This window comes from Musca autumnalis, unplaced genomic scaffold (genome assembly GCF_047663935.1).
Source record: "Musca autumnalis isolate F117 unplaced genomic scaffold, ASM4766393v1 scaffold_2, whole genome shotgun sequence".
Classification (NCBI taxonomy): domain Eukaryota; kingdom Metazoa; phylum Arthropoda; class Insecta; order Diptera; family Muscidae; genus Musca; species Musca autumnalis.
Window position 1 is genome coordinate 33706566 of NW_027411755.1, and position 144179 is coordinate 33850744.

The following is a 144179-nucleotide window of genomic DNA, read 5'->3' on the forward strand; positions in this document are numbered from 1 at the left end:
TCGAGGATTTTTAAAGAATATTTTTCCAAAAATCGTGGATTTTTTAAAGAATATTTTTTTTTCAAAAATCGTGGATTTTTTAAAGAATATTTTTCCAAAAATCGTGGGTTTTTTAAAGAATATTTTTCCAAAAATCGTGGATTTTTTAAAGAATATTTTTCCAAAAATCGTGGGTTTTTAAAGAATATTTTTCCAAAAATCGTGGATTTTTTAAAGAATATTTTTCCAAAAATCTTGGATTTTTTAAAGAATATTTTTCCAAAAATCTTGGATTTTTTAAGAATATTTTTTCAAAAATCATGGATTTTTTAAGAATATCTTTCCAAAAATCGAGGATTTTTTAAAGAATAGTTTTCCAAAATTCGTGGTTTTTTTTTAAAGAATATTTTTCCAAAAATCGAGGATTTTTTAAAGAATATTTTTCCAAAATTCGTGGATTTTTTAAAGAATATTTTTCCAAAAATCGAGGAATTTTTAAAGAATATGTTTCCAAAATTCGTAGATTTTTTAAAGAATATTTTTCCAAAAATCGTGGATTTTTTAAGGAATATTATTTTCCAAAAATCGTGGATTTTTTAAAAATTATTTTTTCCAAAATCGTCTATTTATACCCTACACCACTATGTGGGGAGGGTATTATAAGTTGGTTTTGGCCAAAAAGTTTGTAACGCATCGAAATAATGGTCGTAGACCCATACATATATATATCAAAATGAATGTCTCGACGAACTGAGTCGATCTGGCTATGTGTGTCCGTCCGTCCGTCCGTCCGTCTGTCCATCTAAACCTTGTAATCACGCTACAGGTCGCAATTTTGATCGGATCGTCACGAAATTTTGCATGTTGATAGGGGTCCCGGAGGGGAAGAAGCCTACTGATTTAGGTGATGGTCGGATAATATTTAGGGGTCGGAAAGGGCAAAAAACTTAGGTGGATAAAATGACAACGTTTTTTTTCCAAAGCGAATATCTCAGCTTCTATACGGGGTATACCAAAAGCAAAACCTGACAATGAAAGAAGAAAATATCACCTTTCTAATGATGTAAAGCAGGTGCTCGTAGGTAATCAAACAACGAAGATATAACAATAGTAGCAAATAAAAACCCAATTTTCATTTTTGCGATTTTAACTATATTGACGAATATCACAGCTTTGGTTGAAAACTTTCCAAAAGCAAAGTCTGACTATGAAAGTAGAAGATCCCGTCTTCACAGTGATGCAAACTAGGTCGGCGTAGGTAACCAAATAACGGAGATATCGCAATAGTCGGTAATACATCCCATTTTTCTATTTTTTTGGAAATCACGCTACAGGTCGCAATTTTAATCGGATCGTCACGAAAACTTAAGGGTTAATGGGGGTCTCACAGATGAAGAAGCCTATTGATTTTGGTGTTGGTCGGATAATAATTAGGGGTCGGAATGGGCAAACACTTATTTGGAGAAAAGTCAACATTTTATTTTAAAACCAATATCTCTGTTTCTTTAAGAGGTATATCAAAAGCAAAACCTGGCAAGGAAAGTAGAAAATATCACCTTTACAACGATGTAAAATAGGTTGTCGTAGGTGGTCAAATAGCAGAGATATGGCAATAGTCGATAATGCATCCCATTTTCCGATTTTCTTGTAATCACGCTACAGGTCGCAATTTTGATCGGATCGTCACGAAATTTTGGGGGTTAATGGGGGTCCCAAAGAGAAAGAAGCCTATTGATTTTGATGATGGTCGGATAATATTCAGGGGTGGAATGGGCAAACACTTATTTGGAGAAAGGTCAACGTTTTATTTCAAAGCCAATATCTCTGTTTATTTAAGAGGTACATCTAAAGCAAAACCTGGCAAGGAAAGTAGAAAATATCACCTTTACAAGGATGTAAAGCAGGTTGTCGTAGGTGGTCAAATAGCAGAGATATGGCAATAGTCGATAATGCGTCCTATTTTCGAATTTTTTTGTAATCACGGTTTTTTTGTAATCGGTCGCAATTTTCATCGGATCGTCACAAATTTTTTGGGAGTTGATGCGGGTCCCACAGAGGAAGAAGCCTATTTAGTTTGGTGATGGTCGGATAATATTCAGGAGTCGGAATAAGCGAAAAGCTTATGTGGAGAAATGTCAACGTTTTTTTATGCGAATATCTCCGCTTCTGGTTGGAGTATTCCAAAAGGCAGAAGAAAAGATCTCGTTTATATTGATGCAAAGTATGTTGGCGTAAGTGAGCAAACCGAGATATTGCAAAATTCAGTAATATACCCAATATTTCCATTTTTTGTAATCACGCTACAAGTTGGAATTTTGATCGGATAGTGACAAAATTTTTGGGGGTAGATGGGGGCCCCACAGAGGAAGAAGCCTATTGATTTTGGTGATAGTCGGATAATATTTAGGGGTCGGAATGGGGAAAAACTCATTTGGAGACAAATTCAAATTTTTTTCTTTGTGAATATATCGGCTTCTAGTAGGGGTATACCAACGGCAAAGCCTGTCTATGGAAGAAGAAAATATTACCTTTACATTGGTGTAAAGCAGGTTGGCGAAGGTGGTCAAACAAGGGAGATACCACAATAGTCGGTAATGCATCCAATTCTTCCATTTTTTGCAATCAAGCTACAGGTCGTAATTTTGATCGGATGGTCACGTAATTTTGGTTGCTTATGGGGGTCCCAGAGAGAAAGAGGCATATTATTTTTGGTGGTAGTCGGATTATATTCCCTAAAAGAAATGTTTACCAGTGAAAAGCTTATGCACAGGGGTAGTGGTGTAGGGTATCACATGGTCGGCTCCGTCCCGACTATAGCCTTTGATCACTTGTTTTTACATAATATTTTTCTTGAAATCATGGATTTTTTAAAAATTATTTTTCCCAAAATCGTGTATTTTTTACATAATATTTTTCTAAAAATCGTGGATTTTTTAAAGAATAATTTTTTAAAAAATCGTGAAATTTTTAAAGATTTTTTTTGAAAGTCGTCGGTTTTTTAAGAATATTTTTCCAAATTTATTTTAAAAAATTATTTAATTATTTTTAAAAAATATTTATCCAAATATTGTGGATTTTTAAAAAAATATATTTCCCAAAATCGTGTATTTTTTTCAGAATATTTTTCCAAAATCGTGGACTTTTTAAGGAATATTTTTCCAAAAATCGTGGACTTTTAAAGAATATTTTTCCAAAATTCGTGGATTTTTTAAAGAATATTTTTCCAAAAATCGAGGATTTTTTAAAGAATATTTTTCCAAAATTCGTGGATTTTTTAAGGAATATTTTTTTCCAAAAATGGTGGATTTTTTAAAAATTATTTTTCCCTAAATCGTGTATTTTTTACATAATATTTTTCTGGAAATCGTGGATTTTGTAAAAATTATTTTTTCCAAAATCGTGTTTTTTACATAATATTTTTCTAAAAATCGTGGATTTTTTAAAGAATATTTTTCCAAAAATCGTGGAATTTTAAAGGATATTTTTCCAAAAATCGTAGATTTTTAAAGAATATTTTTTTCAAAAATCTTGGATTTTCGATTGTTTGAGTGGAGTATTCCCCCATTGGCTCAACTTCATTTATTACCCTCTATTACAGAGAGTAATGTTTTTCAAAACGAACTGACAGTGTTGCAAAATTTTACTGATCGCTACCAATATCATGATTTCATCCCGGCGAAGGGAATTATCAATTGGCTTCTCAGTTTTTGAAATGATGCCTTTTTAGCGAAAAACCGAACTCTTTAAGTGTCTAGTATTCTCATATGAATGAGAATCATACTCACTTTTCGGCTTTTCCAAAGAAACTCCAAAATCAAAATATTTTGCAACATGTCAGCACGTATCAACTAAGAATTCTTCGAATTCTGTGAGTTGAAAAGAACACCAACACAGTTGCCTGTGAGGTTGTTTATTGGAATTTTGTTTTTTGTTTTTAACAAAGCTCCAATCCGCCCGTGCCTTTTCCAAAAATCTTGGATTTTTTAAAGAATATTTTCCAAAAATCGTGGATTTTAAAGAATATTTTTTTCAAAATTCGTGGATTTTTTAAAGAATATTTTTCAAAAAATCGTGATTTTTTAAAGAATCTGTTTTAAAGAATATTTTTCCAAAAATCCAGGATTTTTTAAAGAATATTTTTTCCAAAAATCGTGAAATTTTTAAAGATTTTTTTGAAAGTCGTGGGTTTTTTAAGAATATTTTTCCAAATTTATTTTAAAAAATTATTTAATTATTTTTAAAAAATATTTATCCAAATATTGTGAATTTTTAAAAAAATATTTTTTCCTAAAATCGTGTATATTTTTCAGAACATTTTTCCAAAATTCGTGGATTTTTCAAAAATCATGGATTTTTAAAGAATACTTTTTCCAAAAATCATGGATTTTTTAAAGAATATATTTCTAAGAATCATAAATTTTTTTAAGTATAATTTTCAAACCTCGTAAATTTTTTAAAGAATATTTTTCCAAAAATCTTGGATTTTTTAGAGAATATTTTTCCAAAAATCGTGGATTTTTTAATGAATATTTGTCCAAAAATCGTGGATTTTTAAAAAGTATCTTTCCAAAGCGATGGATTTTTCTAGGAATATTTTTCCTAAAATAGTGGATTTTTTAAAGAATGGTTTTCCACAAATCGTGTTTTTTTTTTCTTTCTTTGAAATATTATTATACATTGAAATTTTCTGTAAAAAATACACGTTTTATTGGCTCCATACATGCTTTGAAATATTTATTAAAAAATTCACGTTTTATTGGCTCCATACATGCTTTGAAATATTTATTAAAAAATTCACGTTTTATTGGCTCCATACATGCTTTGAAATATTTATTAAAAAATCCACGTTTTCTTCCCCACCTAACGGCTTTGAAATATTCTGTAAAAAAATTCACGTTTTCTTGCCTCCAAAACGGCTTTGAAATATTCTGTAAAAAATTCATGTTTCATTGGGTCTATACAGTCTTTGAAATAGAATTTAAAAATCCACGTTTTCTTGTCAGGATAAGGGCTTCGAAATAATCTTTAAAAGATCCACGTTTCCTTGACACGATAAAGTAATTGAAATATACTTTAAAAACCCCACTTTTCCTTTACTTGATATAGACTTTTCAATTCGATTCAAAACATTTTTACATCCTTAACCTATTTTGGTTTTCGTTGTTCATTTCAGTTCAGCCACAAGTAATCGCCTGAGATGGATCAACGATACCGATCTGCCGAAGACCCTGCAAACCTTGGATTTGCGAGCGAATCCAATTTCTCAAATAATGCCTGGGGCATTAAAAGGCATGACAAAGTTGAGAAAATTGTAAGTAACATGAAATTGTAATAGGTCCCAGAATTACATTTCTTTTCCTCTACAGAATATTATCCGATGTTCGATTTCTAAAAACATTTCCAGACTTAGAAGGCAGCTATTCATTGGAAATATTAAAATTAGATCGTGCTGGTATAGTGGAGGTGCCAGGAAATTTATGCCATCAAACACCAAGACTGAGAAGTTTGTAAGTAAATTAACGAGGAAAATTTTAAGAGAATCGAGAATCCCAAAAAAATAAAAATAGGTTATAATTTACTTAATGAACATAAATTATTTTAGATAAAAAAATGACATATGGACCATTCAAATAACTACTGAAATGAATTTTCGTTTAAACGTTATTCTATCACTGATATCTTTTCTTTTTCAGAGAGCTAAAAACAAATTCCATACGAACCATTCCCTCATTAGCACATTGCAGAGAGTTGAGACTGTTGTAAGTATGATAATCCATGAAACGAATTTCCGATAAATGAGGAATGCTAAATATGTTTCTGTCCAAATTTCAGAGATTTATCAAGCAACCTTATAGACAATTTACAAGGACGTCCATTCCAAGGCTTAAAACAATTACATGATTTATTATTATCATATAATTACATAAAAACAATACCTCATGATGCCTTTCAGGGCATAGCCAAATTACAATTATTGTAAGTGAATTACTTCTGGAACCAATCACATATATGTATGAAACAAATTATGGATATAAGAAACTTTGAAAATAATAAAAAAAATGTGTTTTAAAAACGAAATTTCATAAAGTTTCTTATAACCGAATTTTTGTTACTTATAAACGAATTTAACAAAAAATTATGCTCTTCAACAAAAAAGTCTAAAAGCCATATTTTCATAAAGTTTCCTATAACCGAATATTTATCTTATACATGTAAAGTTTCTTATAACCAAAAATTTTTCTTTCGTGTGTATTTGTATGAAATAAACGAGCGTGAATGTGTTATTCTTTGTTTTAGAGATTTAGAAGGTAATCAAATCTCTTACATCCACAAAGATGCCTTTGTGGGTTTCTCTTCGTTGGAAGATCTAAATTTGGGTAATAATATATTTCCCGAGTTACCATCGAATGGTTTGCAACGTTTGCTGCATTTGAAAACCTTCAATAATCCAAAATTGAGAGATTTCCCCTCTCCCGAAACATTTCCTCGGATACAAACGCTGATATTGTCCTATGCCTATCATTGCTGTCCATTTATCCCGTTAGTGGCAATGTCGGCAAGTAAAAAACCACCACTGGTACAGGAGGCGGTACTTTTTCCGTCCGATGCAGAATTCGATATGAGTTTATGGAACAACAGTATGATGGATATATGGCCGCAATTACGTAAGTATTATACGATTTACAAAAAAATCCTTTTTAATCCACGATATTAAATTATAAAAAATATAAGAATATAATTGTGATTTTTAAATTAAATTTTTTAAATAATCGTGATTTTTAATTTTTAAAAAAGTATTTTTTTTCTATAATTGTGGGTTTTTTTAAAAATATCCTTTTCAATATTCGTGGATTTGTAAAAAATATTTTTTCAATAATAGTGGATTTTTTAAAATATTTTTTTCAATAATAATGGATTTTTAAAAATTATTTTTTCAATAATCGTGTATTTTTAAAAATTATTTTTTCAATAGTCGTGGATTTTTAAAAAATATTTTTTTCAATAATTATGGATTTTTAAAAAATATTTTTTTTTAAATAATCGTGGATTTTTAAAAAATATTTTTTTTTAATAATTATGGATTTCTAAAAAAATATTTTTTAAATAATCGTGAAATTTTTAAAAAATATTTTTTAAAAAATCGTAGTTTTTTTAAGAAATATTTTTTCATTCATCGTGATTTTCAAAAATATTTTTTCATTCATAGTAATTTTAAAAAATATTTTTCTTCAATAATCGTGATTTTTAATAAAAATTTGTTAAATAATCGTGATTTTTAATTTTTAAAAAACTATTTTTACTATAATCGTGAATTTTTAAAAAACTATTTTTACTATAATCGTGAATTTTAAAAAAAATGTTTTTTTAACAATCGTTAATTTTTAAAAATATTTTTTCAATAATCGTATATTTTTAAAAAATATTTTTTCAATATTCGTGGATTTTTAAAAAAATATTTTTTCAATAATCGTGGATTTTTAAAAAAAAATTTTATCAATTATCGTGGATTTTTTAAAAAATATTTTTTCAATAATCGTGGATTTTTAAAAAAATATTTTTTCAATAATCGTGGATTTTTAAAAAAATATTTTTTCAATAATCGTGGATTTTTAAAAAAATATTTTATCAATTATCGTGGATTTTTTAAAAAATATTTTTTCAATAATCGTGGATTTTTAAAAAAATATTTTTTCAATAATCGTGGATTTTTAAAAAATATTTTTTCAATAATCGTGGATTTTTAAAAAAAATTTTTTTCAATAATCGTGGATTTTTAAAAAAAATATTTTTTCAATAATCGTGGATTTTTAAAAAAATATTTTTTCAATAATCGTGGATTTTTAAAAAAATATTTTTTCAATAATCGTGGATTTTTAAAAAAATATTTTTTCAATAATCGTGGATTTTTAAAAAATATTTTTTCAATAATCGTGGATTTTTAAAAAAAAATATTTTTTCAATAATCGTGGATTTTTAAAAAAATATTTTTTCAATAATCGTGGATTTTTAAAAAAATATTTTTTCAATAATCGTGGATTTTTAAAAAAATATTTTTTCAATAATCGTGGATTTTTAAAAAAATATTTTTTCAATAATCGTGGATTTTTAAAAAAATATTTTTTCAATAATCGTGGATTTTTAAAAAAATATTTTTTCAATAATCGTGGATTTTTAAAAAAATATTTTTTCAATAATCGTGGATTTTTAAAAAAATATTTTTTCAATAATCGTTGATTTTTTAAAAAATATTTTTTCAATAATCGTGGATTTTTAAAAAAATATTTTTTCAATAATCGTGGATTTTTAAAAAAATATTTTTTCAATAATCGTGGATTTTTAAAAAAATATTTTTTCAATAATCGTGGATTTTTAAAAAAATATTTTCTCAATAATCGTGGATTTTTAAAAAAATATTTTTTCAATAATCGTGGATTTTCAAAAAAATATTTTTTCAATAATCGTGGATTTTTAAAAAAATATTTTTTCAATAATCGTGGATTTTTAAAAAAATATTTTTTCAATAATCGTGGATTTTTAAAAAAATATTTTTTCAATAATCGTGGATTTTTAAAAAAATATTTTTTCAATAATCGTGGATTTTTAAAAAAATATTTTTTCAATAATCGTGGATTTTTAAAAAAATATTTTTTCAATAATCGTGGATTTTTAAAAAAATATTTTTTCAATAATCGTGGATTTTTAAAAAAATATTTTTTCAATAATCGTGGATTTTTTAAAAAATATTTTTTCAATAATCGTGGATTTTTTAAAAAATATTTTTTCAATAATCGTGGATTTTTAAAAAAATATTTTTTCAATAATCGTGGATTTTTAAAAAAATATTTTTTCAATAATCGTGGATTTTTTAAAAAATATTTTTTCAATAATCGTGGATTTTTTAAAAAATATTTTTTCAATAATCGTGGATTTTTTAAAAAATATTTTTTCAATAATCGTGGATTTTTTAAAAAATATTTTTTCAATAATCGTGGATTTTTTAAAAAATATTTTTTCAATAATCGTGGATTTTTTAAAAAATATTTTTTCAATAATCGTGGATTTTTTAAAAAATATTTTTCCAATAATCGTGGATTTTTTAAAAAATATTTTTTCAATAATCGTGGATTTTTTAAAAAATATTTTTTCAATAATCGTGGATTTTTTAAAAAATATTTTTTCAATAATCGTGGATTTTTTAAAAAATATTTTTTCAATAATCGTGGGTTTTTTTAAAAATATCCTTTTCAATATTCGTGGATTTGTAAAAAATATTTTTTCAATAATAGTGGATTTTTTAAAATATTTTTTTCAATAATAATGGATTTTTAAAAATTATTTTTTCAATAATCGTGTATTTTTAAAAATTATTTTTTCAATAGTCGTGGATTTTTAAAAAATATTTTTTTCAATAATTATGGATTTTTAAAAAATATTTTTTTTTAAATAATCGTGGATTTTTAAAAAATATTTTTTTTAATAATTATGGATTTCTAAAAAAATATTTTTTAAATAATCGTGAAATTTTTAAAAAATATTTTTTTAATAATCGTAAATATTTTTAAAAATATTTTTTAAAAAATCGTAGTTTTTTTAAGAAATATTTTTTCATTCATCGTGATTTTCAAAAATATTTTTTCATTCATAGTAATTTTAAAAAATATTTTTCTTCAATAATCGTGATTTTTAATAAAAATTTGTTAAATAATCGTGATTTTTAATTTTTAAAAAACTATTTTTACTATAATCGTGAATTTTTAAAAAACTATTTTTACTATAATCGTGAATTTTAAAAAAAATGTTTTTTTAACAATCGTTAATTTTTAAAAATATTTTTTCAATAATCGTATATTTTTAAAAAATATTTTTTCAATATTCGTGGATTTTTAAAAAAATATTTTTTCAATAATCGTGGATTTTTAAAAAAATATTTTATCAATTATCGTGGATTTTTTAAAAAATATTTTTTCAATAATCGTGGATTTTTAAAAAAATATTTTTTCAATAATCGTGGATTTTTAAAAAAATATTTTTTCAATAATCGTGGATTTTTAAAAAAATATTTTATCAATTATCGTGGATTTTTTAAAAAATATTTTTTCAATAATCGTGGATTTTTAAAAAAATATTTTTTCAATAATCGTGGATTTTTAAAAAAATATTTTTTCAATAATCGTGGATTTTTAAAAAATATTTTTTCAATAATCGTGGATTTTTAAAAAAAATTTTTTTCAATAATCGTGGATTTTTTAAAAAAAATATTTTTTCAATAATCGTGGATTTTTAAAAAAATATTTTTTCAATAATCGTGGATTTTTAAAAAAATATTTTTTCAATAATCGTGGATTTTTAAAAAAATATTTTTTCAATAATCGTGGATTTTTAAAAAATATTTTTTCAATAATCGTGGATTTTTAAAAAAAAATATTTTTTCAATAATCGTGGATTTTTAAAAAAATATTTTTTCAATAATCGTGGATTTTTAAAAAAATATTTTTTCAATAATCGTGGATTTTTAAAAAAATATTTTTTCAATAATCGTGGATTTTTAAAAAAATATTTTTTCAATAATCGTGGATTTTTAAAAAAATATTTTTTCAATAATCGTGGATTTTTAAAAAAATATTTTTTCAATAATCGTGGATTTTTAAAAAAATATTTTTTCAATAATCGTGGATTTTTAAAAAAATATTTTTTCAATAATCGTTGATTTTTTAAAAAATATTTTTTCAATAATCGTGGATTTTTTAAAAAATATTTTTTCAATAATCGTGGATTTTTAAAAAAATATTTTTTCAATAATCGTGGATTTTTAAAAAAATATTTTTTCAATAATCGTGGATTTTTAAAAAAATATTTTCTCAATAATCGTGGATTTTTAAAAAAATATTTTTTCAATAATCGTGGATTTTTAAAAAAATATTTTTTCAATAATCGTTGATTTTTTAAAAAATATTTTTTCAATAATCGTGGATTTTTTAAAAAATATTTTTTCAATAATCGTGGATTTTTAAAAAAATATTTTTTCAATAATCGTGGATTTTTAAAAAAATATTTTTTCAATAATCGTGGATTTTTAAAAAAATATTTTCTCAATAATCGTGGATTTTTAAAAAAATATTTTTTCAATAATCGTGGATTTTTAAAAAAATATTTTTTCAATAATCGTGGATTTTTAAAAAAATATTTTTTCAATAATCGTGGATTTTTAAAAAAATATTTTTTCAATAATCGTGGATTTTTAAAAAAATATTTTTTTCAATAATCGTGGATTTTTAAAAAAATATTTTTTCAATAATCGTGGATTTTTAAAAAAATATTTTTTCAATAATCGTGGATTTTTAAAAAAATATTTTTTCAATAATCGTGGATTTTTAAAAAAATATTTTTTTCAATAATCGTGGATTTTTAAAAAAATATTTTTTTCAATAATCGTGGATTTGTAAAAAAATATTTTTTCAATAATCGTGGATTTAAAAAAATTTTTTTTTCAATAATCGTGGATTTTTAAAAAAATATTTTTTTCAATAATCGTGGATTTTTAAAAAAATATTTTTTCAATAATCGTGGATTTTTAAAAAAATATTTTTTCATATTAATATTTAAATTCATTGATTTTTTACTTTTTTTTAAATTTTTGCAGATTTAAAAAAAAAAATGTCAATGATAGTGGAATTCAAAAAAAAATATTTTTAAAATTTAAGCATTATTAAAAAAATTTTAAATATAAACGGTTAAAAAAAAATAATTCTTTAAATTGAGAAAAAAAATTAAAAATATGTTATTGAAAAAAAAATCAAAAAAAAAACAAAATAAAAAATATTTTTTCAATAATCGTGGATTTTTTTAAAAAAAAATATTTATTCAATAAACGTGGAATTTTTAAAAAAAATGTTGTTTCAATTATCGTGGATAAAAAATTGTATAATCGTGGATTTTAAAAAAAATACTTTTTTCAGTAATCGTGGATTTTTAAAAAAAATATTTTTTTCAGTAGTCGTGGATTTTAAAAAAAATATTTTTTTCAGTAAACGTGAATTTTTAAAAAATATTTCTCAATAAATTGGGTATTTTTAAAAAAATATTTTATCAATAAATTGGGTATTTTTAAAAAAATATTTTATCAATAATAGTAGATTTTTAAAAAAAATATTTTTTCAATAATCGTAGATTTTTAAAAAAAATATTTTTTCAATAATCGTAAATTTTTATAAAGATATTGTTCTAATAATCGTGGATTTTTAGAAAACACTTTTTTCAATAATCGTGGATTTTTAAAAACAATTTTTTTAATAACCGTGGATTTAAAAAAAATCAATAATCGTGCATTTAAAAAAATTTCAATAATCGTGAATTTAAAAAAAATTCAATAATCGTGGATTGTTAAAAACAATTTTTTCAATAATCGTGGATTTTTTAAAAAAAATTCAATAATAGTGCATTTAAAAAAATTTCAATAATCGTGGATTTAAAAAAAAAATTCAATAATCGTGGATTTAAAAAAAATTTCAATAATCGTGGATTTAAGAAAAAATGTCAATAATCGTGGATTTAAAAAAATTAAATCATTTTGAATTTTTAAAAAATATTGTTTAATAATCTTGAATTTTATTTTTATTTTTTTTTTCAAAATAATTATTTGAAATTTCAAAATGATTTATTTTGAATTTTACTCAATAACTTATTTAAAAAAAGCTGTAATAGTAGATTTTTAAAAAAAAAATATTTTTATCAATAATCGTGGATTTTCTTAAAAAAAATCAATAATCGTGGATTTTAAAAGCTATTTTTTCAAAACGTTACGAAATAAGTCCCCAATGAATAACTCACCAAACTGAAAATGAAATAAAACCCCAAAATTTTATACACATAACAACAACTATAATTTAAATTTTTGGGGATTTATTTCATTTTTCTGGGGATTTATTTCATACAAGAATTTGGGGACTTATTTCATTTTCAGTTTGGGGACTTATTTCATTGGGGACTTATTTCGTAACTCCTTTTTTCAATAATCGCTGATTTGCAAAAATCTATATAATTTTTTGATTATAATAATAATAATTGTTCCACAAACATCCCATGTGGGACAGTGGAGACTTCTCTCATATCAATGAATGCTCCCCGATTCATATTAGCTCAATGATATGGGACATACTGTTTATCGCCGAGTCCGAACGGCGTGTCTAAGACACCACTTGTAGAGAAGTTGTGCAAGGCTTAAATACTCAGAAAATGTCTCCAGCATTACTGAGGGGTATTTTGCCACCGTTGAAAAGTGTTTGAAGTTGACTGATTATCGTGGATTTAAAAAAAAAAATATTTTTTCAATAATTGTGGATATTTAAAAAAAATATATTTTTTTTGTTTGGCGATAGTTTGGCTGAAGGTCATTAAAAAGATTGTTGTTTTATTTTGGTTGATTAAATTTTATTTCCAATATTTCAATTGTCTTCGACAATCATCCTCAGGGATCTATTATTAAAAACACAATTTTATTATTACAAATTATAAAATACAAATGTAACACAAAATATTTTATTTACATTTATTTATGGAAGAAGAGCGACTGTTGTCTTTTTAATGTCAACGTCAACTAAGCTTTTTGTCGGTACTTATGAACTATGTTTCTATACATATGTGCACAGTGGTCTGTGTCAGTTTTATAATTAATTCTTTTGTCAGTGGGAGTGTTAATAATATGAAGCATCTGTAGAGTATATCGTCTTTTGTAATTATTTTCATGTGCAAGAATGTCAACGTTTTTAAAATCTGGTTTGTGTCCCGTTTTCATACAGTGGGCCCCTAAAGCTGTTTTTTGTTCAATAGGTTTGTCCATCTTTTGATCTGATTTGTGTCCAGAGAGTCGTGTTTTAAGTTTGGTTTTAGTCGTGCCAACATATACCTTTTGGCATATGTTGGCGTCGTCTCCATTACAAGTTTACTTTCAATAATAGTGGATTTTTAAAGAATATTTTCTTGAAAAACTTCAGAGCTTTAACCCACTTAAAGCCACTAGTCGTTTAAATGCCACCAAAAATAGTTGCAAAAATTTACACAAAACTTAGATATTTTCGAATATTTTTTTGGGGTTTTTTGCATTTTGTTATAGTATTGTCTGTTATCTGTCATTTCATGCTTATACAGCTTTATTTGGCCTATGCATTTCCACGCAATTGGCCTAAAAAGCAAACAATTCAAAAATCTACTTTTTTGTAATTTTCGACTTTTGATGAAAAATTTAAATATGCGATAAAAATTTAATCATAAATGTTACATTCATATAAAGTCAGGGATTTGTTAGAAATGTTGTAAGTGTATTTTCTCAATCAAAAACCAAGGGATTGGCATGTAAAAATACACCTATATTACCCTTCAAAGTTTTCGGGACTTTAAAAAGAAGGTCCGATTGCAGGAAAACTATACGTTTTAGAGAAAAAAGTTATTGTTTAAAAATATGATTAAAAAGTCTCAAAAATGTCATTTTCATACATAATTTTAAGTTTTCTCACAAAAAAATTCTCGGCGCTAAGTGGGTTAAGAGCTTTAAACGTGGATTTTTAAAGAATATTTTTAAAGAACCTTCAGAGCTTTGTACGTCGATTTTTAAAGAATATTTTTTCAAGAAACTTCAGAGCTTTAAACGTGGATTTTTTAAAGAATAATTTTTGAAGAACCTTCAGAGCATTAAATGTTGATTCTTTAATGAAGAAATCCTGGATTTTTTAAGGAATATGTTTTTAAAAATCTTTAGAGCTTTTAACGTGGATTTTTAAAGAATATATTTGAAGAACCTTCAGAGCTTTTAACGTGGATTTTTTATAGAACATTTTTTGAAGAACCTTCTGAGCTTTAAAAGTTGATTTTAAAGAATATTTTTCAAGAACCTTCAGAGATTTAAACGTGGATTTTTAAAGAATATTTTTGAACAAACTTCCGAGCTTCAAACGTGGATTTTTTAAAGAATATTTTTGAACAAACTTCCGAGCTTCAAACGTGGATTTTTTAAAGAATATGTTTGAACAAACTTCCGATATTTAAACGTGGATTTTTTAAAGAATATTTTTGAACAAACTTCCGATATTTAAACGTGGATTTTTTAAAGAATATTTTTGAACAAACTTCCGATATTTAAACGTGGATTTTTTAAAGAATATTTTTGAACAAACTTCCGATATTTAAACGTGGATTTTTTAAAGAATATTTTTGAACAAACTTCCGATATTTAAACGTGGATTTTTTAAAGAATATTTTTGAACAAACTTCCGATATTTAAACGTGGATTTTTTAAAGAATATTTTTGAACAAACTTCCGATATTTAAACGTGGATTTTTTAAAGAATATTTTTGAACAAACTTCCGATATTTAAACGTGGATTTTTTAAAGAATATTTTTGAACAAACTTCCGATATTTAAACGTGGATTTTTTAAAGAATATTTTTGAACAAACTTCCGATATTTAAACGTGGATTTTTTAAAGAATATTTTTGAACAAACTTCCGATATTTAAACGTGGATTTTTTAAAGAATATTTTTGAACAAACTTCCGATATTTAAACGTGGATTTTTTAAAGAATATTTTTGAACAAACTTCCGATATTTAAACGTGGATTTTTTAAAGAATATTTTTGAACAAACTTCCGATATTTAAACGTGGATTTTTTAAAGAATATTTTTGAACAAACTTCCGATATTTAAACGTGGATTTTTTAAAGAATATTTTTGAACAAACTTCCGATATTTAAACGTGGATTTTTTAAAGAATATTTTTGAACAAACTTCCGATATTTAAACGTGGATTTTTTAAAGAATATTTTTGAACAAACTTCCGATATTTAAACGTGGATTTTTTAAAGAATATTTTTGAACAAACTTCCGATATTTAAACGTGGATTTTTTAAAGAATATTTTTGAACAAACTTCCGATATTTAAACGTGGATTTTTTAAAGAATATTTTTGAACAAACTTCCGATATTTAAACGTGGATTTTTTAAAGAATATTTTTGAACAAACTTCCGATATTTAAACGTGGATTTTTTAAAGAATATTTTTGAACAAACTTCCGATATTTAAACGTGGATTTTTTAAAGAATATTTTTGAACAAACTTCCGATATTTAAACGTGGATTTTTTAAAGAATATTTTTGAACAAACTTCCGATATTTAAACGTGGATTTTTTAAAGAATATTTTTGAACAAACTTCCGATATTTAAACGTGGATTTTTTAAAGAATATTTTTGAACAAACTTCCGATATTTAAACGTGGATTTTTTAAAGAATATTTTTGAAGAACCTTTTGTCCTTTAAAAGTAGGATTTTTAAGAAATATTTTTCAAGAACCTTCAGAGCTTTAAATGGGTTTTTTTTTAAATATTTTGGAAGAATTTTAGTGCTTTAAACATGGGCTTTTTAAAAAATATTTTTCAAAAACCTTCAGAGCTTTAAATGTGGGTTTTTAAAGAATATATTTTGAAGAAACTATAGAGCTTTTTCGCGAAAAAAATTAAACATTTTTTAAGAATTTTTATTTCTTTTTCGTGAAAATTTGCAGGTATATATTTTTTAAGAACTTTTAGAGCTATTTCGTGAATATATTTAAGATTATTTTCCAAAGAACCTTTTAAGAAGTCATATGAGAGAGAAGACAGTAGATTTGGTAGTAAACGAAATTGAACTCCTCATTACAGAAACCTTTCTTAATAAGAATTCTCTTTTTCTCTCTCTATTTTTTAGATAATCTGAGTAAAAAATTTGGCACTGAAATGCATGATATATGGGATAATTTTGGACAAGACTTTACCTATCCGGGAAACATACCCACCTATATGGAAGAGTATTTTGAAGAGGATGGCACCGGTACTGGTACGGGTACCGGTACCGGAAGCATGCAGACAGCCACTGGAACGGCGGGCACATTTGCCACCTCTTTTGGTGGTGGTGGCCTCTTCGCAACAATTGGCACGGAACACACTCCCGGAAGTATACAATGTCTACCCATGCCTGGACCATTTCTACCCTGTGCTGATTTATTTGATTGGTGGACACTGCGCTGTGGAGTATGGGTAGTTTTCCTGCTGGCCCTGTTGGGCAATGGCACGGTGGTATTTGTTTTGATATTCTCACGCTCGAAAATGGATGTGCCACGTTTTTTGGTGTGCAATTTGGCGGCGGCGGATTTCTTTATGGGTGTGTATTTGGGTATATTGGCGATTGTTGATGCCTCCACTTTGGGAGAGTTTCGTATGTTTGCAATACCTTGGCAAATGTCGGTAATGTGTCAAATTGGTGGTTTCTTGGCGGTGTTATCTTCTGAATTGTCAGTCTATACCCTGGCGGTGATTACGTTGGAGCGCAACTATGCCATTACCCATGCCATACATTTGAATAAACGTTTGTCACTGAAACAGGCTGCCTATATTATGGTGGTTGGCTGGACTTTTGCATTGGTCATGGCTGTTTTACCATTGCTTGGTGTATCGGATTATCGCAAATTTGCTGTATGCCTGCCTTTTGAGACAACAACCGGCATTGCCAGCCTCACGTATGTCATAGCTTTAATGTTTATAAATGGTTGTGCCTTCTTAACACTGATGGGATGCTATTTGAAAATGTATTGGGCCATACGAGGTTCACAGGCATGGAACACCAATGATTCGAGAATAGCCAAACGTATGGCATTGCTGGTATTTACAGATTTTTTATGTTGGTCGCCGATAGCTTTCTTTTCCATTACGGCCATATTTGGTTTGCAGTTAATATCACTGGAGCAGGCTAAAATTTTCACCGTTTTCATATTGCCGCTGAATTCGTGTTGTAATCCATTTCTCTATGCCATTATGACGAAACAATTCAAAAAGGATTGTGTTAATTTGTGTAAACATTTCGAGGAAACTCGGGTAACGAGAGGCGCAGCAGCCATAACCAGAGGCCGGGGTATGACCACAGAAAGGTTGCCCAAAGAACTGCCACCTCTTCTGCCGGCAGTTCATCCACCTGGTTGTCGCTGTTTGCGGATGATGCCCAGCGAAATGCCTATTTGGCATCGGATACAAGAAAAGGAGGGCTCTATTTGGTCTCGCAGTTGGCAAAAACTATGGTCATGGTGCTCCTGCTGTGTGGCATGTTGTGAACGCAATAGGCCACAGCGACTGGACAAGCGTCGTGGCCGTGTTAGTCGTGGCAATAAAAATGATCCCTATCAATATCCATTCTCGGAGATGAAACAAAAGAAACAATTGAGGGCCAGTTCCATATCCAGTGAGAATTTTTGTTCATCTCGCTCATCAAGTTGGCGTAATGGTAATGCAACAGGTCAACACATGGCGGGACATACCCACGGTCATACCTGCTCCATACCCATGAAAATGATGGACCCCAATCGAAGAAGACATTCCACATGGTTGATAACAAGGAAAACTTCACAAGACTCGAATTTATCATCATCACGTAATGATTCTTCGGCATCGGCCACAACGGCCAGTACTTCAACATTTCGGCTGTCTAGGTCTAGTGCGGGCAGTACGACACCATTGCCTTCAATAATAAGTATATCAAATATTTTTCTCACATTTTCTCCTCACTAATTCTCCTCCTCTGTTTTTCCTCACAGCCCACCCCAACAAGCAACAGCAACAACATCACTTCTCTTCAACACTACCCAAACCCCGTTTGGTACGCCAGGAAGCTGTCCAAGAGGAAGAAGACTCATCACCACCACGTTTGGGTGTACGCTTTTTACCCACCATTCCCTCAGCTGCTGATAGTTCTGTTGTCATGGAAGATGGTGATTCAGGTTTAAGTCCTGAATTCACAGGCCTCTATGCTGCACTTCAAAAGACACACCATCATCAACAGCCTTTGACTGTTAAGGCGATTGTCATGTCATCCAATACTGGTCCTTCAACATCATCTGCAGCTGCTGCAGCATCAGCAAATACCTCAATTCCTAGTTGTAGTAGTAATAGTAAAAAAGATGTTCCCCAATCACCTCAAACACAAACAACCCCCATTTCACCACCGCCACAACTACAACCACCTGAACCCCAAGATAAGCCACCATGACCTATGGGTCGTAAATATCCGAATCAGAAGGAACAAAAACAACAACAGAAACCGTCACAGCAAAAGAGGACAATATTTTTTAGATCAATCGGTAATACTGAAGCTTTTCTCTAAGAATAAAGTTTCAATTAGTTTTAAGTAAAGCCGAAGGTTAGGGAGTGATTTCTAGATAAGGATGGGGGAATTCAAGGGATAGTATTTTATACAAGTTTTCAAAGAGCTCTCACCTTTTGTTGAATAAACTCTTTAGAGGCTTAGGTCCACAGAATTGTCCATGGAATTTTTTTATTAATCGTGGATTTTCAAGAAAAAGAAATTAATGATCGTGGATTTTTAAAAAAATATAATTTCAAAAATCGTGGATTTTTAAAAAATATAATTTCAAAAATCGTGGATTTTTAAAAAATATAATTTCAAAAATCGTGGATTTTTAAAAAATATAATTTCAAAAATCGTGGATTTTTAAAAAATATAATTTCAAAAATCGTGGATTTTTAAAAAATATAATTTCAAAAATCGTGGATTTTTAAAAAATATAATTTCAAAAATCGTGGATTTTTAAAAAATATAATTTCAAAAATCGTGGATTTTTAAAAAATATAATTTCAAAAATCGTGGATTTTTAAAAAATATAATTTCAAAAATCGTGGATTTTTAAAAAATATAATTTCAAAAATCGTGGATTTTTAAAAAATATAATTTCAAAAATCGTGGATTTTTAAAAAATATAATTTCAAAAATCGTGGATTTTTTAAAAAAAAATATTTCTTCAATAATCGTGGATTTAAAAAAAAAATATTTTTTCAATAATCGTGGATTTTTAAAAAAAAAATATTTTTTCAATAATCGTGGATTTAAAAAAAATATTTTTTCAGTAATCGTGGATTTTTAAAAAAATATTTTTTCAATAATCGTGGATTTTTTAAAAAATATTTTTTCAATAATCGTGGATTTTTTAAAAAATATTTTTTCAATAATCGTGGATTTTTAAAAAAATATTTTTTCAATAATCGTGGATTTTTAAAAAATATTTTTTCAATAATCGTGGATTTTTAAAAAATATTTTTTCAATAATCGTGGATTTTTAAAAAATATTTTTTCAATAATCGTGGATTTTTAAAAAAATATTTTTTCAATAATCGTGGATTTTTAAAAAAATATTTTTTCAATAATCGTGGATTTTTAAAAAAAAATTTTTTTCAATAATCGTGGATTTTTAATAAAATATTTTTTCAATAATCGTGGATTTTTAATAAAATATTTTTTCAATAATCGTGGATTTTTAAAAAAATATTTTTTCAATAATCGTGTATTTAAAAAAAATATTTTTCAATAATCGTGGATTTAAAAAAAATATTTTTTCAATAATCGTGGATTTTTAAAAAAATATTTTTTCAATAATCGTGGGTTTTAAAAAAAATATTTTTTCAATAATCGTGGATTTTTAAAAAAAATATTTTTTCAATAATCGTGGATTTTTTAAAAAAATATTTTTTTAATAATCGTGGATTTTTAAAAAAATATTTTTTTAATAATCGTGGATTTTTAAAAAAATATTTTTTCAATAATCGTGGATTTTTAAAAAAATATTTTTTCAATAATCGTGGATTTTTAAAAAAATATTTTTTCAATAATCGTGGATTTTTAAAAAATATTTTTTCAGTAATCGTGGATTTTTTAAAAAATATTTTTTCAATAATCGTGGATTTTTAAAAAAATATTTTTTCAATAATCGTGGATTTTTTAAATAATATTTTTTCAATAATCGTGGATTTTTAAAAAAATATTTTTTCAATCGTGGATTTTTAAAAAAATATTTTTTCAATAATCGTGGATTTTTAAAAAAATATTTTTTCAATAATCGTGGATTTTTAAAAAAGTATTTTTTCAATAATCGTGGATTTTTAAAAAAATATTTTTTCAATAATCGTGGATTTTTATAAAAATATTTTTTCAATAATCGTGGATTTTTTTTAAAAATATTTTTTCAATAATCGTGGATTTTTTAAAAAATATTTTTTCAATAATCGTGGATTTTTTAAAAAATAGTTTTTCAATAATCGTGGATTTTTTAAAAAATATTTTTTCAATAATCGTGGATTTTTAAAAAAATATTTTTTCAATAATCGTGGATTTTTAAAAAAAATATTTTTTCAATAATCGTGGATTTTAAAAAAAAATATTTTTTTAATAATCGTGGATTTTTAAAAAAATATTTTTTCAATAATCGTGGATTTTTAAAAAAATATTTTTTCAATAATCGTGGATTTTTAAAAAAATATTTTTTCAATAATCGTGGATTTTTAAAAAAATATTTTTTCATTAATCGTGGATTTTTAAAAAAAAATTTTTTTCAATAATCGATTTTTAAAAAAATATTTTTAAAAAAATATTTTTTCAATAATCGTGGATTTTTAAAAAAATATTTTTTCAATAATCGTGGATTTTTAAAAAAATATTTTTTCAATAATCGTGGATTTTTAAAAAAATATTTTTTCAATAATCGTGGATTTTTAAAAAAAATATTTTTTTCAATAATCGTGGATTTTAAAAAAAAATATTTTTTCAATAATCGTGGATTTTAAAAAAAAAATATTTTTTTAATTATCGTGGATTTTTAAAAAAAATATTTTTTCAATAATCGTGGATTTTTAAAAAAATATTTTTTCAATAATCGTGGATTTTTAAAAAAATATTTTTTCAATAATCGTGGATTTTTAAAAAAATATTTTTTCAATAATCGTGGATTTTTAAAAAAATATTTTTTCAATAATCGTGGATTTTTAAAAAAATATTTTTTCAATAATCGTGGATTTTTAAAAAATATTTTTCAATAATCGTGGATTAAAAAAAAATATTTTTTCAATAATCGTGGATTAAAAAAAATATTTTTTCAATAATCGTGGATTAAAAAAAATATTTTTTCAATAATCGTGGATTTTTAAAAAATATTTTTTCAATAATCGTGGATTTTTAAAAAATATTTTTTCAATAATCGTGGATTTTTAAAAAATATTTTTTCAATAATCGTGGATTTTTAAAAAATATTTTTTCAATAATCGTGGATTTTTAAAAAATATTTTTTCAATAATCGTGGATTTTTAAAAAATATTTTTTCAATAATCGTGGATTTTTAAAAAATATATTTTCAATAATCGTGGATTTTTAAAAAATATTTTTTCAATAATCGTGGATTTTTAAAAAATATTTTTTCAATAATCGTGGATTTTTAAAAAATATTTTTTCAATAATCGTGGATTTTTAAAAAATATTTTTTCAATAATCGTGGATTTTTAAAAAATATTTTTTCAATAATCGTGGATTTTTAAAAAATATTTTTTCAATAATCGTGGATTTTTAAAAAATATTTTTTCAATAATCGTGGATTTTTAAAAAATATTTTTTCAATAATCGTGGATTTTTAAAAAATATTTTTTCAATAATCGTGGATTTTTAAAAAATATTTTTTCAATAATCGTGGATTTTTAAAAAATATTTTTTCAATAATCGTGGATTTTTAAAAAATATTTTTTCAATAATCGTGGATTTTTAAAAAATATTTTTTCAATAATCGTGAGTTTTTTAAATCCAGTAATCGTGGATTTAAAAAAATAATTTTTAATAATTGTGTTTTTTTATTTTTTCAATAATCGTGGATTTTTAAAAAATATTTTTTTAATAATCGAGGTTTTTTTAAATCCAGTAATCGTGGATTTAAAAAAAAAATAATTTTTAATAATTGTTTTTTTTTCAAATGTTTTTAAAAAAAAATTCAAAAATTATGTTAAAAAAATATTTTCTAATAATCATGGATTTTTTAAAATATTTTTTCAATAATCGTGGGTTTTGTAAAAAAATATTTTTTAAATAACCCTGGATTTTGTAAAAAAATATTTTTTAAATAATCGTGGTTTAAAAAAAATAAATAATAGTACATTTTAAAGAAAATCTTTTTAAATATTCATAATTTTTAAAAAATTGTTTTTTAAAAAAATATTTTTTCAATATTCGTGAATTTAAAAAACAAATATTTTTTCAAAAATAATATTTAAAAAAAAAATTTCTAATAACTGTGCATTTTTTTAATATTTTTTCAATTACCGTGGACTTTGTAAAAAAATATTTTTTTCAATAATCGTGGATATTTAAAAAATTTTATAGTCGTGGATTTTTAAAAAATTTTATAATCGTGGATTTTTAAAAAATTTTATAATCGTGGATTTTTAAAAAAGTTAATAATCGTGGATTTAAATTTTTTTAATAGTTGTGGATTTTTAAAAATATTTTTTCAATAATCGTGTGTTTTTTGAAATATATTTTCAATAATCGTGGATTTTTTTATAAAATATATTTTTAATAATCGTGGATTTTTTATAAAATATATTTTCAATAATCGTGGATTTTTAATAAAATATTTTTTCAATAATTTATTTTTTATAAAATGTATTTTCAATAATCGTGGATTTTTTATAAAATATTTTTTCAATAATCGTGGATTTTTTTAAAAAAATATATTTTCAATAATCGTGGATTTTTAAAAAATATTTTTTCAATAATCGTGGATTTTTAAAAAATATTTTTTCAATAATCGTGGATTTTTAAAAAATATTTTTTCAATAATCGTGGATTTTTAAAAACTATTTTTTTCAATAATCGTGGATTTTTAAAAAATATTTTTTTCAATAATCGTGGATTTTTAAAAAATATTTTTTCAACAATCGTGGATTTTTAAAAAATATTTTTTCAATAATCGTGGATTTTTAAAAAAATATTTTTTCAATAATCGTGGATTTAAAATAAATATGTTTTCAATAATCGTGGATTTAAAATAAATATGTTTTCAATAATCGTGGATTTAAAATAAATATGTTTTCAATAATCGTGGATTTAAAATAAATATGTTTTCAATAATCGTGGATTTTTAAAAAAATATTTTTTCAATAATCGTGGATTTTTTAAAAAATATTTTTTCAATAATCGTGGATTTTTAAAAAAATATTTTTTCAATAATCGTGGATTTTTTAAAAAATATTTTTTCAATAATCGTGGATTTTTTAAAAAATATTTTTTCAATATTTTTCAATAATCGTGGATTTTTAAAAAATATTTTTTCAATATTTTTCAATAATCGTGGATTTTTAAAAAATATTTTTTCAATATTTTTCAATAATCGTGGATTTTTAAAAAATATTTTTTCAATATTTTTCAATAATCGTGGATTTTTAAAAAATATTTTTTCAATATTTTTCAATAATCGTGGATTTTTAAAAAATATTTTTTCAATATTTTTCAATAATCGTGGATTTTTAAAAAATATTTTTTCAATAATCGTGGATTTTTAAAAAAATATTTTTTCAATAATCGTGGATTTTTAAAAAAATATTTTTTCAATAATCGTGGATTTTTAAAAAAAATATTTTTTCAATAATCGTGGATTTTAAAAAAAAAATATTTTTTTTAATAATCGTGGATTTCAATACTTTTTTTACAATCGACAAGGCAAAGATTGTCGATTTTGAAGAACCTACAGGCCAATAATCGTGGATGTAAAAAATATTCCTAGGATTTAGTTGATACTCCCTTATATAGGAATCACCCCCTGCTTAAGTAATATAGTCAATTTAATTGTATAGAACGTTTAGTTATGGAGTATTGTTTATTAATTTAATTATTTAACAAATGCAATTTTATATATGAAAAATATAGTATTATAATAAAATAATTTAATGCCAAGCATTTTATTTATTATTTATTAAATATGTAAAAACAAACGAAAACAATCGATTATATATAATTCTTTATTATAAATTATTTAAACAAAAAAAAACCGTCGAAAAATGTACTTAAAGTATAAAAAATTGTTAATTTAAATTTAAGTGTAATAATAACGTGTATTTTATGTAATGTAATTTATGTATGTATGTGAATGTATATAATATGTATGTATGGTTTGTAAATTTTAAATTTAAAAATAGCAAAAAATGAAAATATAATATATATACCAAGTGATATACTCAAATATATATAGAGCAATAAATATATAATTTCGAAGAAAAAAATATATAAAAAAATAAGAAAATAAAAACAAAATATTTCAAAAACACAAAAGGAAATTTGGAATTTCGTTTTAATTTCTTTTTATAAAAATTTCAAGCCTTATGTCTCCTAGTGTAAATCGCTAATGTATGAGATCGTTATTTTTATGTACTCATCTCCTGTGTAGTGTCGGTATGCTCTTCTTCCTCATCTTCCAAACGATCATTGGGTAGGAGTACTCCAAATGATGGATTCTCAATCAGACGTACTTGTTGTTTATCATTTACCCTGCGATGAGCTATTTCTCGGAATATCATAATTAGGGCCAAGACGCAAACGGCAAATAGTATTATTGCCACCGTGGCTATGGTCCAGCGGGAAACGGGAACACCCCTAAAGAAAATACAATGAGGTACAAGTTTTAAATTTTTATTCAAATAATCTTTTCAAATAACTTGGATTAAAAAAATACTTTTTCAACAAGCGGAGTTTTTTAAATATTTTTTCAATAATCCTGGATTTTTCGAAAAATATTTTTCAATTATCCTGGATTTTCTAAAAATATTTTTTCAATAATCGTGAATTGTTTTAAAAATGTATTTTAAATTATAGCGGATTTTTTAAAAAAATATTTTTTCAATAGTCGTGATTTTTTTAAATATTTTTTTAATAATCGTGGATTTTTTAAAATATATTCTTTCAATATTATTGAATGTTTTAAAAAATATTTTTTCTATAATCGTGGATTTTTTAAATGATATTTTTTCAACAATCGTAGATTTTTTAAAAAATATTTTTTCAATAATCGTGGATTTTTTAAAAAATATTTTTTCATTAATCGTGGATTTTTCAAAAAATATTTTTTCAATAATCGTGGATTTTTTAAAAAATATTTTTTCAATAATCGTGGATTTTTTAAAAAATATTTTTTCAATAATCGTGGATTTTTTAAAAAATATTTTTTCAATAATCGTGGATTTTTTAAAAAATATTTTTTCAATAATCGTGGATTTTTTAAAAATATATTTTCAATAATCGTGGATTTTTTAAAAATATATTTTCAATAATCGTGGATTTTTTAAAAATATATTTTCAATAATCGTGGATTTTTTAAAAATATATTTTCAATAATCGTGGATTTTTTAAAAATATATTTTCAATAATCGTGGATTTTTTAAAAATATATTTTCAATAATCGTGGATTTTTTAAAAATGTATTTTCAATAATCGTGGATTTTTTAAAAATATATTTTCAATAATCGTGGATTTTTTAAAAATATATTTTCAATAATCGTGGATTTTTTAAAAATATATTTTCAATAATCGTGGATTTTTTAAAAATATATTTTCAATAATCGTGGATTTTTTAAAAATATATTTTCAATAATCGTTGATTTTTTAAAAATATATTTTCAATAATCGTTGATTTTTTAAAAATATATTTTCAATAATCGTGGATTTTTTAAAAATATATTTTCAATAATCGTGGATTTTTTAAAAATATATTTTCAATAATCGTGGATTTTTTAAAAATATATTTTCAATAATCGTGGATTTTTTAAAAATATATTTTCAATAATCGTGGATTTTTTAAAAATATATTTTCAATAATCGTGGATTTTTTAAAAATATATTTTCAATAATCGTGGATTTTTTAAAAATATATTTTCAATAATCGTGGATTTTTTAAAAATATATTTTCAATAATCGTTGATTTTTTAAAAATATATTTTCAATAATCGTGGATTTTTTAAAAATATATTTTCAATAATCGTGGATTTTTTAAAAATATATTTTCAATAATCGTGGATTTTTTAAAAATATATTTTCAATAATCGTGGATTTTTTAAAAATATATTTTCAATAATCGTGGATTTTTTAAAAATATATTTTCAATAATCGTGGATTTTTTAAAAATATATTTTCAATAATCGTGGATTTTTTAAAAATATATTTTCAATAATCGTGGATTTTTTAAAAATATATTTTCAATAATCGTTGATTTTTTAAAAATATATTTTCAATAATCGTGGATTTTTTAAAAATATATTTTCAATAATCGTGGATTTTTTAAAAATATATTTTCAATAATCGTGGATTTTTTAAAAATATATTTTCAATAATCGTGGATTTTTTAAAAATATATTTTCAATAATCGTGGATTTTTTAAAAATATATTTTCAATAATCGTGGATTTTTTAAATATATATTTTCAATAATCGTGGATTTTTTAAAAATATATTTTCAATAATCGTGGATTTTTTATAAATATATTTTCAATAATCGTGGATTTTTCAAAAATATATTTTCAATAATCGTGGATTTTTTAAAAATATATTTTCAATAATAGTGGATTTTTTAAAAATATATTTTCAATAATCGTGGATTTTTTAAAAATATATTTTCAATAATCGTGGATTTTTTAAAAATATATTTTCAATAATCGTGGATTTTTTAAAAATATATTTTCAATAATCGTGGATTTTTTAAAAATATATTTTCAATAATCGTGGATTTTTTAAAAATATATTTTCAATAATCGTGGATTTTTTTAAAAATATATTTTCAATAATCGTGGATTTTTTAAAAATATATTTTCAATAATCGTGGATTTTTTAAAAATATATTTTCAATAATCGTGGATTTTTTAAAAATATATTTTCAATAATCGTGGATTTTTTAAAAATATATTTTCAATAATCGTGGATTTTTTAAAAATATATTTTCAATAATCGTGGATTTTTTAAAAATATATTTTCAATAATCGTGGATTTTTTAAAAATATATTTTCAATAATCGTGGATTTTTTAAAAATATATTTTCAATAATCGTGGATTTTTTAAAAATATATTTTCAATAATCGTGGATTTTTTAAAAATATATTTTCAATAATCGTGGATTTTTTAAAAATATATTTTCAATAATCGTGGATTTTTTAAAAATATATTTTCAATAATCGTGGATTTTTTAAAAATATATTTTCAATAATCGTGGATTTTTTAAAAATATATTTTCAATAATCGTGGATTTTTTAAAAATATATTTTTAATAATCGTGGATTTTTTAAAAATATTTTGTCAATAATCGTGAATTTTTTAAAAATATATTTTCAATAATCGTGGATTTTTAAAAAAATATATTTCCAATAATCGTGGATTTTTTAAAAAATATATTTCCAATAATCGTGGATTTTTAAAAAAATATATTTCCAATAATCGTGGATTTTTTAAAAAAAATATATTTCCAATAATCGTGGATTTTTAAAAAAAAATATATTTTCAATAATCGTGGATTTTTAAAAAAAATATATTTTCAATAATCGTGGATTTTGAAAAAAATATATTTTCAATAATCGTGGATTTTTAAAAAAAAATATATTTTCAATAATCGTGGATTTTTAAAAAAATATATTTTCAATAATCGTGGATTTTTAAAAAAAAATATATTTTCAATAATCGTGGATTTTTAAAAAAATATATTTTCAATAATCGTGGATTTTTAAAAAAAATATATTTTCAATAATCGTGGATTTTTAAAAAAATATATTTTCAATAATCGTGGATTTTTAAAAAAATATATTTTCAATAATCGTGGATTTTTAAAAAAATATATTTTCAATAATCGTGGATTTTTAAAAAAATATATTTTCAATAATCGTGGATTCCAAAAAATCAATAATCGTGGATTCCAAAAAATCAATAATCGTGGATTTAAAAAAAATCTATAATCGTGGATTTAAAAAAATCTATAATCGTGGATTTAAAAAGATCTATAGTCGTGGATTTAAAAAAATCTTTAATCGTGGATTTAAAAGAATCAATAATCGCAGATTTAAAACAAAAAAATTAATAATCGTAGATTTAAAATAAAATTCAATAATCGTGGATTTAAATAAAAGAAAAAAATCAATAATCGTGGATTTAAACAAATTCAGTAATCGTGGATTTAAACAAATTCAGTAATCGTGGATTATTTTTTTTTCAATAATCGTGAATTGTCAAAACGTATTTTTTCAATAATCGTCGATTAAAAAAAAATAAATAATCGTAGATTAAAAGAAAATAAATAATTGTGGATTTTTTAAATAACCGTGGATTTTTTAAAAATATTTTTTTAATAATCGTGAATTTTTTAAAAATTATTATTCCATTAATCGTGAATTTATTAAAAAATATTTTTGCACTAATTAGAATTTAAATAAAAAAATACTTTTTCAACATTCGTCGATTTTTTAAAAATACTTTTTCAATGATCGCTAATTTAAAAAAAAAAATATTTGTTTAACAATCGTGAATTTCTAAAAAAATATATGTCAATGATCGTCAATTTCTAAATTTTTTTATTAATCTTGGATTTTTTAAAAAATATTTTTCATTACGTGCATTTAAAAGAAATATTTTTTCAATAATCCTAAATTTTTTCAATAATCCTGGATTTTTTTTAAAAATATATTTTTAATAATCCTGAATTTTTTAAAAATAATTTTCCAATAAAAAATAATATTTCGTGGCTTTTTTAAAAAATATTTTTTTTAATAATCGTGAATTTCTGAAACAATATTTTTCGTGGATTTTTTTAAAAATATTTTTTTATTAATCGTGAATTTTTTAAAATATTTTTTCAACAATCGTGGATTTTTGTTGGAAATATTTTTTCAATAATCGTGGATTTTTGTTAGAAATATTTTTTCAATAATCGTGGATTTTTTAAAATTATTTTTTTTCAATTATCGTGGATTTTTTAAACATATTTTTTCAATAATTTTTCTCACGCACCCTCAAAAAACCTTTCAGTAAACGCGGATTTTAAAAGAATATTTTTTTTTTGCACATTCAGGGTTCTGATCTTGTATTTTTAAGAAATATTATTAGTCCAAAAACCTTACCCATTAAAAAGTCTCTCCTTTTCCACATTCTCAGCCATGCACATCCCCCGAAGGACATCATAAACTAGACCCGCCGGACATTGACATGTTGTGGAAGAACTGCACGTACCACCGCGACAATTCCATTCGTTGCAGAATCCAACACATTCATTGTAGCCCGTATCGGGATTTATGCGCGACACAAATCCCGACTTACAATTACAGGTATTGGGAGCCACACAGTAGCCATTATCGCAAGATTGTTCACAAATCGGTTCACATTCCACTGTGCTATTGGGCAAAAAACGATATCCTTCCAGGCATACACATTGATTTGGCTTTTGACATTCCGCATTTATACAAGTCTCCTGACATATGGCCTGGCAACTGTGAGGTGTACTGGCATTTGTGACCCTATAACCTTCATTACACTGACATTTATTGGGAGCCACACACATACCATTCTCACAATATGGGCGGCAATGGGCCACACAAAGATTCGGATGTTTTGTCTCTTCATAACCATCCCAACATTCACAGGTATTGGGTTCGACACAATTACTATTGATGCACGTGGGATAACATACTGGATCACAAATTGATTTGGAACCTTCTCGCAATTTATGTCCAGCATAGCAACGACAAATGCCACCAGCCGAACAGATACTGTTTACACATTTCTGGGGACAATGTGGTTCACATTTCCCCGTTAGCCATTTCTTTTCATAACCCGGATCACAGCTACAGGTTCCGGGAGCAATACATTTACCATGTTCACAATCAAAATTACAAATTGGATCACATTGATTTGGAATATTTGGATTGGGTTTATGACCCATAAAACAGCGACAAGTATCCGGAGCTGTACAAGTGCCGTGAATACAAGGCTTACGGCAAATCGGTATGCAGTGATAAAATAGCAGAGGTTGATAGCCCGGATTGCAGGTGCAAACATTGGGTGCAGTACAATTGCCATTTCTGCAACCCTTGCTACATAGAGGCTCACACACCTTTTCCTTGCTATCGGTATAAACATAACCCTCAAGACATTTGCAGGTGTCCGGTGCCGAACAAAAACCATTCACACATTCTTCTTTACACACCGGAGAACAACGGTGCGGTTCTGTTTTTTCATAACCCTCGTGGCATTCACATTTACCAGGTTCACTACAGAACCCATTTTCGCAATCTTTTGGACAAGTCGGGTCACATATGTTGCGTGATCGGTTACGAAAAGCATGGCCATCGAAGCAGGTGCATTGATTGGGCGCCGTACAAAATGAATTTACACATTTATCCTTACACGTCGGAATGCAACCCTGTGATTCAAGACTGCCAAAATTCATATAACCCTCTTTACATTCGCACACATCGGGGGCCTTGCACTCCCCATTGTTACAACCACTGGCACAAACCGGATCACATTGGCTAATCGAACCCAAACGCATTGTGTATCCTGCCCAGCAGGTACATTGATTCGGCCCTGTACACATGGCATTTTCACAGGGTTCTTCACACACCGGCATGCAGCGTTGTTCTTTCTCATCCATGCGATAGCCTTCGTCACAGTGGCATTTACCATTCGTATCACAGTGACCATTTTCACAATTGACACCATTGTCACATTGCGACTCACATTCGTTTGTACTGCCGGAAATGAATTTAAAGCCCACCTTACATTCGCAAACATCCGGTTTGATACAATCGGCATTGATACAGGGTTCACTACACATTGGATCACAAACAGTTCTATTAGCCATATTGCTGTAACCGCTTAGACACATGCAGACGTCGGGATGTATACAGCGACCTCCCTTGCAGTCGACACATTTTGGCAAGCAGGCACTGAAAGGGGAAAAACAACAAAATATAATATTTTGAAAATATGTGGAAGTTGGAAAATAACATTAATGGATGATAAAGCCATTCCTTGGCACCGTCGTGGATAAGACATATAACATTAGTTTTGAAATAAAAAATATTTATCAATAATCATGGATTTTCAAAAAATATTTTTCAAAAATCATGATTTTTTTTAAATATATCTTTCAATATTCGTGGAATTTTTAAAAAAATATTTTTCAACAATCATGGATTTTTAAAAAATAATTTTTTCAACAATCGTGGATTGTTAAAAAAATATTATTAAATAATCGCGGATTTTTAAAAATATTTTTCAACAATCCTGGATTTTTAAAAAATATTTTTCAATAATCGTGAATTTTTAAACAGATATTTTTTCAATAATCCTAAATTTTTTAAAAAATATTTTTCAGCATCAATTTAAAAAAAAATATTTTTTTTAATAATAGTGGAATTTTTTATAAAATATTTTTCCAATAATCGTAGATTTTTTATAAAATATTTTTCCAATAATCGTAAATTTTTTAAAAATATTGTTTCAATAAACGTGAATTTTTAAAAAATATTTGTCAATAATCGTGAATTTTTAAAAAATATTTTTCAATAATCGTGAATTTCTTAAAAAAATTATTTTCAATAACCGAAAATTTTTTTTAGAAAATATTTTTTCAATAATCGTGGATTTTTTTATAAAATATTTTTCGAATAATCGTAGATTTTTTAAAAAATATTTTTGCAATAATCGTAAATTTTTTAAAAAATATTTTTCAATAATCGCGGATTTTTAAAAAAATATTTTTTCATTAATTGTAGATTTTTTAAAAAATATTTTTTTCAATAATCGTGATTTTTTTAAAAAATATTTTTTCAATAATCGTGGATTTAAAAAAATATATATTTTCAATAATTGTGAATTTTTTTAAAAAATATTTTTTCAATAATCGTAGAATTTAAAAAAATATTTTTCAATAATAGAGGATTTAAAAAAATTATTTTACAATAATAGTGCATTTTAAAAAAATATTTTTCTATAATCGTGAATTTTTAAAAAAATATTCTTCAATAATCGTGAATTTTTAAAAATATTTTTTCAATAATCTTGGAATTTTTAAAAAATATTTTTTCAATAATCTTGGTTTAAAAAAATATTTTTTTTTATTAAATAAATATTTTTTTCGATAATCGTGGATTTAAAAAAATATTTTTTTAAATAATAGTAGATATTTAAAAAAATATTTTTTCAACAATCGTGAATTTTTAAAAATATATTTTGTCAATAAACGAGGATTTTTAAAAAAATATATTTTGAATAATCGTGAATGTGTTTAAAAAATATTTGTTCAATAATTGTGGATTTTCTAAAAAATATTTTTTTCATCAATCGTGGATTTTTTAAAAAATATTTTTTCAATAATCGTTAATTTTTTCAAAAATATTTTTTCAATGAGCACGTCGTTGAAAGGAAATATTAATTACATAATTTACATAATCCCAAACCGATGTTGCATTGCTTTAAGTTGTCTAGCCACTTTTTCCGCTTATGCTCGCCTACTAGCCTGTTGACTTCAAGAGTAATTTCCCAAACTCTTGGGTCCTTTGGGTTGGTACGACTAAGCTCATAATGCTCATTTGCTAGTCAAGTCACTTCTGCAGGAAAATTTACCCCCAGTTTTTGTAACTAATTTTTGTTCGTTCGTCTATTTTCGTAATAATTTAGGCATCCATAGCTCTGCCCCCAGATGACATACAGACCTAATTTTTCGTAAACGCGTTCCATATTTAGTAAAGAATTCCTCATATAAAAATCAGCGCGCTACATTTGCGCTTAGCCGAGTAAATCGATCTACAAAATTTGACAATTCGTGTGAGAAGAAAACATTTTTTTACAAAAACAGGGGGTTAGTCTAATTTCGGGTATTCGACCACCAAGTATGTAGCGAATGGCTGCATCTGTGATGATGTTCCGGAAAATTCTCTCAGTTAACCAAGAATCTGAGACAATGGACAGATCGCTGAAGCGGCGATTGGGAAATGTTCTGAACCTTTGGCAATTAGCTTCCCCGTGGAAAGTTCGGATGGTCTGTTAACGGAGACGATGATAGGAAGATTGCCCGAACTTACGAAACTGACGTCATTCATCAGACCGGCGATGTCTGGCGACTTGTGGCAATCTTCACTAATCCTCTTAGGAGCGCTTTCGTTCACCAGTGATGTTTGACGACCTGTGGCAATCTCCTCTTAGCGTCGTAAGAGCGTCTTCATTCACCTTGCAATATGTTGAGCTATCAATTTGTTCGGCCAGCGATATACCCCTTTACCTCGGTCGTCGTAGGATATGTTGGAACTTTCAAACCATTATGTCAGGAGGTATGAACCTGGATACAGGAAAATTATATAGTTATAACGGAGACAATTAGCTCCGACTTTGGTAAACATTTCAGAAACACCTTCGAACAGGCCTAAATTGCACTTTAGATATACCGAAAAGAGTGGACCAAAAGATGCCATTCTCGAACTTGATGGGTGGTGAAAATTTTTCTTTTTTAAATAATGGCTACAGAGGCTATACGAGTATTAAAAACTACATAAATAAATATACATCGTAACATACCAGAGATATAGAACATAAATATATATATATACGCCGTCATTACTGGAAACGTAAGATATTATTTTCAGTATTTTGTAATGTCCAATCGGGGTTTTTCGCTACATATTATTAAAACTAATTAGAAAGTATCAGTCAGCTGTGCCGACGGATATATACCCTCAGCCTCGGACACAAAGAACATATGTAAACTCAATACTTATAACGTTTCTATGTTTTTATACCCTACACCACTATGTGGTAAGGGGTATTATGTGTTAGTGCATTTGTATGTAACATACAAAAGGAAGCGAGATAGACCCATAGTTCCTTCTAGGGATATACATAGAATCACTTTCTGAGTCGATTTATGCATGTCCGTCCGTCCGTCCGTTCGCAACATACAGGTCGCATTTGTTGACCGATTTCGCTGAAAATTGGGGAATACCATTTTTTTAGCCGTCGGAAGATCAAGTTCGAAGATGGGCTATATCGGTCCAAGTTTTGGTATAGCCCCCTCCCGATTTAAGGTATTTTAAGGATCTTAGCCGCATTTGTTGCCCAAACCAGCTGAAATTTTACATTTGAGGTTCCCAATGGCCGCGAAATTGCTCCACTAAAAATTGTCAAGATAGCTAGATATAGATATCGAAATCGGTTTCGATTTGGATATAGCTCCCATATATATTTTCGGCCGATTTCACGTATTTTCTGTACCAAACACGCTATATATTTCCGATTTCGATGAAATTTGGAATGTGTGACCAAATTCAGTCTAGAAATAAATGTGCCAAATTATATCGAAATCGGTTCAGATTTGGATATAGCACCCATATATATTTTCGGCGATTTCGTGTATTTTCAGCTCCAAACACGATATATAAGTCCGATTTCAGTGATATTTGGAATGTGTGACTGAATTCGGTCTGGAAATAAATGTGCCAAATTATATCAAAATCGGTTAAGATCTGGATATAGCTCCGATTTATATTTTACATATTCACAGTGGTGTAGGGTATTATATAGTCGGCCCCGCCCGACTTTGATCCTTTCCTTACTGTTTTTTTTTTGCCAATTTCCCAAGAATAATGGACTTTGACTCCCAACAAAATTGTACCGTCGTAACAAGGGCCACAAAGACAAGAAATTGAAACAATCCAAGGCGAGAAATGAAATATAGACCAAAATTGAATTTGGATATTTTCCCACAAAAGTTCAACCGCTAAAAACTATCCGCTCATATCTAAAATTGTTGACATTTCCTTGACCAAAATTCTTTCATCGTGTAAAAATTTGTCAGTATTAACTGACTGCGAAATCTAGCGTGGGTTGTGGTTTCTATACACACAATTAAAACTGTGGAATTTCTGTATATACTGGGCTGTAACTCTGTCATCTGAGCACACACATCAACGTAATTGGCATCTATGGAAAGGTCGAGATATCGTCTTTCAAAAATAACTCACTTGGGCGGAATGTGTCCACCAGGAATAAAAATATAAGATATATATTGAAATTTTTTCCAATTTTCACACAAAAGTTTCGGTCTATTTCACCCGCTGAACACTATCTGATCATCATGTAAAATTGCAAGCTTCCTTTCTGTCATAAGCTCACATCTTATTTAAAATTTCGCGCTGATCGGACTATGATTGCGACCTACACAGCAGATACAAATTGGGATCAAAATTTTGTTTTTGGTCCATTTCACCCCCTAAATATTCACCATCATCACCAATAATAATAGCGATCTATTTTGATGTGAAACCGACCTCCATACCAAATTTCGTGACTATCGGTCCTTAATTGCGGCCTGGAGTTTGATTACAATTTATAATGGACAGATGGGCACACATCACTATATTATTATTCCCACATTGTGGAGTAGGGTATAATTAGGGGGTAGGAGTTCAAAAAAAAATTGTTTTGGGTCACCTCCAAAATTATTTTTGTGTGCACGCATCGTCCAAGGGGAATGACTGTAACATGTTATTTCGAAAGAGTAGAAAACATGGATGTCTCATTGGTACTAAAACTTGTTTTAAAGAAAGTTACTAAGCTAAGCCTTCATCTACCACAAAAACAACAACCTAATATGATTGATGATCGGACTTAACCACCCGTCAAACGTACCATAACACTGTGCAACATTTTAAAGGTGATCTTGTGCAAACACTTCGAACTGAGGATTTTTTGAAAGCACAGACCCAAACGACAAGAAACCCTAGTTGGGTTTTGTTGTGTCAGATCCAGCTCGGATTTTATGGCCCCATCTAAACATGGCTAAATATTGAGTTTTTAAAGAAATTCGGGGCTATATCTCTGAAACCAATGCGAATCTTCTTCTGACCTCTGAAGCAAATTTGTAGATAAGGACAAGAATAAAATATTTGGAGAAATAATGAACTCGAAAAACTACATTTATTGCCTCAAATTTCAAAATATATGCAAAAATTCTACAATTTTTATACATTTCGCACTGTATCTCCAAAACCGTTAATTTTTTCTGAATATTTTCTTTTGGAAAAATATTCCCTGGAATGTAATACACAACTTCAGAACATGTCATTGTTGTAAAATGCCTCTATGCCGTTGTTTTCAGTACATTTTTCAACGACAATTTAATAAAAATGTCAATAATGTAGTGAAATCCGAAATGCGAGAATAAACTGTTGGTGTGAACTGTGTTTGAAATACGTGTTGTAAAAGATATGATGCAAAATACCGCTGAAACAACATGAAGTAAGCATTTTAGAGTTTCAGAATGTTCTAAAGAATTGTTGAGAACTTTATTTGGAAGGTTTTTGCAAAAGGTTACTTGGTTCAACTGCCAATAGTTTAGCCTATACTGACCAGAATTTCAGCAATTATGTAAAATTTTCTATATTTTATAGATTTTGATGCCCTAGATGGAGTTTTTCGTATGTGGTTTCTTCAAGAGATAAGTTCTACTAGTTTAGGGCTACAATATTGCTAAAGACAGCAAGGCCAAATTCCTATTCCTTTCTGAGATAAAAGCCTGATAAATGCAAAAAAGTGAAGATTTAGCCCGGTTTAGATGAGGCCATAAAATCCGAACTGGATCTGACAGGACAAAACCCAACTAGGGTTTTTGTAGTCTAAATATGTACTTTCAAAAAATCCATGCTAGAAGTTGTTTGCATTTTCAGTGCTGCATAGTGTAATGGTTGGATGTGTTAGACTCCTAATTTGTCAATGTACCTCTTAGGTCATAACAGCTCAACTCGAAAGAAAGTTAATTAAATAAACATATTACTATAAGTGACCATCGCCTTAATAAGCCAAAAACAAAACGAAAGTGATCTTCTTCAGATATCATATTCCACTTTTTCAGGAATAAGCTTAGACGTGGTGGTACAGCTTAGTACTTTAATACAACTCCTGGTGAAGGGTAAACAGTTCTGTCCGTTTAAATAATTTTTAAAAAGCCTGCACAATATACCAGGTGGATATGCCGAAATTGAGGATTTTGTAAAAAAGTTTCCTACCCGCCAAGGCGAAAGGAAGCTCAAAGGACTATGATGCGGTTTTTCATGCCCATTCTATAACAACATATTACAGAATTTAATGTACAAAGAACACAATATGTAGAAAAAATTCCGCACACCCAATTTCATGACTCATAATTCAGCGATAAGACTAAACACCGACAACAACAAAACAATAACAAAATAGGAAATTTCTATTAGTTTTTTTTTATCAGGCATTAGATGCCAGCACAATAGCAGTCATCATGACCAACACCACCACTACTTACATACCCAGATTCACTTTCTCGTTCATAACCTTCACAGCAGACCTCTTCCATATCGGTATAGGTTTCCCTAACGGGACGCAATACGAATGGATTTAACCCAGAAGCACATTCAAATGAATCACAACGGTCTGAATATTTGCGCATTGTAACCAAGGTGACACGATATTTGGTGGTTCTAGGTTGAAAGAAAAATGGGAACTTGATAAAAAACGTTTCTTCATTGGATATTCACATTATTAGCTTACGGCACTTTTTCGGTGCAACCGTTTACTGCCTCAATAACACCCCACAGGGCTAATATGAGTAAAAATACTTTGATTTTCATTGCTTTAATTTCTCTATTTATTGCTGTTAACTGTTTGTAAGGCAAACAACAATAACAACACCACACGTTAAATCTATTTCACAACCGTTCTTCAGAATAGCTTACAAGAAATTGATTCAATCTAAAAAAGATGACTTAAAAAGAATTTCCATTCAATCTCTTCGGATTTTTTCATTGTTTAATGCATGGTGTTGTTCTTCTTATCTACTCGACTGGGTCGATGTGTCCAAAAGGCAATTGGGTTGTTTGCACTCGCGAGAGTGCTTGTTGGGATCATCATAATCATCAGCTTCATAGTCTATATCAGAAATAACAGTATCATTATGGTGGTGTTCACGTTGCTATTATTGTTGTTTTTATTGCCTAGACGATACATTGACCCATAGAAAGAAATCAGAAGAACATTATGATCCACGCTAATTTTTAAAGACGTCTTGAAAGGTTTAATCCTAAATTTCGTACATATGTATATGTATTTGAATGTGAATGTGCCGTCGTTCTTTCAAGACAAGTGTGCCAAAGTTGAGATCATTTATACAAGTTTTATTAAATTTTCTTAAACAACAAATACAATGACCGAAGAACTGTCGCAATCAATAACAAATGAGTTTATTTGCCAAAGGAGGGAATATTGGCGTTGCCAGTTGGAACTTTATAATTTATGATTTGGTCGGTTTATATTTTGGACGTTTTTTATTCAACATTTCGTTTGTGTAGTCTTGAGTTGAGTAGCCCAACTGTAAAAAATACAAAATACATACGAAGTTGTTTTTCTTGGCACCGGAATGACACCGAACACCACTACATCAGCGTTACGGCCAGCGGCTGCCACATCATTGCACATATTTTTGTGTTAGTATTTTTTATTCTCTGTTGGAATGCCTGGATGCCCGGATTCTTTTGGTTCGTGTCAAGATGAAAGAAAACTCAGAACAAATTTGGATGTGTAACGGTTTTATACCCTCAGCATTTATGCTAACGAGGATATATACTAGGGTTATGACTTTTTGACATTTTTTCTCAAAAATGATTTCCTGTAGCAGGGATGAATGAACTTTTGCCTAATAATCACTACGCTATCGTTTATTCCATTTAAAAAGTAAAAAAAAGTTCACGCACAAATCGATTTTAAAAATATAATTTTTTGAAAAAATATATGAAATGAAAGAAAAAAATTTTTTCAAAAATTATTTTTTTTTTGCACGTATGAATAAATGTAAGCCTACTAATAACTATAATAATGTTTATTTCATTCAAATGTTAAAAAAGATCATGCACCACAAACCACTTTGAAAAAATTTTAGATTTTTTTTTTATTTTTTTAAATTATATCTTTAAATAAAAGCGTTTACGACATTTTTATGATTCTCAGAATTGAAGAAAATTAGTAAGAAATAAATGTTATGTCAGTTTAACTATCTCATGTGACTCTAAAGTTTAATTTATATTGTATATCTGCTTACAGTGACTTCAAAAAATTGTCCATAATTTTGATAAATTCAAATTTTAAAATTATTTTGTGCGTGAGGTTTTTTCACCGAATCACCTTATAATTATGATTTTATGTAATCTTATGGCAAAACTCATCACGCTATGATACAGGGATATGAGGTTGTAAAAAAGTCATAACCCTAATATATACACTTTCATACTGACAAAATGTTCCTCATCGAAATAATGGTCTTAGATCCCAAATTTGTTTGGACGAAATCCGTTTCAGACAATTTGGAGTTGATTTAACCATGTCCGTCCGTCTGGCTGGCTCTCGAACGAATCAACCGATTCGGCCCCAAATTTGGCTTTCTTAATATTTTGTCCAAACTTAGTTTAAGTTCGAAGATGGGTTATATCTGTCCACTCCTTCAGGTACCTCCCCCACAAAAGTTCAAAAATGTTCGGAAAAATTGTGCGCACTATAACTCTTGAAGGGAGTAACCGATTTGGTCCATTCATTGCACGTCGTGAAATTTCTACCAAAATTAGATTAGGTTCCAATATGAATCGGAACCTAAACCTAAATTTCGGAAAAATTCAGTTTAGGACTTGTGATCGAATCGCTTTGATTTTCGTCGTAACAACATGTATTCACTGCCAGCCATACGACGGTACAAGTTTCATCAGGGACAAGTCCATACTTCCTGAGAAAATACCCTGAACGGTGCAAAGAACCACTGTGACACCGCGTGTAGTGGTTGGAGCGCAAAATAACTCTCGATTCGGTGTAAAATTTGGCCTTCGTAATTTTTTGTCCAAAATTAATTTAAGTTCAAAGATAAGCCATATCGGTCCACTCCTTCAGGTACCTCCCCCACATATGTTCAAAAATATTCGGACAAAATTTGGCCACGATAACTCTTAAAGGGAGTGACTGATTTGGTCTATACTTTACACATCCTAATATATCCACCAGATATAGATAAGGTTCGAATATGGACTATATTTGTCCACTCCTTCGGTTACCTCAGACAAAAAATGTTGGATAAGTTCACTTTAAGAACTGCTCTCGAATCACTTTGATTTTTGTTGAAGCAACTTGCATTCGCTGCCTCGATTATGATGGTAAAAGTTTTTGTCAGGTGCAAGTCCATACTTCTTGTGAAAACCGCTCAAAAGTTGTAAAAAACCCTATGGCAATATATGTAGTGTCTGGAGAGCACGTTAACTCTCGAAGTGATCAACCGATTTGGTCCAAAATTTGGCCTTCGTCATATTTTGTACAAACTTAGTTTCAGTTCGAAGATGGGCAATACCGGTCCACAACTTCCGGTACTTCCCCCAATATTTAAGAAATGTCACTAAAATGGTACGATATCTCTTGAACCGTTCAATCAATTTGGTCCAAACTTTGGATTTCTTAACATTGCGTCCAAATATAATTTAACTTCTAAAATGGTCCATATCGGTCCTTTCCTTAGGGTACCTCCCCCGCAATAGCTCAACATTTATGTCTAAGTGCAGTTAAGGGTCTGTTCGAAGATCCTTTGGAAATGTATAACGATGCTGTTCGTTGTGGCCCTGTTTACAGCGGTATTATATTTTCCGTGGACAAGCCAATGCTTCCTGGCATATTGGTCCCAAAGTTATACAATGACCTACTGAAATGACTAGTGGGCCGATATCTATCGAAAAGATATGACTCCCAAAATAAGATCAACTTCCATAATAGACATTCCTTCAAGTACCTCCTCCGCAACACTTTTGAACTTAAATCCTAATCCACATTTTTTTCGGCAAGTTCAAATGTCCAAAAGGGCCACAAAATTCTGAAAAGAACCTAAATACATTCGATCTGTCCGTAGATGAAAGTTTCAATTCACATAGGCTCAGGGTATATCTCTGTCGGCAAAGCCGACTTATATTTTTTTACTTATTCACATTCGCATCCACCACACTGAAACTTCTGTGAGATGCAATATATGTCTGAAGTTGGTGTATCTCTGGTGCGACATAGTACTGATATCATCGTAACATCGTGACATCGTAACGAAGTCTGGAAAATGGACAGGGTAGTCCAGCTACTGAAGACAGGCAAAAATTCTATCAATCGCACAGACCGAATTCGCTTTTGTCGCCCTTAAGAAAAACTCTTGAGGCTTTACTCCTTCCTAGTATCAGAAATAGCTATCCAGTGGCCAGTAATCAGCATATTAATTGAGGAGAGGAGAATAATCAGTGCGCTCGACTCATCAAAAATGTTTGAAGCTGATAATCACTCCACGCCTTTTTAAGACATTGTACAGACTACCCTCCGGCTAAAGTTTGAAACGTTGGATAATCAATTATATGTGTGAACGTCAGTCGTACATGGAAGTCAGGAAAAAGAAGTCGAAGCCCCGCTGAAAGTTGTATACTACCAACGAAGACTAAATACAAAATTTCGCCCATTTCGGTGGAATATTGAAGCCACAACCTTCAAAATACCGAAAATTGGAATGTTCTGTTATATGGGGGCTATATGAAGGCGTGGACTATACCGACAAATTTAGAGGGGAATGTTGAATACCCCCAATTAAGACCAAATTTAAAATACCGAAAATCGAGAGGTACACTTCTATCCGGGTAATATGAAGGCGTGGACCTATACCGACAAATTTCATATGGAAAGTTTTATACCCCAAATGAAGATTAAATACCAAATTTCAGCCATTTCGGAGGTATATTGGAATACAACCATCAAAATAACGAAAATCTGGGGGTATTGCTTTATGGGGGCGGCGTGGACCTATACTAACAAATTTCATATGGAAAGTTTTATACCCCAAATGAAGATTAAATACCAAATTTCAGTGGAATATTGAGGCCACAACCTTCAAAATACCGCAAATCGGCAGGTACTGTTCTATGGGGGCTATATGAAGCCGTGGACCTATACCGACAAATTTCATATGGAAGGTTTTATACCTTAAATGAAAACTAAATACTAAATTTCAGCCATTTCGTAGGAATATTGAGGCCACAACCTTCAAAACACAGGAAATCGTGAGTTACCGTTCTATGGGGCTATATGAAGACCTGGGCCTATAGCGACAAAATTCTGGAGAAAAGTTGTATACCCCCAACGAAGACTAAGTACCAAATTTCAGCCATTTCGGTGTGATAATAAAGGTAAAAAATTAAAAATACCGAAAATCGGGTGGTACCGTTCTATGGGGGCAATATCAAAACGTGGACCGATATAGCCCATGTGCAATACTAGAAGTAATATAAATAATATAAATAAATAAATATTGCAAAGCTCTATCGTAAAAATTGCGAGCTGTATATTGATTTCAACAGACGGACGAACGTACAGACGGACATTGTTTTATCGACTTAAAATGGTATCTACCATTCTCCTTATAATTGGAATCGAATTTGTTCTTCTTCTTTATACCCTCCACCATAATATGGAGGGTATAATTTTATTTGCCATTCCGTTTGTAACACATCGCAGAAATTCTAAGTCAATATAACCATGCCCATCTGTACGTCCGTCCGTCTGTTGAAATCAAGATACAAGTCGCAATTTTTAAGATAGAGCTATGTAATTTGTTATAGAAGTATCTGTTACTCCTAGGATGTTTTGGTATTGAAAATGGGCTATATCGGTCCACGTTTTAAACAGTCCCCATAGAACGGTACCACCCGATTTTCGATATTTTTAAGGTTTTAGCCTCACTATCACACCGAAATGACTGAAATTTGGCATTTAGTCTTCGTTGGGGGTATGAAACTTTCGACTTGAATTTTTTTCATATAGCCCCCGTAGAACGGTACATCCCGTTTTTCGACATTCTCTAGGTTTTAACCTCAATATCCTACCGAAATGACTGAAATGTGGTAGTCTTCGTAGGGGGAATACAATTTTCCGCTTGAAATTGGTCGGTATAAGTCCACGTCTTTATATAGCCTTCATAGAAGGAAACCTACCAATTTTCGGTATTTTCAAAGTTTTAGCCTCATTATCCCAACAAAATGGCTTAAATTTTGTATTTAGTCTTCGTTCGAGGTATAAAACTTTCCACCTGAAATTTGTGGGTAAAAGTCCACGTCCTTATAGAACGGTTTTTGATTATTTTGTAGGATGTGACCTCAATATCCCACTGAAATGACTGATATTTGGTATTCAGTATTCGTTGGGGGTATAAAACTTTCCACCTGAAATTTGTCGGTATAGATCCATACTCTCTGTTAGCCCCATGGAATGGAACCTCCCGATTTTCGATATGTTTAAAATTGTGTCCTCAATACCCTACCAAAACGGCTGGAATTTGATGTTTAGTCTTCATTGGGGGTATACAATTTTCCACCTGAAATTTTTAGCTATAGGTCTACGACTCTATTACACCTAAAATTTGTAGGTATAGGTCCTCGCCTCTATTGCACCTGAAATTTGTAGTTATATGTCCACGCCTCTGTTCCACCTGAAATTTGTAGGTATAGGTCTACGCCTCTATTGCACCTGAAATTTGTAGTTATATGTCCACGCCTCTGTTCCACCTGAAATTTGTAGGTATAGGTCTACGCCTCTATTTCACTTAAAAGTATATCCACGCCTCCATTCCGAAGGAAATTTGTAGGTGCATATACGGCACGCCTCTATTCCACTTAAAAGTATGTAGGTAAATGTCCACGACTCTATTCCATAGGAAATTTGTAGGTACATATACATATGTCACGCCTCTATTCCACCTAAAAGTTGTAGATATATTTCCACGTCTCTATTCCACCTACAAGTTTGTAGGTATATGCCCACGCCTCTATTCCACCTGAAAATTGTGGGTATATGTCCACGCCTCTATTCCACCTGAAAATTATGGGTATATGTCCAAGCCTTTATTCCACCTGTAATTTTTTGGTATAGGCCCACGTCTTCATATAGCTCCTATTGAACGGTACCTCCCAAATTTTCGGTGTTTTTAAGGTTTTAGCCTTCAATTAACACACCGAAATAGCTGAAATTTTGCATTTCGTCTTCTTTGGGGGTGTAAAATGTTCCCCCTGCAATTTGTCGGTATAGGTCCACGTCTTTATATAGCCCCCATAGAACGGTATTTAGTATTCGGTATTTCGATAATGGCTGAAATTTGGTATTCGGTCTTCGTTGGGGGTAAAAAAAAACTTTCCACCTGAAATTTGTCGGTATAGGTCCACGTCTTCGTATAGCCCCATTGAACGGTACCTCCGGATTTTTGGTATTTTGAAGGTTGTGGCCTCAATATCCCATCATAGAACGGTGCCTCCCGATTTTCGGAATTTTGAAAGTTGCGTCCTCATTATCACCCGGAAATGGCTGAACTTTTACATTTAGTCTTCGTTGGCACTATAAATTTCCTCGCAAAAAGGCTATCCATATATATCCAGCAGAAAATCAAGCCCGTGTTGCCCAATTTCATGTATTTCGAAGGTTTTTCGTTAAATTTTCGAACCGAGATAGCTGTAACTAAATATTTTGTGTTGTCAAAGGATACAAAAGCTAAATTCGGAAAATTGTAAATATTGGACCATGGTCCATATGAGCCGTTTTAAAGGGAGTATTTAGAGTTAACTCTGCTCCTGCAAGGAATATGAGGAAGGGTTTATTTGTTCCTTTTTACTACATAAAAAGGTCGGACCGGCCGAATTTAACGTCATTCTTACTTGTTCCTCTATAACTTTATTTTCTCCAGCACTTTATCAGGATGGACACGGTGCTCTTGAAACAAATTTAAATGGAAGGTGCTGGGAAGTTTTTGCGGACTCTGAAACTACAATGTTCATAGATGAGAAAAATCAAAAAATCGCTGTAGAGCTTTTAAAATAAATCACGATTAAAGTTGACATTTTTAAGGGTTTTTTAGGTTTTCACGATTTTGCTTGCAAGTCCTATCGAAATGGGACTAAAGAAAATGTTGTGGCTACAAAATTCTCTACAAGATTGGCTTTTTAAATATCTTCGTAGTTTTTGCCGTTATTAAAATATAGAAGTTATAATTAGAACTATGAAATGACTGTATCGCCTCCTTATAAAACAATGTCATGTATAGTACGCCCAAAACTAACTTTAAATGAAAGCCGCTTACACCTTGGAAATTTTTGCGGATTCTGAAATAAAAATGTTTATAGATGAGAAAAATCCAAAAACAAGAAAACATAGCTGGATGGATTTTTTTAATAAATCGCGATCAAAATTCACAGTTCTAGGGTTTTTTTTTTAAGTTTTCACGATTTTGCTTGGAAACCGCAAGTCCAATCAAAATGGGACTAATTAAAATGTTGTAGCAAGGAAAATTCTGGCTGATTGACATTTTCCTATGTTTTACCATTTTTAAGATATAGAGGTTCAGATCAAACTTTCAGATTTTTTTTTCTTAGGTTTTCACGATTTAGCTTAAAAACGCCAAATCCTTTCGAAATGAGACTAAGGAATATGTTGCAGCTGTAATAATTTTTTACAAGATTGGCTTTTGTAATTTTTTCCTAGGTTGTAGCATTTTTGAGATATATAAGTTTAAGTTGGGAAATTGCAGTCATGCCCTTGTTTAATAAGGGTGCGATACAATCAATTCATTGTTCTAATTTTAACTAATATATCTCAGTAACTGTAAAAACTACGAAGATATTAAAAATATTCAGTCTTGTAGAGAATTTTCATAGCTACAAAATTTTCTTTAGACTCATTTCGATAGGACTTGCGGATTCCAAGCAAAATCGTGAAAACCTAAAAACCCCTTAAAAATGTCAACTTGAATCGCGATTTATTTAAAAAGCGCTCCGGCGATTTTTTGGTTTTTTTTTTTTTTTGATTTTTCTCGTCTATGAACATTTTAGTTTCAGAATCCTCAAAAACTTCCTAGCGTAAGCACCTTCCATTTAAATTTGCTTCAAGAGCACCGTGTGGACCCAATGGACCGCAAGGTCTCCAAATGAAGTAGCTGCCTACTACATCAACTACGAGTCTTTTGACCTTACCTAATATTAACATTTCAAAATAATTATTTATATTTTCGCGAAAAATATTCAAAGGCATTCTTCAAAGCTTTTTATACCCTCAGCCTTTAGGCTATGAAGGGTATATACACTTTCATACGGGCAAAATGTGCCTCATCGAAATAATGGTTTTAGACCCCAAGTATGTTTGGACGAAATGTGTTTCAGACAATTTGGAGTCGATTGAGCAATGTCCGTCCGTCTGTCTGTCTGTCTGTCTGTCTGTCTGGAGCGCACGATAACTCTCGAAGGGATGAACCGATTCGGTTCAAATTTTGGCTTTCGTAATATTTTGTCCAAACTTAGTTTAAGTTCGAAGATGAGCTATATCGGCCCACTCCTTCCGGTACCTCCCCCCAAAAGTTCGAAAATGTTCGGAAAATTTGTACGCACGATAACTCTTGAAGGGTGTAACCGATTTGGTCCATACTTTGCCCATCGTGGAGCGTGTACCAGACTTAGATCAGGTTTTAATATGGACTCAATCGGTCCACTCCGTCGGGTACCTCCCACACAAAATTTTGGAAAAGTTCAGTTTAGGAACATCTCTCGAATCGCTTTGATTTTTGCTTTAGCAACTTGTATTCACTACCCTCCATACGACGGTATAACTTTCATCAGGGGCAAGTCCATACTTCCTGAGAAAATAGCCTGAAAGTTGCAAAAAACCCCTATGACACCGTGTGAGGAGGTTGGAGGGCAAAATAACTATCGAACAGGTCTGCCGATTCGGTCCAAAGTTTGGCCTTAGTAATATTTTGTCCAAACATAGTTTAAGTTCGAAGATAAGCCATATCGGTCCACTCCTTCAGGTACCTCCCCCACAAAAGTTCAAAAATGTTCGGAAAAATTGTGCGTACGATAACTCTTGAAGAGAGTGGCCGAATTGGTCCATACTTTACACATCCTAATATATCTACCAGATATAGATCAGGTTCAAATATGGACTATATTTGTCCACTCCATCCGGTACCTCCCACTCAAAATTTCGGATACATGTTCACTTTAAGACCTGCTTTCGAATCACTTTGATTTTTGTTGATGCAACTTGCATTGCTGCCTCAAATGCGATGGTAAAAGTTGTTTCAGGGCAAGTTCATACTTCTTGAGCAAACATCCCTGAAGTTCTAAAAAACCCCTATGGTACCATATGTAGTGGCTGGAGATCCATTCTTTTTAGTATCTCCTCCGCAAAACTTTTGATATTAAATCCTAATCAACATTTTTGTTAGTTCAAACGCCCAACATTTTTAAAACTCCCTAAATACATGCGTTTTTTGGAAAAAAATTGTTTCAATATACACAGGCTGAGGGTATATCTCTGTCGGCAAAGCCGACTGATACTTTTTTACTTGTTTCATAATAAAATGGACCCACAACAATGCAGACAACCACATACAAATCAAATAATTTCCCATCGTTGAACTTATTGCAATACTTATAAGGAAATAAATGAATCAGTACAATTCAACTCTCTCAGCAGGAGCTCTGCTTTTAGTATTCCAAAATCGGCTGTTTTTCTTCACAATACGACGATCAGCTTTGTTTTAATTCAGTCAACCCAAAAGCAAGTGTTATCTGGAGATGCGACGAAGTTGCATATAATTCGCAAACTACAAATGAGTGGCGACAAAAAATCAAAACTTATGAAAGAAAAACAAAACACAAATAAAGAATTCCAATGACATATTTAAATTTATTAAAGAAATCATTTATTTATAAGTGAAGAAAAAAGTCAGATGATAAGTCGATACCCTACGCAGGCAGTTGGGGAAATTTTGAAGTTTCTGTCAAAAGAGAGTTTATCTTCTTAAATATGAAAATATAAAAACATGATATGGTGATGATGAATTATCTGGGAGGAACGAAAACTTTTAGCACCCTTAATGCAATAATACAAAACTTCTTGAAGAACTTATAGCTTATTTTTCAGATCCCTTTCATCATACATATTTTTAGAAACAATTTCCCAAGTATGCAACTAGGTCGTACCAGCTGAATCATTATTGGCGCTTGCAGATAGTAGCAATAACGATAAGTTTTTTCATTTCATTTATTTTTGTTTTTTTTTTTTTTTTTTGCAAGGAGCCACTATCACAATACTTGAAAGGGGAAAAACAATGAGACGAAGAAACAAAAACAAAACGATCTACTCAGCAGCGCAGTGAAGAAAGACGGATATGACGCTAAAGTGTCTTAAATTTGCCCATTATTTTATAGACTTGCATCAAAACTATGCTGATTCAAATGCAGCTGAGCATTTTTTGAATTAAGCATTGAGTTTTAATTCTCTTCAAAAAAAAAAACGAAAAATAAGTTTTTAAATCTCAGGATACGAACTTAATATTAATGATTTGTGCAACAGTTTGCGGGCAACTTTATAAGAATCAACAACAACGTCTAGAAAATCATTCGTCAACGTCAGCACCCACTTATGGTGGTTATATCTGCGAATTATGGACATTCAATAAAAATTAACAAGTTATTTTAAATATTGAAAAGAAATTAATAGTTCAATTATGATTTTGTGTAGAGCGTTTTTGTTTGTAAGCTTTTTCGCGGTGGTCTTGGCTAATGCCAATAATCTGTGTACGCGTAAAATATCCCGACCTGTCACAAAAACCGTTATGAAAAATGGTCAAATTGTCAAAGAGGTAAGAGTGCAATGTGAATATGCAGGATATGCGGGAAAGACTGATGGACATTTTGCACCATTTTAAAATAAAGGAATTAAATTAAGTCTGTAAAAAAATTGTAAATCTTTGATGTGTTCGTGTTTCACATTTCTTTCGTTATCAAAAGCCACAAATTTAAAAGAAGAAAATTTTCATTCTATGTTCAATTTAAAAAAAAACATTTTTTATACATAAAGATATAAATAAAGATATATTGAATACATCGTCAAGTGAAATAAGTATGCCAAAGGAAAATAACTAATAACCGAGAATTTAGTATTGGAAGTGATATTGGATTTGTTTTACTGTACATATGATAAGAAATTTAAAAACGGTATTGAATATAAATATGGGTCAGCCCATAAGCAAGTGAAGTCGTTTCACATACGAGGGCTGCACGATAACTTTCTGGCCTAACAATGAAAATGCGTATATTTACCATAAAAATAGTTTTAGAGATTTAATATTCAAGATATATTTTATTGAGACTTTTACAAAATTATAGGGAAATATTCTCCATTTAACAAAGATAACTTAAAATTTTTTATTATTATTTTAATTCGATAATAGGTTAATAGTTATTTGCTTCGGAGCGGTGATTTCATAAAAGAGCATGTATTGGTGTTGTATCAGTGTTTGCTCCCGACAATTTGTCTGATAAAAAAAGTGAACATCGCCATAAAAACAACTTCAATAATATAGCTATATATTCGGTTCGAGCCCTCCAGCCACTACATATGGTGCCATAAGGGTTTTTTACAACTTTCGGGCTGTTTTCTCAAAAAGTATGGACTCGCCCCTGAAAAAAAAACTTTTACTGTTGTAATTGAGGCAGCGAATGCAAATTGCTTCAACAAAAAACAATGTGATTCGAGAACAGGTCTTAAAGTGAATTTATCCAAAAATATGTGTGGGAGGTAACCCAAGGAGTGGACAAATATAGTCCATATTCGAACCTGACCTATATCTGGTAGATATATTACGATGTGTAAAGTATGGACCAAATCGGTCACTTCCATCAAGAGTTATCGTGCGCACAATTTTTCCGAACATTTTTGAACTTTTGTGGGGGAGGTTCCTGAAGGAGTGGACCGATATGACTTATCTTCGAACTTAAACTAAGTTTGCACAAAATATTACAAAGACCAACTTGTGAACCTTATCGGCAGATCCGCTCGAGAATTATCTTTCGCTTCAACCACTACAAACGGTGTCATAGGGCTTTTTGTACCTTTAAGGCTATTTCCTCAGGAAGTATGCACTTGCCCCTGATGAAACTGACACCGTCGTATGGGGGGCAGTGAATACAAGTTGTTACAACAAAAATCAAAGCGATTCGATATCAAGTACTAAACTGAACTTTTCCGAAATTTTGTGTGGGAGGTACCCGAAGGTGTGGACCGATTGAGTCCATATTGAAACCTCATCTAAGTCTTGTAGAAGTTTCACGATATACATAGTATGGACCAAATCGGTTACTCCCTTCAGGAGTTATCGTCCGCAAAATTTTTCAGAACTTTTGTGGGGTAGGTACCGGAAGGAGTGGACCAATATAACCCATCTTCGAACATAAACTAAGTTTGGACAAAATATTACGAAAGCCAAATGTTGGACCGAATCGATTGATTCGAGCGAGAGTTATCGTGCGCACCAGCCAGCCAGACAGACGACGGACATTGCTAAATCAACTCCAAATTGTCTGAAACATATTTCGTCCAAACATACTTAGGGTCTAAAACCATTATTTCGATGAGGCACATTTTGCCCGTATGAAAGTGTATATACCCTCGTTATCATAAATGCTGAGGGTATAATGAAAGGTGCTTATACCTGTGAAGTTTTTGCGGATTCTGAAACTTCAATGTTCATAGATGAGAAAAATCAAAAAAAAAAAAAAAAAACAAAAACAAATCGCCGGAGGTATTTTCAAATAAATCGCGGTCAAAGTTAAAATTTTTAGGGCTTTATTATGTTTTCACGATTTTGCTCGGAAACCGCAATCCCTATCGAATGGAAATAGAGCAAATGTTTTAGCAGTGGAAATTCTCTACAAGATTAATGTTATTTTCTTAGGTTTTACCATTTTTGAGATATAGAAGTTCAAATTGAGCAAATTTTACAGCTATAAGATTTTCTCAGGTCCCATATCGATAAGTCTTGCCGTATTCAACAAAATCGCGAAACGCTAACAAAAACCTAAAAATACAACCTTAGCTTCTTTATCTCATAAATAGTTCAACCTGGGAACAAATCAGAAAGGCGAATCCTCTAGAGAATTTTCACAACTAGCTTTGCGATTTCCAAGCAAAATCCTGAAAACCTAAAATAGACCTAAAAATGTGAACTTTGACCGCGATGTATTTCAAAATCCTGCCAGCAATTTTTCTTGTTTTTTGATTTTTCTCATCTATTAACATTGCTGTTTCAAAATCCGCAAAAACTACCCAGGTGTAAGCGGGTTTCATTTTAAGTTAGTCATGGTTTTATAAAGAGACTATTCAGTCAGTGCATTGTCCCAATTTGAACTTATATATGTCAAAGATGGTAAAACCTACGAAAATAATAATTTAAAATTAGTTAAGGCGCACCGTGGTTACCGTTATTTGAGTTTGTATATTCACAAATTCAATATACGCCATTTTTAGCATTCTGATTATTAGTGACGCTGAGTTAAAATCCATGATATTACCACAGAATAAAGTAGGTTATAGGAATACTATACACGTTTTGGCCTCGTAGAAAAATAGTTTTAAGGGCATTGATATAAGTCTTATATAACAGTACCACACTTGAGTTCTTTTGAAGCTTTAGCTAACGTATTTCCTCTTTAATAATAAGGATAGGGTAGCATGGGGAAGCTTCGCCAGTGCGCCGATTTAATTAATGCTACATGAAGATCGTCCATGGGAAAGTTATGAGTTAATCGAATATCTATAACATTCCCTTTGGTGATCTTTATGCTGCTTCAATAAAATCAGCGCTGGCGAAAGCACAATAGTGGCGAAGCTGCCCCATGTTATCCTACATAGTTAACCCTTATGTAAATGCCTTAAGAAGATTTTTCTCAATAACATGGAAGTTGCATTGTGTACCCTCCATATAAATATAACAGATGTTCATATAAAAAACGCCGCTGTTAAAAGAAATCAGCTAAATATAGCAATAATGTAGTGTCGTTAAGACTTAACGACAACTTTTTTTGGGTGACGTAGGGGATGGAAGATTACAAGCAACGGTCCTGACCGGTTTTAACATGGCAAACCCAGGACACTGACCTCCCAGTGGTGTCACCTGGGGAACTGCCTTTAACACCCGTTAAAGGTAGTGAGCTAACATGTGCCGCGGGTTCACCCATAAGAACGTTAAAAACTTGGGTTTGGGCGTCGGGTTAGTAACCCTCCCCAAGAAAAAACAGCCTACTATGAAAAAACGAAAGAAAAGAAAAACAAACCCCTCTGAAGTTGACGAACCCAGCAAACGTTTTAAGGACCGTGATCTGCGAATCTGCACCTGGAATGTTCGCACTCTTTATAGAGATGGTGCAGTTTCCGCATTGGCAGATGTACTTGAAAAGTACAAGGCCAACATTACCGCCATACAGGAAATACGATGGAATGGGAAAGGCGTCACAACAACACCTAAAGGTGACGCCCTGTATTATAAATGCCATGACACGAAGCATGAGTTTGGTTGCGGATTTGTAATTGGTCGGTTAAAACATCTGGTCTCCAGCTTCACCCCAGTGAATGAAAGACTTGCTGCAATTCGAATAAAAGCTAAATTCTTCAACATCAGCTTTATTTGCGCTCATGCTCCCACTGAAGAAAAGGACGAACAGACCAAAGATATATTTTACGAGCGCTTAGAAGAAACATATGACCGTTGCCCTGCCCATGACATTAAAATCATTTTAGGCGATTTTAATGCCAAAATTGGAAAGGAGAATATATTTGGCCCAACAGTCGGGAAATTCAGTCTCCACAGTGAAACATCTGACAATGGTATGAGGCTGATAGACTTTGCAGCTGCAAAAAACATGGTAATTAGCAGTACCAGATTTAATCATCTCGATATTCATAAGGACACTTGGCTGTCTCCAGATCAAAGAACAAGTAATCAAATTGATCATGTTGTGATAGATGAAAGAAATTCATCCAGCGTGTTGGATGTACGATCGTTCCGAGGCGCAAACATTGATTCGGACCACTATCTTGTTGCAGCAAAGGTACGTACCCGTCTAAACGTTGCAAATAAAGCACGAACAGACACAACGCGGAAGTTGGACATCGATAGGCTGCAAACACAACAGATAGCCACAGCCTATTACACTCAACCAATTGCTTAATCAAAGCACTCCTCATCCCGATAACATATCAGCGCAATGGCAAAATATTGTCCATTCCATGCAAACAGCCGCAAAATCCATACTTGGATTCCAGAGACCTCCACCAAGGAATCCATGGTATGATCAGGAGTGTCGTGCTGCCACCGAAGAGAAAAATGCGGCATATAGGGCTACTTTGCAATCCGTAGAACCGCGTAGAGCACGTGAGAGATACAGGAGAGAGGAAAAACGTCTTTTCCGCAGGAAAAAGAGAGAATGGAAAAGCGGGAGTGTATAAAAATCGAAATGTACAGGATCCAGAATGAAGTCCGAAAATTCTACCAAAGAGTGAAGCATCAAACTGATGGCTTTGGTACAGGCACATCTTCCTGTAGAGACCAGCAAGGTAATTTGGTAACTGATACAGATAGTGCACTCAGGATATGGAAAGAACATTTTTCAAAACAGTTGGTATCCAATAGCAGCGAAGACGACGAAGATAACACAGTCCCAATCCCAGAAGATGGTATTGAATGTATACCGCCCAGCCAAGATGAGATAAAGACTGCAATAAATCGGCTGAGCCGATGGCTTACCAGCGAGCTGTTCAAAACCTGAGGCGTATTCATCAGCTAGTTGGCACCATCTGACAGAAAGAACGAGTACCCGACGATTGGAACCTGAGCATCCTATGTCCCGTCCACAAGAAAGGAGATAAGACTGTATGCTCCAACTATAGGAGCATAAGTCTACTCCCTATTGACTACAAGATCGTGTCAGGGATATTGTGCGAACGACTAAAGCCTATGGTCAACGATATAATTGGAACATACCAATGCGGCTTTAGACCTGGCAAGTCCACCATTGACCAGATATTTACCCTGCGGCAAATCCTGGAGAAGATCCAAGAGATGCAGATCGACACCTACCACCTTTTTGTCGATTATAAAGCAGCCTTCGACAGCCCGCTGCGTTCAAAGGTATTCCAAGCCATGTCTGAATTTGGTATCCCGGCTTTGTAAAATGACTTTAACTGACACGAGGTCCTCAGTTAAAATAGGAAAGAACCTCTCCGAAGAGTTTGGTAACAAAAGAGGTTTCAGACAAGGAGACAGCCTTTGGTGTGATCTCTTCAACATCCTGCTGGAAAAGGTTATACGAGAGGCAAACGTCAAAAGAAGTGGCACAATCTACACCAATAGTCACATGTTACTTGCTTATGCTGATGATATAGACATCATGGGCCGATCAGTAAAAGAAGTAACTGATACCTTTATGAAGGTGAGAAGACCAAGTTGATGGTGTCGACGCGCAATGCGTCCATTGAGCTCGGACCGACTGTGGAAGTTGGTTCCTATAATATTGAGGCAGTAAAAGACTTCGTCTACCTCGGCACCTCCGTAAACACAACAAACGACATCAGTTGTGAAATAAAAAGAAGAATTGTATTGGCCAACAGATGCTACTTTGGTTTAAGTAAGCAGTTTAAAAACAAAGCCACATCTCGTCAAACAAAAATAACGCTCTACCAAACACTGATACTACCCGTGCGGAAGCCTGGGTACTTGCGCAAGCAGACATAGCAGTGCTTGGTGTGTCTGAGAGAAAAATTCTTCGAATGATCTACGGACCAATCTGCGTTGACGGTGAATATCGACGTCGCATGAACCACGAGCTGTATCTGCTGTACAACGACATCAATATTGTTAAACGTATCGAGATGCAGCGATTGCGTTGGCTAGGCCATATCATATGAATGAGCGATGATGAACCCGCTAAAAAGGCGTATAAATACGGACCGCTTGGTGGTGCACGCAGAATTGGCAGGCCAAGGAATAGATGGCGCAAACAAGTGGATGATGAGATGAAATGGCGCGGTATTCCAGATTTCGAAGCAGCAAATAGAGAGAAATGGAGATCTTTTCTTAGTTCGGCCTATGGAACAAATGTTCTGTAATGGGCCAGCTAAGTAAGTAAGTAAGTAACTTAACAATAATTTTCGGTAATTAACGACAAAATTTACCGAACAAAATCGTTAAAATTGGTATATAGAATAGCACATACCGAAAATTATCGTTAACTACCGAAATTCGTCGTTAATTTTGTCGTTAAGGAGTTACAGATTTAATTTGATTCTTGTACAGCCTGCGTAGAAAGGTACTCTAGATTTTCGTTTTTTTTTTTAAGTTTTAGTCACATAATTCAGCCGGAATAACTCAAATTTGGCATTTAGTCTTCGCTTACCTTATAAAACATCCCGTTCAAAAAATCAGACAGTGTAGGTCCAACTTTTGGTGGTATAAGAGTAGCCCCCATTTAAGATTTTTTGAAGATTTTAGTCACATTTTTCTACCGAATTGGTTGTTATTGGAATTTTGTGTTCCCAGAAAATAGAAAATTTACTCAAAAAAAAAAAAAAAAAAAAAAACAATCCATAAGTATCCTGCTTTAAGTCTGGTCGGTATTGCCCAATTTTATGTATTTCGAACGAATTTAATATCTCAATCACATCGGCCCGGCTGAACTTAACGATTTTTTTCTTGTTTCTAACTTTTAATTTCACAATACGATGATCGGTATTGTGAAGGATTGAAAAAGAATTTGCAAACTACAAATAAGTGGCAACAAAAATGAGAACTTATGAAAAACTAGTAAGAAGGTATCCGTCAGCTGTGCTGAAGAAAATATACCCTGAATATACACTTCTCCCAAATTGTGTGTGGGAGGTTCCCTAAGGACGGGACCGATATAGTCGACATTTCAACCTGATACATGAATACGATATGCAAAGATTGGGCCAATCAGAAACTTGGGACCGTCCGGGTTTCTTGGGGCTTTTAGGCCAATATCTCAAGAGGTATGAACTTGCGCAAGAAAAAAAGTACCATCGTAAAGGGAGCCGCAAGGACAACCTACTGAAAGACATTACAAGACGGTCCGATTGGAGCTCTTAAACTTCACTTTATCCGAATTTTTTGTGGGAGGTGCCCGAAGGAGTGGACCAATATAGTCCATATTCTAACCCGATATATATCTGGAGGGAATAATACGATGTGCAATGTTTGGACCATATCGATTGCTCCCTTTGAGAGTTATCGTTCACACCATTTTACAGAACAATTTTGAACTTTTGTGGTGGAGGTACCCGAAGGAGTGGACCGATATGGCCCATCTTCGAACTTAAACTAAGTTTGGACAAAATATTACGATATCCAAAATTTGGTTCGAGTTGGCCTCCGTAATAATTTGTCCAAACTTAGTTTAAGTTCGAAGATGGGTTATATCGGCCCACTTCTTCCGGTACCTCTCCCACAAAAGTTCGAAAATGTTCGGAAAATTTGTGTGCACGAAAACTCTTAAAAGAAGTAATGGATTTGGACCTTATTTTGCACATCGTGAAATTTCTACCACACTTAGATGAGGTTCCAATATGGACTCAATCGGTCCACTCCTTCGGGTACCTCCCATACAAAATTTCCCGAAAGTTAAAAAAAACCCTATGACAGAGTGTGTAGTGGTTGCAGCGCAAAATAGCTCTCGAACGGATCTGCCGATTCGGTCCAAAATTTGGCCTTTGTAATATTTTGTCCAAACTTAGTTTAAGTTTGAAGATAAGCCATATCGGACCACTCCTGCAATTACCTCTCACGGTGCGCCTTAACTAATTTTAAATGAAAGGTGCTTACACCTGGGAAGTTTTTGAGGATTCTGAAACTTCAATGTTCATAGATGCAAAAAATCAAAAAACGAAAAAAATCGCGGGAGGTATTTTCAAATAAATCGCGGTCAAAATTCACATTTTTATACCCTCCACCATAGTATGGAGGGTATATTAAGCTTGTTTTTCCGTTTGTAACGCATTGAAATACTCATTTGCGACCCTATAAAGTATATATTCTTGATCAGGTTTAAATTCTGAGTCGGTCAGTGCACATCCGTCCGTCCGCCCGTCCGTCTGTGGTAATCACTCTAGCATCCACAAAAATGGAGATAGGACGCTGAAATTTTGGGAAAATGCGTCTTTTGTTTGCAGGCAGGTCAAGTTCGATGATGGGCTATATCGGTCCACGTTTTGGTATAGCCCCCATATAACGGTACCACCCGATTTACGGTATTTGGACGTTTTTAGCTACATTTTCAGACCGATGTAGCTATAATTTGACATTTAGGGTTCTTAAGTGTCAGTAAACTTATATAACAAAAGTTGTGGACATAGGTCCACGTTTTGGTATAGCCCTCATATAACGGTACCCCCGATTTACGGTATTTTGCTACATTTTCAGACCGATTTAGCTATAATTTGACATTTAGGGTTCTTAAGTGCCAATAAACTTATATAAGAAAACATGTGGACATAGGTCCACGTTTTGGTATAGCCCCCATACAACGGAACCACCCGATTTACGGTATTTTGACGTTTTTAGCTACATTTTCAGACCGATTTATCTATAATGTGACATTTAGGGTTATTAAGTGTCAATAATCTTATATAACAAAAGTTGTGGACATAGGTCCACGTTTTGGTATAGCCCCCATATAACGGAACCACCCGATTTACGGTATTTTGACGTTTTTAGCTACATTTTCAGACCGATTTAGCTATAAATTGACATTTAGGGTTCTTAAGTGTCAATAAACTTATATAACAAAACTAGGGGACATAGATCAATGTTTTGGAATAGCCCCCATATAACGTTACCTCCCGATTTCAGATATTTTGACGATTTAAGTCGCATTTCTAGACCGAATTAGCTATGATTTGATACTTAGGGTTCTTAGTGACCAAAAAACTTATATTCGAAAAAATTATGAACATAGGTACATGTTTTGGTATAGCCCCCATATAACGGTACCCCTGATTTATGGCATTTTGACGTTTTTAGTTACATTTACTGACCGATTTAGCTATAAATTGACATTTAGGGTTCTTAAATGTCAATAAACTTATATAACTAGTGGACATAGGTCCATGTTTTGGAATAGCCCCCATATAACGTTACCGCACGATTTCAGGTATTTTGACGTTTAAATTCACATTTCTAGACCGAATTAGCTATAATTTGATATTTAGGGTTCTTAGTGACCAAAAAACTTATATTCGAAATAATTATGAACGTAGGTCCATGTTTTGGTATAGCCCCATATAACGGTACCTCGGTATAACGGATTTCGGTATCCCCATACAACGGATTTTCGGTATTTTGAGAATTTTACCTACAAGTTTTAACCAAATTATGTGTAATTTGAACATTTGACATTTGAAATTCTTAGTGCTCACCACACCTCTCTACCAAAAATTGTCAAGAAAGGTCGATGTATTGATAAAGCTCCCGTATAAAAGTACCTCCGTTTTTCCGTAATTTGATGATTTTAACTACAATATTAAACCGAACTAGCAGTAATTTGACATTTGAAGTTATTAGGGGTCACAACACCTCTCCATAAAAAATTGTCAACATAGGTCCATGTTCGGATATAGCTCCCATATAACGGTACCTCCCAAATTTCAGTAATTGGCAATTTTAGCTAAAATTTTAACCGAACTAACTGTAATGTGACATTTGAAGGTTGTAGTGGTCACCACACATCTGCATCAACAATTTTCAACATAGCCCCAATATAACGATACTTCCCGATTTTCGGTACTTTGAGGATTTTACTTAAAATGTTTAACCGAACGGTCCATGTTTTGGTATAGCCCCAAAACAAACCTCCCGATTTTCAGTACCTTAGCTTTATTTTTTGGACGAACTTTCTGTAATTTGAAATTTAAAAGCCAACAAAAATTGTTCATTTCAGTTCATATTTTCGTATAGACAACATACCTCCTGTATAAGTTCGATACATTGGTTACGCCAATGTATATGTTCGATGCATTGTTTCCCCTTCGGCAGCATTACAATTAACCGCATTAATTGGCCGCTCTTTCGAGCTCAAATGGGGAAATCTTCTCTGCCTTTCTTTTAGGAGTCACATTCGCCTGGTTCGGATTGTGGGAGAGAATATTCCTTCTTTCCCACGCTCTCTCCTAAAAGTCATATTCGCTCAGTTCGGATGCAGAAGGGGCGCTTTCCAATGCTGTCGTCGTCGTTGTTGATCACAACCTTGTAAGCGCTATTATGCTCATCTGCAACTTCACTTGTTTTTTCGCTCTTGTCGTTAACACACACCAAAGGTAAAGTCTTGTTTCTCTGAAACCCACCAACTTTACAATAAAGATTTGAAAATAAACATACAACAAAATTACATACACCAATTGTTTTTATTTTTCTTTCTTTTTGGGTTTCAAATACACTGGTATCACGCCAACATTTTGATCCAATCGAGCCGGATCAATAACCTGCATATTGAAGTTGTTGCTAATCTTGGTTTCTTTCCCTATTTTTAAAAGGAGAAAAATCATCAACACCATCATCCCCCCTCATCAGTGCGCATCGTCTTTTCATCATCCACATCAAAAATCACCAAATAAACTAAACATCATCCACAAACAACATCATACATTCAAAGGTACGTAGTTCAGTTTCTTTTATATTGAGCATACCGCGAGTGTTTTTGTTTTTGCATTTGTTTCGGTTTAAAAAATATTGATTTTTGATAATTTGTTCGCTACGTCGCGTACTGGTCGCCCTACAATTGCCTTAACGCGTGTGTTATAAACAAAAATCATCATACAGTCCACTTATCGTCGTACAATTTGCTAAATAATCGTATTAAAATAACCAATAATCCCAATATTGTGCTTTTATTTTAATACATTCGCTGATTATTTACAAAAATCTAAATTATTCTAATTTAATTTCTGCCTAATTTGCATTTGTTCGCATTCTATTGCTTTAATTTGTTTGCCGGTGATCGATTCTGTAGTGCTTGTTTATTATTTCTACCTAAGGGCTTACATACACACATTCCCTTAATCGTTGAAATTGTCAGCCACTAGTGAGAAAAAACAATAACAACACTACTATTCTCCATCGTGCCCTTTTATTTGCAATTCTAAAAACTACCAACAATTTTCTAATCTCATTTGTCGTTTGGGTTTTTGTCGTTTAATCGCAACAACAAAAATACCCAAAAATTCCAGCATCCATACAAGCTAGCAACAATTTATTTCTTTTTTTTCCAACTCTCTTGTCGTTGGTTGGTTTGTGTGTGGTTTGACTAACATACGTTGATCGCTCTGCCGACGCGACGCTGCTTGTGTTTTCCTTTCTTTTATTCGTTTTCGTTGCTGGCTGTCGCACCTTGGGCACCAGTGTAAAAAATAATATTTTTTTGATAAATTTTTAATAAAATTTTGTTTGTTATTTTTTTCGAATATAATTTCGTGTCGCGATTAAATATTGATTGTTCGTGATATTATTCGAATAAAGCACCCTACAATCGGCATTATTGATAATATTTATATATTAAATTCACATTTTATTGATTTTTTTTCAATTATTTATAAATATTTATTTATAAATTCAATTTTAATTTTTTTTCGAAACATTTTTGGATAAATTCGTTTTTACCACATAGTGTGACGTGCACCCTACTGTTGGTAATAGACGATTTTCTCATTAATTTGTCAAGAACTTGTGATTTTTCGAAATTTTTCGTACTTTTTTTAAGCTTTTCGTTGCTATTAGCCATCGTGCTTATTTCTCCCGATCTTTTTCTGCAAATTAGACCGTGTGCACCCTACATTCGGGTCTAGTTGACTTTCTGAAATAGTTAAAAAAGTGATTTTTTTTGAGATTTTTGAATTTTCTGTCGATACTTTTTGGTTTTTTCTTGTCTTAAATCATGTCGGTCACTCCTGTCACACAATTTATTCGTGCTTCTGACAATGTTGTCAAATTCATTGCTGGTTTTAATCTGATTAGGCCAGAAAACCACACTGTTTTCAATCTTGAGATTCGTAACACGGAACTCCAAGATTTGTGGAAGAAAGTGAAGGATACTTATGATAAGTATCTGGATCATCTTATTACCGTAGAGGGTACTAGTTCAAATGACATTTCGTCGGCTGACGCAAAGTATCAAACTACTTGCGAAAGCTACGTCGCTTGTTTGTCGACAATTAATGAAAAATTGCAGGAGCTTAAGTCAGTAAAGTCTCCCCCTGCTTCCCCATCTGCCTTGCTCGTTAGTACTCCTCAAAACAGTCCATCTCAACAGAGTCAACATTTCGATTCTGCGATTCGTGGGTCTAATAGACCTAACATTGGTCAACCACCAGCTTCTAATGGTGGCAATATCTCTATCCGTAGTTCGATTCCTCCACATTTGTCGAATACTGCTCTTCCAGATGTCCAAAACTCTTCGGACATTTCTATTGCTAATTGGAGCTTACCACCATACGTTTCGAATAAAATGCATCATCTTCATTTACCACCGTGTGACGTTGAAGATTTCCATGGTGACTTCTTATCGTGGCCCACTTTCCGGGACCTTTTCTCAGCCATGTTTATTAATAACGCTGGGCTAAGTGACATTGAAAGGCTTTGTCACTTGGTGCAAAAAACAAAAGGTGAGGCTAGGGAAATCGTGGCAAAGTTTCCGCTCACCCATAGAAGTTTCGCTTTAGCTTGGAAGTCGTTAACGGATACGTACGATAATAAACGTATTCTAGTCCATAACCATCTCATGCTCTTATTTGATCTTCCTGCCTTTGAAACCGAAACTAGTTCTAATTTGAAAACTTTACAGCGTGGAATAAATAGTTGTATTTCTGCTATGTCAGTCTATGATGTAGTCACGGATCATTGGGATCCAATTTTGGTTTTCATTTGTCAACAACGTTTGCCTAGACTAACTGTTTCTTTGTGGGAGCAGAGTATTAAGGACAAATCTTCATTATCCTCGTGGGAAGAATTAGACAAATTCCTCACAGAAAGAATTCAGACATTAGCTTGCCTTAGAGACATGAGAGGTTCTTCTTCTATTTCAATTCCGAAAAGTAGAGCCAAAACTAATCTAGCTACTTCTTCGGTTAAAGATAAATCTAAATCGGCCTGCATACTTTGTAGAAAAGAATCCCATTCACTGCGTTCTTGTCCTAAATTTAGAGCACTTTCGTTTGAAAAGAGATTTGAAGCTGCCAAAAAGCAAGGTTGTTGTATAAATTGTCTTTCGGTGGGACATTCAGTCAAAGACTGCTCTAGTACCCACAATTGTAGTATTTGCAATAGTCGCCATCATACTATGCTACATAGGCCTTCTTCATCTTCTTCGCCTAGACCATCCACATCTCTTTCGTCGTTGACCAATAGCCATCCTCCACAAGTAGATGGAAACATAGCTTCTACTTCCACCGGCGCTAATCCTAGAGCCATGAATAGTCAAGTGTTCCATACATCCCAAAATCGGAATGTCTTGCTAGGTACTGCGATGGTCAACATTGTTCATTTAGGAGTTTCGTATCCTGCTCGGGCTCTTATAGACCCAGGTTCAGAAGCTTCTTTTATTACTGAACGTTTGCAAAAGCGCCTTAAATTACCCACCCAGTCAATCACTGCTACTGTTTCTGGTGTTAATAGTTCAACACATGCCACTTCGAAGAAAAATTGTTCGCTTCGCATTGGTTCTCGCTTCGATTCCTCCTTAATTGTAGAAACTTGTGCGTTTGTTCTTCCAAAAATTTCCGGAAGCCTTCCCTCATGTCCCCTCAGTTCAAACATCACTTCTCGATTGCCTAATATTAGTTTAGCCGATGATCGTCCTTTTGATTCACGACCTGTCGATTTATTGTTGGGGGCAGATTTGTATCCACAGATTTTGCGGGAAGGGACGCAAAGAAACATTCTGGGTTCTATGTTAGCCCAAAACACGATATTTGGCTGGATTCTGACTGGTCCCATGCCTTCTTCCTCAGTCCAGGTCTTTACGACTGTGTTGGATATAGCTGAGGAGGAATCTCTCAACGAAACACTACTCCGGTCACCATCGGACATGTTTCGTGAGAGGAATTATCGTGCCACGACCGTGCGAGATTCGGAGGGTCGTTACGCAGTAACGCTTCCCTTTAATTCCGGATTTCCGCAAACATTGCAACTGGGGGATTCTCGTAGAAACGGTTTGAAACAGTTTTGTCGGTCGAATAAATCTCTTCTTCGAAGACCTCGGTAAAAAGTCGTTTATGTTCAACCCCCAAAATCTTATTCCAATTCTCTCGCTTGCTGCATTCCACATTCATTAACCTCGACAAACCGTCCACAAAACTCGTAGTATTTTATTTTTTTTAACTTTCAATGGTATTATTCTGAATCATCTTCTTCCAACTCTTCAGGTAGATGTAATTCTATAGATAGTGTCGATCCCAAGCATTTTCCTTTCCAAATCATTTGGTGTAGAACTTCTTCTTCTGACCCTATTCAAAATTTAAGTTGCAAACGGTCACATGTGGGATACACTGTGCGCCCTTCCTCGCCATTCGTACACCTTGTCAATTAGTAGATGACACTCAGTATCATGATTCACTCACATTATTCGTCGATGATTATCCATCACAAACTTTGAACTGAGGAAGTGGACATCAAATCATATTTCTCCTTTGTCTCGCTTTTCTCCTGGTAAACTGGTTATATCCACATTCTTCCTTTGTATAATTCAACAGTTTCAAGCCATTAGGACTTCGATTAAAAGCTAATTCCGATTCTTTCATTTCCTAGATACTTCCGAGATTAAAGCGACCAAGCTTCGTTTAGTAAGTCTTGCCCAAAAATTATATTTTGCTGAGGATAAAAGCTCACTTCTGTCACTAAACCTTCGTTTGGACTAAGACCCTCGTTCGCGTCTTGTTAAGTTTCCAACACGGTCCTACACTGAGCGCCACCCGATTTTATTGCCGTATCGTTGTCGATTTGTTCGTCTTATTGCAGAATTCGTTCACGCTATTTCCACTCATGGTGGAAATCAGTTGATGTTTCGTATACCTCGTATCACATTTGATATGAAGACATTTACGGGTAAAGCGTGTCGAATTACCCAAGGTTACGTACTTGTCTTCACCTGCTTTTTAGCTAAAGCAGTTCACTTAGAAGCCACTTCTGACCTATCTGCTGCTTCATTTCTGGCATCTTTCGGTTTTATTTTCATCGTGGTTGCCCTAGGACATTGTTTTCTAATAAAGGAACCATTTCGTCGGAATTTCTCGTATCATTGAAAATTTATTTCTTCGCACAACGAACAACCAATATCCTTCCAATGCCGTGTAAAATGCAAAATCGCGCGTCATGGCTCAACCTTGTTAGCCCACCTCAGAATATACTTCGTTTTCCTGGGTTATTTTAGTCGCAGTACACCCCTAAATTGAAAAAATCGTGCTAGTCGAATTAAGTAAAAATTTAATTACACCTAAAATGCTCAATAGAAACTGAACTACGACACCTCTCACTTGCAACATACTCCACTACTAACTCTAGTTTAAGTTTGCTCGCGAATTAGTCTAACCCTGTTGCCTCGCAGATAGCGCGTCAAGGTGGGCGGCAAATGTATAAGTTCGATACATTGGTTACGCCAATGTATATGTTCGATGCATTGTTTCCCCTTCGGCAGCATTACAATTAACCGCATTAATTGGCCGCTCTTTCGAGCTCAAATGGGGAAATCTTCTCTGCCTTTCTTTTAGGAGTCACATTCGCCTGGTTCGGATTGTGGGAGAGAATATTCCTTCTTTCCCACGCTCTCTCCTAAAAGTCATATTCGCTCAGTTCGGATGCAGAAGGGGCGCTTTCCAATGCTGTCGTCGTCGTTGTTGATCACAACCTTGTAAGCGCTATTATGCTCATCTGCAACTTCACTTGTTTTTTCGCTCTTGTCGTTAACACACACCAAAGGTAAAGTCTTGTTTCTCTGAAACCCACCAACTTTACAATAAAGATTTGAAAATAAACATACAACAAAATTACATACACCAATTGTTTTTATTTTTCTTTCTTTTTGGGTTTCAAATACACTGGTATCACGCCAACACCTCCGAACTAGCTGTTAATGACATTTGAAGTTCCCACGTTATGTACCGATTTTCGGTATTTTGAGGATTCTAGCTACAATTTTTAACCGAATTAGGAGTTATTTGACATTAAAGGGTCCCATCAAAAACTGTCAACATAGGTCCATGTTTTATTATAACCCCTATATAACGGTACCTCCCAATTTCTAGCCCACCAAAAATTGTCAACATACATAGTAAGATATAGGCACCATAAAAAAGGGCTACCGAATGAAACATTTTATGTACATTATCTGACATTTTAACGTACCCACTTAAAGTTGGGGACAGGAATGAAAACTAATTATTCCATTTTAGTTCAGAATATTTTATGGTGGAGGGTATGAAAAGTTCGGCCCGGCCGAACTTAACGCTTTTTTACTTGTTAGGTTTATTTTAGGTTTTCAGGATTTTGCTTGGAAGCAGCAAGTCGTTTCGCAATAGGACTAAAGAAAATGTTGCAGCAGTGAAAATCGTCTACAAAATTTTCTTTAGTCCTATTTCGATAGGACTTGCCGTTTCCAAGAAAAATCCTGAAAACCTACAATAAACCTAAAAATGTGAACTATGACCGCGATTGATTTCAAAATCCCTCCAGCGATTTTTTCTTGTTTTTGGATTTATCTTATCTATGTACATTGCTGTCTCAGAATCCGCAAAAACTTTCCAGTTGTAAGCGGTTTTCATTTAATGTTAATTAAGGTGCACCCTTCATGTCATGTTTTATAAGGAGTCGATACAGTCTGTGCATTGTCCCAATTTGAACTTCTGTATCTCAAAAATGGTAAAACCTACGAAAATAACATTAAGGCCAACCTTCTAGAGAATTTTCACTGCTATAAGATTTGCTCTAATCCTATTTCGATAGGGCTTGAGGTTTCCGAGCAAGATCGTGAAAACATAATAAAGCCCTAAAAATTTGAACTTTGACCGCCATTTATTTGAAAATCCCTCCGGCGATTTTTTTCGTTTTTTGATTGTTCTTATCTAAGAATATTGAAGTTTCAGAATCCGCAAAAACTTCCCAGGTGTAAGCACCTTTCATTTAAAATTAGTTAATGCGCACCGTGCTCTCCCATAAAAGTTTAAAAATGTTCGGAAATATTGTTCGCACGATAACTCTTGAAGGTAATGATCGCTTTGGTTCATACTTTACACATCCTATTATTTTAAGCAGATATAGATCAGGTTCGAATATGGACTATATTGTCCACTACTTTGGGTACCTCCCACACAAAATTTTGGATAAGTTCACTTTAAAACCTGCTCTCGAATCACTATGATTTTTGTTGAAGCAACTTTCATTCGCTGCCTCAATTACGACCGTAAAAGTTTTTTCAAGGGCAAGTCTATACTTCCTGAGAAAACAGACCGAAGGATGTACAAAACCCCTATGGCACCATATGTATGTAGTTGCTGGAGAGTACGATAACTCTCGAACTGATCAACCTATTTGGCCGTCATATTTTATCCAAACTTACACAGAAAAAACAAGTAAGCAAAGGCTATAGTCGGATGGGGCCGACCATGAGATACCCTACACCACAACCTGTCGGAATTAGGTATCTGCAACCGCCTTGCACGCCAAATGTCGGGGTTCGATTCCCATCAAATTGTCAATGGTGGCAAAATACCCCTTAGTAATATTGGCGCTATTTGCTGAGTATTTCAGCCATGAAAAACGTCTCTACAAGTGGCAACTTAGGACACTATCAATAACTTAATATGAATCCATGGATATAAGAGAAGTCTCTTAGGAATACACTTAAAATAAATACATGTATACCACGCAACTTGGTATATTTCATAATTGGGAAAATTGGAAGTTTATTGAAGGTCTATCGTCCAAAATGGTGCACTTGACCTCACATATGCTTCGAAAATAGTTCATTGTGGGCATATATTGTGATATCTGAAATATATTTTATACCGGTAGAAATAACTAACAATGAATAGAAATTCAAAAATTTTGCATGCAAACAAATTTATAAATCCCAAAATTATTCATATTCAATTAAACAGCAAAGAAGGGAGTATAAGTCAGCGGCGCTAACCGTGATATACTTTTAGCCTCTAAAAATATATTTATTTTGTAACTCGAGTTTGCTTCAAAATACGTGGAATCTGTAGGTATCGTAATATGGGGATATACCAAATCAATTTTAGTAAGCTAAATTCTAAGTTTTGGAAATATTTGAGAATTATTTTTTCAAATTTGTAATTTTAGTTGGAGCCGACAGGGGTTTTTGGAACTTCTGAACGATTATTTCAGGAAGTATGACTTACCCCGGGAAAGGGACCAGAATACGGAACGTAAAAAGAACCTTCTTCAAAAAGAAAATAATAATCAAATAGATCCGATACGGGCCTTCAAACTGCACTTTCCCAAATTTTGTGTGGGAGGTACTCGAAGGACGGACAGATATACTCGTAGTCCATATTCCGACCTGACACATGGCTGGATGAAATAATACGATGTGTAAAGTTTCGACCAATCAGAAAATCCCCTTGAGAGTTAACTTGCGGCGCAAGTACAATCTGCTGAAAAAATTCATAACGATTCAAAGGGACTCTTAAATTTCCCTTTTCCGAATTTTGTGTGGGAGGTACCCTAAGGACCGATATAGTTTTATCCGATCTATATCTGGAAGGAATAATAATATATGGAAAGTTTGGAGCAAATCGATTGCTCACTTCGCCAGTTATCGTTCACACAAATTTTCGAAAACAATTTTGAACTTTTTTGGGGATGGTGTGGACCAACATCGAACTTAAACAAAGCTTGGGCAAAATATTACGAAGTATAAAATTGGGTTCTAATCGGTAGATCCGTTCGAGAGTTATCGTGCGCACCAGCCAGCTAGACATTAAGAGAGACAGATGAACGGACAGGGCTAAATATACTCCAAATTGTCTGAAACGAATTTCGTCCAAATATACTTGGGGTCTAAAACCTATATTTCGATGAGACACATCTTTGGTCGTATTTTGTTTGTATCCCCTTTACCCTAAATCCTGAGGTATAAAATAGGTGGCGAGGCGACCCCATGTTGCAATATTTGTATAAAAATCCAATTTGACAACTGAACTGAAAATTTCTCTGTCATGATAGAGACAATTTGTAGCATGGGAGGAAATTGTGGTTCTCTACACAAAACACATTATATATCAGGCAGAAGGTGCGTTATCTAGCAGACACATTATTGCAATTTGCATCATTTTTCCATATGTAGGCTCCTTTGCCGGTATATGCCCTCCAGGAATGAAAATATGGACCAAAAATAAAATTTGTATATTTTCATACAAAAGTAATGGTCTATGTCAACCGCTAAATAATATCAGATAATCATGCAAAACTATAGGCATTTTCTTCAACCTAAACTCTTTCCTCGTGCAAAATTTCGTGACTATTGAGCTATAATTGCGACCTCTAGCGGTTTATGATTACACTACAAACAAAAAACTGGATATATTAGGCTGTAACTCTGTTATCTGATCACGTACATCAACATAATTGACATCAATTGAAGGGTCAAGAGATCGTCTTCCAAATATAACTCACGAGTGGGGAAGGTTTCTTTCAGGAACAAAGATATAAGCTGTTTATTAAAAATGTTCACAATTTTCACACAAAAGTTGTGGTCCATTTAACCATCTAAATATTATCTGATCGCCATCTCAAATTGCAAGCTTCTTCTTTGTCATATACTCTTACTTTATTTAAAATTTCGAGGCGACCGGACTATTATTGCGACCTACAGAGCAGCTACAAAATCGGATAAAAATTATGTTTTTGGTCCATTTCACCCGCTAAATATTTCACGATCATCACCAATCAAAATAGCGATCTATTCTGATGTGAAGCCGACCTCCATACCAAATTTCGTGACGATCGGTCCATAATTGCGGCCTGGAGTTTGATTAAAATTTATAATGGACAGACGGACACACGGACGGACGGACACACATCTCAAAATCGCTTTATCTCGCCGAGATATGAAGATTGGTATACCACCTTGGGGGTCTCCGACGAATATTTCGCGGTGTTACATGAATTTTTCCCAAAACAAACTTATAATACCCTTTCCACATAGTGGTGTAGGGTATAAATACTGTATTTTAGGAATAGTGTTCATAAAGTCTTGCCAAGCATCAAATTTATACATTTCAAGAACGCCTTTCAGAGATTGAAGACTATCTGATCTTCCAGGAGAATCGATATTTAGTCTTACGCTATAGAAAATGTTTGCAGGGATGTGATGTTGAGACATTGGTGCGGGTTGTTTTGTGGTTTCTTGTTACTGTGTCAATGTAATGGTAAGACGATGTGACCATTCAAAAGAAAACTAGAACAAAGTTGAGAGCATTTACCAAACAAGAGAGGAAAAAATGGTAATATAGGGAAAAATAGGAACGTGATTTTGCATCACATGAAAATCTTACATATTTTTGACAAAATAGTGGCGGATGGATATAAGGTACATGAGCAGTTCCTTATACGAATATATGTAAAAATTCTTGAAACATTTTTTTCTGTGTAGTTTCTGTTCGAAGATGGGCAATACCGGTCCACAACTTCCGATACTTCCCCCCAATATCACTAAAATAGTATGCATAATATCTCTTGAACGGGCAACCAATTTGGTCAAAACTTTGGATCTCCTAATATTTTGTCCAAATTTAGTTTAACTTCTAAAATGGTCCATATCGGTCCTTTCCTTAGGTAACCTCCCCCACAAAAGTTCAACATTTGTGTCTAAGTGCAGTTTAGGGTCTGTTCGAATATCCGTTGGAAATGTTTACCGATGCTGTTCGTTGTGGTCCTGTTTACAGCGATATTATGTTTTCCGTAGACAAGTCCCTGTTTCCTGGCATACTGGTCCAAAAGTTATCTATCTAGAAGATATGACTCTAAAATAAGATCCAATCCCATAATGTACTATGTCGGTCCATTCCTTCAAGTACCTCTTACTTAACACTTTTGAACTTTAATCCTAATCCACATTTCTGTCGGCAAGTTAAAATGTCCAAAAAGGGCCACAAAATTCTGAAAAGACACTAAATACATTCGATCTGGCTGAGGCTATATCTCTGTCGGTAAAGCCGACTGATGCTTTCTTACTAGTTTTGTCACATTTTCGAACGATTTTAATATCTCAATCACCTGGGGTTGAAAACCTCCACGCAGAACCTCCCGGCCGAACTTAACGTTTTTTTACTTGATTCTAATTTATTTGACAATACGATGATCGGCATTGTGAAGAATTGCAAAAGAATTTGCAAACTAAAAATAAGTGGAGACAAAAATGAGAACTTATGAAAAAAAAACCATAAACAGTTTCTCAATGACATACCTATTATGCAAGAGATTATTTTATTTTAAAATCATTAACAAGGGGAATAGGGTGAAATTTACATTTAAAATTTAGATCAAAGGAAATTTCTCTTCCACAACACGGAAATAAACGAATATGAAATTGTTCTTGAGCCTACGGTCTACGGAGGCTTCAAACTGTTTCCTTTTCGTCCATCCCTCATAAGGAGCGTGTCGGATATGCAGTGTTTAGTATATGTAGCCTTGGTTAATTCCGCGAATTATAATGATGATTTTTACTGACATCAAAATCGCTCCCTTAAATAACGAATCAGAAATTCAATATTTTATTATTACCCCTTATGTATAGACGCGTAATATTTTTTAATAAAATGACAACCTGAAATCTGAACCGATTTCAAAATAATTCAGCACAGATTTTACAAATCTTGACAAATTTCAATATAATTTTTCAAACTGAATTGCACATACATAGCGTGTTTGATGCATCAAATACATCAAATCGGCCGAAAATATGTTCGGGAGCTGCAACAAAATCTGACACCAACAGCGACTATAATACCAAATTTCAGAATTCCGCCGTTATTCGTATGCCATTTAATACTTTTCCTACGAAAGTTCGAATTTCAATAACTATCTCAATCCTCCACTCCAAATTGTACCATATTGTACCCATATCCAAATGGTACCAAATTTAGTACCATTCGAAAATTCGTACTTATGTGTACAAAAAGTATTTTGTACACATAAGAACGAATTTCCGAAATCTGTCTCAATCCTCCACGTAAAAGTAATCATAATTCCAAATTTCACGATACTTTTCGTACACATAAGTACGAATTTCCAAAACTACCTCAATCCTGTACTCCAACAGTAATTATTATTACAAATTCTAGGTTCCCAGCTCTATCCGTTCACCCGAATCCAAATTGTACCAAATTTATTACCATTTAATATTTTCGTACACATAAGTACAATTTTCCAAACCTATTTCCATAACCCAATCCTACCCTAGAACAGTAATCGTAATTCCAAATTTCCGGTTTGCAGCTCTATCCGTTCACCCAAATCCAAATTGTACCAAATCTAGAATAGTTTAGTACTTTTCGTACACATAAGTGCGAATTTCCAATCACTACCACAATTCTATACTCCAATAGTAATCACTATTCCAAATTTTACACTTCAACAGTAATCCTAATTCCAAATTTCAGGTTTCCAGCTCTATCCGTTCACCCAAATCCAAATTGTACCAAATTTTGAACAGTTTAGTACTTTTTGTACACATAAGTACGAATTTCCAAAACTACCACAGTCCTATACTCCAGCAGTAATCACTACTCCATATTATAGGGTTCCGCCTCTATCCATTTATTCAAATCTAAATTGTGCCAAATTTAGTACCATTGAGTACTTTTCGTACACATAAGTACGAATTTCCAAAGCTACCTCAATAATCCACATTTCAGGTTTGCAGCTCTATATGTTTACCCAAATCCAAGTTGTACCAAATTTAGTACCATTTAGTACTTTTTGTGAATATAAGTAGGAATTTACAAAACTACTCCCATATCTAATTCTTACACTTTAACAATAATCGTAGTTCCAAATTTCTGGTTTCTAGCTCTATCCATTCACACAAATCCAAATTGTACTAAATTTAGTACCATTTAGAACTTTTCGTGCACATGAGTACGAATTTCCAAAAAAACATTTTTTTCTATAAACACCACTTCCCAACCTTGATTTACATACCAATTTCTAGGATTCTAGCTATATTCGTTGAAAATATACAACTGGTACTAAATTTAGTAACTTTTGGTACACTTATATGTCGAATTTCCAAAAACCTATAGAACCTATAACCTATAGAACCCTACAATGTTAAACGCGTAAAAATTTTGTTTCTTGCGGATAAGTTGTTAAAAATTAAATAAATTACGATTCAATAGTAGTTTTTATGTTCAATTAATTAAATTATTTGTTCCTCGTGGACATACTATTGGAGTTTTTACTGTTTGGTCTTTCCCAGCAGAATTAAACAAAATTATTATAAATTAATTTGTTGCTGCAGTTGGTGTTGTGAAAAGCATTACCGCAATTTGGATTATCATTTGGAGACGTGGTTATACGTTAATTAAAATACGTCTTGAGACCCTTTTTGCCGAAAGCAGTGTTATTGGAGGCGATTTGTTTACAACTGAGCTCCTAAAACCCGTGGCAGAGCGTTTTTGTTTTTTGGTTAACAACCTGTTACCACCTGTTTGCCGATTGTGTTCCAGTTTTTGTTTACTATTGCAGAGCTGTATCTTTTTAATTGACTAAAATGGCACCAAAAAGGAAGGTATATAAATGCCCAATATGTAATGTTACAGTGACTGGCAATAGCATTGGCTGCGTTTCTTGTGATGATTTTTATCACATTGCATGTTAGAAAATTACCAAGGAACAGCATAATTTTTTATTTAAAAATAAGAACTTTTCTTATAAATGTACCAAATGCATGAATGTTAAAAATGATTCTGTGAATATGTCGGCGGGTGATGATCAACGAATGATTGCAGGTGTCAAATCAGCTGTGTTGCCTGATTTGCAAACCGAGCTAAAACAGTGCTGCTCGCAATTCAATTCCACACTTGAAAAACCGCAAGAGATGTATAAATTGCAAATTCAGGAGCAAATCAAGTTATTCGAAACCAAAGTATGGGAAGCAATTGATGCGTTTCGGACAGACTGCTTGGAGAGAATTCAAAAGTTAGAAGACGAGCTTAAAAACAGCTATGACATTGCTAAACATATGGATAGCAACAGGGCCAATGAATTGCGTGATCTTCAGCTGAAAACAGACATTTGGCAAAGAAGACTTAATAGGGCTGATATCGTTGTTAATGGGTTGCCCAGAAGCATACATGATTTGAGGCAGCCTATTGTCAAGATAGCTGAGCTGTTGGGTTTACATTTAAGCCCAATTGATATACAGCACTGCTGTTATTTTCTGAAGGGGAAGTCGGTGTTAGTAAAATTTAATTCAATTTATGTGCGGGACCAAATAATGGCCAGGTATCATAAGGCAAATCCGTTGAGACTTTCCGATGTTGACGGTGGTGACATTGGCAGTCGAGTATATCTTAATGATCACCTTAATGCTGCTTCGTCAAGACGTGTTTTTATTTGTCGGAAGTTGAGGCAAATAAATATAATCAGCAGATTTAAATTAATTAGTGCGGACCGCCCTAAAGTTGAAGTTGAATTTCCTGGTGGTGCTTCAGAACTCCTTGATATTGAAAGATGTGGTCAACTTCTTGATGAATCTGGTGGTGCTTTTTCCCCAACAGGCGTTGGGAGTAGTTAATATTAAATTAATATATAAATTACAAATATTATTTTTTTAACAATTTTCCGCTGGCTTTTAACGTAAACATTCAATGAGCAATCCTACAATAGTTAATGATAACAGTTTTTTATCTTCACAATTGTGCAATTATAGGAACAATTTAAATGTTGGGCATTTTAACTGTCAAAGTTTTTGCGTAAATCGCTCTACCTCTAAAATCAATGAAATTAGAGATATATTAGATGGAAGATTTTTAGATATTATTGGTGTAAGTGAAACTTGGCTAAAGCCACATATGTCTTTAAACGTTACTGATATTCCGGGTTATGTTTGTCGTAGAACTGATCGTCCCAATAGGAGGGGTGGTGGTGTTGCTATGTACCTGAAAAGAGAAATCAGACATAAGGTTATTGACATTGGGAGCGTTTTTGGAGAAGTAGAACTCATATTTGTTGAAGTCTTGGTTGGTGCGTCGAAAATTTTAGTTGGTTCGGTCTATTTGCCACACGGCGACTTTGCAAAATTTGAGGAAATAGTTTCTGATTTAGTGGTGAGTTATTCTACAGTTGTTCTTATGGGTGATTTCAATAATAACCTGTATGATCTAAGAAAGTCGAGTCTGGGTAGGAATGCTTGTAGCAATATGAATCTCTCCGTAGTTCATAACAATATACCGACACATGATATCAGTCATGGTTCCACGTCGCTCATAGATTATTTTTTGCTGTCTTCTTTTGACCTTATTCAATTTTCCAATCAATTTCAATGTCCTGGTATTTCACACCATTCGTTTATATTTATGTCTCTGAACATTGTATATGCATCAACTCCACAATATTATGAGTTTGTCGATTATAGTGCCTTGAGTCCTGATGCTTTGGAAGAAACGTTGATTGGCAATTGTCTACTCTACATCGAAATCTGATCGAGGTTCATAGTAGTTGTCCCATTCGTAGATGTAGGAAGATTTTTACTCGTAAGGATGATTGGTATAATTCACCTGAGGTTCAACATCGGATATCCCTTCGTGACTTGGCATGGGGTGCTTATTTAGAGAATCCAACTCCTGATAATTGGAGAGTTTTTTGCAAACATAGGAATAAAGCAAAGAGGGTTGTCAGGAGAATTAAGACCACTGTTCATGACAACTTGTTTCGTGGGAGTACACCAAAAGATTTATGGAAAGTTTTGAATGATTACGGTGTTGGGAAAAGCAAAGAAGTCGTTGATGTGGACGTTAATGATTTAAATAATATTTTCTCTTTATTCCAAACTACGGGTTCGGATGTTTCAGATATTTCCTTAGAAGATGGTAGCTTTGGTTTTCGACCAGCAACTTTTAATGAGATGGCTGATGCTTTTTCGTCCATTAAGTCATACGCTGTGGGGTCTGATGGCTTTACACCTAAATTTCTACGACTTGTTTTTCCTTTTATTGCTGACCATTTTCTGCACATAATCAACACAATATTCATGACTTCGTCTTTCCCGACTTTATGGAAGATTGGGAAAGTAATACCTATTTTAAAAAATGACGCTAGTGGTAGTTTTAGGCCGATCTCTATAATGCCCATTTTGTCCAAGGTAGTTGAGCGTCTTATAAAGCTTCAAATCATGGATCACGTTTCGTCTTCTGGCATGCTTCATGACTGTCAAATGGGATTTCGAAGTAATCGCAGTGCGACCTCCCTTTTAATTGGGCTTACTGACTCTATAAGGAGTTTTGTAAGTAATGGCGACTGTTGTGTTCTCCTTTCTTTGGATATTGAGAAGGCCTTTGATCGTCTAGATCATTCTGTGTTGGTGCAGAAGCTTAACTCTGTCTATGGTTTTTCTCGAGATGCATGTTGTCTAATGTCTTCTTATATTTCATCTCGTTATCAGTATGTATCCTCCAATGGGCGTACTTCCGGATTGTCTCCTGTGTTAAGTGGCGTCTTAGGACCACTGTTGTTCATTTTATATACGAATGATCTTTTTGATGCGGTTGCTTCCCATAATTGTATTCCGTATGCATATGCTGATGATATACAAATTTTGTTTAGGGGTAGATCTGTATTTCCTGATGTTTTACAGTCTATTATAAACCATACAACGGACACAATGGGTCAGTGGATGGGATTGAACAAGCTTTCAATCAGTGTGCCTAAGTCCAAAGTTTTGAAGTTCGGTTCGTGCGCCAATGTGCCATTGTCAGTTCGTATTAATAATCATGATATTGAGTTTGTCAATCATATTAAGTGTTTAGGTGTTATGCTTGATAACGATTTGAACTTTCTTCCTCATATTAATTCCGTTGTCTCGAAAGTTAATTTTGTTTTGATGAAATTGTATAGTGTTGAGCTTTCCTTATCATTAGAAATAAGGAAAAAGCTAGGGCATGCGTTGGTTATGCCTATAATTTTATATTGCGTTGAAGTTTATTCTGGGACTTTAGGGTATGTATTTCGCAAACTTCAGCACGTATTTAATAGACTTATTCGTTTTGTTTATTCTCTTAGAGTCCGTCAGCATGTGTCTTCGTTTGTGTGTGATTTCCTTGGTTGCAATTTTCGTGATTTTATAACGTTGCGTAGTATGTTACATTTTTATAAAGTGTATCAATGTGAATCTCCGCAGTTTTTGATGGATGAGTTTGTATTCTCAAGGTCAATAAGGAACCCCCAATTAAGAATTCCGTTGATACCACCTTGTCTGGGAAGATCATTTCTTGTGCGAGTTGCTAGAACGTACAATTCATTGCCAATATGTTTAAGAAGCTTCACTTCATCACCTGCTATCTACCGTACTAAACTTTGTTCCCATTTACGTTCTGTATCTGACGCCTTTAATGTAATGTTATAATGATTGCACAATTGTTATACCCTCAGCCTTTAGGCTAAAGAGGGTATTTACACTTTGATACGACCAAAAATGTGCCTCATCGAAATAATGGTTTTAGACCCCAAGTATGTTTGTACGATATCCGTTTCAGACAATTTTGAGTAGATCTAGCAATGTCCGTCCGTCTGTCTGTCTGTCCGTCTGTCTGTCTGTCTGTCTGGCTGGCTGGTGCGCACGATAACTCTTGAACGGATCAATCAATTCGGTTCAAATTTTGGGTATCGAAATATTTTGTCCAGATTCGATTTAAGTTCGAAGATGGGCCATATAGGTCCACTCCTTCAGGTACCTCCCAAACAAATGTTCAAAATTTGTCGCAAAACTTGCGCGCACAATAACTCTTGTAGGGAATAACCGATTTGGTCCATACTTTGCACATCGTGTAATTTCTACCAAACTTAGATGAGGTTCCAATATGGACTCAATCGGTCCACTCCTTCGGCTACCTCCCACACAAAATTTCGGAAAAGTTCAGTTTAGGACCTGGTCTCGAATCGCTTTGATTTTTGTTTATGCAAGTTGTACTCGCTGTCCTCTATACGATGCTGTAAGTTTCATTAGGGGCAAGTCCATACTTCCTGAGAAAATAGCCTGAAAGTTACAAAAACCCCTATGACACCGTGTGTAGTGGTTGGAGCGCAAGATAACTCTCGAACGGATCTGCCGATTCGGTCCAAAATTTGGCTTTCGTAATATTTTGTCCAAACTTAGTTCAAGTTCAAAGATGGATTATATCGGTCCACTCCTTCCGGTACCTCCCCCACAAAAGTTCGAAAACGTTCGGAAAATTTGTGCGTACGATAACTCTTGAAGGGAGTAACCGATTTGGTCCATACTTTGCACATTATGAAATTTCTACCAGACTTAGATGAGGTTCCAATATGGACTCAATCGGTAAGCTCCTTCGAGTACCTCCCACACAAAATTTCGGAAAAGTTCAGTTTAGGACCTGCTCTCGAATCGCCTTGGTTTTTGTTGTAACATCTTGTATTCACTGTCCCCTATACGAAGGTACAAGTTTCCTCAGGGGCAAGTCCATACTTCCTGAAAAAATAGCCTGAGAGTTGAAAAACAAACCCTATGACACCATGTTTATGGGTGGAAGCGCAAGATAATACTCGAACGGAAATGCCGATCCCGGCCAAAAATTTGGCCTTCGTAATATTGTTTCCAAACTTAGTTTAAGTTCGTAGATAAGCCATATCGGTCCACTCCTTCAGGTACCTACCCCACAAAAGTTAAAAAATTGTGCGCACGATAACTCGTGATAGGAGTGACCGATTTGATCCACACTTTACACATTCTCATAATATATACCAGATATAGATCAGGTTCGAATATGGATTATATTTGTCCACTCCATCCCGTACCTCCCATACAAAATTTTGGATAAGTTCACCTTAAGACCTGCTATTGAATCACTTTGATTTTTGTTGAAGCAACTTACATTCGCTGCCTCAATTACGATGGTAAAAGTTTTTTCAGGGGCAAGTTCATACTTCTTGAGATAACAGCCCGAAGGGTGTAAAAACCCCCTATGGCACCCTCATGGTCTATGTCAGTCCATTCCTTTAAGTACCTTTTCCGCAAAACTTTTGAACTTTAATCCTAATCAACATTTTTGTCGGTTCATAAGACCAAAATTTTGAAACCCCCTAAATACATAAGTTTTTTGTAAAAAAAAGTGTTTCAATTTGCACAGGCTGAGGGTATATCTCTGTCGGCAAAGCCGACTGATACTTTTTTACTTGTTTTATTGCCTTTTGGCAGTTGCTGGAGTAGTTTTTCAATTCTTTTTCCAAAAATTTGTATGGCTAAATTTATTGCCTTTTTGTTTAAGATTTATTTATTTATTTTTATAATTCATTTAATGATGGCTAATATTGTAGTAATTTATACTTTGATATTTTATAAATTATATTAAGTTTATTATTATTATTTTTTGTCCAGTTGATTTGATAGTCAGGATATGTTTTACATGATGCGTGTTCTATGTTGTGTTTATCTTATGTTGAGAGCTATTTCTGCTCGGTTTTTCGAGTAGTTCTTAGTTGTTTTTTTTTTTTTGTATTGTGATCTATATTACTGCTATTTTCGCTAATTGTAATATTATTAGTGAAATGTAGTTGTATATAGTTATCCCAATGCCTGCTAGTTTTGTGTTTTAATGACTTATCCTCTCTATCAAGTCTTCTCAAATTGTATTAAATATTCTGTTATTTTACTTTTTTAATTTTTTATGATATTGTATTCCTTACATAGTTGTATCTCAATTTCTTAAATGTGGCCCTTGGGCTTTGAAATTATGAATAAACATTTAAATGAAATGAAATGAAAAACCCTTTGTACATCTTTTTAACTCTCCATTAGTGACCCACATTCCAAATTTCAGAATTCCTACATAGATTTTCTCACTTCACATAATATGCGTGTTCGTTTACTCAAAATTTGTACAAATTGTTACTGGATGTTGTTCGTTTACAATGCGATTACAAGAAGTTACTGAACTTGTACAAATTTGTACAAATTGTTGAGTAAACGAACACACCTAATGTGATTCCTTCTCTTGTATATATTTTTAGTACCAGTGTTAATGTTTTTTGTAAGAAGTCGCTATCACTAACTTGAAGGGGAAACAATAAAACGAAGAATGAAAAAAAAACAGAGAAAGTCAAAGAAGCAGCAAAAAATACGAATTTTACGATAAAATGTCTTAAATTTGGCAATTTTTTTTTTTTTTTTTGACTTGCAACGAAACTAAGCTGATTCAACAATAACTTGGTAATTTTTATTTGATAACAAGAATAAGAATAAATAACAAACGGGAACAAATTTTAAAATCTCAGGATACTAACTAAATATTTATGGATTGCGCAACAGTTTGCGGTCAACTTTATAAGAATCAACAACAACGTCCCGAGCGTCATTCATTCGCCATCGTCGCCAGCCAATTATGATGGATATATATTTCAATTATCGACATTAAGGAGAAAAATAAACAAATTAAATTATATATTATTAAAAATTGGAAATTGAAGAAAATTTAAAAGTCGAATTATGATTTTGTGTAAAGGCTTTTTGTTTCTAAATCTTTTCGTGGCGGTATTGGCTAATACCAATAATATGTGTACGCGTACAAAATTGAGACCAGTCACAAAAACGTATATGAAAAATGGTAATATTGTAAAAGAGGTAAGAATGCAAAGTGAATAGGGAGAAAACGGAAGAAGGACTAAAAAAATTTTTCTAGTTTTGATAGAAAGAGAGTTACGCTGCTTAAAGAAAAAACGCAAATTTTGATGCTTTAGTGTGTGTGGTGTGTTCGGTTTCACATTTCATTTGTTATCGAAAACCTCAAATTTAGTAGAAGAATATTTTTGTATTCTATGTTTGAACTTCGATATTAAAAATTATAATATTCTAGTTACAAAGATACAAGTAGAGGTGGATTTCAACACTGAAGACATCGCCAAGTGAAATAATCATGTCAAAAAACAAGTAGTATTGAATGTGATTTTAGAATTGTTTGGATAAATTTTTACTGAAAATATGATAAGAAAATTGAAATTTTGAAGTAAGAAAGCCGTTAAGTTCGGCCGGGCCGCACTTTTTATACTTTATATTGAAGTAAGTTTGAACAATTAGCTTCGTTTAGTTTATGTTCTTTTATCTGGCGACAGCCAGGTGCCTTTATGAATATAGAGATGCTTAAATCTGGTACTGCTAACTACCATGTTTCTTGCAGCTGCAAAGTCTATCAGCCTCATACCATTGTCAGATGGCCTTGTACTTTTCAAGTACATCTGCCAATGAGTAAACTACACCTTCTCTGAAAGAGTGAGAACATTCCAGGTGCAGATTCGCAGATCATGGTCCTTAAAACGTTTGCGGGGTTCGTCAATTTTAGAGGTATTTGTTATACCCTCCACCATAGTATGGAGGGTATATTAAGTATGTCATTCCGTTTGTAACACATCGAACTAATCATTTGCGACCCTATAAAGTATATATATTCTTGATCAGGATAAAATTCTAAGATGATCTAGCCATGTCCGTCTGTCTGTCCGTCTGTCCGTCTGTTGTAATCACTCTAGCGTCCGCAATAATTGAGATAGAGTGCTGAAATTTTGCACCCGAGGGTCTTTTTTCCATAGGCAGGTCAAGTTCGAAGATGGGCTATATCGGTCCACTCTTTGGTATAGCCCCCATATAACGGTACCTCCGGATTTGAGGTATTTTGACGTTCTTCGCCACATTTGCAGACCGAATTAGCTATAATTTGGCACTTAGGGTTCCTAGAGATCAACAAACTTTTATCCCAAAGGATATGGGCATAGGTCCATGTTTTGGTATAGTCCCCATATAACGGTACCTCCCGATTTTCGGTATTTTGAGAATTTTAGCCACAATTTTTAACCGAACTATCTGCAATTTGAGATTTGAGGTTCTCAGTGGTCGCAAAACATTTCCACGAAACATCGTCGACATAGGTCCATGTTTTGGTACAGCCCCCATATATCGGTACCTCCCGATTTTCGGTATGTTGAGAATTTTAGCTAAAATTTTTAACCGAACTAGCTGTAGTTTGCCATTTGAGGTTCTCAGTGGTCATGAAACATCTCTACCAAGCATCGTCAACATAGGTCCATGTTTTGGTATAGCCCCCATATAACGGTACCTCCCGATTTTCGGTATTTTGAGAATTTTAGCCACAATTTGTGACCGATTTATCTGCAATTTGACATTTGAGGTTCTCAGTGGTCATGAAACATCTCCACCAAACATCGTCAACATAGGTCCATGTTTTGGTATAGCCCCCATATAACGGTAACTCCCTATTTTCGGTATTTTGAGCATTTTAGTTACAATTTTTAACCGAACTAGCTGTAATTTGCCATTTGAGGTTCTCAGTGGTCATTAAACATCCCCACCAAACATAGTCAACATAGGTCCATGTTTTGGTATAGTCCCCATATAACGGTACCTCCCGATTTTCGGTATTTTGAGAATTTTAGCCACAATTTTTAACCGAAATAGCTGTAATTTGACATTTGAAGTTTTCAGTGGTCATAAAATATCTCCAACGAAACATCGTCAACATAGGTCCATGTTTTGGTATAGCCCCTATATAACGGTATCTCCCGATTTTCGGTATTTTGAGAATTTTAGCTGCAATTTTTAACCGAACTAGCTGTAATTTGACATTTGAAGTTCTCAGTGGCCATAAAACATCTCCAACGAAACATCGTCAACATAGGTCCATGTTTTGGTATAGCCCCCATATAACAGTATCTCCCGATTTTCGGTATTTTGAGAATTTTAGCTGCAATTTTTAACCGAACTAGCTGTAATGATCGGTATTTTGAGAATTTTAGCTACAATTTTGTCTATTCAAAAATAATCGTCAATATAGGTCCATGCTTTAGTATATCCCCCATATAACTGTACCTCCCGATTTTCGGGAATTTTCAGTGGTCACGAAATTTTTTCACTAAAATTCGTCAACATGGTTCAATTGTTGAGGGTCTACATTGTTTTGATGAAACTACCCTCAATTTGACTCTTGAAGTTCCCTGCAGCTATAAAACTTTTCCGCCAACAAAATTTAAAGATAGGTTGACTATTTGATATAGCCCCGTAGGTGGTACCTTTCACCTAGCTGAACACATTTTTTTTTAGATTAGATTAGATAACACTGTGCAACAAAATGGAGGTGAAAGTCTGGGGCACGGAAAATTCCTCTTGGGGAAGAAAGGCCTTGGTGGGTATATTATGAACCCGAAGGACAGATCCGTCGTGAGTCGAACTTCCGCGTTATGGCGTGAAGAAATTTTTGTTAGAGACCCTGTGAGCCATCAGGAATTAGCGTTATATCTTTGTTCACTGTTGCTTAAGTGCTCTAAAAAACAACAAACAAAGATATAATGATAATTGATGATGGCTTACTGGGTCTCTTGCAAACACTTCATCACGCCATAACGCTGAAGTTCGACTCACGGCGCATCTGTCCTTCGGGGTTTTCATTTACACACACCAAGGGCTTTCATATCCAAAAGGAATTATCTCTGCCCCAACATTTGTGTTCACAGTGTAATTCATGCAATAGTGGGAGGCAGTAGGAGTCTATCCATTGTCGAAAAGTTGTTCCACCTAAAATTGTAAAAGGACCCTAATTATTCCATTTTAATTAAAACTATTTCATGGTGGAGGGTATAAAAAGTTCGGCCCGGCCGAACTTAACGACTTTTTACTTGTTTTTCTTTTCTTTCGTTTTTTCATGGTAGGCTGCATTTTTCTAGGGGAGGGTTACTAACCCGGCGTCCAAACCCAAGTTTTTAACGTTCTTATGGGTGAACGCGAGTTATGATACATTGTTATTGTATCAAACCTCCTTTAAAGTAAATATTGTTATCCCATTACATTCCCTCGTATTCTATTTATAGTTATTCTTTATTTACTTTTACTTAGTTTTAGTCTTCATTCTTATTATAATTCTCTAATTATCCATACTTCTTTATTCCAACATTTCTCCATATTCAATTACTCTCATTTCCAATTTTTAGTACTAAACATCAGTTATAAATTTGTGTATTCTTAGATTAAAGTTAGTCTAATTGTAACTCTCAAATGATAATGTTGAATTTGGTCTTTAATAAAAATATTAAAATTGAAATAAAAAGACTTTGATTTTACAATTACTTAACTGGCGCAGTCGTTAATTCGAACCGATTTTAAACCAAAGTTTAATGAAAAATAAGTGAACTTTCTAAAGTTTACAGCCAAAAAATATAGTGTTCAAATTTAAAAAACAGTTTATGTTAAAAATCACAAAAATACAAATCGTACAAGTGATAACAAATATTGTGTGTAATGTGATTACATAACAACGTTGAAAATATTACGAAAAAATAAATAAAACAATAATTACAAGAAATATAAACCATTCTAAACATAAGTTTATAATAACATGAACAATTATAACTCAATTTATTTGAAAGAAAACGTTTATCACTATTTGGAAAACCTGAATATTTAAGGAATGTAAAACATTACAAAGTGAATAAATTAAATTAATTAAAGAAACTCTAAAACAATTCATATGTCTATAACAAATCCAAATAAACAGTCATCAAACAGAAAATCTAAAAAATATTAATTGTTTAACAAAATTACATCATCGAACTTAGTGATTGCATAATCACATTGAAAAAATATTACAAAAACAAAAAATAGAAAAAGAAGAAGAAAAGTATTATTCTCACCTGAAACAACAAGAAAAATAAAAAAGAAACCTAAAAAACATTTTTTGTACTACTCTCGCCAAAAAAGTACTGAGAAATAAGTAACAACGATTTAATATTAAAACAACAACAGAAAAAATTACAACAACTAAATAACAACAACAAAACATCTGCAACAGAATATCAACAACAACATATCAGCAACACCTAGTTATCAACAACAATCAAATCTCACAATGCTGTCAATCAATGATGTTCTAAAAGACGCTCAGAGAATTCATGAATTCAGAGGAGATGATAGTTATGCTCTCTCATCATTTTTAAGAGAAGTCGAGACTGTTTTCATGCTTGTACAATCAAATACAGAGGTGCAGCAGTACATATATCAAAGAGTGGTTTTAAATAAACTACAGGGAGAGGCTCTCCACGTTCTGAGAACATTGGGTCTGAATCCAACGTGGGAGGAAACTAAGGAGGCGCTTATTAGTAATTTTGGAGTAAGAGAGACTTATCACCAACTTTATCAACAGGCATTCGCTGCTAAAAATACAGATATAGTGAGTTATTATAATAAGTTAAGAGAAATATTGTGCAAAATTAATGAAAAATTTGAATACGATAAAGAAAAACCAATAGAATTTAATAATAGTAATGCAGAGAAAATAATTTTAAAGACTTTTATGAATAATATAGATGTAAACTTAGCATCAGTAATAATTAATAGAAATATTGTTAAGTTAAGAGAAGCTTATAATCTACTAGAAAGAGAGGGATTAATACGTAATAATTTTACCGAATGGAATAGTAGTTTTAGTAACAACAACAGCCACTATAGCTCTGCTAACAAAAGTACAAAATCCCAGCAGAGTAACTTTGGAAATCACAACAATGTACATAGCTCAGTTCAACACTCAACATCGTATAATAATTATGGACAACAAAATAGTAATTATCAGAACAAATTCAGCAATAACAACAATACCCCAAATAATAGTTTTTTTAATAGACCTAATAATAATATTCAAGCTTACCAAGCTCAAAGTAATCAAAAACAGTACCCCAACACATATAATAATCAAAACACTTATCAAGGAGCAATACCTAAACGTAATTTAAACAGTACAAGTTATTCGAATAGCCGAAATTCCCGACGCAGCAATAACATGCAAATGGATGTTGAACATGTTCAAGAAGGCTTTCCTAACCAAGTTCAAGATGAAGTAAATTTTCTCACAAGTGCCCATCGAAAGCACTTCCAATAGTAATGCTTTCTATAGGTGCTCATAAAATTAGGACATTAGTTGACACTGGATCAACAACATCATTGTTAGATGAGGGTAAATTATTAGAATTTAAAAGATTGCCATTAAAAACGCCTTTATTCTTTTCATCGTTGAATAGTAAGACAAATATAACTCATGAAATTATAACTGACGTGCCAATTGAATTTAATGAATCAGCCACTATGTCCTGGAAGTTGACAAAATTTGATGGTAAACAGTTCGATGCAATTCTTGGACAGAATCTCTTAAAACCACTGGGGGCAATAATCAACATGGAATTAGAAACGCTAACAATAAATCAAAACACAATAGAATTTATAAAGACATGTCCATACACAGATCAGGAAATTCATCAGTTAGAGACAACAGAAACAACCAGTAGAATATTATATCAACTTTACGATGGCTTAAATAAAGAAGAATCCTCTCAAGTAGAAAGTTTGTTAGAAACATATAATGATTTAGTGTATACAGAAGGTCAAACTTTAACAAACACAAACTTAGTTAAACATGAAATACGTACAACAAATGACAGACCAGTATATACAAAAATTTATCGCTACCCACAAATCCACGAAAACGAAATATATAGACAGATAGATGAAATGCTTAAGCAAGGTATCATAAAGGAAAGCAACTCTCCATACAATAGCCCATTATGGATTGTACCAAAAAAAATCGATCATTCAGGGGAACAAAAATGGCGTATTGTAATAGATTACCGAAAATTAAATGAAATCACAGTAGATGACAAATTTCCTATCCCCAATATTGAAAATATATTGGATAAGTTAGGACGTGCTCAATATTTTAGCACAATTGATTTGGCAAAAGGATTTCACCAAATTCTTCTCAAAGAAGAAGATCGGTCGAAAACTGCTTTCTCCACGCCACATGGGCACTACGAATATGTGAGGATGCCTTTTGGGTTGAAGAATGCTCCAGCCACTTTTCAAAGGTTCATCAACGCTGTTTTACGGGAACATATAAATAAAATTTGTGTTGTTTACCTAGACGACATACTGATATTTTCCACAAGCCTAGAGGAACATATTTGTAGTATAAAACAGGTTTTTAATAAATTAAGAGAAGCTAACCTTAAAATTCAAATTAATAAGTGTAAATTCTTTTCTAAAGAAACGTTGTATCTTGGTCACATTTTAACTTCCGAAGGAGTCAAACCCAATCCGGCTAAAGTCGAGACGATCCAGAATATAAAGCTTCCAGACACTGTTAAAGGTATTAAATCCTTTTTAGGGATGACTGGGTACTATCGAATATTCATAAAAGATTATTCCCGGGTGGCTTACCCCATGATTAGATACCTAAAGAAAGATATTAAATTGAATAGCAGCGACCCAAATTACATACATGCTTTTGAAAAACTTAAGACTATTGTAACGGAGGCACCGGTACTTAAGTACCCGGACTTCAAAAAGACTTTTCAGCTGGTTACTGATGCCAGCCTAAATGCCTTAGGAGCCGTTTTGCAACAGAACGGTCATCCCATTTCTTTTGCTAGTAGAACACTCAGTGACCATGAAAAAAACTATTCCGCGACAGAAAAAGAACTCTTAGCAATCGTTTGGGCTACAGCATATTTTCGTCCATCTTTATATGGATCCAAATTCGAAATTTTATCCGATCACCAACCATTACGATGGCTGTTTGTTAAGTCCCAGAGCAAAGATTTAAATCCCAGATTATACAGATGGATGATAAAGTTGAGTGAATATAACATAACGGTAAACTATATCAAAGGAAAAGATAATGTCGTTGCCGATTTTCTAAGCAGAATCAACGACAATGGAGAAATATATTTATTCAGTTCTTCCAATGATATAGACTCAATGTACAACAACGTGGAAAGTGAAATGGAGACCATTCACTCACAGGAGGAGGAGAGGAATAATCATATAGCCCTTTTGGACACTGTAGTTAACAGGTTTAAAACTCAAATCATCCTGACGAATAATAAGATAAAGGATATAGAAAATATTCACGGAAATAAAAAAATATTTATTAATTCGGCAGATATCAGTGAAAATTTAGATAATATATTAACTCAGAATTTAGAAAAAGGTAAAGTGGGAATATATACAGAGCTTGATGACCATAGATACAATATTTTACAAAAAAAGATCATAGATTTGTTTGAAGGAAATAACAAAATAAAGTTTATTAGGTGTTCTTATCATGCTGTTACCAACTGAGGAAGAAACTTTTAACCAGATACATCAATATCACAAAAACGAAACAGGACATACTGGTATAACCGAAAATTATGAAGGGTTGAAAAGAAGGATATACTTTCCGAATTTAAAGCTATTAGTTCAAAAATATGTTGATAATTGCGATGTATGCAATAGAGCGAAATTCGATCGCAAACCAATAAAACCGCATTTCATCTTGACGGAGACTCCAACCGATGTTAATCAAATCATTCATATGGATGTCTATACTAATTCGAAGTTCAATTTTCTTACATTTATAGACCGTTTTTCAAAATTTGCCTCAGCTTTTTATCTAGAGGATAGAAATAATCAAACCATTATAGAAAAAATCAGACAATACATTTCACAAAAAGGACACTTCATAAAACTTATAACAGACAATGAATTTAAGAGCATCAACATTAAAGATTTTTTGAAAAATGAAAATATTATACGTCATTTGTCGAAACCGAATAGTCACACTGGTAATAGTGACATTGAAAGACTTCATAACACAATTAGTGAAAAACTAAGGGCACTGACGATTGAAAATTCAACGATGAATATAAAGGATAAAATAAGCAAATGCATTGAGTTTTATAATAATAGTCTTCATTCTGTTACAAAAGAAAAACCTTTTGATATCGAACATGGCAACTGCGAAAAAAATAAGATCTATGAGAATATTTTAAAAACTAAAAGAAATTGTATTGATAAGAGAAATAAAACTAGAGAACATTATATTGAAAACAGAGAAAAAGGCTATATTAAAAATTACAGAGCTGTAAGACATAAAGAGCAACCGAAATTTAGACTAAGTGAATTGAAAAATGTACATTGTACAAACATACAAAGAAGAAAGAAATATAGTGGCATAGTTGATACAAAAAATTTTGATAATGATAAAAACTGAAATTCTGTACAAAATAGGTTATGTATAAAAAAAGTTTATTGAAATCTACCCTAGTATAAGTCAATATTTATTTTTAAAATCTGTTTTAAGACACAGGACTGTCATAATATTAGCGGTGGGGTAGTTATGATACATTGTTATTGTATCAAACCTCCTTTAAAGTAAATATTGTTATCCCATTACATTCCCTCGTATTCTATTTATAGTTATTCTTTATTTACTTTTACTTAGTTTTAGTCTTCATTCTTATTATAATTCTCTAATTATCCATACTTCTTTATTCCAACATTTCTCCATATTCAATTACTCTCATTTCCAATTTTTAGTACTAAACATCAGTTATAAATTTGTGTATTCTTAGATTAAAGTTAGTCTAATTGTAACTCTCAAATGATAATGTTGAATTTGATCTTTAATAAAAATATTAAAATTGAAATAAAAAGACTTTGATTTTACAATTACCTTACTCGCGCGGCACGTTTTAGCTCACTACCTTTAACGGGTGTTAAAGGCAGCTACGCCAAGTGACACCACTGGGAGGTCAGTGTCCACTTGAGATGAGACAGGACTTTGCCATATTAAAGCCGGTCAGGACCGTTCCATTTTATATTTCATCCCCTACGTCACCCGACATAATGAAGATTAGGAAGCTATATGAAACTTTAACTTGTTACGAGAAATTTCTTGAGGAAAGTTTTGTAACTCCAATGAAGACTAAATACCAATTTTCAGACATTTCCGATCTATGGGTGTCTCTATGAAGACGTGGGCCTATACCGAAAAATTTCATTGGGAAAGCTTTATGCTCCCAATGAAGAGTAAAAACCATATTTCAGGCATTTCGTGCTATTGGGCCTACAACCTTCAAAAACCGAAAATCGGAAGGTACCGTTCTATGGGACTATATGCAGACGTGGACCTATGTCGACAAGTTTCAGGTAGAAAGTTTTATACACTCAACGAATACTTAATACCAAATTTCAGCAAATTTTGATGGGATATTAAAGTCACAACATTCAAAATATGGGCTATATGAAGACGTGGACCTATACCGAAAATCTTCAAAATACCGAAAATCGAATGGTACCGTTCTATGGGGGCTCTATGAAGATGTGGACCTATATCGACACGTTCCAGGTGGAAAGTTAATTACCCACAACGAAGATCTAATTCAAAATTTCAGCCATTTCGTTTGCATATTGATGGCACAACCTTCAAAATACTGAAACTCGGGAGGTACAGTTTTATGGGGGTTATATGAACACGTGGACCTATATTGTGATAAGTTTCAGGTGGAAACTTGTATACCCCCAACGAAGACTTAATACCAAATGTCAGCCAATTCGGTTAGGGATTGGTACCACAACCTTCAAAATACCGAAAATCGGAAGGTACCGTTCTATGGGGCTATACGAAGTCGTGTACCTATACCGACACATTTCAGGTGAAAAGTTTTATACACTCAACGAAGACTACAAGTTTCAGCCAATTCAGTGGAATTTTGAGGCTACAACCTTCAAAATACCGAAAATCGGGAGGTTCCGTTCTATCTGGGCTATATGAATGCGTGGACCTATACCGACAAATTTTAGGTGGAAAGTTTTATACCCCCAACGAAGACTAAATACCACATTTCAGCCATTTCGATTGGATAATGAGGCTAAAACCTTCAAAATACGGAAAATTGGGAGGTACCGTTCTGTGGGAGCTATATCAAGACTCGTACCGATGTGGCCCATTTTCAATACTGAATACTTCTATACCAAATAATAAAGCTCTATCTTAAAAATTGCAACCTGTATCTCGATTTCAACAGACAGACGAACAGGCAGACGGACATACTTATATCGGCTTATAATTGTAAGCTGATCAAGAATATATATACTTTATAGGGCCTCCAAAGAATATATCGATGGGTTACAAACGGAATTACAAATTTAATTATACTCTCCATATAACGGTGGATGGTATAAAAATGCTGTTTAACCCGTGCGCCCGTTCATCTGTCAGTCTGTTCCCGCTGTCCATCTCGTAATATGTTTTCAAAACTCGCCACCAAAGTTCCGAAATGTTTGCTTAAATTGTGGGTATCATAGCTCTCTATTTGGTCTAGACTTTGCGCAACGTAATAGCTCAGATTTTAATGTGAACTGTATCCGACCACTCTTTCGGGTACCGCATACACAATTGTCAAAAGTCTCAGATAGTTCTGAAGTTTTTTGACCTACCGGTCCCTATTTTGGCGGTAAGTTTTTTTCTGTGGTAAGCCCATACTACCCGACATAAAGCTCCAAAACACTCTGTCGGCACCAACTAAAATGACTGATTGGCACGATTAGTATCCGATTTGGCCGAAATTGTGCACATCGCAAACATTTTTGCCAAACCTTCATCAAGTTCCAAGAAATTCTATATCAGACAACACCTGCGTGTACCTCACTCCAAAGAAGGAAAAAAAAATCAAATGCCCGCCTATGTGCATTTTAAGGGCTGTTCCAGGATCATTTTAAGATTTTTACTGAAGTTACTCGCTGTTGTCCGTTTTGAAGCGAAAAATGTTTTTTTTTTCGTGGGCAAGTCCATGCCCCTTCATATAATGGTCCAAAAGCTTTAAAAAATTCTACGATGACCCAATCAAATGATACTCGTGAGAAAAACTATTATTGCGCATCGTAATATTTCTTTCAAATTTAAATCAATTTCGAAGATTTTTTTATATCGGAAAAATCTTTCAGATATCTCCGTCACAGAAGTTCAAAAAGCTTGGATTGTATTATAAAACAGATCGGCCCCTACCACCTTTAAGTCGACTATAAGGCCGGCTTCGACAACCCAATGAGGGCAAAAGTGTTCCAAGCAATGTTAAGCGAACTTTTTTGAACTTTTAAAAATTTAAAAAAAAAATTAAAAATTGAAGTGCAATTAGGCGGTCTATTTCTTTTTTTCGAAGGTAGGTACACGATGGTATTGTCTGATTAGAACTCCTTGGAATTTGATGTACGAGTACGTTCGGGATAAATTTTTCGATGTTCAAAGTTGCGGCCATAGTCAATTCGTAAGTAGTTCTTTAGGAATTTGCGCAGAGTGAAAATTTGGACCTGATAAGGTCATAGCAGACTGCAGTTCCAATTGTTGGGTTTACATTCCTCCAGCCAAATTTTGCTAATCAGTATGTCGCCACCGGTCTAGAACAGTTTGGCAGGCTCCTACTGCCTCAATGTTCTTCATCCGATTAATTGTTGTCGTGATCTCACGTTGAATAGGAGGCAAACACTCAATGCGTCGTTTGGAATTGGGTTTGGGGTATTTTCATCGCCACCCATGTGAAATGCTCTTTCCTGGTCCTCAGGTTCCCTTCATGACCTTTGGTATTTTACGCTCTTGTAAAATTTTCGAACTTCATTCTGACACCGCAACACATCGAGTTTCTAACACTTACGTTTTTCTTGCTCTTTCTTCTTGCTGGGATTAGTAGCGAATTGATTTATGCAGAGGGAACGTCTGGATATCATGGCGTTATCCACTATTGTTTTTTATATTTACAGGTAGAACTTAGGAGTTATATAAATAAAGGAAGAAACTCCGAGACACGTGTCTTCTTTTTTTGGTATTTTATCACGCTGCGGTGTCAGAATATGGTAAATTTTTCAATTTCGGAAATTCAGGTGTTCAATCGTTGTTATTGTCTTAAAGAACCCAATTGTAGTTATTTCCGTAAAGATATTTTGGTGCCCAATCACAAAGAATTTCTGAAGGCCGATAGTAGTTTTCTTGATAGAGAACTAGTGCTAAGCAATAGTGAGGATGTCACCATGAAATTCTAGCACCCAATCACGGGTATGTAAATGACAAATTCTGTCGCCCAATCGTGCATCTGTTAATAGACTAGTTTTGGAGTCCAATCGTTTGACTTCTCTTATAGAAATTTTGGTTTCCTATCGTGGTTCTTCTCATAAATGCATCAGGATCAAGGAAAACTCTGGGAACCAGTCTCGAAGACTTTCAAAATGAAATTCTGACGCCCAATACAAGGTAGGTAGGAGTCCTCAAAGACGTGATAGACACTGTAGAGGCAGTCAAATTGGAAATCATCACTCCCGGTCTATTATATTGTTAGCCACACTGGATGTAAAAAACGCTTTCAATAGCCTGCGCTGGGTCGACGTTATAGAAGCTTTAGATACAATCTTCAATATTTCGAAATACTTACTCAGTATCATCCGAGATAACTTAAGAAATAAAACGCTGTTGTATGATACCAAACAAGGTAATAAAAACATACAGGTCACGTCGGGAGCAGCCCAAGGGTCTATACTCGGACCTGACTTGTGGAACGCAGCCTACGACGAAATTCTGAGAATTGAAATGCCACATGACACCTACCTTGTGGGATACGCAGATGCCATTGCAACAGTTATTAAAGCCAGGAGCACCCATGAAGCCCAAAGCAAACTGCGACAAACTATGATTCGCACAAAACATTGGCTTGATGAACACGGCCTTCAATTAGCACTGCAAAAAACAAAACTTCTTTTGCTTACCAGACGACATATCCCCACCGAAATAGAGATGAACATAGGGGACATTGTACTCCCCACAAAGCAATTCCTTACATACCTAGGTATGAGATTGGACTCAAAGTTGACATACTCAAAGCAAATTGAGTATGCAACCACTAAAGCTGTAAAAATAACCCCACAATTGAGTCAGTTGATGGCAAATATTGGCGGCCCTCTGCCAAGTAGGAGGAAGATTCTCATGGAGTCGTGCAATAGTTTAATGTTTCACGGCTCGGAAATTTTGGTCTCCGGCTCTAAAAACCCACTCGAGAGCAAATAAACTATTATCGGTGCAAAGAACAGCGGCACGCAGCAGCCGTACTTGTAATAGCTGGAATGATTCCTTTCGATCTACAAGCAATGGAGCGCCATAAAATCTTTACCGAGAAGCAGCAAAATGCATTACAAACTGAATACGCCCTGGCTTTTCGACAAGAAACAATGGAAGTATGGCAACAACGGTGGCAAGCCGAAAATAGTGGTAAATGGACACGGAGGTTAATCCCAGACGTACAGAGCTGGTACAAGAGGAAGCATGGGGAAGTTAACTATTATGTAACGCAGATGATAACAGATCACGGATATTTCCCCAAGTACCTATATAGAATGGGTAAATGCAGCACACCCTATTGCATATACGAAGAGGATGAGGTGCTTGACGACGCGGAACACACGTTCTTTAAGTGTAGCCGATGGTCAGAAAGACGACAAACACTAGAAACCGAGATTGGTGAAGTTGGAATCAGAAACATCACAACGAAAATGATCGAAAGAGAAGTAGTGTGGAAAGAGGTATGTGGAATACGTTCTCCACAAGAAAAAGTTTGATCTTGATATTAACCACTAAAATACAATAGCGGTGCCTGGACGCAGGCAATAGGTAAAGATGTTGGTGCGAGACACCAAATTAGGGGTCCACCTCGAAGTAATGCGAGAGCGGTTCCGAGGTGGAGCCGACCCCGAGGAGGAAGGTGGTGGGTTTTTAGCCGGTAGAAATCTGAGTCCGGCATACGACGATTGTGACGACATCGCCGGATGCGTAACGCATTTTCCCATCCCTAACCGCAAAAAAAATCAATATTATTAATATTGCTTTTTTTGTATAGCCATAAGCTGAGGACATTTAACTACCCGCAAAGCTGACTCTATTTTACTTGTTATAATACTTTATATTGTGGAGATATGAAAATCGGTATACAATTGATGGTCTAGGACAGGGGTGCTCAGAGTAGTTGGTGTATTAGTAGTGGTAGGATACTCTCCCCATTGCTAAACAATGGCAAATCAGAAATAGTGAGTGAATACGTGTGGTTTGTTTTTACGCTACTGTAAGGACGCACCAATGGTCTAGGACGAATATTTCGCGGTGTTACTGCAAACAAAGACACAGACAAAGTATCTTAAAATTGTCCATTGTTAATTAGACTTGCAACCAAGCTGACTCAAAAATATGTATATGAGTATTTTTTGATTAAATATTGAGTTTTATTTCTAAAATAGAAATACTTTACAGTATTTCACTATGCTTTAATATTTCAGCCCACAAACTGAATATTAATGGTTTGAGAACAGTTTGCGGGCAACTTTATAAGAATCAACAACAACGTCTAGAATCCGTCATCAGCCACTTTTGGTGGTTATAAATGTGAATTATGGACATTTAAAAAAATAAAATAATTTGAAACATTGATTCATGAAAAGAAATCGAAAGTTCAAGTTATATTTGAATTATTAAATAAGTTTTCAATTTTCTATATTGAAAATAAATTATAAGTCAAGTTATGAATTTGTATAAATGTTTCTTGGTTCTATGCATTGTCGCCGTGGTCTTGGCAGATGACGAACATGAATGTGCACGTAACACATCCCGACCTGTTACAAAAACAGTCATGAAAAATGGCCGAGTTGTCAAAGAGGTAAGGGTGCAGGATGAATTCGCAGAGAACCCGTGAAGAAGGACTAAAAGAAATAATGTTCGTTTTTAAAATAAATTAAGTTTCCTTTAAAAACACACAAAATGTGACACATTAATGTGTTTGTATGTGTTCGTGTTTCTTATTTGTTTGTTATCAAAAAACCACAAATTCAAAACAAAACTATTTTTATTCTGTGTTCGAATTAAAAATGCCGTAACCTTTTATTTACAAAGATACAAATCAAGTGGTGTAGATCGTAGTATTGAACAATTTCTCAAATGAAATAATAACCGAGAATTTACTATCAAAAGTGATTTTGGAATTGTTTGGATAAAGATTTATGTAAATATGAAAAGAAATATAAAACAAATAAGAACGGCTTTATATCCCCAAAGAAGGCAACTTAAAGATCTTTACATATTCCTCACTGTGTGCCTTAACCAAATTTAAATGGAGGGTGCTTACACCTGGGAAGTTTTTGCAGATTCTGAAACTACAATGCTCATAGATGAGAAAAATCAAGAACCAAAAAAAATCGCCGGAGGGATTTTAAAATAAATCGCGATTTAAGTTCACATTTTTATGGGTTCTTTAGGTTTTCACGATTTTGCTTGGAAACCGCGAGCCATATGTAAATGGGCCTAAAGAAAATGTTGTAGCTGTAAAAATTCTCCACAAGATTGGCCTTTATGATATTTTCGTAGGTTTTACCGTTTTTGAGATATAGAAGTTCGAATTGAGACAATGCACTGACTGTATCGCCTCCTTATAAAACAATGTCATGAAGGGTGCGCCTTAACTAACTTTTGATGAAAACTGCTTACACATGGGAAGATTTCATGGATTCTGAAAAAGCAATGTTCATAGATAAGAAAAATAAAAATGAAAAAAAAAATCGCCGGAGGGATTTTTAAATAAATCGCGATCAAAATTCACAATTTTAGGGTTTTTTTAGGTTTTCACGATTTTGCTTGGAAACCGCCAGTCGCATCGAAATGTGTCTAAAGAAAATGTTGTAGCTGTGAAAATTCTCTACAAGACTAACCTTTAGGTTTTTTCGTAGGTTTTACCATTTTTGAGATATAGAGGTTCAGTTCAAATTTTAACGTTTTTATCTTAAGTCTTCAAGATTTTGCTTGGAAACCGAAAGTCACCGACGTAGCCAGGGGGGGGGGGCCCGGGGGGCCCGGGCCCCCCCCGAAATGATTTGCGTTCCCATAGGATATTGCTTATCTTACACATTTTTTTAATTTTTGAGTAAAATTTTAAAATGTTTTTTTGGATTTTTAAAGAAATATGTAAAGTATTTGGGTTACTTATTGAAAGTATGAAATAATGAAGAAGTTAGGTTTTTTGAGCAATTTTCTGCATAGTTGTTGTTCTATTTACTGCATATTATTTCCAATATTTCGAAATTACATTGATTACACTGTGCAACATTTTAAATGTGATCTTGTGCAAACAATTCGAACTGGTGATTTTTTTAAAGTACAGACCCAAACGACAAGAAACCTTAGTTGGGTTTTGTTGTGCGAGATCCAGCTCGGATTTTATGGCCCCATCTAAAAATGGTTAAATATTAAGTTTTTAAAGAAATTCGGCGCTATATTTCTGAAACCAATGCGAATCTTCTTCTGACCTCTGAAGCAAATTTGTAGATAAGAACAAGAATAAAATATTTGGAGAAATAATGAACTCGAAAAACTGCATTTATTGCCTCAAATTTCAAAATATATGCAAAAATTCCACAATTTTTATACATTTCGCACCGTATCTCCACAACCGTTAATTTTTTCTGAATATATTTTCTGTTGGAAAAATGTTCCCTGGAATGTAATACACAACTCTTCAGAACATGTCATTGTTGTAAAATGTCTCTATGCTGTTGTTTTCAGTAAATTTTTCAACGACGATTTAATAAAAATATCGATAATGTAGTGAAATCCGAAATGCGAGAATAAACTGTTGGTGTGAGCTGTGTTTGAAATACGTGTTGTAAAAGATATGAAATAACATGAAGTAAGCATTTTAGAGTTTCAGATTGTTCTAAAGAGTTGCTGAGAACTTTATTTGGAAGATTTTTGCAAAAGGTTACTTGGTTCAACTCCCAATAGTTTAGCCCATACTGACCAGAATTTCAGCAGCTATGTAAAATTTGCTATATTTTATAGATTTTGATGCCGTAGATGGAGTTTTTTTATGTGGGTTTTTCAGAAGATAAGTTCTACTAGTACAGGGCTACAATATTGCGAAAGACAGCAAGGCCAAATTCCTATTCGTTTCTGAGATAAAGGCCTGATAAATGCAAAAACGTGTAGATTTAGCCCGGTTTAGATGAGGCCTTAAAATCCGAACTGGATCTGACAGGACAAAACCCTACTAGGGTTTTTGTAATCTAAATATGTATTTTCAAAAAATTCATACTATAAGTTTTTTGCATTTTCAGTGTTGCATAGTGTTACTCTTTGAATTGTATTTTGGGAATTATGGATGCACATTTGTAGAAATGCTCCTTTTTCCTGCTTTGACAAAGGACTTTGTGACGACAAACGAAATAAAAAAAAAATGATCGGAAACAGATTCTCTTCTTCGTCAAAATCTCAACAAGAATCAGTCGGCTTTGTGGACAGGAATATACCCTGAGTCTGTGTGAACTGAAATTGTCATCTATGGACAGATCAAATAGGGGACATACAACCAAAATCCTTCAACCCAAAGCTATGTATTAGGAGATTTTCAGAATTGTGTAGCCATTTTCGGACGTATGAACTTGGCGACAAAATGTGGATTATATCATTGATCACAAGTGTTGCGGAGAAGGTACCTAAAGAAATGGACCGGACCGACATAGTTCATTTTGGAAGTAGATTTTATTTTGGCAGTCATTCCTTTTAAAAGATTTTGGTCCCACCAGTCATTTCATTTCGTCACAGAATATTTTTCAGTTTTTTTCAGGAAATATGGACTTTCCCACGAAAAACACAATACCGTTCTAAACACAAGGAATACATTCAGTAAACATTTCTAGGGATCCTCGAACAGACCTTAAACTGCATTTAACAACTATTTTGATGGTTTTTGAAAGTTGTACTGCAGTATAAGGTTCGAAAGTTGTCGTGCGCACCAGTCACTACACATGACGGCGTTCTTTACAGCTTTCGGGCCATTTTCTCTGAAAGTATGGACTTGCCCCTGAAAAACTTGTACTGTAGTAATAGTGGCCCCGAGAACACTTGTTGCAAAAAAGGAAAGCGTTTCCAGAGAGGTCTTTTTATTTATTAATTTATTTATATCATATTTTTACTTATAACTAAATTATTAGCAAAAAGAAAGTAAAGCCATGACTACTTAGGCCTTCAGCTTACACTTATCCACTTATTTATTGTCGAGAGAGGTCTTAAACTGCACATCTCTGAACATTTGGGAAATACTCTCTGAAAGGTTACCGAAAGAATGGATTGATATGGTCCATCTTCGAAGTTGATCAAAATTTGGACAAAATAAAACGTGTCCTCCACCAAGACGGACGAACATAGCTAAGTCGACTTCAAGTTTTCTGAAACAGATATCTTCCAAACACACTTTGGCGCTAAAACGATTATTTCGATGAGGTTTACGAGTATTTTGACTAAAGGCTGAGAGTATAAAAAATATAGATTGGGAAACATTTTGTTCATGGATTTTTGCTAAAAGAATATATACATGTATTGATCTTGGATTGGACGCCAGAATTTCATTTTAAAAGAATTCAAGACGTGTTGCCAGAGTTTTCCTAGTTCCTGATCAATTTATGAGAAGATCCACTATCGGAAACCAGAATTTCTATAAGAGAAGTCCGACGATTGGACGCCAAAATAGTCTATTTACATGCACGATTGGGCAATAGAATTTGTCATTTACATAGCCGCGATTAGGTGCTAGAATTTCATGATTGATAGACTCACTATTGCTCAGAATATTTTTTTTTATCAAGAAAACCATTGTCGGCGTTCAGAAATTCTTTGTGATAAGATCTACGATTGGACACCAAAATATCTTTAGGGAAATAACGACAGTTGGTTTCTTTATGACAATAAAAACAATTGGACACATGAACTTCCGAAATTGAAAAATAGACCATACTCTGGAGTGGAAAATTGAAGCCTGAAACAAGGGGAAATTGGCCAAGAAATATTACGCCATTTTAATTAAAAAATAGTAATGAAAATTATTTCATCAGTAAAATAAGTCTAGAATAAAGTTTAAATCATTGCTAAATAATAAATTTTCGCTAACATTAACTTTAAAAATTTTGGTCAGGTGGGCCCCCCCCGAAATGAAATCCTGGCTACGTCCCTGCCGAAAGTCATATCAAAATGAGACTAAAGAAAATGTTGAAGCTGTGAAAATTCTTTACAAGACTGGATGATTTATATTTTCCTACGTTGTACCTTTTTCATGATATATAACTTTTATTTGGGAAATTGTAGTAATGACATTGTTTTATAAGGAGGCGATACAGTCAGTGCATTGTCTCAATTTGAACTTCTATATCTCAAAAACGATGAAATCTACGAATGTAACATAAAGGTCAATCTTGTGGAAAATTTTTAAAGCAACAACATTACTTTTAGGCCCATTTACATAGGGCGCGCGGTTTCGAAGCAAAATCGTGAAAACCTAAAAAAACCCTAAAAATGTGAACTTAAATCGCGATTTATTTGAAAATCCCTCCGGCGATTTTTTTTGTTTCTAGATATTTCTCATCTATTAGTTTCAGAATCTGCAAAAACTTCCAAGGTGTAAGCACCTTCCATTTAAAATTAGTTAAGGCGTCAAAACCTACAAAATACCGAAAATTTGAAGGTGCTGTTCCATGGGGGCTATATCAAAACGTGGACCTATGTGGACAAATTTTCGGGGAAAAGTTGTTCCCCCCAAAAAAGACTAAATAACAAATTTCAGTCATTGCGATGGCTAAAACCTTCAAAGTACCGTTACATGTGGGCTATATCAAAGCGTGATAAACTTCCAAAGGAAAGTTTTTATATCCCCAAAGTAGACTAAATGGCAAATTTCACTCATTTCGGTGAAAAAGTTGGTTGCAATCTTCAAAATACCGAAAATCGGGATGTGCCGTTCTATGGAGGCTATATCATAACGCGGACCTATAGTGTTTCTGTGGGCAAGTTTTTTTTGGTCCCAAGGAGACTTCAACCATTTTGGTATGATATTGAAACTAAAACTTCAAAATACCAAAATTTGGGAGATACGCTTCTATGGGGGCTGTATGAAGACGTGTACATGTACTGATAATCCTTTTCTGGAATATTTTATACCCCATTGAAAACTAAATACCCAATTTCAGCCGATTTGGTAGGAAATATGAGGATGTGGACTTATACCGACAAATTTCAGGTGGAAAGTTTTGTACCCTCCAACGATGACTAAATACCTAATTTCAGCCATTCAAGTGGGGTATAGAGGCCAAAACCTTTAAAACACCGAAAATCGGGAGGTACCGTTATATGGGGCTATATGAAGGCGAGGACATATACCGATACATTTCTGCTGGAAAGACTAAACCAAGACTAAATTCTAAAAATTCAGCCATTTTGGGGTGCTATTGAGGCCACAACCTTCAAAATACGGAAAATCGAGAGGTATCGTTATATGGGGCTATATCAAAACGTGGGCCTATACTGTCAAATTTTTAGGAAACATGTTTTATATCCCCAACGAGGACTGAATACAAAATTTTAGCCATTTAGGTGGGATATTGATGCCACAACCTCCAAAATACCAAAAATTGGGAGGTACCGTTCTATGGGGGCTATATGAAGATGTGGGCCTATACCGACAAATTTCTGGTTAAAGGTTTACCAGCCCCTACGAAGATTAAATACAAAATTTCAGACATTTTGGTGTGCTAATAAGGCTAAAACCTCCAAATTACCGAAAATCGGGAATTACTGTTCTAGTTGGTCTATGTTAAGCGTGGACCAATACAGCCCATTTTCAATACCAAACATCCTATAGGAGTAATTGAAACTTCTATACCAAATTATAAAGCCCTATGTTAAAAATTGCTCGCTGTATCGTTATTTCAACCGACGAACGGAGTGACGGATATGGATATATTGACTTGAAGCTTTTGCTGAAAAAAATATATACACTTTATGGGGCATCCGACGAATATTTCGATGTGTTACAAATGGAATGACACCATATTATGGTGGAAATTTTCAAGAAAATCGAAGAGTCAATCATTGCTAAAAATTTATTTTAAATATTTAATCGCGAAAAATGCATCCAAGCCCACTGTGGAAAAATTTTTATTAAATAGCTGATTAAAAAACCAAGAAATACAAAAAAAAAAAAAAAATTCTACCAATTTCGACCGATTTTAAAGAAGTTGTGAATTTGTTTATAGAATTCGTCTTTTTCAAAGCGGTATATCTCCGCAACCGTTAGCCAAAAAAGAATCTGAATATTTACTGAAATGTTTTACTGGGAAGCATGAGCATCAACGAAGCAAAAATAAGGAAATCAAAAACCACTTTTTTCAAAACAGTACGATTTTCCTCAGAACTCCCCATATAAAGTTTCATACGACCAAAAATGTGCCTCACCAAGATAATGGTTTTAGACGTATGTTTGGAGAAAATCCGTTTCAGACAAATTCAACTTTGGCCATGTCTGTCCGTTTGTCTGGCTGGACCGCACGATAACTCTCGAACGATTCAAGCGATTGGGTCCAAGATTTGGCGTTCGTAATATTTTGCCCACTAATTCGGGTAACTCCCCCACAGAAGTTCAAAATTGTTGGTTAAAATGGTACGCGCGATAACTTCCGAAGGGAGTGAACGATACTTTGAACATTGTAATATTTTTACCAACCATAGATGAGGTTCGAATATGGACTATATCGGTCCTTTCCTTAGGGTACCTTCCACACAAAATTTAAATTCAGTGCATTTTAAGATCTCCTCTTGCAACGTTTTGATTTTTTTCACTTTTTGGAATACCGCGTCTTTCCATCTCTTTTTCCACGTGTTCTCCCAATCGTAGCCTTGGCCTGCCAGTTCTGCGTGTACCGCCAGGACCGTATTTAAACGCCTTTTTAGCGGGTTCATCATTACTCATTCTTGTCGTATACCAGATACAGCTCGTGGTTCATCCGACGTCGATATTCACCTTCAACACAGATTGGCCCGTAGATCTTTCGAAGAATTTTTCTCTCAAACACACCAAGCACTGCCTTATCTGCTTGCGCAAGTACCCAGGCTTCGGAACCATACATACATTAACACGGGTAGTATCGGTGTTTTCTAAAGCGTTGTTTTTGTTTGACGAGATGTGGCCTTGTTTTTAAACTGCTTACTTAAGCCAAAGTAACATCTGTTGGCCGACACAATTCTACTCGTTTTTTCACAACTGATGTCGTTTTTTGTGTTTACGGCGGTGCCGAGGTAGACGAAGTCTTTTACTACCTCAAAATTATAGGAACCAACTTCCACTGTTGGTCCTAGCTCTATGGACGCATTGCGCGTCGACACCATGAACTTTGTCTTTTCGCCGTTTACTGCAGACCCACTTTTGCTGATTCGCCTTCGACCCTCTTGAAGTTATCAGTTACATCCTTTACTGATCGTCCCGTGATGTCAATGTCATCAGCATAAGCAAGTAACATGTGGGTGTGTCAGTTCTTTTGGCATTTTCATCTCGTGTAATCTTTTCCAGCAGGATGTTGAACAGGTCACATGAAAGGCTCTCTCCTGAAACCTGTCTGAAACCTTTTTTTGGTACTGAATTGTTAGGGGAGGTTCTTTTCTATTTATAAAGCTGAATGAGCTATGTGGGGATACCAAATTCAGACGTGGATTGGAATACCTTTGGGCTTGTAGGCAATAGAGGCATAATAGTTAGAGCATACAATCTTGTCTTTTTTCTTGTGGACGGGACACAGGATACTCAGGTTCCAGTCGTCGGGTACGCGTTCTTCCTGCCAGATGGTGCTAATTAGCTGATGAATACACCTTATCAGCGTGTCGTCTCCGGTTTTGAACAGCTCGGCTGGTAAGCCATCGGCTCCTGCTGATTTATTATCCTTTAGCCGGTTTATTACTGACCTTACCTCATCTTGGCTGGGCGGAATACATTCAATACCATCTTCTGGGATGGGATCTGAGGTATCTTCGTCGTCTTCGCTACTATTGCACACCAACAGTTTGGAAAAATGCTCTTTCCATATCCTGAGCACACTATCTGTATCAGTTACCAAATTACCTTGCTGGTCTGGATGTGCCTGTACGAAAGCCATCTGTTTGATGTTTTACTCCTTGGTAGAACTTTTGGGCTTCATTCTGTCTCATGTACATCTAGATTTTTTCACACTCTTGCTTTTCCTTCTCTCTTTTTCCTGCGGACAACACGTTTCTTCTCTCTCTCCTTTTTTCCCAATACCTCCCTCGTGCGTTACGGGTTGCTACTGATTGTAGTGTAGCCCTATATGCCGCATTTTTTTCTTCGGAAGCAGCGCGACACTCCTGGTCATACCATGGATTCCTCGGTGGAGGTCTTTGGTATCCAAGTATTTTGAAAGTTGTGGTCTCAATATTGCACTGAAATAGCTGAAATTTGATATATAGTATTCGTTGTGGGTATGGTAGCTCTACATTTTCGGTATTTAGATGTTTCAGAGTCATTATCAAATCGAAATTGGGGGAATAAAATACTCCAAAAGAGAATTATCTGTATAGGTTCACATTTTCATGCAGCCCCAAGAATGGTTCCTCCCAATTTAAGGTATTTTGAAGGTTGTGGCCCGATTATCGCACCGAAATGCCTGGTAGTTGGTCTTTTTTGCGGTTACTCCAGTAGTTTGTCAGTACAGGTCCACGTTTTAATATTGCCCCAATAGAACATCCGGAAGAGCCAGTTAGTATGGACTTACTGCCAACGAAAATTATACTGTCGTAATATGAGACAGGATAACTACCGTTTTTAACCATCTCAAAACGATCCTAGCATGTCCCTAAACTGCACAATTGCGAAAAATGTTTAAATTTTGTGTGAGAGGTACCAGAAGGAGTGGACCGATATAGTCCACATTCGAACCGGGTTACGATGCACAAAGGTTGGACCAATGTTTGTCACTCCTTTCGAAAGTTATAGTGCCCATCACTTTAGGTGGTCACCGTGGAAAATATTATATAGCTGTAAGCAAGACCACAAGAAGTACTTTCGGTAAAACAATTTCCAATGATCTTCAAACAGCCCTTAAACAGCATTTAAGCAAAAATTGTGAACTTTTTTGAGGGATGTACCCGAAAATGTTTTCTGATATAGACCTTCTTGGAATGTGATGAAATTAAGCAATGTGCGAAGTTCCTGTCAATTCGGATTTTTAATTCGTACGTTTTTGTGCTTACCAGTCACTTGTGTTCGTGCAGGCAGGGTTATTTAGACCATTTGTACATTACCTAAGGAATTATGGACTTGCGCCAAAAAATGTACCGCCTTTAAAGGGACCGCGAGTACAAACTGCGTAACCAAATTTCATGACGATTCGAGAAGAGTTCCTTAGTTACGCTTGTGTCAAAAGTTTTGAAATTTTGTGAGGAAGGTACACGATGTAGTGGACCGATTTAGTCCATATTCGAAGCTGATGTTGAGCAAATATTACGATGTGCAAAGTTTGGACCAAATCGAAGTTATAACAAGGTTGAACTTTGGCTGAGGGCATAATAAAGAGGAATATCTTTCTTTTTTTTGAGAATTTTTGCTATTTCGAATTTTGGTTTATTTTTTATAAAAAAAATAGCACTAATATGTCATTTGAGGTTCCAAATGGTCTGAAACATAGGCGCCATATGTCCATATTTTCGTATTACTCCCATATCACGATACCTCACGATTTTAGTTATTTTGAGGACTTTAGATACATTTTTTATCAAATTAGCTCTAATGTACAATTCAAAGTTTCTAGTTTTTAAGAGACTTATCCCAAAACGGTTCCTCCCGACACATGTTGCTTTACGTTCGTAATTTCGACCCCCCAAATCGAAAGGTCGATACAGCCCAATTTGGTGTCTTTTAAGTTATTTTCTTCTGCTGAAGTGGCTGTAACTTGTAATTTCAAATTATAAATGGGTAGAGAACCTTCAGGGATCAATGTAAGTTAATATTTTGGTATATACATCATATGAAGGTACCACATGGACCAAATAGAAAACATTGATGTCTCAGCCTATGTGATACTTTAAAAGGAAGATATCTCGGTCCTCGGTCTCAAGTGGCAAACAGTAATGGGAAAGACTGTAGCTATAGATTTATCGAGAACTTTCGGACCTCTGATACGCTAAATAAACGTCAATGCAAGAGACCTTGTCGGCTTTCTCTGGAACTGTAGGTGTATCGACAACTTCCGGCATTTAAAAAGGCAAAATAAACTGCACTGATACTCTGAAAAAAACCTCTCGGTGCTCGGACTCAAAGAACAAACTGTAATGCAAGACTATTCGGTCTTCTCTCCAACTATAGCTCTAGCGAGAACTTGCGGGCCTCTGATATGCTAAATAAACGCCAATGCAAGAGATCTGTCGACCCTCCCTGTGACTATAACGTTATCGAGGCCTTTTATTCCTCTGTGTAACTATAGCTGTATCGATAACTTTCGGACCTATAAAACGCTAAATAAACTACACTGAAAGAGACCTGGCAGTCCTCTCTAGAACTATGACTAAATGGTAAATAAATTGTGATACAAGAGACCTGTCGGCCAGAGTTTCTGATTCTTGGGATTGTACTGAACAAAAAAGCAATTTTCCGAAAAATGTGTACCTTCTCGAGGCCATAACTACCTGAAGGAGCGTTCCATGCTTTTGCGATGTACTAGAGAGTTCTTAATTATTGTCTTAGCTAAAATTGTTGTCTTTGTGTTGGGTCGAAAATCTCTGTGGTTTGGTTGTTATATGCCAAAATATTCAAAAATCCTTGAAAAAATACTTCAACTCGAAATCCGGGGGCTCGATTTTCACCGTAGACATGTGGTCTAGTTGACTTTTTGCTCAGTACAATCCCAATAATAAGAAACTCCAGGCGCCAGTTAACACTTTTTTCCTTCCATACAAATCGCTTCGGCCTACTGTCGGCACTCTCTGTAGCTATAACTGTATCGAGAACTTTTGGCCCTCAAATATGCCAAATAAGCTTTCATACAAGAGACCTGTCGGCTCTCACTGTAACTATATCGATACTTTTCGGCCCTCGAATGCGCAAAATAAACTTCAATGGAACAGTCCTGTGGGTCCTCTCTGGAACTTTGACTAAATCGACACCCTCGGATACGCGAATTAACCTCAGATGGAAGAGACTAGTCGGCCCTTGAATAATAAACGTTAGTATATGAGACCTGTCGGCCCTCTCTGTAAGTATTTCATTATTAAACTATAGTATACACAATCACCACTGGTCTTACCCATAAATCCGTCGGTAGAGGGGTGAGAGAGAATAATTTAGAAATAACAAGTAAAAATTCAGTGCGGATTTTTTGTGAGAACTGGGAACCTCAAATACCACAAAATATGGAGGGTATAATTAAAATTTTCATTCCGTTTTGTAACACATCGAAATATTAATCGGAGATTCTAAGTTGATATAACCATGTCCGTCTGTGCGTCCGTCCGTCCGTTGAAATCAAGATACAGCTCGCAATTTTTCAGATAGAGCTTTGTAATTTGGTTTCCGTAACTCCTAGGATGTTTGGTATTGCAAATGGGCTATATAGGTCCACTTTTTGATATAGACCCCATAGAACGGTACCACCCGACTTTCGCTATTTTGAGGGTTTTAGCCTCATTATCACACCGAAATGGCTGAAATTTGGTACTTAGTGTTCGTTGGAGGTATACAACTTTTGTATATAGCCACCATAGAACGGTACCTCCCGACTTTGGGCATTTTGAAGGTTGTGGCAACAGCAACCCACCGAAATGGCTGAAATTTGGTATTTCGCCTTTGTTGGAGATAAAAGCCTTTCTGACTCGGCGGTATAGTTCCACGTTTCGATGTAGCCCCATAGAAGTTTGTGACGTCAATGTCCCACCGAAATATCAGAAATTTCGTATTTAGTCTTCTTTGAGTCTAAAAACTTTCCGCCTGAAATTAGTAAGTATAAATCGACGTTTTGATATAGCCCCAATGAAACGGTACCTCCCCAAATTTCGGTATTTTTAAGGTTAGTCACATTGTTTTACCGAACTTGCTGAAATTTGGTACTTAGTCTTCTTCATAAACGAAAGGAAACTAATTGTCCAATTTTACTTCGTTACAACTCGTGGTGGAGGGTATAACAAATTCGGCCTGGCTAAACTTAACGCCGTTCTTACTTGTTTTAGTTAATTCGGTCAGGTAAAATCGGGAAGTACCGTTATATGGGGGGGGGGGGGGCTATACCAGAACATGAATCTATGTTGACAATTTTTGATGGATATGTTGTGTGACCTCTGTGAACCTCAAGCGTCCAATTACAGGTAGTTCGGTCAAACAATTTTGCTAAAATCCCCCCCAACCCAACGAAAATAGGACGGTACCGTTATATGAGGACTATACCGAAACAAAGACCTATATTGACAATATTTGGTGGAGATGTTTTGTGACCTCTGGGAACCTTAAGCGTCAAATTACAGGTAGTTCGGTAAAACAATTTTGCTAAAACCCTCAAAACACCGAAAATATGCGGTACCGTTATATGGGGCCTATACCGAAATGTAGACCGATGTTGGCATATTTTGGTGGGGATATTTAGTGACCTTTGGGAACCTCAAGCGTCAAATTACAGGTTGTTCGGTCAAAAGTTGTAGCTAAAATCCGCAAAATATCGAAAATCGGGAGGTAACATTATATGGGGGCTATACCCAGACATGTACATATATTGACGACTTTTAGTGGAGAAGTTTCGTGACCACAGGGAACCTCAAACGTCAGTTACAGTTACAGTCAGTTCGGTTAAGAATTGTAGCTAAAATCCTCAAAATACCGACAATCGGGTGGTATTGTTATATTGGGGCTATAGCAAAACGTGGGGCGATATAGCTTATCTTCGAAATTGATTTGCCAATGGTAAAAATACAAAAATATTGCATTCTAGCTCAACTATTGTGACCGCTAGGGTGATTACAACAGACAGACATGGCTATATCGACGCAGAATTTTATCCTGATCAGGAATATGTATGCTTTATAGGGTCGAAAATTATTACTTAATATACCCTCCATATTATGGCGGGGGTAATAAAAACTATTACCGGAAATTCGTCCTTTGATTTTTCCACACACTTTTAAAGCTCACCGACCTTACTTTACTTAGATGGCTTTTATATTAAACAGAACGTCTTGTTCCATAAGCCGAACTAAGAGTAGATTACCAAACGCACCGATCTTTTACTTTACTTCTCCAATTTTGGATGCCATGTTTTGTGATATCTTCTTCAACTTGGTCTTTCCATCGGAGTTTTGGCCTTCCCTTGGGGCGTATACCGTTGAGTGGCTCGTATTCAAATGGCTTTTTGGCGGGGGCATCATTATCCATCCTGCTGACATGGCCAAGCCAACGCAATCGTTGTAGTTCGATACGATTTACTATATCGATGTCGGTCAGCTGGTACAGCTCGTGGTTCATACGACGTCGGTATTCACCGTCAACGCATATTGGACAATAAATCTTTCGAAAAATTTTTCTCTCAAACACACCAAGTTCTGCCTCATCTGCTTTCGCAAGTACCCATGCTTCAGATCCATACATAAGTACGGGTAGTATCAGTGTCTGGAAGAGTGTAAGTTTTGTTTGACGAGAGGTGGTTTTACTTGTAAACTGTTTACTTAAACCAAAGTAGCATCTGTTGGCCAATATTATTCTTCTTTTGATTTCAAAACTGATGTTGTTCGTTTTATTTATGGCGGTGCCGAGGTAAATAAAGTCATTTACTACCTCAAAATTGTAGTTCTGAACATCAGCAGTTGGTCCGAGTCTACTGGACGTCATGCGTGTTGAAACTTTTTAATTTTCGCAAAGGTGGCTGTTACGGATCGAGTTGATCGACCTATTATGTCAATATCGTCTGCGTAGGCCAGTAACATTATATCCTTATTGTATATAATGCTATTTTTATCTGTATCGGTATATACATTCGCTTCTCGTATGACCTTTTCCAATAGAATGTTAAATAGGTCACACGATAAGCTGTCACCTTGCCTGAAACCTCGTTTTGTTTCAAAAGGTTCCGAGAGGTTCTTTCCTACTTTAACAGCTGATCTTGTATTAGCCAATTTCATCCTGCATAATCTTATAAGTTTTGCAGGGATACCAAACTCAGACATGGCTTGAAACACCTTTGATCGAATTGGGCTGTCGAAGGCGGCCTTATAGTCGACGAACAGGTGGTATTTGTCAATCTGTCTTTCGTGGATCTTCTCCAGTATTTGCCGCAGTGTGAAGATTTAATCAATTGTCGATTTACCAGGTCTAAAACCGCATTGGTATGGCCCGATTATGTTATTGACCATGGGTTTTAAACGTTCACACAGCACACTCGTCAGCACTATGTATGCGATTGGGAGCAGACTTATGCCTCTGTAGTTTGTACACACCGTCTTGTCTCCTTTCTGGTGTACGGGACATAGGAGGCTGAGGTTCCAATCGTTGGGTATGCTCTCTTCCTGCCAAATTTCGGTAATTAACTTATGCATACTCCTTTTCAGCATTTCGCCACCGGTCTTGAACAGTTCGGCGGGCAGCCCATCAGCTCCTGCTGCTTTATTGCTTTTCAGACGATTAATTGCTGTCGTGACCTCGCTTTGGCTAGGTGGAAGACATTCAACGTCGTCGTTTGCGATTGGTTCTGGTGTATCTTCATCGCCGCCCTTATTCGATACTAAGAGCTTCATGAAATGCTCCTTCCAGATCCTCAGTACGCTATCTGTATCAGTTCCCTTCATGATCTTTGCAGGAGAATGTGCCTGCACCATACCCTTCAGACTGGTGTTTTACACTCTGGTAAAATTTGCGGACTTCTTTCTGACTCCTGAACATCTCGAGTTTCTCACGCTCACGTTTTTCTTGCTCTTTCTTTTTTCTTCTGAAAATACGCTTCTCCTCTCTCCTCTTCTCCCGATATTTTTCATTCGCGCTTCGTGTTGCTACTGAATGCAGGGTTGTTCTGTATGCCGCGTTCTTTTCTTCAGTAGCCTTCCGGCACTCCTGATCGTACCATAGATTTTTAGGTGGTGGTTTTTGGTACCCAAGCACAAGCGGTCATATGCTCTCTCAAGGCGCTCGTAGAATATATCCTTGCTCTGTTCATCTTTCTCTTCGGTCTGGGCATTGGCGCAGATGAGACTGATGTTAAAAAAACTTTGCTGGCAATTCTCTCATCAACTGGAGTGAAGCTGGAGACGAGATTTTTAAGCCTCCTATTTACTATAAATCCAACACCTAGCTCATGTTTCGTTTCATGGCAGCTATAATACAGAGCGTAATCGTTTGTTTTTTTTTACGTCTGCCCGGTTCCATCGCACTTCCTGTAAGGCGATAATATCAGCTTTGTACTTACCAAGTACATCCGCCAGTGCGCAAACTGCACCTGCTCTGTAGAGAGTCCTGACATTCCAGGTGCAGATTCGCAGATCATGGTCCTTAAAACGCTTGCGGGGTTCGTCAACTTTGGAGGGGTTTGTTTTTCTTCTTTTTCTTTGTTTCTTCATAGTAGGCGGTGTTTTGACAGGGTGAGTTACTAGCCCAAGGCCCAACCCAAGTTTTAGTCATCTAGTGCCAGACTATAAATGGTGGGTCGCTGACTAAAGCTGCCCTAGAATAGGCTTTCTATGGATATATTAGCGTATAATTCTGTTATCTGACAAGATGACGAAATCTTCTTCCAAATTTGTCTTACGTTGGCGGTACGTGCCTTCCAAGAAGAACGCTATAAGATCTATGTAAAAAATTTTACAACTTTTTAAACAAAAATTTTACAATTTTTAGACAAAAATTTTGATTTTTTTATCCGTTAAATTGGTTGAATATTATGTTGTTTTGGAGATTGTTTTGTTTCCCCAAGGCTATTTTTGCATTATAAGATAATCGGGAACTTTGTTCATGTCATTTTATATTAACAGCATAAAACAATTCTTAACGTATACCCCCTCCAGAGGGGAAAGGAGGGAGAATGTTACGCTCGTGGTTTCTTAAAACACTCTACGCAGCAAAGGTGTAAACGGCGCAGTGGCTTGATTTTTACACTCAAAATATTTTCAAGTGGATCCACTGTGAGTTGGTGAATTTTTGGTCGGTTTCATATTCTTGTTCGATTTTTGTGTTTAGTATGGTCTCTTGCACGACTTCTAAAGGGAACCCAAAAATTTAGCACTATCGTGGCAAATAGTGCAGATCGTGTTTGGTCGTGTCGTGCAAAATCGTGCCTTGAAAAAAAGCACGATCACGCACGGCCAAAAATTTATTTCGTCACGACACGCACAAATACGGCGATTTTCGAGAAGGCAAGATCAAACACTATTCACGGCACGACACGCGCCCGCCTCTAAATCGGAATGGTTGGATTTTTCCTAAGACCTCAGCTCGTATTATTCGTTGATTTCGTAGCATAGTAGTGTACATACTTAGCTTTTTCTAGTTAACTTGAGGTAATATTCGCCATTTAAAATGTCCAGAAATTTGTATCCCAATCTTCGATTTGTCCCGAGCCTACTTCTTTAAGAGCTTTCAATAAAGACTCATTTGATATAGTCAATTTTCTTTTCGAATCCTTAACAGAGGTTTTAATACTACAACAACTTTATTTTCCAGACAACAAAAGTTACGCGATTGGTGAAGTTTTGCTGCGAAGGTTACCGCAAGATAAGCGGTAAATGTGAACCGTTTTGCCGTAAGGGTTGTGCAAATGGCAAATGTGTTAAGCCCAATGAATGTGAATGTTTGCCAGGCTATAAATTTTTCAGCAATCTTGAAAAGTCCAGGTGAGTTCTTCTATTCAACTTCTTGAAGATTTCTTAACAATCTTACTTTGTGTTTATATCCTTGCCCCCAAAACAAGGTGTGTTCCCGATTGCGGCAAGTGTAAGGGAGGCTTTTGCAGTGCTCCTGGAAAATGCAGTTGCTATGAAAACTTCGAGCTACATGGCGATACCTGTCAACCGGCCTGTAAGAACTGTGAAAATGGCTTCTGTAAAATGCCAGGTAAATGTGAATGCAATACAGGCTATGAAATGTCTGCGGAGGGAAAATGTGAACCGATTTGCGATCTGCCATGTACCAATGGTCGGTGTACTGCACCAGGCGTTTGCACTTGTAATGAAGGCTATCAAATGGATACGAATCAAAAATGTCAACCAATTTGCCGTGAGGGTTGTACAAACGGCCGTTGTGTGGCCCCAAATTTGTGTGAATGTACCCGAGGATATGGCAAAATAACGCCCTCGGTATGTGAACCCATATGTCATTCGAGTTGTAGGAATGGTAAATGTGTGGCACCCGATACATGTGAATGCAATGTGGGATATGAGAAATCTGAGGAGGAGGGAGAGTGTAAGCCTATATGTCGTGCAGGTTGTCAAAATGGTGAATGTGTGGCCCCTGAGACATGTGAATGCGTTAAAGGTTACCAAATGTCGGCAGAGGGAAAATGTGAACCACATTGCGAAACAGGTTGCCCTAACGGCAAATGTACGGCTCCTGATGTTTGTGAATGTAATCAAGGTTACCATATGAATGCTGAGGGTCATTGTGAACCCATTTGCTCGGGAGGATGTAAAAATTCAAAATGTGTGGCTCCCAATCAATGTGAGTGTCTTAAGGGTTTTGAGCCATCCTCTTCCTCTGCTAGTGAATGCCAACCAATTTGTAAATCAGGTTGTCCAAATGGCCACTGTGTTGCTCCGGGTAAATGTGAATGTAGCAAGGGATATCGTGTAATGGGTCCGGAGTTGTGTGAACCAATTTGTGACAACAATTGTCCACATGGCAAATGTGTGGCCCCCAATCGCTGTGAATGCCTCTCGGGCTATGAAAATAAATCACCCACAGTATGTGAAGCCGTTTGTTCAAAAGGCTGTCCGCATGGCAAATGTGTGGCTCCAGAAAAATGCGAATGCTTGGAAGGTTATGCAATGATAAGTGGCGAATGCAGACCCCAGTGTCCTGGTGGATGTGAAAATGGTGAGTGTATAAAACCCAATACCTGTCAGTGCCTTAAGGGGTATTCGCGTGAAACGGAAAACAAGTGCCAGCCAATATGCTCTGGAGGTTGCTTAAATGGCCTTTGTGTGGCCCCAGAAAAGTGTGCTTGTCTTGAAGGTTATTCAACCAAATCGGCAAAGGAATGTTCACCGATTTGTGCGACAAATTGTCCTCATGGTGTTTGCGTGGCACCTGGCAAATGCCAATGTAATCCGGGTTATAAACAAGTTTCTAGTGAGCTATGTGAACCCATCTGCTCACGGGGTTGTCCTAATGGTAAATGTGTTGCCCCTGAGATCTGTGAATGTTTAGATGGCTATGCCATGGAGGGAGCGGAGTGTAAGGCCCAATGTTCGCCAGCCTGTAAGAATGCCACTTGTACTCAACCAAACACCTGTGAATGTTTTGAAGGTTATGCTGCCATCTCCAACAATGAATGTGAGCCGATTTGTAATTCCAAATGCCCCAATGGTTTGTGTATTGCTCCTGGAAAGTGTAGCTGCCATAAGGGTTATCGATCTGTGGCCGATGAAAAATGTGAACCAATTTGTGACAATAATTGTCCGCATGGCCGTTGTATTGCTCCGAATATGTGTGAGTGCGAACAGGGTTATAGAAATGCAGATAATATGACGTGTGAACCAATTTGTGCTAAAGGTTGTCCTCATGGTGTGTGTGTGGCTCCGGAAAAATGTGAGTGCCTGGAGGGCTATCAAATGTCATCTGACAGTAGATGTGAGCCGGTGTGTGAAAATGGTTGCCTCAATGGTAATTGTGTGGCGCCCAATGACTGTCAATGCCTACAGGGTTATACAAAATCCGCAAACGATACCTGCGAACCTTACTGTACATCAGGTTGCATCAATGCTGGCTGCATTGCTCCAGAAATTTGTTCCTGTTTCGAGGGTTATGGCATGGTGTCACCCAATCGCTGTGAACCTGTATGTCGTGGTGGTTGCCACAATGGCAACTGTGTGGCGCCCAATGTTTGTGAATGTTTTCCTGGTTATGCCAAGGATACACCTTATATTTGCCTACCAACATGTGAAACGGGTTGTCCATTTGGCCGCTGCATTGCCCCCGAAACCTGTCAATGTGATGAGGGTTATAAAATGAATGCCCAAAATAAATGTGAACCCATTTGCCCAGATGGTTGTAAGAACGGAGAATGTGTGGCGCCCAATACCTGTGCCTGTTTGCAGGGTTATAAACTACTTTCGCCCAAGGAATGTCAACCAATTTGTGAGACGGAGTGCGCGAATGGTGAATGTGTGGCTCCTGGAGTTTGTGCGTGTCTGAAGGGATATCAAATGTCAGCAGACCAGCAATGTGAACCAGTGTGTGAACCCGCCTGCGTGAATTCCAAATGTATTGCTCCAAATACCTGCGAGTGTCATGAAGGTCATGGGAAATACTCAGAGCATCAGTGTAAGCCAATTTGCCCATCAGGTTGTGTTAATGGAGAATGCGTTGCCCCCGGAGTTTGCGAGTGCCACCAAGGTTATCAAATGTCGGATGAACAGAAATGTGAACCCATTTGTGAACCCGCCTGCGAAAATTCCAAATGTATAGCTCCAAATACCTGCGAGTGTCATGAAGGCCATGAGAAATATTCTGAGCATCAGTGTAAGCCAATTTGCCCATCAGGTTGCGTGAATGGAGAATGTGTTGCCCCCGGAGTTTGCGAGTGCCACCAAGGTTATCAAATGTCAGCTGATCAGCAATGCCAGCCAGTGTGTGAACCTGATTGTGTGAATTCCAATTGCATTGCACCAAATACCTGTGAATGTTTGCCAGGTTATGCCAAATCAAATATTTCGGCTGAACAGTGTGAACCAATTTGTCAATTAGGTTGTGCGAATGGTGATTGCATAGCTCCGGATGTTTGCCAGTGCCATAAGGGCTATCGATTGAATACGAGCGGAACATGTGAACCCACTTGCTCGGGCAACTGCCTTCATGGAAAATGTATTGCCCCAGATACCTGTGAATGCGATCGGGGCTTTAAGAATTTAAATGCAACCCTGTGTGGCCCCATCTGTGAACCGGAATGTCAAAATGGTAAATGCATTGCCCCCGGGTTGTGTGAATGCTTCACAGGTTATGAAATGGCCAGTGAAAACAAGTGCCTACCCGTGTGTTCGGAAGGTTGCGAGAATGGTTTCTGTGCGGAACCAAATATTTGTGAATGCAACGAAGGTTATGGCCACAGTTTGACCAGCAAATGTGAACCCATTTGCCTGAGAGGTTGTTCGAATGGAAGGTGTGTGGCCCCCGAGAAATGTGAATGCCTTGAAGGCTTCAAAATGAACTCCACGGAGAGATGTGAACCCATATGTGAATCGGGTTGTCCAAATGGTATTTGTGTTGCCCCGGGACAATGTTTGTGCCAAGAGGGCTATGAATTCAATTCCGCAGGAGATTGTCAGGCAGTTTGTCCGGAAAATTGTTTAAATGGTCATTGTGTGAGGCCGAATATTTGTGAATGCAATGAAGGCTATGGAAAACTGAGTGCAGATGATCAATGTTCGCCAATATGTGAACCACCGTGTGGTAATGGTACCTGTATCGCTCCTGGTAGCTGTGAATGTAGCGAAGGCTTTAAATTGAATGCCAGCAAACAATGTGAACCACATTGTGAGGGGGGATGTGAACATGGCTTATGTGTCTCTCCCAATGTCTGTGAATGTAATGAAGGTTTCACCAACTTAAGCGCAAATAATTGTACCCCTACCTGTGAACCCCCTTGTCACAATGGTGTCTGTATTTCCCCATATGTCTGTGAATGCAACGAAGGTTATCTGCTAAACCCAATGAAGCTGTGTGAACCCCAATGCACCAATGGTTGTTCAAATGGCAATTGCATAGCACCCGAAAAATGTGAATGCTCTGAAGGTTATCAAATGTCCGCAGAAGGCCAATGTGAACCCCATTGCGACAATAGCTGTACCAATGCCAAATGCATTGCCCCAAATGTCTGTGAATGCTTCGAGGGATTTGCCAAAGTATCGGATAGCATATGTGAAGCAGTTTGTGACAAGGGTTGTGTTAATGGTTTGTGTACTGCACCCGGAATTTGTGAATGCCTGGAGGGTTATGGGCGCATTGAAGATGACGCTGATAATGAATGCAAGCCCCAATGTAATCCTGCTTGTGCGAATGGCAAATGTGTGGCCCCCAACTCATGTGAATGTGATGAGGGTTATGAAAAATCTCCTGAAGGAATATGTGAACCTGTTTGTGATGACGCGTGTCCCAATGGCAAATGTGTGGCGCCCAGTAGCTGCAGTTGTAATGAAGGATATTTAATGAATGACTCTGGCGAATGTGAACCCCAAATAATGTTGAGAAAAACAATAACAACAACTTCAGCAGAAGAAAGAAATTCCCCATGTACCCCTGACTCTTGTCTCAATGGAGTTTGTGACAATGATATCTGTAACTGTCCCGAAGATACAATACTCGTTGTTGGTGACAAACAATCTGGCTGTGTGATTCGGTGTAATGAAGACTATCAATGTGGTTATGGTTACTGTCGGGCAAATGGTAGCTGTTCTTGTGGCGAAGGATCAGTTTATTCCATAACTGCAATGCGCTGTGAGGCCCAGTCTCTTTTGGCTGGTAGTGGTCCGTTTACATCGAAGCCCTGGTTGAAATGGTTCTTTATACTAGCTCTGTTGGCATGTGTGGTGGCATTTAACATCCTGATCATTATGTGTATCTATGCGAGAAGAAAAATTTCCTATAATGTGGATGATAAAGGTGAGTAATAGCTTGAATCTGAAGAATATTTTATTCTTTTATAGGTCGAAAACAGATAAATCGCTTTGTAGTGAGCGGGACATTCTGTGTTGCCAACAAAAAACATATAAAGATACAAACTTTTTGGTTTACAACGCCAGAAACCATTCCCATGACGATTTTCTGTTTTCAGTTTTAAGGAATTTTTTAAACGGTTTTGAAATATTTATTGTTTTCTTTTTTCATTTCAGAAACTCAATTGGGTCTTGTGAAATTGTCAGCACATAAAGCAGATGTAATTCGAAATCCAGAAACAGCGGAAGTCTAAATCGTACATATTTTTTTATGAATTAGTAACAGAAATTATTTTAACTAGATGTAAGCGATAGCTATTTAAATTACACTTTAGTATTATAAAATATTTTAAATAAACAAAATATACGATGTACGTGCTTGTATATAGGAATCTAGCTGAAAACAATTTTAAAATAAAGTCCAGCAACAATTTTGGAATCATATAAGGTGGAAATGCCATTACAAGCTATTGAGAACAAGTAAGCAAAGCAACACTGTGCTCTTGAAACAACATTAAATGGAAGTGCTTACACCTGGAAAGTATTTGCCGATTCTGAAACTAGAATTTTCATAGATGAGAAAAATCAATAAACCGAAAAAATCGCTGAAGCACGATTTTGCATGGAAACCGCAAGTCCTATCGAAATGGAGGCAATAGTAGGGTTTTCAAGAAAATTTACGCATCAAATTTTGACCTTTGGATTCTAATTACTAGGATGCTGTACGGAGCACACTCCTGGGAAATACTTAAAACGATGTAAAATCACGAGTTCTATAATCCACTTATGAGGTTTGAATATAATCCAGTTGCGCTCCGGATTATTACAAAAATCAAAAAACCCCGAAATTCCGGCTTCAAAATGTCAGAATTAAATCCTTACAATTTCTTCTGTCTACTATAGAAGACTTTAAAAGTCTATTGTCTACTATAGAAGACCTTAAAATGCGTTCTGTCTGCCTTAGAATAGATTCTGTCCACTACAGAAGATTTTAAAAGATCTTCAAAGGTCTTCTGTCTGCTATAGAAGACCTTAAAAGATCTTTTGTCTACTAAAAAAGACCTCAAAACGCCTTCTGTCTACTAGAGAAGATATGCAAATGTCTTCAACCTGATATATGTAGAAGGCCTTAAAAGGTTTTCTGACTACTATAGAATACTTTAATAGGTCTTCTGTCTACTACAGAAGACGTTAAAGGACCTTCTGTCTACTAGAGAAGACCTTAAAAGGTCTTCTTTCTACTATAGAATACCTTAAAAATATTCTGTATACTATAGAAGTCCTTAAAACGACTTCTGTCTACTACAGAAGACCTTACAAAGTCTTATGTCTTCTAGGAAGACCTTAAAAGGTTTTCTGACTACTATAGAATACTTTAAAAGGTCTTCTGTCTACTATAGAAGACGTTAAAGGACCTTCTGCCTACTAGAGAATACCTTAAAAGGTCTTCTGTCTACTATAGAAGACCTTTAAATATCTTCTGCCTAATAGAGAAGACCTTAAGAGGCCTTCTCTCTTCTATAGAATACCTTAAAAATATTCTGTCTACTATAGAAGACCTTAAAACGACTTCTGTCTATTACAGAAGACCTTACAATTTCTTATGTCTTCTAGGAAGACCTTAAACGGTTTTCTGACTACTATAGAATACTTTAAAAGGTCTTCTGTCTACCATAGAAGACATTAAAGGACCTTCTGCCTACTATAGAAGACCTTAAAAGGTCTTCTGTCTACTATAGAAGACCTTTAAATATCTTCTGCCTAATAGAGAAGACCTTAAGAGGCCTTCTGTCTTCTATAGAATACCTTAAAAATATTCTGTCTACTATAGAAGACCTTAAAACGACTTCTGTCTATTACGGAAGACCTTACAAAGTCTTATGTCTTCTAGGAAGACCTTAAAAGGTTTTCTGACTACTACAGAATACTTTAAAAGGTCTTCTGTCTACTATAGAAGACGTTAAAGGACCTTCTGCCTACTAGAGAATACCTTAAAAGGTCTTCTGTCTACTATAGAAGACCTTTAAATATCTTCTGCCTAATAGAGAAGACCTTAAGAGGCCTTCTCTCTTCTATAGAAAACCTTAAAAATATTCTGTCTACTATAGAAGACCTTAAAACGACTTCTGTCTACTACAGAAGACCTTACAAAGTCTTATGTCTTCTAGGAAGACCTTAAAAGGTTTTCTGACTACTGTAGAATACTTTAAAAGGTCTTCTGTCTACTATAGAAGACGTTAAAGGACCTTCTGCCTATTAGAGAAGACCTTAAAAGGTCTTCTGTCTACTATAGAAGACCTTTAAATATCTTCTGTCTAATAGAGAAGACCTTAAGAGGCCTACTGTCTTCTATAGAATACCTTAAAAATATTCTGTCTACTATAGAAGACCTTAAAACGACTTTTGTCTATTACAGAAGACCTTACAAAGTCTTATGTCTTCTAGGAAGACCTTAAAAGGTTTTCTGTCTACTATAGAAGACGTTAAAGGACCTTCTGCCTACTAGAGAAGACCTTAAAAGGTCTTCTGTCTACTATAGAAGACCTTTAAATATCTTCTGCCTAATAGAGAAGACCTTAAGAGGCCTTCTCTCTTCTATAGAATACATTAAAAATATTCTGTCTACTATAGAAGACCTTAAAACGACTTCTGTCTATTACAGAAGACCTTACAAAGTCTTATGTCTTCTAGGAAGACCTTAAAAGGCTTTCTGACTACTGTAGAATACTTTAAAAGGTATTCTGTCTACTATAGAAGACGTTAAAGGACCTTCTGCCTACTAGAGAATACCTTAAAAGGTCTTCTGTCTACTATAGAAGACCTTTAAATATCTTCTGCCTAATAGAGAAGACCTTAAGAGGCCTACTGTCTTCTATAGAATACCTTAAAAATATTCTGTCTACTATAGAAGACCTTAAAACGACTTTTGTCTATTACAGAAGACCTTACAAAGTCTTATGTCTTCTAGGAAGACCTTAAAAGGTTTTCTGTCTACTATAGAAGACGTTAAAGGACCTTCTGCCTACTAGAGAAGACCTTAAAAGGTCTTCTTTCTACTATAGAAGACCTTTAAATATCTTCTGCCTAATAGAGAAGACCTTAAGAGGCCTTCTCTCTTCTATAGAAAACCTTAAAAATATTCTGTCTACTATAGAAGACCTTAAAACGACTTCTGTCTATTACAGAAGACCTTACAAAGTCTTATGTCTTCTAGGAAGACCTTAAAAGGTTTTCTGACTACTGTAGAATACTTTAAAAGGTCTTCTGTCTACTATAGAAGACGTTAAAGGACCTTCTGCCTATTAGAGAAGACCTTAAAAGGTCGTCTGTCTACTATAGAAGACCTTTAAATATCTTCTGTCTAATAGAGAAGACCTTAAGAGGCCTACTGTCTTCTATAGAATACCTTAAAAATATTCTGTCTACTATAGAAGACCTTAAAACGACTTCTGTCTATTACAGAAGACCTTACAATTTCTTATGTCTTCTAGGAAGACCTTAAACGGTTTTCTGACTACTATAGAATACTTTAAAAGGTCTTCTGTCTACCATAGAAGACATTAAAGGACCTTCTGCCTACTATAGAAGACCTTAAAAGGTCTTCTGTCTACTATAGAAGACCTTTAAATATCTTCTGCCTAATAGAGAAGACCTTAAGAGGCCTTCTGTCTTCTATAGAATACCTTAAAAATATTCTGTCTACTATAGAAGACCTTAAAACGACTTCTGTCTATTACGGAAGACCTTACAAAGTCTTATGTCTTCTAGGAAGACCTTAAAAGGTTTTCTGACTACTACAGAATACTTTAAAAGGTCTTCTGTCTACTATAGAAGACGTTAAAGGACCTTCTGCCTACTAGAGAATACCTTAAAAGGTCTTCTGTCTACTATAGAAGACCTTTAAATATCTTCTGCCTAATAGAGAAGACCTTAAGAGGCCTTCTCTCTTCTATAGAAAACCTTAAAAATATTCTGTCTACTATAGAAGACCTTAAAACGACTTCTGTCTATTACAGAAGACCTTACAAAGTCTTATGTCTTCTAGGAAGACCTTAAAAGGTTTTCTGACTACTGTAGAATACTTAAAAAGGTCTTCTGTCTACTATAGAAGACGTTAAAGGACCTTCTGCCTATTAGAGAATACCTTAAAAGGTCTTCTGTCTACTATAGAAGACCTTTAAATATCTTCTGTCTAATAGAGAAGACCTTAAGAGGCCTACTGTCTTCTATAGAATACCTTAAAAATATTCTGTCTACTATAGAAGACCTTAAAACGACTTTTGTCTATTACAGAAGACCTTACAAAGTCTTATGTCTTCTAGGAAGACCTTAAAAGGTTTTCTGTCTACTATAGAAGACGTTAAAGGACCTTCTGCCTACTAGAGAAGACCTTAAAAGGTCTTCTGTCTACTATAGAAGACCTTTAAATATCTTCTGCCTAATAGAGAAGACCTTAAGAGGCCTTCTCTCTTCTATAGAATACATTAAAAATATTCTGTCTACTATAGAAGACCTTAAAACGACTTCTGTCTATTACAGAAGACCTTACAAAGTCTTATGTCTTCTAGGAAGACCTTAAAAGGCTTTCTGACTACTGTAGAATACTTTAAAAGGTATTCTGTCTACTATAGAAGACGTTAAAGGACCTTCTGCCTACTAGAGAATACCTTACAAGGTCTTCTGTCTACTATAGAAGACCTTTAAATATCTTCTGCCTAATAGAGAAGACCTTAAGAGGCCTACTGTCTTCTATAGAATACCTTAAAAATATTCTGTCTACTATAGAAGACCTTAAAACGACTTTTGTCTATTACAGAAGACCTTACAAAGTCTTATGTCTTCTAGGAAGACCTTAAAAGGTTTTCTGTCTACTATAGAAGACGTTAAAGGACCTTCTGCCTACTAGAGAAGACCTTAAAAGGTCTTCTTTCTACTATAGAAGACCTTTAAATATCTTCTGCCTAATAGAGAAGACCTTAAGAGGCCTTCTGTCTTCTATAGAATACCTTAAAAATATTCTGTCTACTATAGAAGACCTTAAAACGACTTCTGTCTATTACAGAAGACCTTACAAAGTCTTATGTCTTCTAGGAAGACCTTAAAAGGTTTTCTGACTACTATAGAATACTTTAAATACTGTCTTCTATAGAATACCTTAAAAATATTCTGTCTACTATAGAAGACCTTAAAACGACTTTTGTCTATTACAGAAGACCTTACAAAGTCTCATGTCTTCTAGGAAGACCTTAAAAGGTTTTCTGTCTACTATAGAAGACGTTAAAGGACCTTCTGCCTACTAGAGAAGACCTTAAAAGGTCTTCTTTCTACTATAGAAGACCTTTAAATATCTTCTGCCTAATAGAGAAGACCTTAAGAGGCCTTCTCTCTTCTATAGAAAACCTTAAAAATATTCTGTCTACTATAGAAGACCTTAAAACGACTTCTGTCTATTACAGAAGACCTTACAAAGTCTTATGTCTTCTAGGAAGACCTTAAAAGGTTTTCTGACTACTGTAGAATACTTTAAAAGGTCTTCTGTCTACTATAGAAGACGTTAAAGGACCTTCTGCCTATTAGAGAAGACCTTAAAAGGTCGTCTGTCTACTATAGAAGACCTTTAAATATCTTCTGTCTAATAGAGAAGACCTTAAGAGGCCTACTGTCTTCTATAGAATACCTTAAAAATATTCTGTCTACTATAGAAGACCTTAAAACGACTTCTGTCTATTACAGAAGACCTTACAATTTCTTATGTCTTCTAGGAAGACCTTAAACGGTTTTCTGACTACTATAGAATACTTTAAAAGGTCTTCTGTCTACCATAGAAGACATTAAAGGACCTTCTGCCTACTATAGAAGACCTTAAAAGGTCTTCTGTCTACTATAGAAGACCTTTAAATATCTTCTGCCTAATAGAGAAGACCTTAAGAGGCCTTCTGTCTTCTATAGAATACCTTAAAAATATTCTGTCTACTATAGAAGACCTTAAAACGACTTCTGTCTATTACGGAAGACCTTACAAAGTCTTATGTCTTCTAGGAAGACCTTAAAAGGTTTTCTGACTACTACAGAATACTTTAAAAGGTCTTCTGTCTACTATAGAAGACGTTAAAGGACCTTCTGCCTACTAGAGAATACCTTAAAAGGTCTTCTGTCTACTATAGAAGACCTTTAAATATCTTCTGCCTAATAGAGAAGACCTTAAGAGGCCTTCTCTCTTCTATAGAAAACCTTAAAAATATTCTGTCTACTATAGAAGACCTTAAAACGACTTCTGTCTATTACAGAAGACCTTACAAAGTCTTATGTCTTCTAGGAAGACCTTAAAAGGTTTTCTGACTACTGTAGAATACTTAAAAAGGTCTTCTGTCTACTATAGAAGACGTTAAAGGACCTTCTGCCTATTAGAGAATACCTTAAAAGGTCTTCTGTCTACTATAGAAGACCTTTAAATATCTTCTGTCTAATAGAGAAGACCTTAAGAGGCCTACTGTCTTCTATAGAATACCTTAAAAATATTCTGTCTACTATAGAAGACCTTAAAACGACTTTTGTCTATTACAGAAGACCTTACAAAGTCTTATGTCTTCTAGGAAGACCTTAAAAGGTTTTCTGTCTACTATAGAAGACGTTAAAGGACCTTCTGCCTACTAGAGAAGACCTTAAAAGGTCTTCTGTCTACTATAGAAGACCTTTAAATATCTTCTGCTTAATAGAGAAGACCTTAAGAGGCCTTCTCTCTTCTATAGAATACATTAAAAATATTCTGTCTACTATAGAAGACCTTAAAACGACTTCTGTCTATTACAGAAGACCTTACAAAGTCTTATGTCTTCTAGGAAGACCTTAAAAGGCTTTCTGACTACTGTAGAATACTTTAAAAGGTATTCTGTCTACTATAGAAGACGTTAAAGGACCTTCTGCCTACTAGAGAATACCTTACAAGGTCTTCTGTCTACTATAGAAGACCTTTAAATATCTTCTGCCTAATAGAGAAGACCTTAAGAGGCCTACTGTCTTCTATAGAATACCTTAAAAATATTCTGTCTACTATAGAAGACCTTAAAACGACTTTTGTCTATTACAGAAGACCTTACAAAGTCTTATGTCTTCTAGGAAGACCTTAAAAGGTTTTCTGTCTACTATAGAAGACGTTAAAGGACCTTCTGCCTACTAGAGAAGACCTTAAAAGGTCTTCTTTCTACTATAGAAGACCTTTAAATATCTTCTGCCTAATAGAGAAGACCTTAAGAGGCCTTCTGTCTTCTATAGAATACCTTAAAAATATTCTGTCTACTATAGAAGACCTTAAAACGACTTCTGTCTATTACAGAAGACCTTACAAAGTCTTATGTCTTCTAGGAAGACCTTAAAAGGTTTTCTGACTACTATAGAATACTTTAAATACTGTCTTCTATAGAATACCTTAAAAATATTCTGTCTACTATAGAAGACCTTAAAACGACTTTTGTCTATTACAGAAGACCTTACAAAGTCTTATGTCTTCTAGGAAGACCTTAAAAGGTTTTCTGTCTACTATAGAAGACGTTAAAGGACCTTCTGCCTACTAGAGAAGACCTTAAAAGGTCTTCTTTCTACTATAGAAGACCTTTAAATATCTTCTGCCTAATAGAGAAGACCTTAAGAGGCCTTCTCTCTTCTATAGAAAACCTTAAAAATATTCTGTCTACTATAGAAGACCTTAAAACGACTTCTGTCTATTACAGAAGACCTTACAAAGTCTTATGTCTTCTAGGAAGACCTTAAAAGGTTTTCTGACTACTGTAGAATACTTTAAAAGGTCTTCTGTCTACTATAGAAGACGTTAAAGGACCTTCTGCCTATTAGAGAAGACCTTAAAAGGTCGTCTGTCTACTATAGAAGACCTTTAAATATCTTCTGTCTAATAGAGAAGACCTTAAGAGGCCTACTGTCTTCTATAGAATACCTTAAAAATATTCTGTCTACTATAGAAGACCTTAAAACGACTTCTGTCTATTACAGAAGACCTTACAATTTCTTATGTCTTCTAGGAAGACCTTAAACGGTTTTCTGACTACTATAGAATACTTTAAAAGGTCTTCTGTCTACCATAGAAGACATTAAAGGACCTTCTGCCTACTATAGAAGACCTTAAAAGGTCTTCTGTCTACTATAGAAGACCTTTAAATATCTTCTGCCTAATAGAGAAGACCTTAAGAGGCCTTCTGTCTTCTATAGAATACCTTAAAAATATTCTGTCTACTATAGAAGACCTTAAAACGACTTCTGTCTATTACGGAAGACCTTACAAAGTCTTATGTCTTCTAGGAAGACCTTAAAAGGTTTTCTGACTACTATAGAATACTTTAAAAGATCTTCTGTCTACTATAGAAGACGTTAAAGGACCTTCTGCCTACTAGAGAAGACCTTAAAAGGTCTTCTTTCTACTATAGAAGACCTTTAAATATCTTCTGCCTAATAGAGAAGACCTTAAGAGGCCTTCTGTCTTCTATAGAATACCTTAAAAATATTCTGTCTACTATAGAAGACCTTAAAACGACTTCTGTCTATTACAGAAGACCTTACAAAGTCTTATGTCTTCTAGGAAGACCTTAAAAGGTTTTCTGACTACTGTAGAATACTTTAAAAGGTCTTCTGTCTACTATAGAAGACGTTAAAGGACCTTCTGCCTACTAGAGAAGACCTTAAAAGGTCTTCTGTCTACTATAGAAGACCTTTAAATATCTTCTGTCTAATAGAGAAGACCTTAAGAGGCCTTCTGTCTACTATAGAATACCTTAAAAATATTCGGTATACTATAGAAGACCTTAAAACGACTTCTGTCTACTACAGAAGACCTTACAAAGTCTTATGTCTACAAGGAAGACCTTAAAAGTTTTTCTGACTTCTATAGAATACTTTAAAAGGTCTTCTGTCTACTATAGAAGACGTTAAAGGGCCTACTGTCTACTAGAGAAGACCTTAAAAGGTCTTCTGCCTACTATAGAAGACCACTAAAAGTCTTCTGTGTAATAGACAAGATCTTAAAAGGCCTTCTTTCTACTAGAGAAGATCTTAAAAAACGTCAGTCTAATAGAGAAGACCTTAAAGGGCCTTCTGTCTACTAGAGAATACCTTAATATATCTTCTGTCTACTAGAGAATACTTAAAAAGTTTTCCGTCTACTATAGACGGCCTTAAAAGGTGTTCTGTGTACCAGAGAAGATAATAAAAGGTCTCATGTCCTTAAATGGTGTTCTTAGAAGACCTTAAATGGTGTTCTGTCTACTATAGAAGACCTTAAAATGACTTCTGTCTACTAAAGAAGACCTTAAAAAGTTTACTGTCTACTATGGAAGACCGTAGAAGGCCTACTGTCTACTAGACAAGGCCTTAAAAAATCTTCTGTCTAATAGAGAATACCTTAAAAGGTCTTCTGCCTACTAGAGAATATCTTAAAAGGTTTTTTGTCTACCAGCGAAGTCCTTAAACGGTCTTCTGCGTACTATAGAAGACCTTAAAAAGTATTCTGTCTAATAGAGAAGACTTTAAAAGACCTTCTGTCTACTAGGGAATATCTTAAAAGGTCTTTTGTCTACTAGAAAGAGAATACATTAAAAGTTTTCTATCTACTATAGAATACCTTAAAAAGTTGTCTGTCTAATACAGAAGACTTTAAAAGGCCTTCTGTCTACTAGAGAATATCTTAATAGATCTTCTGTCTACTAGAGAGAGAAGACCTTAAAAGGTTTCGGACTACTATAGAAGTTCTTCTGTCTAATAGAGAACACCTTAAGAGGCCTACTGTCTTCTATAGAATACCTTAAAAATATTCTGTCTACTATAGAAGACCTTAAAACGACTTTTGTCTATTACAGAAGACCTTACAAAGTCTTATGTCTTCTAGGAAGACCTTAAAAGGTTTTCTGTCTACTATAGAAGACGTTAAAGGACCTTCTGCCTACTAGAGAAGACCTTAAAAGGTCTTCTGTCTACTATAGAAGACCTTTAAATATCTTCTGCCTAATAGAGAAGACCTTAAGAGGCCTTCTCTCTTCTATAGAATACATTAAAAATATTCTGTCTACTATAGAAGACCTTAAAACGACTTCTGTCTATTACAGAAGACCTTACAAAGTCTTATGTCTTCTAGGAAGACCTTAAAAGGCTTTCTGACTACTGTAGAATACTTTAAAAGGTATTCTGTCTACTATAGAAGACGTTAAAGGACCTTCTGCCTACTAGAGAATACCTTACAAGGTCTTCTGTCTACTATAGAAGACCTTTAAATATCTTCTGCCTAATAGAGAAGACCTTAAGAGGCCTACTGTCTTCTATAGAATACCTTAAAAATATTCTGTCTACTATAGAAGACCTTAAAACGACTTTTGTCTATTACAGAAGACCTTACAAAGTCTTATGTCTTCTAGGAAGACCTTAAAAGGTTTTCTGTCTACTATAGAAGACGTTAAAGGACCTTCTGCCTACTAGAGAAGACCTTAAAAGGTCTTCTTTCTACTATAGAAGACCTTTAAATATCTTCTGCCTAATAGAGAAGACCTTAAGAGGCCTTCTGTCTTCTATAGAATACCTTAAAAATATTCTGTCTACTATAGAAGACCTTAAAACGACTTCTGTCTATTACAGAAGACCTTACAAAGTCTTATGTCTTCTAGGAAGACCTTAAAAGGTTTTCTGACTACTATAGAATACTTTAAAAGATCTTCTGTCTACTATAGAAGACGTTAAAGGACCTTCTGCCTACTAGAGAATACCTTAAAAGGTCTTCTGTCTACTATAGAAGACCTTTAAATATCTTCTGCCTAATAGAGAAGACCTTAAGAGGCCTTCTGTCTTCTATAGAATACCTTAAAAATATTCTGTCTACTATAGAAGACCTTAAAACGACTTCTGTCTATTACAGAAGACCTTACAAAGTCTTATGTCTTCTAGGAAGACCTTAAAAGGTTTTCTGACTACTGTAGAATACTTTAAAAGGTCTTCTGTCTACTATAGAAGACGTTAAAGGACCTTCTGCCTACTAGAGAAGACCTTAAAAGGTCTTCTGTCTACTATAGAAGACCTTTAAATATCTTCTGTCTAATAGAGAAGACCTTAAGAGGCCTTCTGTCTACTATAGAATACCTTAAAAATATTCGGTATACTATAGAAGACCTTAAAACGACTTCTGTCTACTACAGAAGACCTTACAAAGTCTTATGTCTACAAGGAAGACCTTAAAAGTTTTTCTGACTTCTATAGAATACTTTAAAAGGTCTTCTGTCTACTATAGAAGACGTTAAAGGGCCTACTGTCTACTAGAGAAGACCTTAAAAGGTCTTCTGCCTACTATAGAAGACCACTAAAAGTCTTCTGTGTAATAGACAAGATCTTAAAAGGCCTTCTTTCTACTAGAGAAGATCTTAAAAAACGTCAGTCTAATAGAGAAGACCTTAAAGGGCCTTCTGTCTACTAGAGAATACCTTAATATATCTTCTGTCTACTAGAGAATACTTAAAAAGTTTTCCGTCTACTATAGACGGCCTTAAAAGGTGTTCTGTGTACCAGAGAAGATAATAAAAGGTCTCATGTCCTTAAATGGTGTTCTTAGAAGACCTTAAATGGTGTTCTGTCTACTATAGAAGACCTTAAAATGACTTCTGTCTACTAAAGAAGACCTTAAAAAGTTTACTGTCTACTATGGAAGACCGTAGAAGGCCTACTGTCTACTAGACAAGGCCTTAAAAAATCTTCTGTCTAATAGAGAATACCTTAAAAGGTCTTCTGCCTACTAGAGAATATCTTAAAAGGTTTTTTGTCTACCAGCGAAGTCCTTAAACGGTCTTCTGCGTACTATAGAAGACCTTAAAAAGTATTCTGTCTAATAGAGAAGACTTTAAAAGACCTTCTGTCTACTAGGGAATATCTTAAAAGGTCTTTTGTCTACTAGAAAGAGAATACATTAAAAGTTTTCTATCTACTATAGAATACCTTAAAAAGTTGTCTGTCTAATACAGAAGACTTTAAAAGGCCTTCTGTCTACTAGAGAATATCTTAATAGATCTTCTGTCTACTAGAGAGAGAAGACCTTAAAAGGTTTCGGACTACTATAGAAGTTCTTCTGTCTAATAGAGAACACCTTAAAAGGCCCTTTTCTTTACTACAAAAGACCCTAAGAGGTCTTCAGTCTTTTATACTACACCTTAAGTTTTCAGTTTACTATAGAATACCTTAAAAGGTCTTCTGTCTACTAGAGGAGACCTTAAAAAGTTGTCTGTCTACTAGGGAAGATCTTAAAATATTTTCTGTGTACTAGAGAAGACGTTAAAAGGTATTATCTCTACTAGGGGAGACTTAAACGTTCTTCTGTCTACTTACCTTAAAACGTTTTCTGTCTTCTATAGAAGACCTTAAAAAATATTCTGTCTACTATAATAGAGACCTTAAAAACTCTTATATCTACTAGGAAAGACCATATAAGGTCTTCTGTCTATATAGAAGACTTAAAAGGTCTTCCGCCTATTATAGAATACCTTAAAAGTTCTTCTGTCTACTAGAGAATGCCTTAAAAAGTTGTCTGTCTACTAGGGAAGACCTTAAAAAATCTTCTATCTACTAGAGAAAACCTTAAAAGATCCCTTGTCTACTAGAAAATACCTTAAAAGGTTTTCTGTATACTATAGAAGACATTCAGGTCTTCTGTCGAATACAGAAGACCATAAAAGGACTTCTGTCTATTAGAGAATATCTTAAAAAGTCTTCTGTATACTGTATACTAGAGGAGACATTAGAAGGTGTTGCATTTTGTGGGGTTTTTAGTAATTTCAGGTGGAATGTTTTAACTGAGGATTTTTTGAAAGTACAGTCCCATGTTGGGTTTTGTTGTGTCAGATTCAGCTTGGATTTTATGGCCCCATCTAAACATGGTTAACTATTGATTTTGTAAAGAAATTCGGGGCTATATCTCAGAAACCAATGCGAATCCTCTTCTGACCTCTGAACAAAATTTGTAGATAAGGGCAAGAATAATATATTTGGAGATATGATGAACTCGAAAAATTTAATTTATTGCCTCAAATTTTATAATTTACTAGCTGAACCCGGTGCGCTTTGCTGCCCCGACTACGATAAAATATAATGGAATGGCAGAATTATTTTAACGTTCTTAATATTTTAACGAATAAATGTAGGAGATATGAAGGCGTTATATACATATTCAGGGTTGTTATGGAGCTACTATGGTATTTTTGTATTTTTCAGGAGGTAACACTCCTCCGAAAGCCTTTCCACCTATAAGTATTCCTAATGATTTAGATATATCATAATAAAACATAAATCTTAAGAAGTCTCTCAAAGACATGATACTTAATAGCTGTAGCCTTGGTCAATTCCTTCCCGACTATAAGTACTTCTATAAATAATGATGACTTTTACTGACTGCTAAGTCTTCAAAATTTCATTGAAATTGAACATACGTAACAAAAACATGAAATCGACCTAAAATATATATGGGTAGCTATATTCCTATATGAACCGCTCTCGATATACATAATTTGTCAAATTTATATCTAGACGGGATTCATATTCACATTTTGTGCATAAAATACAGAAAATCAGCCGAAAATATATATGGGAGCTATATTCTAATCTGAACCGATTTCGGTATAATTTGTCCCATTTATTTCTAGACCGAATTGCGTCACGCTTTCAAAATTTCAGTGAAATTGGACATATGTAGTGTGTCCAAATCTGAACCGGTATCGATATAATTTGGCACATTTATATTTGGAACAAATTTCGTCAGACATCCCAAATTTCAGCGACATTGGACACATATAGCGTGTTTAGAGCATCAAATACAGAAAATCGGCCTAAAATATAGATAGGAGCAATATCCAAATCTGAACCGATTTCGATATGATTTGGCACATTTATGTCTAGACCAAATCCCGTTACGCATTCCACCGAAATTGGACATAAATAGCGAGTTTGGTTCATAAAATACAGGAAATCGGCTGAAAATATATACAGGAGCTATATCCAAATCTGAACCGATTTCGATATAATTCGGCACATTTATTTCTAGACCTAGTTCTGTAACACATTCCAAATTTCAGCGACATTGGACATATATAGCGTGCTTGGTGCATAAAATACAGGAAATCGGCCGAAAATATATATGGGAGCTATATTCAAATCTGAACCGATCTCTATATAAGTTAGCACATTTATTTCTGGAACAAATTCCGTCAGACCCTCCAAATTTCAGCGAAATTGAACATATACAGCGTGTTTGGTGCATAAAATATGGGAAATCGGCGGAAAATATGTATTGGAGCTATATCCAAATCTGAACCGTTTTCGATATAATTCGGCACATTTATGGCTAGACCAAATTCCGTTACACATTCCAAATTTCAGCCAAATTGGACATATATAGCGTGTTTGGTGCATCGAATGCGGAAAATTGGCCGAAAATATATATGGGAGCTATATCCAAATCTGAACCGATTTCGATATAATTCGGCACATTTATGTCTAGACCAAATTCCGTTACACATTTAAAATTTCAGCAAAATTGGACATATATAGCGTGCTTGGTGCATAAAATACAGGAAATCGGCGAAAATATATATGGGAGCTATATTCAAATCTGAACCGATCTCTATATAATGTAATGGATGGTATAAAAAGAAGAGTAAACAAGCTGATCCTCTTCAACTTTGAAATAATTCATAACCGGAAGTGGTCCGCCAACACCACTGTTAAACCTTTTTTTTTGCTTCAATAATATTTAATTATTAATTTATATTTTGTTATTTCTTAAAATTATATTTACACATAATTTTTTTTTGTACATAAATTATACGTAACGAAGTGATACTGTAAAATCCAGGTCAATCAACCAGGCAACAACATTCTGCTTCCCAATAACATGTGCTTCACTCATTGCAAAGTTGATCAACCCAGTCATTGTTAAGTGCAAAAAATTAATAAACCATTATTTGATTACGATCTATGAAATGTTCACAAAAATACTCGGGAGCTGCAGGGTAGCAGTTGTAACATTCTAGAACAAAAAGAGGAAAATACGGGAATTATCTTGAAAAACAATGTTTTAAAAATGAATTTCCTCCAACCTTACCTGTTCTTGTGTGTCGTTGCTTTTGTATTTGAACTTGCCTCATAATTAGCCCCAAAGCGACCAGCACGGCCAGAATACACAGGGTTATAATGATGCACCAGACATTCAACCATGATGGTACATGTAGCTTACACACGGCAGGACTTTCAGTGATGTCATCATCACGTTGGAAATTTTCCATGAAATTTAAAAGTGAAGACTCAAAAGTTGGCTGAATGGTGCTGCCAAAAGCGGCGGCTTCATTTTCAACACCTTCGGCAGGTGGTGGATTGAACATATATTCAGTTAGGCGACCCATATCCAAAGATTTTAGATATATGTGTTGTTTTAAATGGCAACTAATTACTGCTACGAACTGGACGTTTAATATCTTCAACTAACTATCACTGAATGAAGCAAAAATTATGTTGTTGGAGTTCTTTTGTTGCTGGTGTAGCAGCAACAGCTGCTGCTACTGTTGGGCCGGGCAACAATTCTACATGACTATGGGAACGTTCAACGTTCAGCATCAGCAGCGGCCGGTATCATTGCCAGCTTACCATGCATACAGCCCCAAAGTAAGTTTCTTAGTCACATTATCTGTAGCTCAATACCTCCTTAGCCCAATCCGCCACCATTTGCGAGTCCCCTCATCCACAACAGCAGCATGTGACTTCAAGTACGAACGAATCAAATCGGTGAAATTATCTTGTGCGTATTAAAGAACAACAATATAAATCAGCCAGCAGCCAACAACAACAATAATAATTTCTAGAATATTATATAGTTAATTGTATTAAAAATAGCTTGAGTTCTTGTTGTTGTTGTTCTTGTTTTTAATAATTATCAATGTTTGTTGGTTTGTTTTTTCCCTACACCACCCAACCATCCATCAATCATTCATCCATTTCATTCTGGAAGCAAAACAAAGAGTTACACGGACTTGGGTAATGTTTTTATTGTTGTTCATGTTGTTGTTGTTCTTGATTTTTGTATTTATTTTTATAGATTGTCTTGAAAATTTTCCAAGCTTAAACAAAACAAAAATAAGGAAAAGTGACATAAAAAAAATAAAAAGGTCCATCAACGAAGTCAGACGACATGGTGAATGTAGTTCAAAACAATATCTGATCGGAGATGGGCTAACTATCAGCAGCTGTGGTTGGAAAAGATTTTTGGGTTCACTAAAGACCAGAATAAAGGTTGCTTCTTTAAAAATGTTACGAAAAGAACGCAGACTTCAGTAAACGTTGATGTTCTTTCAAGATTATTGGGATCAACCACAGACACCCATATGCATAAACATTAAAAACCGCACAAGGTTAGCTTACTAGTTTTTTCACATCGGGAGTATTTGTCCCGACAACACATATGTAAATCACTGTGAGTTTTGAGAATTATTCTTATCAAAATTATTTACATCGCTCGTTCCCTCAAAGAGTGTCTTAACTCAAAACAAGTAAGCAAAGGCTATAGTCGGACGGGGCCGACCATGTGATACCCTACACCACAACCTGTCGGAATTAGGTATCTGCAACCGCCTTGCACGCCGAATGTCGGGGTTCGATTCCCATCAAATTGTCAATGTTGGCAAAATACCCCTTAGTAATGTTGGCGATATTTGCTGAGTATTTCAGCCATGAAAAACGTCTCTACAAGTGGCAACTTAGGACACTATCAATAACTTAATATGAATCCATTGATATAAGAGAAGCCTCTCTTGTCTTTACTGGGATGTTTGTTGAAAAATATATAAATTATACATTTCTAAATAATATTCGAAAATTGGAAAATCCACATTGATTAGTCCCTCCAGCTACATCTTCAAATTGTCTGTGAGTATCAGGTTCCTATTTGGAATAAACTTAAAATAAATACATATATACCACGCAATTTGGTATATTTCATAATTGGGAAAATTGGAAGTTTATTGAAGATCTATCGTCCAAAATTGTGCACTTGTACCTCACATATGCTTCGAAAATAGTTCATTGTGGGCATATATTGTGATATCTGAAATATATTTTATACCGGTAGAAATAACTAACAATGAATAGAAATTCAAAAATTTTGCATGCAAACAAATTTATAAATCCCAAAATTATTCATATTCAATTAAACAGCAAAGAAGGGAGTATAAGTCAGCGGCGCTAACGGTGATATACCTTTAGCCTCTAAAAATATATTTATTTTGTAACACGAGTTTGCTTCAAAATACGTGGAATCTGTAGGTATCGTAATATGGGGATATACCAACTCAATTTTAGTAAGCTAAATTCTAAGTTTTGGAAATATTTGAGAATTATTTTTTCAAATTTGTAATTTTAGTTGGAGCCGGCAGGAGTTTTTGGAACTTCTGAACGATTATCTCAGGAAGTATGACTTACCCCGGGAAAGGGACCAGAATACGGAACGTAAAAAAACCTTCTTCAAAAAGAAAATAATAATCAAATAGATCCGATACGGGTCTTCTAACTGCACTTTCCCAAATTTTGTGTGGGAGGAACTCGAAGGACGGACAGATATAGTCCATATTCCGACCTGACACATGACTGGATGAAAGAATACGATGTGTAAAGTTTCGACCAATCAGAAAATCCCCTTGAGAGTTAACTTGCGGATTTGGGGCGCAAGTACAATCTGCTGAAAAAATTTATAACGATTCAAAGGGACTCTTAAATTTCCCTTTTCCGAATTTTGTGTGGGAGATACCCTAAGGACCGATATAGTCTTATCCGATCTATATCTGGAAGGAATAATAATATATGGAAAGTTTGGAGCAAATCGATTGCTCACTTCGCCAGTTATCGTTCACACAAATTTTCGAAAACAATTTTGAACTTTTTTTGGGGGAGGTGTGAACCAACATCGCCTACATTCGAACTTAAACAAAGCTTGGGCAAAATATTACGAAGTATAAAATTTGGTTCTAATCGGTAGATCCGTCCGAGAGTTATCGTCCGCACCAGCCAGCTAGACACTAAGAGGGACAGATGAACGGACAGGGCTAAATAGACTCCAAATTGTCTGAAACGAATTTCGTCCAAATATACTTGGGGTCTAAAACCTATATTTCGATGAGACACATCTTTGGTCGTATTTTGTTTGTATCCCCTTTACCCTAAAACCTGAGGTATAAAATAGGTGGCGAGGCGACCCCATGTTGCAATATTTGTATAAAAATCCAATTTGACAACTGAACTGAAAATTCCTCTGTCATGATAGAGACAATTTGTAGCATGGGAGGAAATTGTGGTTCTCTACACAAAACACATTATATATCAGGCAGTAGGTGCGTTATCTAGCAGACACATTATTGCAATTTGCATCAGGGGAAAGGTCAGTAGTTATTATTCCATATGCAGGCTACTTTGCCGGTATATGCCCTCCAGGAATCAAAATATGAACCAAAAATAAAATTTGCTTATTTTTCATACAAAAGTAATGATGTATGTCAACCGCTAAATAATATCAGATCATCATGCAAAATTATAGGCATTTTCTTCAACCTAAACTCTTACCTCATGCAAAATTTCGTGACTATTGAGCTATAATTGCGACCTCTAGCGGGTTTCTGATTACACTGCAAACAAAAAACTGGATATACTAGGCTGTAACTCTGTTATCTGATCACGTACATCAACATAATTGACATCAATTGAAAGGTCAAGAGATCGTCTTCCAGATATCACTCACGAGTGGGGAATGTGTCTTTCAGGAACAAAGATATAAGCTGTTTATTTAAAATTTTCACAACTTTCACACAAAAGTTGTGGTCCATTTAACCCTCTAAATATTATCTGATCGCCATCTCAAATTGCAAACTTCTTCTTTGTCATATACTCTTACCTTATTTAAAATTTCGAGGCGATCGGACTATTATTGCGACCTACAGAGCAGCTACAAAATCGGCTAAAAATTATGTTTTTGGTCCATTTCACCCGCTTAATATTTTACGATCATCACCAATTAAAATAGCGATATATTCTGATGTGAAACCGACCTCCATACAAAATTTCGTGACGATCGGTCCATAATTGCGGCCTGGAGTTTGATTACAATTTACAATGGACAGACGGACACACGGACGGACGGACGGACGGACGGACACACATCTCAAAATCGCTTTATCTCGCCGAGATATGAAGATTGGTATACCACATTGGGGGTCTCCGACGAATATTTCGCGGTGTTACATGAATTTTTCCCAAAACAAACTTATAATACCCTTTCCACATAGTGGTGTAGGGTATAAAAAGTAAAAATGCGTTGAATCTTGACAATTTTTGGTGGAGAAGATTTTTTACCACTGGGAACCAAAAAATATCAAATAACAGGTAGTTCGGTTAAAAAATAGTTAAAATTATCGAAATGCCTATAACAGGAAGGTACCGTCATATGGGGCAGTACCAAAACATGGACCTATGGTAAAATATTTAGTGGAGTAATTTTGTGACCACAGGGAACCTGAAACGTCAAATTACAGGTACTTCCGTCAAAAAAACAAATCCCTCTAAAGTTGACGACCCCCGCAAAAGTTTTAAGGACCATGATCTGCGAATCTGCACCTGGAATGTTCGCACACTTTATAGAGAAGGTGCAGTTTACGCATTGGCAGATGTACTTTGAAAGTAGAAGGCCGACATTACTGCCATACAGGAAATACGATGGAACGGGAAAGGCGTCACAACATTAACTAAAGGTTACGCACTGTATTATAGCTGCCATGACATAAATCATGAGTTTGGTTGCGGATTTGTAGTTGGTCGGAGGTTAAAACACCTGGTATCCAGCTTCACACCCGTGAATGAAAGACTTGCTACAATTTGAATAAAAGCAAAATTCTTCAACATCAGCTTTATTTGCGCTCATGCTCCCACTGAAGACAAGGACGAACTGAACAAAGATATATTTTATGAGCGCTTAGAAGAAGCATATGACCGTTGTCCTGCCCATGACATTAAAATTATTCTAGGCGATTTTAATGCCAAAATTTGAAAGGAAAATATCTTTGGCCCAACAGTCGGAAAATTCAGTCTCCACAGTGAAACATCTGACAATGGTATGAGGCTGATAGACTTTGCAGCTGCAAAAACATGGTAGTTAGCAGTACCAGATTTCAACATCTCGACATTCATAAGGACACCTGCTGTCTTCAGATCAGAAAACAGAAATCCAAATTGATCACGTTGGGATAGATGGAAGACATTCATTGAGCGTGTTGGATGTGCGTTCGTTCCGAGGAACAAACATAGACTCGGACCACTACCTTATTGCAGCAAAGGTACGCACCCGGTTGAAAGTAGCAAACAAAGTACGAACAGACACAGCATGAAAGTTAGACATCGGTAAGCTGCAATCACAACAGATAGCCACAGCATATTCCACTCAACTAGCCCAACTGCTTAATCAAAGCACTCCTCATCCCGATAACATATCAGCGCAATGGCAAAATATTGCCCACTCCATGCAAACAGCCGCAAAATCCATACTTGGATACCAGAGACCTCCACCAAGGAATCCATGGTATGATCAGGAGTGTCGTGCTGCCACCGAAGAAAAAAATGCGCGACATATAGGGTTACTTTACAATCCGTAGCAACGCGTAGCGCACGAGAGAGATATCGGGAGAAAAGGAGAGAGGAGAAACGTCTTTTCCGCAGGAAAAAGAGAGAGACGAAAAAGCGGGAGTGTGAAAAAAATCGAGATGTACAGGAGCCAGAATGAAGTCCGAAAATTCTACCAAAGAGTCAAGCATCAAACTGATGGCTTTGGTACAGGCACATCCTCCTGTATAGACCAGCAAGGTAATTTGGTAACTGATACAGATAGTGTACTCAGGATATGGAAGGAACATTTTTCCAATCTGCTGGTATCCAATAGTAGCGAAGACGATGATACCACAGATCCAATCCCAGAAGATGCTATTGAATGTATACCGACCAGCCAAGATGAGGTAAGGACAGCAATAAATCGGCTGAAGAATAATAAGGCAGCAGGGGCCGATGGCTTACCAGCTGAGCTGTTCAAAACCGGAGTCGACACGCTGATAAGGTGTATTCATCAGCTAGTTAGCACCATCTGGCAGAAAGAACGAGTACCCGACGATTGGAACCTGAGTATCCTGTGCCCCGTCCACAAGAAGGGAGATAAGACCGTATGCTCCAACTAAAGGGGCATAAGTCTTCTCCCTATTGCCTATAAGATAGTGTCAGGAATATTGTGTGAACGACTAAAGCCAATGGTCAACGAAATAATTGGACCATACCAATGTGGCTTTAGACCTGGCAACAGGGTCGTACGCAGGGGGGGGGGGGGCACGGGGGGCCCGGGCCCCCCCCCCCGAAATGGTTTGGTCGAACAAAATTTTTTAAACTACTGTAACTAGTTATTATATTTTTTTCTCATAAAAATGTTTGTATATTTGAAGATTTCAAATTAAAACTTATACTTTCATAAGTTTCTGAACAGAAAATGTACATCATTAACAAGTTTTGTAAGAAAATATTTTAAAAATTTTTGTTTGTAAGCTGTTTTTGAGAGAAACTTCCAATAAAATCTGAATTACTTCTTCATGTCATATCATACCACTATCAAATGCTAATTCCTTAATGAATATACCCCCTGTCTATTATTTATTCGAACTGTATAGAGCTCTCGAGGCTTAAAACTCATCCGGTTATAACAAAAAAAAACGAGTTCAGTATTATGGGAATGGAAATATATAAAAAAAATCTAATGAATAAAATGTATGAAGGGTCGGTCCTTCGTGGACTACATATTGAAAGCCAATTAGAAATTTGTTTTACTGCCATCGCCAAAATGTTGTTATTCTGTTTTAGACAAATTTGCTGCTAAACATTAGGAGAAAATAATGAAGACAAATGAATTTTTGTGCGTCACTTGATTTTTACTTATCATTACCGAAGTATAATTGTAACCTCAGACTTTAGATTACGAGATTATATACACTTGGATTGTATCGTATAGATTTCATCAAAATAATGATTTAAGACTTCACATATGTTTGGACGATATTCGTTTCAGACAAGATGGAAGTACTTACCACCGTCCGTCCGTCTGTATCTCTGTTTGTCTGGCAGGTTGGAACTCATGATAACGCTCGGTCCAAGTTATGGATCTCGTAATGTTTTGTCCAAATTAAATTTAAGTCATATCGGTACCTCCGCCATAAAAGTTCAAAAATGTTCACTAAAATGGTCGAAGGGACTAACCGATTCGGTCTAAAATCGAACCTAATATGGTTCGCAAGATTACTTCCAAAAGTACATCAAGGTCCAAGAGAATATGTTTGGACAACATCTTCAGGTCTCTTACACAAGTCTAACATAACTGCAGTTTAAAGACTGTTCGATGATTTTTTGGACATTTTGTAGTCTTGTTTACAGCGATATCCCACTTTTCGTGGACAAGTTTATGCTTCCTGACAAAGCTCTAAATACTACGGTGGCCAACTAAAAAGCTTATGGGCGCGGTAACTATCGAGAGGAGTGCCTCTCAAATAATTATTAGTGAATATTTATGTGGTGTTCAATAAGGATCGATTGTTATTTGTCAAAACTATATAGAACTAAGTCCATCAAAGTGTTTGCCATCGAGTCCAAAAACTTCTAATTATACAATTAAGAAAACAAATTATAACGCTTCTTTTGTAACATAATATTAGAAGTAAAAATAATCCTGGTATCAGAATCTATCTCTTTCGGTAAATAACACTGTGCAACATTTTTAAGGTAATCTTGTGCAAATAATTTGAAGTGAGGATTTTTTGAAAGTACAGACCCAAAGTACAAAAGCCCTAGTTCCGTTTTGTTGAGTCAGATACAGCTTGGATTTTATGGCCCCATCTAAACATTGTTAAATATCGACTTTTTAAACAACTCGGGCTATATCTCTGAAACCAATGCAAATCTTCTTCTGACCTTTGCAGCAAATTTGTAGATAAGGGCCAAAATAAAATATTTGGAGAAATGGAAAAAAATAAATTTTATAATATATCTAAAAATTCCATAATTTGTATACATTTCGCACCATATCTCAAAAACTGTTAAATTTTTCTTAATGTTTTCATTTGGAAACATATCAACGACAACGACAGCCGATATTCTTAAAAATTATGCTAAGATCATCGAAATAGTGAAAATCTTGCTATAGCAAAGACAACGGCAATTCTTTGTGGTTGTAAAATTCTGCGATAAACCATAACGTGGACCTGTATGATTAAAAACTTCAATATACTTCAATAAATTTTACATGGCGACCATTACCGAACGTGGCCCGATATTGTCTATTTTCAATTCTAAATATCCTACTTTGTAAATATTTAAAATTGTATCCTTAGTCCCAATTTACATTAAACGATTTTTCTTGCGGCAATTTTTCTCGTTCTCTTTTAAACTTGCCTCTTGCGTTTATACAGGCAATTCTGTTTTCAAAACTATGAAAATAATGTCAAAAACGAAACATATAAAAGGAATTGCCTGAAAATTGCCGGTACGAGCAATTTTTTTCCACGTCCATACCCCTTACGTGTGTCTCCTACAAACTGAGACTTGCCGCAAGTAAACTCGCCTAATGTAAATTGGGACTAAATATTATGAATTCTTTCTATTGAATTTATATACTTTGTACCATTATTTCATATAAAATATAGAATAGAATATAGAATAGAATATGTGCCAAAATTTCCAGTCCATCGGACAAAAATTGACCGAGATATGAGCTTTCGAAGGGAAACATTTATTGTGTTTTGTATGTAGCATAGAAACTAAAAACGTTTTTTCCTCGAAGTGGCACTTTATATGTTTTTGTGGGACTATTGTACACATAAATCATGTTTTTAACCAAGAGAGTCTTTAAAAAAACTGCTGACGGAGTCAGAAAATATATAAATTTTTTACAGTGTTTTGTTTTTGTTAAAATCGACATTTTGATTATAACTGTCCAAAATTTTTAAAAATTGATTTTTTTAATTCCTTTTCGATAATGGACAAGATTATTAGGTTCGTAATGATCCCACAAAAATATATGCTGATCGGTTTATTTTTTTTTTAACTACAGTGGGTACCGCAAACTGCTTTAGTAAAAACAGTGCTTTATAAGCGGGCATTTGAATGTAAGATTTTTCAAAAAAAAAAAAAATAGAAGGTAACATAAGGTTTAATAGATTTTTTATAAAAAATGCCTGAAATGGCTTTTCTCATGCTTATAAGTGGCCATAACCCTTTAAAATAGCTTTACGTAACGCTACACAACATTTGAATTTTTCATGATTTTTGGTCAAGTTGTGCCCCCCCCGAAATGAAATCCTGCGTACGTCCCTGCCTGGCAAGTCCACCATTGACCAGATATTTACCCTGCGGCAAATCCTTGAGAAGGCCCAAGGGATGCAGATCGACACATATCACCTTTTTGTCGATTATAAAGCAGCCTTCGACAGCCCGCTGCGTTCAAAGGTATTCCAAGCCATGTCTGAATTTGGTATCCCCGCAAAGCTCATTCGGCTTTGTAAAATTACTCTAACTGATACAAAATCTTCAGTTAAAAGAAAAGAACCTCTCCGAAGAGTTTTGTACCAAAAGAGGTTTCAGACAAGGAGACAGCCTTTCGTGTGATCTCTTCAACATTCTGCTGGAAAAGGTTATACGAGAGGCAAACGTCAAAAGAAGTGGCACAATCTACTCAATAGTCACATGTTACTTGCTTATGCTGATGATATAGACATCATGGGCCGATCAGTAAAAGAAGTAACTGATACCTTTATGAAGGTCGAAGGAGAATCTGCTAAAGTAGGCCTGGCGGTAAACAGTGAGAAGACCAAGTTGATGGTGTCGACGCGCAATGCGTCCATTGAGCTCGGACCAACTGTGGAAGTTGCTTCCTATAATTTTGAGGTAGTAAAAGACTTCGTCTACCTCGGCACCTCCGTAAAGACAACAAACGACATCAGTTGTGAAATAAAAAGAAGAATTGTATTGGCCAACAGATGCTACTTTGGTTTAAGTAAGCAGTTTAAAAGCAAAGCCGCATCTTGTCAAAGAACACATTGATACTACACGTGCTGATTGGTACTTGCGCAAGCAGACATGGCAGTGCTTGGTGTGTTTGAGAGAAAATTCTTCGAAAGATCTACGGACCAATCTGCGTTGACGGTGAATATCGACGACATCAATATATTTGAACGTATCGAGATGCAGCGATTGCGTTGGCTAGGCCATATCATAAGAATGGGCGAAGATGAACCCGCTAAAAGGGCGTATAAATACGAACCGCTCAGCGGTGCACGCAGAATTGGCGGGCCAAGGAATAGATGGCGCAAACAAGTAGATGAAGAGATGAAAAAGCGCAGTATTCCAGAGTGCGAAACAAATAGAGAGAAATGGAGATCTTTTCTTAGTTGGGCCTATGCAACAAATGTTCTGTAATGGGCGAGCTAAGTAAGTAACTATGGGAATACAAAATTTTTTTTATTCCTTTAACTCCCACTGGAGCATAGGGCTCTAACAATAGCCGTTTTCCATCTCACTAGGTTTGGAGCTATATATCTAAGTTGATGCCATGTTTTCTTTGGTCTTCCAACCCTTCTTCCTTCTTGGCTGAAAGGATTCCAGCGTATAGCTTGTTTTGCTATATTATTGTCTTCACGGCGTAGAACATGTCCAATCAATTACCATCTACGTTTTCGGATTTAAAATCTCACATCCATCTGATTTACTTGGCGTAAGAGCCCTGCGTTTGTTACTACACGCGGCCAAAATATACGTAGAATCCGGCGAAGGCAGGAATTAATAAAAACTTGTAGTCGTTTGTAACCCCAGGTGGAGACCATCCACATCGTACATCCATACAGCAAGACAGATTTGACATTGGATTGGAATAAACGGGTTTTTGTTCGTAGGCTTAAGCTGTTGTTTTGCCAAATCGGTGCAAGCATTCCAAATTCTACTTTAGCTTTACTAATCTTTGCTTCTACATCTACTTCTGTGTCACCATCCGGGTCCAAGCTTTCTAAATAACAGAGTTGGTCTATTAAGGCAAAGCTTTGACCTCCTGTCTGTAACTGTTGTTCGTTGTTTGTCTTAATACTCATGTATTTGGATTTTTATTGAATTTATCTGTAGGACTCTGTCCCTCAGATTATCTTGAAGGTTTGTGACAGGCATATGTCATCTGATTAGGCCAAATAATTTAAAAATGTCCCATCGATTCGCCATTTTATACCTTTCCGATCAAACGGATTTGCAGATAATACGTCCTCGATGAAAAGCAGAAATAAGATAGGCGAGAGAATGTAACCTTGTCTTACTCCACTCACAACTTGAAAATATCGAGACAATTTTCCTTTATGCAAAACGTAGCAGTTTGCGACATTGTAGCTTTCTTTTATGAGGTTTATAAGCTTAGGCGGGATA

General features: G+C 34.1%; 4 protein-coding genes across 4 annotated transcripts in view; 2 read left to right on the forward strand and 2 right to left on the reverse strand.

The window, feature by feature from the left end:
* rk (G-protein coupled receptor rickets) overlaps positions 1-19175 on the forward strand; it is a 244405-nt gene extending 225230 nt beyond the window's left edge. The window contains exons 10-16 of the mRNA XM_073967502.1: positions 5153-5290; positions 5346-5486; positions 5673-5738; positions 5812-5955; positions 6277-6644; positions 16714-18525; positions 18590-19175. Coding sequence (XP_073823603.1) covers positions 5153-5290; positions 5346-5486; positions 5673-5738; positions 5812-5955; positions 6277-6644; positions 16714-18525; positions 18590-19041 — 3121 coding nt within the window. The 3' untranslated portion in view covers positions 19042-19175. The remainder of the gene's footprint in view (positions 1-5152; positions 5291-5345; positions 5487-5672; positions 5739-5811; positions 5956-6276; positions 6645-16713; positions 18526-18589) is intronic.
* Positions 19176-24777: 5602 nt separating this feature from the next.
* NimC2 (Nimrod C2) lies at positions 24778-38607 on the reverse strand. Its single transcript, XM_073967504.1, has 4 exons — positions 38415-38607; positions 38174-38344; positions 29963-31786; positions 24778-25470 (listed from the first exon to the last, which is right to left on the reverse strand). Exons 1-4 carry the CDS (start codon positions 38492-38494, stop codon positions 25242-25244), a joined length of 2304 nt encoding a protein of 767 aa, XP_073823605.1. The 5' UTR covers positions 38495-38607; the 3' UTR covers positions 24778-25241.
* Positions 38608-49110: 10503 nt separating this feature from the next.
* Positions 49111-118077, forward strand: LOC141393893 (uncharacterized). Its single transcript, XM_073967503.1, has 4 exons — positions 49111-49596; positions 112438-112607; positions 112685-117588; positions 117819-118077. The coding sequence occupies exons 1-4, from the start codon at positions 49462-49464 to the stop codon at positions 117893-117895; spliced, it is 5286 nt and encodes a 1761-aa protein (XP_073823604.1). The 5' UTR covers positions 49111-49461; the 3' UTR covers positions 117896-118077.
* A 14417-nt stretch (positions 118078-132494) lies between these two features.
* On the reverse strand, positions 132495-133278 carry LOC141393903 (uncharacterized). Its single transcript, XM_073967513.1, has 2 exons — positions 132769-133278; positions 132495-132693 (listed from the first exon to the last, which is right to left on the reverse strand). The coding sequence occupies exons 1-2, from the start codon at positions 133064-133066 to the stop codon at positions 132614-132616; spliced, it is 378 nt and encodes a 125-aa protein (XP_073823614.1). The 5' UTR covers positions 133067-133278; the 3' UTR covers positions 132495-132613.
* Positions 133279-144179: the final 10901 nt, after the last annotated feature.

What these genes read in the sequence shown, in the direction of transcription:
- NimC2 (XM_073967504.1), bottom strand. Translation starts at nt 38,494, where the DNA reads ATGAAAATCAAAGTATTTTTACTCATATTAGCCCTGTGGGGTGTTATT. An exon ending in GAACGAGAAAGTGAATCTGG is followed by an intron (nt 31,787 to 38,173) that starts GTATGTAAGTAG and finishes TTCCCCTTTCAG; the next exon opens with TGCCTGCTTGCCAAAATGTG. An exon ending in AAGGAGAGACTTTTTAATGG is followed by an intron (nt 25,471 to 29,962) that starts GTAAGGTTTTTG and finishes TATTTTCTTTAG; the next exon opens with GGGTGTTCCCGTTTCCCGCT.
- LOC141393903 (XM_073967513.1), bottom strand. Translation starts at nt 133,066, where the DNA reads ATGGGTCGCCTAACTGAATATATGTTCAATCCACCACCTGCCGAAGGT. An exon ending in GCAACGACACACAAGAACAG is followed by an intron (nt 132,694 to 132,768) that starts GTAAGGTTGGAG and finishes TTTTTGTTCTAG; the next exon opens with AATGTTACAACTGCTACCCT.
- LOC141393893 (XM_073967503.1), top strand. Translation starts at nt 49,462, where the DNA reads ATGATTTTGTGTAGAGCGTTTTTGTTTGTAAGCTTTTTCGCGGTGGTC. An exon ending in AGCAATCTTGAAAAGTCCAG is followed by an intron (nt 112,608 to 112,684) that starts GTGAGTTCTTCT and finishes CCCCAAAACAAG; the next exon opens with GTGTGTTCCCGATTGCGGCA. An exon ending in CTATAATGTGGATGATAAAG is followed by an intron (nt 117,589 to 117,818) that starts GTGAGTAATAGC and finishes TTTTCATTTCAG; the next exon opens with AAACTCAATTGGGTCTTGTG.